The following is a 144,179-nucleotide window of genomic DNA, read 5'->3' on the forward strand; positions in this document are numbered from 1 at the left end:
TATTATTGATGTAGTAGTTATCTACTGCTGATTTTAGTATTGATGAAGTAGTTAGGCCTATCTACTGCTGATTTTAATATTGGTGAAGTAGTTATCTACTGCTGATTTTAGTATTGATGAAGTAGCCATCTACTGCTGATTTTGGTATTAATGAAGTATTATCTATACTGCTGATTTTGGTATTGATGAAGTAGTTATCTACTGCTGATTTTGGTATTGATGAAGTAGTTATCTACTGCTGATTTTGGTATTGATGAAGTAGTTATCTACTGCTGATTTTGGTATTGATGAAGTAGTTATCTACTGCTGATTTTGGTATTGATGAAGTAGTTATCTACTGCTGATTTTGGTATTGATGAAGTAGTTATCTACTGCTGATTTTGGTATTGATGAAGTAGTTATATACTGCTGATTTTGGTATTGATGAAGTAGTTATCTACTGCTGATTTTGGTATTGATGAAGTAGTTATCTACTGCTGATTTTGGTATTGATGAAGTAGTTATCTACTGCTGATTTTGGTATTGATAAAAGTAGTTATCTACTGCTGATTTTGGTATTGATGAAGTAGTTATCTACTGCTGATTTTTGTATTGATGAAGTAGTTATCTACTGCTGATTTTGGTATTGATGAATGATGAAATAAATAAAACAGAATAGAAAATGTGTTTGCAAAAAAACAAAGGTACATAGATGATTGATATTAGATATTGCAAGTCTTTAGGCTTGATTGTTATATTACACGTTAACTTTAAAAAAGGCATGGTTTATGTCCTTGTTTCCAAATATTGGCCATATCAAAACTTGACTTTTATTTCCATTGATTTCTGACAAATAGGCTTGAAACGCGAACAAATTTTTAAATCCCAAATATTTTTTTCTGGCATCAAAATAATTATGTAAACGATGAAATATATCGTCATCTCTGATGATCTTGACCAGACCTCTGACATGAACGTGCCCCCTCAAGGCCTTTCCCGCCCATCCTACCAGACCGGTCGAGTGTAGATCCGTCGGAACACGCTTCTCGATCAATACGGAATAAATGCTAACCTCATCGTGACATCATCCAAGCAACAAAGTTCATTTCCCATTGAAAAAGCGTTATCCGACACTGAGATCTGCAGTGAAATATTCTGCAACCACACCCTATTTTGAACATCACGAGGCCCTGATGATTAGAAACAGGTGGTTTGATGTAGTCTACCGATTCCATTCATTCATTCATTGACCAATTGGTTCAATTGTCTCCTTCACAGCCGACTTTTGTTGTTCATGCCGGTGTTCATGTATGTTCGCGAATGATGCAGTTTGGGCCCAAGACTAGGCCTATTGGTTCAATTAATAAATCACCACAAAGGATACCCCGTGCAATTCAATCACTGCCCAAATCGATCGATTTATTACGGTGTTGCCAACTTCGCAATGCAGCAGCTTAATTGGGCTACACATCAGGCACCACAAACGTTACAATCCTCTCTCTTCATCATTGTTTTATCATAGAAATAGAAGATAGGAGATTTTTAAACGTGAATTACCGCACCTTGCCGTGGGACGACGAAAGTGCTCGTGAATCTGCTTGCATTGTGTTGGATACCTGGACAGGGAACAGGCCGTGTCTTCTTGACCACCGGATTTTAGGTTTTTCGTTGGCTTTGCCGTTTTGTTTGGTTATTATTTTGACTATGACTGTTGTCCTGTGAAAAAACAAGGTATGTCAAATCTATGTGTTTATTAATACCATTTAGGCTGGGTTTTTTTTAGACTTAGCTGTACTGTAGTTTCACATAAATAAAAATTTGACGATATTTTTGTAGAGTGAATGAATGATGCAAGAATTATTTTGCACACAAACATTATGCTATGTATGCAGCCAGAGGATGATACAGAATCAAAAATCTAGAGGATTCAAGTTACAAAAACATTTTGAGAAAAGTGGCTATAGATCACGAAATTCCCCTTCTATGGAATGAGTTCATGTTTAAGGAGTTTGAGCAGGATGTGTCCCATAACCATGACCAAGTTATTTACCTGGAGCTACCTGGGTTTGCTGCAGACATATAGGTCTTTGGTGTTTTATGTAGGTATGAGAGGCAAACCTTAGTTAACACATTTTGCTAGTCAGCCAAATTCGCCTAGACCGGGGCCCAAACACAATACATATTTACATAGAAATTTAAAAGAACAGATTGGACAGGCTGGTCAAGGAAACCTACATAAATATGTTTTCTATACTTCACTTGACCCAAATATGATTTTTTTATGGTGATAAGACAATCGCACATGGAATTTTAGAGGGATTTTGATAGCAGTTCCATTAAAAAAAGCTGCTATCATCATGAGACTAACTTAGAAACACCACCCCAATGCTGTTTTGGGGACTTTGCTAGCAGAATCTTTTTGATGAAAGTCAATCTTTGACAAGATGTACTTTGCTACGGAAAGTGCTAACAAAAAGTTTTTCAGTTTTGGCTTTGTTTACTCAAAGGCTTTAATTTGATATAAAATGATGCAGTTTGATGGCAAATTTGAATTCACCTATAGCATACCTATTTTATGACCTTTGACATTCTTTTGTGGAGAGTGACATGGACTATCAATTTGCGTCCAGTGTCCATGACAGACCTGCATGATTATGCTTCAGTGGACATGAAAAAAGATTTCTGCCCCAATAATCCCAAACTATTGTCTGAAATTGCTCCTCGGAGGATGTATCATGAGAACTCGATCTTCAAATCTTCAAATGATGAGTCATACTCTCTAAATGTAAAAGAGTGAAAAACTCAATCCCCAAAAGAGTGATTCACTTATAAAACCACTAAAAGAGTAAAATGTGTTTTTTAACTGTCAAATCACTCTAAAAAGAGTGAAAACCACTCTAAATGTGTGAATTTTAACTCTTTCAAGGAGTTAAATGAAGGACAACTCTAAAACCTTCATTTAGCTCCGTGAACGAGTTGAAATTCACTCTTCCTGAGTGGTTTTCACCCTTTGAGTGGTTTTTTTTTTTTAAAAGTGAATCACTCTTTTTGGGGGTGAGTTTTTCACTCTTACATTTGGAGAGTATAACAACCAATAAATAAATTATTATCATTGAAGACTGAGTTCCGCAATCCGCAGTCGGGTTTGTTGGGAGCAAACAATATCTGGTAGGCCTATATATAAAGTCTGCACAAAAAGTAACTCAGCTGTTATAAATATTTCAACATTAAAAGGATGATTTATTTACGTGCATTTTGATACCCCATTTGTCCAATTTTGTTCAATATTGACAATACAGCAGTGTTTTGAAAGAAAAATACCCCAATTTAAAAGTTGCAGTTATTTGTACTGATTTGAAGTAAGCGTGAAGATAATGGCGGGCTTTACGTGCTGGCATTATAACCATTGATCGCTGTAAACTGCAACTTTTAAATTCGGGTATTTTTCTGTAAAAGCACTACTGTGTTACCCTCGCGGTAATTATGTACCAGGTTTAAAATGTTGGGGTGGCATGCGAAAGATGAACCTGTAATGCAAGGACGAAATGTGATGCCATTCAGTAGAGTCGTTTATTAACTTATCTAAAACTAACAAGTATCTGTTTACTAAGCATGTTAGTAATAATTATATGTTAATATATATACAACAATCAATATACAGCATTAGCAAAAAATCTTGATACTTTAGGCCGTGTAAAATTAATATTTTGGTTCTCGTCCCCTCCCTCCTCAATTTCTGGGATTTGTCAGATTTTTTTTTTTTTTAGATTTTTCAATTTTTTAGACTTTGGAATGATTTATGAAATCTTCATACATATAAATAAGTTTATTAGAGAACAAGCATCACTTCCAAGTCTTTTTGTGGTACTCTAGGGGTTTATCCCTCAGAATCTCACATTTGAAAAAAAAAAAAAAAAGGGCCTCATCGTTTCCTCGAGCACTGTTGGAAAGACCGAAAACTACTGACAATGCTAATTTTACATTGAAAAAAAAAAAAAAAAACACCTCCTCCCTCATCAATTCATGAAAATCCTCTGGGCGAGAACCAAAACATTAATTTTATACGGCCTTAACAAGACGTGGGCATCTGACTTCAGCTTAAATATATACTAATCACGATTTGTTGCCAATTAAGTCAATGTTTTAATTAATAGATAACTTTCTTTTGTTAATATTTTGATAATCATAATCACTCACTTGGCCTATTTCTCTGTTAAACAAATCCCATAACCAAATGTAATGTTTAAGAATAATAGGCCTTTTGTATGTACATTAATTATTCATCTTTAAATTAGGAAGGACAGGTTTACATTTTGTTTCTTCATGTTCATTAATTTTCCAAATAATATTTCTTTATTTATAAATTCCTTAAAATAGCCAAATATTGTAGAGCACAAAATGGATCCGTGTATTAGAATGTATACTGATCATGGTAGGATAAAATGCAAATCTCTTATTTGACTAGAAAAACCTTTTCAAAATAGCCAGCCAATGTTTTGATACAATTACGTTTTTCAAAGTTGAAAATCTTTTAAAAACCAGATTGTCTCAGTATCAGGGGAGCTGGGCATTCATGTGCAGCCAATTCTGGACAATTATCCTACCATTTCCACTTGAGCCATATCAAGTCCTCTTGAAAGTTTATGCTATTGATTTGGGTCATGGTATTGGAATGATGTAGGAGTTGTGCCACAAACAGAGATTTCTAACTGAAACACTTACAATAGAAAGACCTTGGGTGTATTAAGTGGCAACACTATTCTGTTTTACTGGTGCTTCACTATGCATGACTGACAATTCCTTAGATAATACACCTAATTTTGGGCAGTAACCACTCCTATCTAATAATAGTATCTTTTTATAATGTTTCATATTACTTTACTAAGTTTTGCTTTCACCATAATGGAAACTTGCAATTTGATATTGGCCCAAAATATCTATATATCAACTGGTTGTTAAAATCCAATCTTATTAAGTAACTTTGCATAGTTATTAGTTTTCTTAAATATTAGGCCTGTGTAATAATACTCTATCGAGAGCTCTAGCATGTTATATGGCCTACATGTGAATGTTCATATTATTACCATGACTACTGGTCTTCTAACTAACATGAAATGACTTACAGAAGTTAATAATATTAACTTCATTAGAAGTATGTCCTAAATTTGTTAAGTACATCATGTACTGATATATTATTTCTTTTATACTTTTGGTCCTGAGACTTAATCATGAGTGATCAACTTCCAACTTGAGTTATAATGTAGCAAACATAAACTTCTAAACATTTTGAAATAGATATATCAGTACTGACATAGGCCTACTATGCTTCCAAATTTACCATATCAATAGTTCAAAATCATCTTTCAGAATATCCTTATCCATGTTGATGATAAGGATCACATTTAAACCACTTTAATTAAAATAATCAAATAATGTGCACATACCTGTAATGCAAGGAAGAAATGTAATCAGTGATGCCATTCAGTAGAGTGATGACATCACAATTTCAGCTGATCTTCACAACTCACTGGACTGTACCAAAATTTGTGAGGGGTGGCTGATTTTCCACAAAACATTTGACAAACAGATTTTAGCCTGCATAAATTTCATGGGCCTTACACCGTTATATTGAACAACATTTGACAAATGGGGTATCAAAATGTGTGTAAATAAATCATCCTCTCTATGTTGAAATATTGTGAAAACAATTATTTGTTCTGAATCTAGGCGTATTTATAACAGCGGAGTTACTTTTTGTGCAGACTTTATATATGTGTGGGTGTGTGTGTGTGTATATGTAAACCACAATGAAGGGGTGAATTCCTCTCCCCCACAACTCAAAGTAAAAAAAAAGAAATGTTTCTTGTTCTCCGTACTGTTTAAATACGCTCACATTTTGGTAAACATCTTGATTTGGGTATAAAATAGTGTAAAATTGCAAACTTAGGGAGTGTTCATAAATACTTTGGTTGAGGGTTGGAAAATATTGGGGGGGGGGGGGTCAAAAAAAGGTTGGGTCCTAAAAAGGGATAAAAAAAAAATCAGTCCTTAATACTAGGGGAATCAAAATTTGAGGGTAAAATTCCGGGGTAAAATGTACGAGAAGGTATATGTACATTCCAAAATTTTTGTGTGCTCCGCGCACATGAATGTTAAGTGTTCAATTTTGTAATCTCAAGATACAAATCAACAAAATTTGTGCACTTTACAATTTGGGTGTAACACTATGACTCCAATGAGTAATAGGCCTAACTCCAAATGGTATAATTTTAGGCTAATGAGTTACGGTATAAATGACCATATGTAGATCCCCCCCCATATTTTGATAAGGGGGGATGGTTCATACAATCATCCTCCCAATGTTGACGTCTGTATATGGGTTTCTAACCAAAATTAACCCCTGACTAGCAAATGTGTTAGTTAAAGGGGCATTTCGTGATCCACAGCCTCATCCCCCCACTTTTCTAAAAAAAAAAAAGTTGAGATTTTTATATCACTGCAAACATCTGGATACATAATGTTTATGTACAAAATATTTCTTGCAGATTAATTCGTTTTGCAAAGATATCGTGAAATTTGAATTTCGTTCTGGTGCATTACAACGCATTGTCTATGGAGCAGTGTAATACACATAATCATGCATAACTCGCAAACGCAAAATCGGAATCAACTGAAATTTTAGGAATATACTTTTTTCGTGGACATGTACTGAAAAATGTCATAAAAAGAGGATAGCTCAGTTCAACATGCATAAAGTCTTTGAGATATCAAAAGCTGGAATGTGCCCAAAAGCTGGAATTAACTAATACTAGGCTCAGTGTAGGCAGGCCCGTACGCAGGGGCCTGCCACCCCACCCCCAAATTTGCAAAAGTTTTTTTTTTACACTTTTTTGGTCAAAAAAGTCCACATTTTGGGAAGAAAGTCCACTTTTCACAAAATCAGCATCCCCCAAAAAAATCCTGCATACGGGCACCAGAACGAAATTACAACGTATTGTCTATGGAGCAGTGTAATACACATAATCATGCATAACTCGCAAACGCAATATCAGAATCAACTGAAATTTTGGGAATATGCTTTTTTCGTGGATATGTACTGAAAAATGTCATAAAAAGAGGATGCTAGGATCACGAAATACTCCTTTAAGGGCACTTTTGCCAAAATTTTTGCCAAGCCTCTCCATTCTCCACTGAAAACCTACGGTACCCATCGATACCAAAATCGCTGAAAAGGTACCGGTACCCCAAAACCGTGGCACATCCCCGTATACCTTCAACCAGGAAGAACCCCCTCCGGGGTTATTGCCCTTGCACAGTATATAATATTATGGTCTTGTTTCCCTTTTATCTGCAGTGCAGAAGTCAACATGAATTACGCCTTACCACATAAGCTAGTCCTCTCAATAGGGTCAATTATCTGCTTGACCTTGATAACCTTTGACCTGTGTCATTCAGTGTCATTAGATCTGCATGGAGATGCATCCGATGCTTTATCTAGAGATGTAAGCAGCTTCTTGGATGCAAAGATCACAGAATTTGAAGATGCCCTACACAAAAGCTTTGGACAACACCAACGGAAAAGGCGACAAGCAGAAGGTAAGCTTATAGGCCAAAAAAAAGTTGTTTGTTTGTCCTCCACCGCCCGCTCCTCAGATGAAGGCCTGACCAATATTTTTTTTTTTTTTTCATTTTTTTTTTTTATAAAAATAAGTAAAATTCATTTTTTTTTTCAGATTTGGAGTATCTCTGGACCTAGCTAGAGCTAAATGCTAAAAATAAGATCTTTCATTGTTTAAAGTTAAAAAAAGCCCCCAAAAACATTTTGTGTTTCAATATGCAAAGTTATAACTTGTGTTCATGTCATAGTCTATTATTTTTAGTGACTTCAAAATACATTGGATTTGAAATCATTAAAAGACTATGATATGAACACAAATTATAACTTTAACTGCATATTAAAGAAACAAAATGTTGTTTTTTTTACTTTACTATGAATGATTGTAGTATTTAGCTCTAGCAAGGTCCAGGAATACGCCAAATCCGAAAAAGAAAATTAAAAAAAAAAAAATCCGCCCGCCCGCACGTCCTCTTTCAAAGCTGTGGAGGACAAACAATTATTTTTTTGTGGCCTTATTGGGATATTCTAGTTGAAATTGTGACACCTCTTAGGGGCCAAAATTGCTTGCCCCCTCTTTGCCCGCCAAAATCGCTGTTCCCCCTCGCGGCCCGCCACAAAATCTTTGCCCCCCCCTGCACATGCCAAATTTTTGGAATCCCAATGCAAACCTTAAATGGTCTATATAGATGTTGCGAGCGCAGCGAGCAGGAATATTTGCATATTTAAGCGTTTCCGTACGGTTTCCTAAGCCTTTTTAGAGCGTTTTATTTAAAAGGCGTCCCAAGAATGTGTGCCAAAAATCGCTTCCCCCCCTCTCGGCTTGCCAACAAAATTGGTTGCCCCCCCTTTGGCTCGTAAAATTTCTTCCCACCCCAATTTTACCCTCCCCAGGGCTTATTGCACAGCCCCTTATGGAAGACGTTTGGCCTTGTAGGCAGATTGTCACTTTTACAATTTGTGATGTGATCAAGCAAAATCCGTCGGAACTCGGAAATATCAATTTTGAGATATATAGCCAAACAAAGGAAATATTTCCTTTTTGCTTCCTCTTGTTTTGGAAACGCTTTAATTGCTCATATCTTTGGAACTGGTTGTTCAATTTCAATGGTGTTTTCTGGAAAATGCAGCTTTGTAAATGTTTTACTATACTGGTACTGCAAGAAATCTGCTTCCGACCGCTCAAATATGATCTAATTAAACCATTCCACCGAGTCAATAACCAAGTTTTCCACATAGAATGTCATGGTCGACAGTGTCGGAATGCCTTCTGGAGATCCAATAAGACTAGTCCAGTGTAGTTGCCTTTTGAAGTTTGACTGTTTATATATTAATCTGTAAGATGGATTAAACATGCATCTGTTGAAAATGAGTTCCTGAAACCAGATTGATGTCCATAAAGAATATTATTTTCCCATAAGTAAGAATCAATTTGAACAAAAACAGCTTTTTCAAGAATTTTCAATGTTATACAAAGAATACTGACGGGTATAATTACCCACTTCAGACCTACTATATTTCTTGAAAAGTGGCTAACGGGCGGATTTCAATTCTTCAGGAACTGTACCGGGGTATTAGTTGTTAAGTTCACAATGTGCGTTAATTGATCTTTTAAACCTGTTGCACCATCCTTCAAAAATTTGGCTGGGATCTCATCAAGGCCAGTACTTTTATTTGGCTTTAAAGAATGGAGTTCTTTGAGGACAAAATCAGAGGAGACTGGTGAAAGCTTAAACCCTTTGTTTGCAACTCCCATTTCCTCATAATAAGATTGAACAGTCTTTGATTTCATATCAAACTTGCCAAGGGAAGGTGGTAATTTTTTGACTAAAGCACTTGCCACGGTTGTGTAAAATGAATTGATATAGTTTGCAACTGTACTAGAGTTAAAGCAGAGATTACCATCAATATTCAAAACTACTTTGGACTGGTCTTTACTTTTGGAGCTATAGCCCAAGGTCTTAAACTGTTTCCAAAGTTTTTTGGGGCTAGATTTATTCTCCTCAATTTTATCCTGAAAGTAGTTAGCCTTAGCTTTTTTTACGGCTCTCTATACCATTTTAAAGCTTATGATGTATATTTTCTAAACACAAAATAAAAACAAAATTGACCGGGGAGGAATTTACGGCTCATTCGCCGTGTCGGGTCACAAATAAATTATAACCCACAAGGCACATATCTTACAATATGTATTTATTATCCTTCTATAATTTTGTTTGTCATATATTTTATTTTTAAGTATTTTATTTTAAGTAAAGGTGCCACAAAAAAACACCCTGCGTTTCCCGGGGCACTCAACTTTGGAAGTGACGGTATGTACCTACCGGAGTCGCTAAGTAAAGGGGCCTATCGGTACAAAGCGTTATTTAAAAAAAAGGGGGTCATTGGGGTACAAACAAAATAAAAATATTGAGCAAAATTTGACAGTTTCGGCATTTTTTTGTCCATTTTGATGATGCTATTCTAAAAAAAAGGGGGTCATTGGGTAGCCTCAACCAAAAAAAGCGGGTCATTGGGTAGCCGCAACTAAAAAAAAGGGGTCATCGGGTATGGCTTTTAGAAAAAGGGGGTCATTGGGTATAGTCGACTTCAAAAGAGGGGGCCTATTGACAGGCACATACCGTCACTTCCAAAGTTGAGTGCCCCCGGGCATTTCAGTAGCATCATCATTTTCACCATATTATGTTTGTGAGAGCTTTTTGCGTCAGTTCCTAAGAACTGACGCCTTCTAATACAGGTTTGACGATCATGTGACAAATCGAATCTGTGACGTCAATATTGATATCGATATCAATCAGGCTGTTCCAGTTAAATTAAATACCCATTGGCCGTTGGCTGTTCCATTTAATTTACACTCCCTCTGAAATAATTGCCCCAAAATAGCTGTTCCATTTAATTTACATACTCCCTCTGAAATGGCTGTACTTCCATTTAATTTACATACTCCCTCTGGAATAGATTTCCCCTAATCAAATTGCATATTGTGAACTTCAATCAATCAAATTGCATAGCTTCACTGTAAAAGATTTTTTAAACATTTTTTTAATACTTTTATTTTTAATACAGGTTTGACGATCATGTGACAATTCGAATCGCATCGAATGATCACATGATCTGTAAAAATATTGATATCAATATTAATTGCAGCAACGAAACTGAATCTAGTCTCAGTTCAAATGTAAATTGGGTCACAAACCAATTCGGCCATGTATCATCAATTCGGTCCCAAACCAATTCGCCCACATGCCAATAATTCGAGCCCTGTATAATTGAGTGGCCCAGTATAAAAACGGCCCATGGCACATTTTTCGTCATTGGGAGAAATTGCCAATTGACAACATTCCCGAGTTACATTCATGATGTGTTATGTTTGTATGGATGACCTTTGGACTTGGTGACCTTTGACATTTTTCAAAAATGTGCCATGGGCCGTTTTTATACTGGGCCACTCAATTGATGTACAAAAAAAGTTGGCCAAATTCAACTTTTTCGTGATTTTCTCATGCATAAACCATTGTTTTTACAACAAATCTGCACATATGAATACATGAATCCAAAACCCACCCAAGTCCATGGGAAGTGATTTTGAGAAAAAAACCTGTGTATCATTTTAATTCCTTCAGTTAGATTTACCTGGTCAATATGGTAAGTTGTACGTGCAAATGGGTGGGTTAAACTGTATTAGGTATGACGATTAGCATTTCAGGGACTTCGTGGGGTTCATGTTAAATTCTGGATTTGGGTGGTTTTTTTAATCATATACTAAGACAATAATGTTGGAATGAGATTACCACTAGTAAGATAATACAAAATAAGGCACACAGTTATGTATAATGTTGAAAAGCATTCTGCCATGTAATATAAACCACACACTTTCCTTGATTAACCCATTTTTTTTTTCAAAAGTCACTCTCCAGCAAAAATGTGTTACAAGTGGACTTTTATACATACTGGATTTCAATCAATGTGTTAAAAGACTCAAATCATGGACTTGGGTTGATTCTTTTATACATGCTATTTTTCACATGCTCAATAGACACAGAGGATGAATTTGAGTTGTTCTTTCAGACATATGACAGGCCTATGTATAGCAACACTTTCCCATGCTTAACTCAATTTGGCCAAAGTATGGACTTGGGTGGCTTTTGTATTCATATATTCATATATTTAGATGCCTTGATGTCTTGCATTCGGTCACAAACCAATTTGTTGTACTTGTCACTTGTCAGTGCTGCAGTACGTGCAAAACTTCTCTTGCAATTCCATCTTTAACATTACATTCAAATAATTATTACATTGTAGTTTCAGATTCTGAATTCGTATTAACATGGCAACTAGAATCACTACCAGTGATAGAGTACAATGGAACCACTGTTATAGAACACTTCTATGTGGGTGGCGATAGTTATCTTATTGTTGGCAAATCAAGAGGGGACGATGGCAGTTATGAAGCACAGGCTGTCATATTCAAGTATGATGCCGGTCTACAGACATTTCTAGATACAGGTAAGAGTATATGGGATAATGGGCTATTCCATTTAAAATCCACACTACCCCTGTGGAAGATTTAGCTAACGTCTGCCACAGAGGGAGTATCAATTTTGAATATAATACACAATTGGGTAACTTCCATTTGAAATATTCACTCCAGTTGTGGAAGATATGGGTAAAGCCATAATACAGGGGGAGTATGGGTTTCAAAATGATTAACTCTGACCAATTATATTTGAAAAACATACTCCCCCTGTGGAAGATGTTTCCAAAATCTTCCACAGGGGTAGTGTGGGTTTCAACTGGAATAGCCCAATCTAAATACAGGTAAGAGTATATGGGATAATCTAATTACAGCGCCCCTGATTGGTTAATTACACAACTCAAAAGAATCAGATGAATATATCAGCATTTTTGAAAACATAGGATATGACGATAATATTATTGATAATTGTGCTTGATCTTTCATTACATCACTTGTTCTGTAAGCTGCAGACAAAATTCACTCATTACCAATATATATCCACCATCACCCACATCGGGAGGGGAGGGAGGAAAATGGAGGCCAAAATATCGATTTTGAAACTGTTTTTCAAACGTCACTACGGTCAAGGTCAAGTCACATATGGGGGTGGGTTTGTGTATGTGACGTGTGTTTGGGTCTATACGTCACATTAGTGGGTATAAAATGCCCTCAATGTATACCCGGCTTTGGGGAAAGTCATTAATGTAATCGTACGGTACAAAAGATTACTACCCGGCCCCTTTCTCGTTTCTCTGAAGGTAGTCCATGAGGATACTTCAGCAACTTGAAGCAAGAATTCTTGAAAAAACGGGAGGGGGGGGGGAGGAGGAGTGGTGGGGCGATGCCGTTGGTTGCACATCAATCTGGAGAACAATCATGTTGCCTTGTCCAGGGGCCAGGAAAAGGTAAACCTAAATTGAGGTCAATTAATCCACTTTGCATCTTTTTTTTCAGGACTTAAAATCCCAACATCGGGCCTCTCTGATATCTCTAGTCATCTTGTTGGAAACTACATCTACATTGCTGTTGCTAACCAACAATTTGCATCCAATCTATACATCGGCATGTCAAATATTTATCGGTAAGAACTAGTGAAATGTACACCCAAATGTCTCTCAAATACACCAAGATGTCTCGCAAATGCCCCTAATATTTGTCTCATGAATACGCCCAAATGTCTGCAAAATTGCCCAAATGTCTCCTAAATGCGTCTGCAAAATGCGCCCAAATGTCTACTAAATGTGCCCAAATGTCTCTCAAATGCACCTACATATTGGTGTCGTAAATGTGCCCAAATGTCTGGGAAATTGCCCAAATGTCTTCGAAATACACCCAAATGCGCCAAAATGTCTACAAAATGCACCCAAATGTCTATTAAATACACCCAAATTGACGCCCAAAGGCACCCAAATGTCCGACAAATGTGTCCAAATGTCTGAGAAACACACCCAAATGTCTCTGAAACATGCCAAAATTTACACCAAAATGTCTTGGACAAGCACAATGTTGAATATATTGTATCACACAAAAATGAGCCACTCATTATTATTATTATTTATATTAGGCTATTGCTATGTGGTAAAATAAAAAAATTTAATCCGCGGTTGTTTGATATGATAATTTTTTTACATGATTCTAACAGATCATCAAATAATTTTCAATTCTAGACCTTTACAATACCAACCATCATTCAACTTGTTTATAAAATCTCCTGTGAGCTGGCATGGTGCCTGTAATTGTGTGATGACATGTGCAGTGGCGTAGCGTCATAGGGGCATGGGGGGCACATGCCCCCCAATCGATCTCAAAATTTAGAAAATCCCATAGGAAAATTGCCAAAAAATGGCTTGAGGCCCTCCAATCAGACCTGGTGCCCTCCCCCCAATGTGATGACCCACGCTACACCACTGAACATGTGTGACAGTGTTGGTGCTGTCCATGGTGACACAAGATGGTATTGCATCTGAGTACTTGGCAAGCCTGATATAAATGATATCATATCTGTTATTTGATGTTTTCCTCACCATTTCCAGGTTTGATCATGGCACTCCCTCTGTCCAGTTCTTTATGCAGCTTGAAACCAAAGGTGTATCAGACATGGAGTTCTTTGATTATGGGGGCGATGCATATCTGGCTGTAGCTAACATGATGACGGATTTACATGCGGCATATAGAGTCAATGTTGAGTAAGTATAGTGTATAATGGAGTGATACACCAAAATGTCTTGCATGATACCCCCAATACACCCAAATGTTCTGCAAATATGGCTCAAGTCGAAAAAAGGTTGTAGCAGGCAAAATTGTTATTTTGACTGTCAATATGCATGTGTAAACAAACATATATGTGAGTATCCACTTTATGGGTTACAAACAAGATGCAGTTTTACTGATGGACTATTCAAGTTGAAATCCATACACCACCATGGAAGACTGTGACCTTAATCTCCCACACAGGGGATGTAGATTTCAAATGGGGTTTCCTATTCAGCTCGGGTAATCCAAACCTCTTGTGTGGAAGATTTAAGGTCACACCTTCCATAGGAGGTGTGTGAATTTCAACCGTAATAACCCATTTTGGAGGAGACAACACTGAATGGGTAGATCCATTTGAAATTCACACTCCCTGTGTGGAAGATTAAGGTCATGTTTTCCACAGGGGGTATATGAATTCAACTGGAATAACCCATTCTGGAGCAGACGACACTGAATGGGTAGATCCATTTGAAATTCACACTCATGTTTTCCACAGGGGGTGTATGAATTTCAAATGGAATAGCCCAATACACTGGGCATTTACTTCAGATGGTTCTATATCGTTGACAGGAAAATCCTACGTGCTTGTGGCCACTGAACATGTTTAAAACAAAACTGCCAACAGGTTACATGGGAGGTTTTGCTTTAAACATGTTCAGGAGCTAATGCCACATGGAGGTTTTTCATGCCCAATGATGCTATATTATTTTTGTTCTTTGCAGAATCTACCTGTTTTTATATACCCATTTTGACTTTATAACAAGTGTAGAAACCTATGGTGCTAAAAGCATAGCTACATTTGAGGCGGATAACACGCTGTACGTAGCTGTCGCACAGTATTCTGATAATGATGGACACTATGATATCGGGACAAATCTCTACTACTTTGATACAGGTGAGGATAGTATGGTTTAGTCGGGGAGCCAATTGCTGCCATATTATTCACCTATGCACATTGACAGAAACCTATGGTGTTACAATCTTGAAAAACAGTACTTGGAACGCTTGGCGCACCCAACAAAATTCTGGGCAGAATTCCTTCTGACCATGGAAATGACATACCGTAAAACCCAGTCTACAAGCATATAGTGTGCTTCTGATGAAAGCTACATCCAGTCGCCATTATGGAGTTTGAGCAAATAAATTACGGATCCAAGCATATACAAACAAGTATTATTTTAAGACCGATCTATTGTATTGGTATATTAACGCTTGCTTCGAATTAATTCAGCTTTTATAAAAAACACTATATATGCTTGTAGACGGGGTTTTACGGTACTGTATATTGTGTTTGGGAACAAAAATGGCATATCTTCAACAATAATTTACCCTTCCCCTCTCCCCATCAATCAATGTTGGAACACATTGGGAAACCGCTGAAGACATTGGCATTTCTCAACATTGCACAGTTTTCTATTCTTTACACGCAAGTGTTAAAAGACTTAATTCCAAGATTGTAGGAGCATAGCTACATTTGAGGCATATGGAAAAGTTGAGTGCATTTGCTCAGCGATTGTCATGCACGCTGCTTAACCACGGGAAATCATGGGTGAATTCCCTCTCTGCTGTTCTATCTACCCGCACGATGCTCACGTGTTAATAAAATTTACACAAACATGCCCGGAATTAGCATGTTAAAAGTATCTTTATCAATAAAAACCTCACTTCAAAATTTCTGATCATGAGAACAGGGAGTCTTTTTAACTTTAAAACTTATTATTTCGCTCAAAATTCTGTGCCGTCAATGGAAAATGTGCTAATTTTTCACTTTTTTCGGGGGCTACTTGTGTTAAATGTAACAGCCAATTAAAATGACGGGACTTTTTCTAAGAACACGGTTGGTTTATTGACCTGCTTGAGCTAAGGATTCTAGTGATATAAAAATTGTTTTGATTGGATAAGGGGAACTGGTTGACATTTGCCCTAAAATAGGTCAACGAATCGGCCGATAGCTACTATCGAGCATGGCGAACCCGGATTTCTATTTACCGGGCTTATCGATTGTCAATAAACTCCCTATGCATGACGTGCGTGCATGCATGCATGACGATAGGTCATTATTGTGCATGCTCATAGCATAGTTGACTGGTCAAATCTTTTCTGCACGAAAGTAGGCCTAACTTTTCCATATATGTAGATAACTGTTGCACAGTTTTCTGATAATGACTGTCACTTTGATATTGGCAAAAATCTCTACTATAATGCTCTGCGTGCTAGCCATGCGTTTCAACAGAAAAAGTTCAAGTTTTGAAATATTTTCTCAAAATATCAAGAGCTATCTTAAGAACTACTGAACCAATACTAGGCTTGTTTGTACTCATTTTAATGCATTTTTCATGCTGATTCCAAATATGGTCATGAAAATTTACATTTCTGAAATTTTTGAATTTCTAAATATTTTTTTTAACTTGTCGTCTGCAGTCGACACCCGCGTGAAGAGAGTTAAGACTAGTTTCCATCTGACATCACTTTCAATCAAACTCCCTACTACTCTTGATCAGTTAGTAGCGTGTAAAAAGGAAGGTTGATTCATCCGGTGCCAATCTGAGAAAAGGAATCACAGAAAATGATGAAAGATTACGGAACTTTTTTACAAGGCAAAAAGCGACTTTTGACATGGTGTTTTCAGGAAAGAGTTCCCTACTACTAAAGCCTAACTTTTGGGATGATTTGTATATTTTGAAGGTGCCAAATTAACCATAAGACACGCCGTTTTACCACAGTGTTCAGAAAGTCAATCATCACAACACTCGTAAGGCTAATGAAAGTTGATTCCCAGTTTCCTGTTGCCCTACTCCGCTCAAAACAATTTGCTGGCCAAATATTTCATTATTTTGAATAAAATGTTGATTTCTAACAAACTTTAACGCACAAATAAATAATTGTGGTTTTAAATATATCACAAATCTCTTTCTGTTGATTTTCAGGGATTTTCTTTGCAGTAGGAGCATGGTATATGGTTAATAATGAATTAATAATGAATACCTACTCAATTCTCTGTCCCGCACTTTTTGATCTGCTCTGATCTCGTCCCGTAAAAAAAATATTGTGAAACTTTTGATAATAGTTATACAATCGCCTTCATGTGGTTGTAAATTACATCTGTAAATTACAACTGTGATTTATCACATGTATGACATGGGTAGTTATTGGTTTACACCTGTAGCAGATGCAATAATGAAATGGTATAAAATAATGAATAATGAAATGGTAACCTACACAGTCATGAAAAATTATGTAACGGGAAACTGGGAATTGACTTTCATTAGCCTAAAGAAACCATGCCCGCGTTTAATTGGCAGACAAACTAGTCTTTCTAATTCTGTCTTTGATTATACTTTGATACTGTGGTTTAGTCTGGGAGCCAGTAGACCACTAATTCTGTCTTTGATTATACTTTGATACTGTGGTTTAGTCTGGGAGCCAGTAGACCACTAATTCTGTCTTTGATTATACTTTGATACTGTGGTTTAGTCTGGGAGCCAGTAGACCACTAATTTTGTCTTTGATTATACTTTGATACTGTGGTTTAGTCTGGGAGCCAGTAGACCACTAATTCTGTCTTTGATTATACTTTGATACTGTGGTTTAGTCTGGGAGCCAGTAGACCACTATTTGCAAAGGAAGAATTTTAAATGTCATTTTGGTCCACTCTATGTGACACTTTTTTCCGGATTTGTAATACACAATGTGACCTGATCTGATCCACTTAGGTCAAATTCGGAAAATTAGAAATCGAGTTACTACCATTACTGACTTGCTCAGTACCTACACTTACTGATGCTGAATCCCTAGGTCTCTTGAATACTTGGTTGCAAAGTTGTGAATCTTTTATATATGTCCATTTCCTTATGTTTTTTATTGGGGTTTTTTTTCTATTCACTCTTTGCCTAGGCCTATATCTCAGTTTCATTATTGCCTACTTCAATCCGATTGGATCAAATCTGGTCACATTTGCACATGCTCGTATAGGTTTGTGACGTTGTAGATTCAGTATACATGTACCCTTTTGGTGAATATTTCTTAGAAATAGTGTTTGGAGCTCAAATTGAAACTTTATTTGGAAGAAATATTAGCCAATATATTAGCCAAACGGCTCTGGGAACTTCAAATGGGGGTCTCCGAAACAAGAGCTTGAAAAGGAGGTCTTGAGGCTGGCCTCTAGCCATAGTGCAAGGTATATGAAGTAACCCTCCCCGAGCTGCGGATCGAGGATGGCCAAAATGTATCTACGCTGGGCTGATTTTACATGATTTTGCCAAAAAATACAGGCAGCGTCTCTCCCTCAAACACCACTGGAACCACTACTTCCCATCCCATTCCCCAGTGGAATCATTAAGAATATTAATACAAGCTAAACATTTGATCAGCTCACAATCGACGGGTCTTGTAACATCGCGGATTAATATCAAAATATTTTATTTTGAGAATTTTCTTGTGACATCCTGCCAGAACCAAAAATTGTTAATCCAAGTCCTTTACTTTGTCTACTTTCTTTAACATGCAAAATATAGACCAGATAGGTCAACTAATAGCACTATTAACGTGGGTCTACTTTTCGGCGTAGTGGTAAAAGCCTAACATTTCCCGCCTATTACGAGCTGATCAAACTTTAATGTATACATCCTTTGGTTTTCAGGAAAACCAGCGTTGACCCTGGTACAATCATTACCAAGCAGTGCTGCAGTGCATGTGGAGTCTATGTTGGTATACGGTCATCAATTCCTTGCTGTAGCTAATTATCTTGAGTACTCTGATCAAGCGTACTATGAGACCATATCAACACTCTACTGGTGGGAAGGTAATTATATACTACCTCATAAATATTTATTAGGTAATCCTGATATCTCATTGGTCAGTTTCTTGCTGTAGCTAATTATCTAGTGTACTCTGATCAAGCGTACTATGAGACCATATCAACACTCTACTGGTGGGAAGGTAATTATATACTACCTCATAAATATTTATTAGGTAATCCTGATATCTCATTGGTTAGTTTCTTGCTGTAGCTACTTATCTAGTGTACTCTGATCAAGCATACTATGAGACCATATCAACACTCTACTGGTGGGAAGATAATTACATGTATATTCCAACTCATAAATATTTATTAGGTAATCCCTATATCTCATTGGTCAATTCCTTGCTGTAGCTAATTATCTTTAGTATTCTACAATTAATGAGTATTACTCTCTGAACAGAGGAGGAAAACTTGGTGTGGCCTAAAGTTTTGCTATCCAAAAGCTCCCTCGATGACTGTTCTGTCACACTGTCACGGGTCACTTACCGGTCTCGGTATTCCCTAGATTTCTTGGGTCAATTTTGGGACAAACTCAGGGATCGGAATCTCAAGACAGTTCACAGAGCAGATTTCCTGACGTTTTTCCTTGAAAACCGTGTTGCTTAAGCAAGAAGCCCTCCATGTGTGAGCATGCCTATTTACAACATATTTTTACCATCTATTAATAGGGAATCAGTTCTGGGAGTACCAGACCCTATCTACCAATGGGCCCACACACATGGAGTATATACCAGTCACAGATGACATACACCTACTAGCAGTAGTCAACTCAAAGGTAAGTCAGATATCCATTAATAGGGAATCAGTTCTGGGAGTACCAGACCCTATCCACCAATGGGCCCACACACATGGAGTATATACCAGTCACAGATGACATACACCTACTAGCAGTAGTCAACTCAAAGGTAAGTCAGATATCCATTAATAGGGAATCAGTTCTGGGAGTACCAGACCCTATCTACCAATGGGCCCACACACATGGAGTATATACCAGTCACAGATGACATACACCTACTAGCAGTGGTCAACTCAAAGGTAAGTCAGATATCCATTAATAGGGAATCAGTTCTGGGAGTACTAGACCCTATCTACCAATGGGCCCACACACATGGAGTATATACAAGTCACAGATGACATACACCTACTAGCAGTGGTCAACTCAAAGGTAAGTCAGATATCCATTAATAGGGAATCAGTTCTGGGAGTACCAGACCCTATCTACCAATGGGCCCACACACATGGAGTATATACCAGTCACAGATGACATGCACCTACTAGCAGTGGTCAACTCAAAGGTAAGTCAGATATCCATTAATAGGGAATCAGTTCTGGGAGTACCAGACCCTATCTACCAATGGGCCCACACACATGGAGTATATACCAGTCACAGATGACATACACCTACTAGCAGTGGTCAACTCAAAGGTAAGTCAGATATCAATTAATAGGGAATCAGTTCTGGGAGTACCAGACCCTATCCACCAATGGGCCCACACACATGGAGTATATACCAGTCACAGATGACATACACCTACTAGCAGTAGTCAACTCAAAGGTAAGTCAGATATCCATTAATAGGGAATCAGTTCTGGGAGTACCAGACCCCATCTACCAATGGGCCCACACACATGGAGTATATACCAGTCACAGATGACATACACCTACTAGCAGTGGTCAACTCAAAGGTAAGTCAGATATCCATTAATAGGGAATCAGTTCTGGGAGTACTAGACCCTATCTACCAATGGGCCCACACACATGGAGTATATACAAGTCACAGATGACATACACCTACTAGCAGTGGTCAACTCAAAGGTAAGTCAGATAGATCCATTAATAGGGAATCAGTTCTGGGAGTACCAGACCCTATCTACCAATGGGCCCACACACATGGAGTATATACCAGTCACAGATGACATGCACCTACTAGCAGTGGTCAACTCAAAGGTAAGTCAGATATCCATTAATAGGGAATCAGTTCTGGGAGTACCAGACCCTATCTACCAATGGGCCCACACACATGGAGTATATACCAGTCACAGATGACATACACCTACTAGCAGTGGTCAACTCAAAGGTAAGTCAGATATCAATTAATAGGGAATCAGTTCTGGGAGTACCAGACCCTATCTACCAATGGGCCCACACACATGGAGTATATACCAGTCACAGATGACATACACCTACTAGCAGTGGTCAACTCAAAGGTAAGTCAGATATCCATTAATAGGGAATCAGTTCTGGGAGTACCAGACCCTATCTACCAATGGGCCCACACACATGGAGTATATACCAGTCACAGATGACATACACCTACTAGCAGTGGTCAACTCAAAGGTAAGTCAGATATCCATTAATAGGGAATCAGTTCTGGGAGTACCAGACCCTATCCACCAATGGGCCCACACACATAGAGTATATACCAGTCACAGATGACATACACCTACTAGCAGTTGTCAACTCAAAGGTAAGTCAGATATCCATTAATAGGGAATCAGTTCTGGGAGTACCAGACCCTATCTACCAATGGGCCCACACACATGGAGTATATACCAGTCACAGATGACATACACCTACTAGCAGTGGTCAACTCAAAGGTAAGTCAGATATCCATTAATAGGAATCAGTTCTGGGAGTACCAGACCCTATCTACCAATGGGCCCACACACATGGAGTATATACCAGTCACAGATGACATACACCTACTAGCAGTGGTCAACTCAAAGGTAAGTCAGATATCCATTAATAGGGAATCAGTTCTGGGAGTACCAGACCCTATCTACCAATGGGCCCACACACATGGAGTATATACCAGTCACAGATGACATACACCAACTAGCAGTGGTCAACTCAAAGGTAAGTCGGATATCCATTAATAGGGAATCAGTTCTGGGAGTACCAGACCCTATCTACCAATGGGCCCACACACATGGAGTATATACCAGTCACAGATGACATACATCTACTAGCAGTGGTCAACTCAAAGGTAAGTCAGATATCCATTAATAGGGAATCAGTTCTGGGAGTACCAGACCCTATCTACCAATGGGCCCACACACATGGAGTATATACCAGTCACAGATGACATACACCTACTAGCAGTGGTCAACTCAAAGGTAAGTCAGATATCCATTAATAGGGAATCAGTTCTGGGAGTACCAGACCCTATCTACCAATGGGCCCACACACATGGAGTATATACCAGTCACAGATGACATACACCTACTAGCAGTGGTCAACTCAAAGGTAAGTCAGATATCCATTAATAGGGAATCAGTTCTGGGAGTACCAGACCCTATCTACCAATGGGCCCATACACATGGAGTATATACCAGTCACAGATGACCTACACCTACTAGCAGTGGTCAACTCAAAGGTAAGTCAGATATCCATTAATAGGGAATCAGTTCTGGGAGTACCAGACCCTATCTACCAATGGGCCCACACACATGGAGTATATACCAGTCACTGATGACATACACCTACTAGCAGTGGTCAACTCAAAGGTAAGTCAGATATCCATTAATAGGGAATCAGTTCTGGGAGTACCAGACCCTATCTACCAATGGGCCCACACACATGGAGTATATACCAGTCACTGATGACATACACCTACTAGCAGTGGTCAACTCAAAGGTAAGTCGGATATCCATTAATAGGGAATCAGTTCTGGGAGTACCAGACCCTATCTCCCAATGGGCCCACACACATGGAGTATATACCAGTCACAGATGACATACACCTACTAGCAGTGGTCAACTCAAAGGTAAGTCGGATATCCATTAATAGGGAATCAGTTCTGGGAGTACCAGACCCTATCTACCAATGGGCCCACACACATGGAGTATATACCAGTCACAGATGACATACACCTACTAGCAGTTGTCAACTCAAAGGTAAGTCAGATATCCATTAATAGGGAACCAGTTCTGGGAGTACCAGACCCTATCTACCAATGGGCCCACACACATGGAGTATGTACCAGTCACAGATGACATACACCTACTAGCAGTAGTCAACTCAAAGGTAAGTCAGATATCCATTAATAGGGAACCAGTTCTGGGAGTACCAGACCCTATCTACCAATGGGCCCACACACATGGAGTATGTACCAGTCACAGATGACATACACCTACTAGCAGTGGTCAACTCAAAGGTAAGTCAGATATCAATTAATAGGGAATCAGTTCTGGGAGTACCAGACCCTATCTACCAATGGGCCCACACACATAGAGTATATACCAGTCACAGATGACATACACCTACTAGCAGTGGTCAACTCAAAGGTAAGTCAGATATCAATTAATAGGGAATCAGTTCTGGGAGTACCAGACCCTATCTACCAATGGGCCCACACACATAGAGTATATACCAGTCACAGATGACATACACCTACTAGCAGTGGTCAACTCAAAGGTAAGTCAGATATCCATTAATAGGGAATCAGTTCTGGGAGTACCAGACCCTATCTACCAATGGGCCCACACACATGGAGTATATACCAGTCACAGATGACATACACCTACTAGCAGTGGTCAACTCAAAGGTAAGTCAGATATCCATTAATAGGGAATCAGTTCTGGGAGTACCAGACCCTATCTACCAATGGGCCCACACACATGGAGTATATACCAGTCACAGATGACATACACCTACTAGCAGTGGTCAACTCAAAGGTAAGTCAGATATCCATTAATAGGGAATCAGTTCTGGGAGTACCAGACCCTATCCACCAATGGGCCCACACACATGGAGTATATACCAGTCACAGATGACATACACCTACTAGCAGTGGTCAACTCAAAGGTAAGTCAGATATCCATTAATAGGAATCAGTTCTGGGAGTACTAGACCCTATCTACCAATGGGCCCACACACATGGAGTATATACCAGTCACAGATGACATACACCTACTAGCAGTGGTCAACTCAAAGGTAAGTCAGATATCCATTAATAGGGAATCAGTTCTGGGAGTACCAGACCCTATCTACCAATGGGCCCACACACATGGAGTATATACCAGTCACAGATGACATACACCAACTAGCAGTGGTCAACTCAAAGGTAAGTCAGATATCCATTAATAGGAATCAGTTCTGGGAGTACCAGACCCTATCTACCAATGGGCCCACACACATAGAGTATATACCAGTCACAGATGACATACACCTACTAGCAGTGGTCAACTCAAAGGTAAGTCAGATATCCATTAATAGGGAATCAGTTCTGGGAGTACCAGACCCTATCCACCAATGGGCCCACACACATGGAGTATATACCAGTCACAGATGACATACACCTACTAGCAGTGGTCAACTCAAAGGTAAGTCAGATATCCATTAATAGGAAATCAGTTCTGGGAGTACTAGACCCTATCTACCAATGGGCCCACACACATGGAGTATATACCAGTCACAGATGACATACACCTACTAGCAGTGGTCAACTCAAAGGTAAGTCAGATATCCATTAATAGGGAATCAGTTCTGGGAGTACCAGACCCTATCTACCAATGGGCCCACACACATGGAGTATATACCAGTCACAGATGACATACACCAACTAGCAGTGGTCAACTCAAAGGTAAGTCAGATATCCATTAATAGGGAATCAGTTCTGGGAGTACCAGACCCTATCTACCAATGGGCCCACACACATAGAGTATATACCAGTCACAGATGACATACACCTACTAGCAGTGGTCAACTCAAAGGTAAGTCAGATATCCATTAATAGGGAATCAGTTCTGGGAGTACCAGACCCTATCCACCAATGGGCCCACACACATGGAGTATATACCAGTCACAGATGACATACACCTACTAGCAGTGGTCAACTCAAAGGTAAGTCAGATATCCATTAATAGGGAATCAGTTCTGGGAGTACTAGACCCTATCTACCAATGGGCCCACACACATGGAGTATATACCAGTCACAGATGACATACACCTACTAGCAGTGGTCAACTCAAAGGTAAGTCAGATATCCATTAATAGGGAATCAGTTCTGGGAGTACCAGACCCTATCTACCAATGGGCCCACACACATGGAGTATATACCAGTCACAGATGACATACACCTACTAGCAGTGGTCAACTCAAAGGTATGTCAACACAGCTATTTTAACCATATCCCTTCCTTGAGGCAGTAAAGTAAAAACAACTTTAGTGATTTTCTCAAAAACTGCTCATTTGTACAGGAATCTGCCATGCTAGTTGGATTCCTTGTGCATTTTCCATTCTGAAAATATACACTTGCATATGCTTATCATCATTACCTTTGGAGATACAATAAAATGAATTATTGCTATCTTCAGTAGATAGCTGATGAATTGTGTCCTAGAATAGTACATTGTCATGACCATATTTGCAACCAGCATGAAAAATGCATTAAAATGCGTACAGATGAGGCTAATATTGGTTCAGGTGTTCTTGAGATATGTGGTTTGACACCAAATACTTTGTGTGGACTATTTTCTTTATGCTAGACCTTTGGTGTTTACAGGAAATGATAGCCTAATGTTTGTGTTTTAGGTAATGCTGTAATTATAGTAACTTAATCATTTATCAAAACCTTCACAGCCACTGTTTGTTTTTAAAGGTCTAGCCAGGGGTGCAAATTGTGATTTCTTCCTCAGGAGCAAGGTTTTAGGCTCAAGATTTCCTTAATAATACCATGCATAAAATAGCTTTATTCTGCACTTCAAAAGATGAGAATGTTAACATAGCATGTATTTTTAGAGCGTCTCTATGTTAAGTTTTCGAGCTTTCGAAAAAGGTTTTATGAGGAAAATGTGCGCGCGCGCAAAAATTTGGTATTTTACACTAGTTTGGGGTCAATTTTGGTGGGACAGAGGCTCCTTTCCCCTTTTATTTTCCTTTACCCCCCCCTTTCATCTTTCATTTTTTGTCAGAGGGAGCACAACTTGTTCAGTGCTTTATGGTTCTTTTTAAATTTCCCAAATCCTCTTCTCAGTGGCATTAGTATTGATACACAGAATTCCTTTATGCCTTTTGCTCCCATAAAATCCTCATTGCTGCCTCTATATTTTATTTCCACAGATATGATTGCCGCCTCTCAGTAAATTTCCTCAGATAGGTGCCCTGTTTCCACCTGCCTTCATCCAACTTTTTTTTTTTCCTGTTATTACATTGAATACCTCCTATGGTGATGAGTTGTAAATTTCCTCATATTCTAACACTAAAACCTTGCTCTTTTTTGCTCTAATTTCTTGAACAATAATGTGAATTCCTCAAGTTTTGCACAACCAGTGTCTTTAAATATTTCCTCTTTTCCATTCAGTAGCTTCACTGCCTCAGAACCCTTTTCTTTCATCTCCCCCTTCCTCTCCTCTCTCCTTTTCTTTTCTTCTTTCTCCCTCCTTTTTCCTCTTTCTTTTTTCTTCCCATGGCATTATTTCCTCAATTTTGACACTCATTTCCTAGGAGCGGTGCTCCCCGCTCCCACACAATTTGCATCCCTGGGTCTAGCATACTTGGTTCCAGGTTTTGTGACATGTATTTTCCAATGTATTTTTTTACTCCATATTTTTGCCTTTAATCTCAATTACAAATTTGCCGTAAACTGTACGTCAAATTATGATGGGTTTTCAGTAAAATAGCCCATGAAATGAAATTGAAAACTAAATTTTTATTTTGATCAATTAACATCTGATTCATTTAGCTTCATCACATCACATGTGAGCTGCCACAACAAAACATACCTCTTGAAGGCTTTTTTCAAAAGTGAGATTTCAACCTTATCAGAAAGTGTTAAAATCAAGCTTTAAAATTATACCTCATTACTGAATGTTTGCCTTACACATCACAGGATGTGATAAAGACAAGGTTCAAATTTTCTTATATTTCCTTTATACTTTCATAGACATTTAACTATAAAAGCCTCGAAGAGGTATGTTTTGATGTGACGGCTCACACATATGTGACATGATCAAGGGGAATGAGTCACATGTTGACCCTGGTCGAAAATGGGTTTTACATATGTTTCTAAAGAGGACATTTAGAGCTGAAAACCCCATGCTGATACGACTTTTCGTTACAAAGTTATGTCAATTTATCAATCGCTTAAAACAATATATAAAACAAGAATTTTACACTATTTTTGCCAATATCTCAAAATCAATATTAACGACATCCGACTCATTTCCCGTGATCGTGTCGCATATTATTCTCTACCCCAGGATGATGATAACATAGTTCTGTACTGAATACGACCAAACCAGTGGTGACTGGATAGAATCATCCAAACAAATCCAATTTGATGAAGCTCCTGCTACCGTTGCTATGACAACTATTGCCATCGGTGAAGAGATGTTTCTAGGACTTGCCAACAGTGGACTGAATTATAGTGCTAATGCTGATGTCAACAATACAAATTTCTACAAGTTTGCCCTCGTCAATGAGTCAATAGGTAAGGTCATAAGTAAGGCAAAAAAAAAGTTGTTTGTTTGTCCTCCACCGCCTGCGCCTCGGATTAAGGCCTGACCAATAATATTTTTTTTTCAATTTTTTTTAAAAATAAAAATAAGTAAAATTCAATTTTTTTTCAGATTTGGAGTATCCCTGGACCTAGCTAGAGCTAAATACTAAGATCTTTCAATTAAAAAAAAAAGCCCCACAAAAACAATTTGGGTCTTCAATATGCAAAGTTATAACTTGTGTTCATGTCATAGTCTATTATTTTTAGTGACTTCAAAATCCTTGGATTTGAAATCATTAAAAGACTATGACATGAACACAAATTATAACTTTAACTGCATATTAATGAAACAAAATATGGGTTGTTTAAAGTCACCGTGAATGATTGTAGCATTTAGCTCTAGCTAGGTCCATGAATGCGGCAAATCCAAAAAAAAAAAAAATATCCGCCCGCATGTCCTCTTTCAAAGCTGTGGAGGACAAACAGACCATTATTTTTTGGGGCCTAAACGTGAACAACATGTCTGGGGGAGGAGGTAGCAAAATGAAATGGGAGATTGACAAAATTTGTCTCAAATTTGGCAATTTTCCCCAATCTTGGGAGCAGCCCACCACTGTGTGGAGACCAGGGAAAGAATGGCAATTGGAGAGAAATTTTGATTCCCAAAATAAATAGATTGAAAATAGTTTTTGAGGGAAATTTAACTATATCTTTCTGGGAAATACACCCATTTTCTATGCCTTGATGTCAGGGTGTAACAGTGGGATGGTAGGTGGGGCAGGCTTACTTCAAGAAAAGAATTTGGGGTAAAATTGGGACAAAAAATTGAAAATTAATTTAACTTGACCCTTTTGGGATATTTTTTCCTCTAATTTTGACAAAAATATCAACTGGGATTTGGTCCCCGCCTAACCCAAGTCATTCACTTTTGGAAACTGGACGTTGATTGTACAATCTTATGAAAAACCAATATGAATATTTGAGAGGGAATGAGAGGAACAGAAGGATTGGGCTATTCTAGTTGAAATCCATACACCCCCTATGGAAGACATGACTTTAATCTTTCACACAAGGAGTGTAAATTTAAAATGGGTTTACCTGAATGGATGACTCCATTTGAAATCTACACCCCCTGTGTGGGAGATTAAGATTATGTCTTCCATAGGGGGTGTATGGATTTCAACTGGAATAGCCCATTAATTGGAGATGGGAAGGGAGAGAGGATGACAGCAAGGGGGCTATCATTTTCTTCAGAAGGGGTCCCAAATATATGGGGGTCATAAATTTTTGGAAAGAAAAATAGGGGGGTCATACATTTTTTTATAACCAAAATGTAAATTTTAGCCTGCTTAAGGGGTAAGGTGTATAGGTGGTAGGATGGTCATAAAATTTTTGTCAAAATAGGGGGGGTTGCAATTTTATTGATGCCAACTTTTTGTAAATTTGGGACCCCCTTCCGAAGAAAATGATAGCCCCCTAAGCTCTCACTAAATTTTGTTTTGAATATGGAAACAGGAGAATTGGTAGATCTGGCTCGGCCATCCAAGCAATGTATGAACACCATTAACGCAGGGCTGGATGTAGCAACTGTAGACCTGGTCAATCTGACGGCCGTCGTTAACCAGAGCTTGAGTAAAACCCTGGATCAGGAAATCACTGGGCCGATTATCATCGTCGGTAAGAATAATACTTCTCATGTTTATCAAGGTAGATTAGGAACTGGTTTATATGTGTGATGGGGGAAGGGTGAGGGGTGGAGGAGGGCACAACTTGTAGGCTAAATGTACCGACGGAAATATTATTTGCCAATGGAAGTTGTGTATTGTTGGCTCAATTTTTTTTGTCCAGTGTGGCACTCAAGAATTAAAAAAAAATGGGGGGTGGTTATACAGCTAAATTTACCAAAAAATTTCTACATCCTTTTATATCAATATCAATTGATTTTGCAACATTGTCAACAGGCAAAAAGGTAGTCTTGTTCAAGATGGTCTCAATATACTATGGCCAGCTAATTTCCTCAAGCCCCGGCCACGACCGCTTTATACGGCCAATAAAATCAACTAAATTTCTGCACTGATCATTTATATTTCGCATTTATGCTGCTGCACTAACGAATGCCATTTTCATTGGTGGTTGTACGATGATCAGACCGCCCATTTGCTGTCAATCTTGCGGTCGAAACTGCTGTCTTGAACATTTACGTGCATGCACCACTGGCGCTATAGTGTTTATGTTTCAAACAATAAATGACAAACAAGATCTCGGTACATGATTGGATGGCTAAAGTCTTTTTTGGGGGCGCCCGCTACGGCGGCGGCCCCATTATTAGGCTTGACTTTGCAAAAAGTTTCTAATTTCGGTCTTGCTAGATTTACTTCAATTGTTTTGCTAAAATTATGCCCAGCTCAGAAATAAAACCACAATTTGCTTGGATTTGATTTTATTATTGTTTTCTGATATGCATGGGATAAAATCTTGTGCGTATATTCTTTGTTTAAAATACAAAATTAATGGACTTAGAAAAACACCAAATAACCCGTGACCTTTGTACGGGCTTAAACCAGTTTACCGCCTCTTAGAACCCGATAGACGGTGACCAACACTATATCGACCACAATAGCCTAATCTCAATGGCATAGTCCAATAACCTCAAATAAGCAATCATAGTGCAAAAGTTGACCTAACTTGCAGAGTATGAGTTTTTGTACCCAAAGTTTCAAAGTCATTCAATGAATGTACACATGTATGTTGTATAGTTGTCCCTGTTTAATAAGCAGGCAGCAGGGTACAGTGTTTGAGTAGGCATCTTATCAAGATCAAGATAGTGATAGTGACATAACAATTAACATGCTTATCTTACCAAGGTCTTATCTATCTGCATGGTGTAATTGAAATTACTAAACAACATGTACAAGCTGTATCAAAAAGTTTGGTACCCAGCAGTTTTGATAGTTATTGAAAAGGCTGGTTCTTCCAAATGCAATAACGGGTCCCCCTTAAAATGATAAAATGATCAGACCAAAAATCTGTTGTGACTATTTATGACATTAATCAACAAATTATGCAGATCCTAGATGTGTCGAGGATGTTACGTTTATGAACAAATTGTTACGTTTGTATTTTCAATTTGTTGCTACGTGTATGTTAACAAATGAAAGTTCTGTAACTTTTTTAAATTCTTCAATGCCAAGTATTCTTTTGGATATCATCAAATTGTAAATCTCTAGTCAGATTTTCAGTGTGTTAACAACTATGTATCAAAGACGTTACGTTCATGTACAAAACATTAACATTCTAATCTTGTAAACATTGTATACCCATAGCTACTTTTATGTAGAATAAATGTTCTGTAATTGTTTTTTATCCTTCATCTCGATTAGATTTTCAGTGTATTAGCAAGTAGATGATGTATATGTATCACAGACGTTATACATTCATAAAAACTTTTCTTTTGGTCAACATAGGCATAGATCCAGGGTGGGGGATAACCCCCCCCCCCCAATATTTTGCCAGGGGGAGCTTACTTACTTGTGTCTTCTATACTATCCATCATATACCCCCATGCATAACGAAATTCAACAATATTCAATATCCAAAGCAATACCATCACTACAATATGCCCCAAAAGCAGAACTCCCCCACCCCACATAATCGCAAATTGACACCACAGCTTCATTCCAATTCAATTTATTTCATCCAAAACGGTCCTGTGATACACCTTCCCCAATCAAACACATTTGCATTTGATCATCTTCTACTCTTCCCTAGAAAAAATCATTATACCGTAACCACTCGGGTATAGGCCCACCCCCCTAGATGACAGATTTCACTTCAAAAATGGGGGTGGGCTTATAACCGGGGAAGGCCAGTGCTTGAATTTAAAAATAAGAACAATCATCCCCATTTGTATATGCCCAATGTACCAGTAATTTCTATCACCTATGTCAATTTCTTAAAATTATAAAGGGTGAAATGTTAATTATCAACTGATATTTGTTATATTTGTTCTTAAATATGAGAGCAAAGCATTGATTTGATTTAAGAACTTGGTCAAAATTTAGTACTGGGCTTATACCTGAGTGCACCCTTGTTCCCAGAATGTTTTGAAAAATAGGGGGTGGGCTTATAGCCGAAGGTGGGCTTATACCCGGGTGGTTACGGTAATATCAAATCTAAACACCATGCCATGGAATTCACCATATCACGTCCAAGCTCACATTTAAAGGAATTTTTATTTTATACCGTTCCAAAAAGTGTGCCCAGTAGCTCGGATGGAATGATCAGAGAATGCTTTTTTATTATTTGTCAAGTTGAGATCATTTACATGTCTTGTCTGAGTACAATAAACAGTGCGTAATACAGTATGTGGCCCAGGTGGATACGGGCTTGAAACAAGATGGGCTACATGTATTCCTTTTTTTTTTCTCTCTGCATATTAGCAGTGCACAATTATTTTTATCTGTTGACCCCATTTCTTTTTTAACCAACGCTCTTCGTGTACCGATGGCCTTAGATGAAACGACAGCCATGATGAGTAAGGGCCACTGCCCCCTGGCTATGCTACTGGGCATTGTGGTTTTGCTTGCTATTTGAGAGTCATCGCTTTTACGAAAGGGCTACTCCCTATTCCAGAAAAATACAGAACTAATTTTTTGGGATTAAAAAAATATTATCCTGTTTTGCCAAATAAAACATAGCTAAATCCTAATCCTTTAGTTAGTCCTAACTGGCAATAAAAGTCAAATTTTAATATTTGGTCAATTTTTGTAAATAAGGGCCAAAAACATGCGTTTTTAGGGTATTTTTTGTATGCTGTGACAATCAAGCCCAAAGACTTGTACCAAGACTAATTTCAGTTTACACAGTCTAAGTTTTGGAAAAGATCTGTTTCATTCTGATAACCGATAATTTAAATAAAGAAACACAAAAAAGTGAAAATTATAGCAAAATTTCGGCATATACTTAAGATTTTGAATGTTTAGACTTATTCCAAGTCTTTGATTTTTGTGACTCGATTGTCAGAAAATATGCCGAAAATGCATGTTTTTGGCTCTTTTTTCAAGTAATTAGAAAAATAGTGATTTTTTCTTTTATTGCCGGTTAGGACTAACTAAAGGATTAGGATTGAGCTATGTTTCATTTGGCAGAACTTGATAATATTTTTTTAATCCCCAAAAATTAGTGCTGTATTTTTCTGGAATAGGGAGTAGTGCTACACTTGTAATGCAATGTTGGTATACTTGAGACTAACCATATGTACCAACACAATTAAAACCTTTTCCAGCCAATGTTAAGTTTTAAACATGCAACAAAAATTGAGACTAACCGACACATTCTAAAACTTTTTTCCAGGTAATGTCAGTTTTGAGACCGTTTTAACCATTGAACAAAACATCACCATTGGGAACGATTTTGAGTACGAGGTGGACGCTTCACTTGTAGGCGATATCAACACTGGATATGAGACTACCAAGACGCTGAAGGCGAATATAGAACAAAATGCAGTGACTCTAGATGGAGAACAAAATATTCAAGGTAACCCCTCCTTTTTGTTCACTATGGTAGATTCCAATTGATCTATGCAATGGGTTAAGAAAAAAGGTTAAAGGGCATTGGACCTTGACCATTACCCAAAATAGGGAACAGAATTAACATACTCTGGAGGCATATAAACTGTGCACAAAAAGTATCCGAACAATTAAAATAAAAGCTAAGGGCAATACAAATATTTGACGAAATACGGTATTCTTGAAGAGATTCATCAGGATAGTTCATGTAGAATAGCAAAGAAAATGTCTTGAAACATATCCAAAACTTTTATGGAGCTACCACATTTTGAGATCACATAACAACAAACTGGGAGGAGGGAGTTAAAATCCTTCGTCGCGATGACCAAAAGTACCCCAGATGGATCCGAGAAGCCATTTTGATAAGACGAAGAGGGAACAGTTATGAACAATGAGGGGAGTACTGTAAACAACCAAAGTCGTGCCTATGACCACATTATCCAAAGCACTTCTAGAAACACTCCATCTGGAAAGAAACGACAGCAGTGCATCTGGAATCTCATGTGATTAAGAGACCAGACCAGTTGGGTCTCGAAACATCGTAGCTCCATAAAATGCGAGTACTGGATATGTTCTTTGCTAAGCAAGGCATATAACTCGGCATACACTAGAGGAAGTTTTGGATGAGAGACATTTTGGTGAGAAATGGCCAAAATGGAAAGAATTTAAATTTTCTCATTCTTTTGGATGAGAAACTTTGTGATGTGTGTCAATCATTGTCTTATTAAAAATGGTGAGAATTGGTAATCCCTGCTGAGCTCAAAACAAACAATATTTTCTCATTCAAAAGAGAGAATTGAAATTCTTTCCATTTTGGCCGTTTCTCACCAAAATGTCTGTTTTCTCATCCAAAATTTTGTCTAGTGATAAGAGTAAATAGCAAAGAATTATTTGTTTTAACCACTTACAGGCAGCAAAACCTTTGAGGAAGATGTTAGTGTGTCTGGACTTACAGAAGCTGATGACATCACCAGTAATGATGGATCCATTAATAGTATTCTGCACTTAGGTGGTCTCAATGATACAATATTAAGGCTGACTGGTGATCAGGTAGTGAACGGAGCAAAGACTACATTTGATGCAGATGTTACTATGCAAGATGATGTAGATGTGTCTCTATTATTGAATGGAATAGATATGTCAGGTATGTAGTGAGCTATTCCAGTTGAAATCCATACACCCCCTATGGAAAACATGGCCTTAACCTCCCACACAGGGGGTGCAGGTTTCGAAAAGAAGAAATATTGGGCTACTCCATACAACCTTAGTCCAAAAATGTTGCACGTGACCCTATGTAGCCAGAAAGTGGCCTCTCTACTATATGGAAACATGACCTTAATCTAACATACAGGGAGTGAATTTCAAAATGGGGTTACCTGAATGTGAGGCTGTGGATTTCAAAGGAAATATCCTGTTGCACAGAAATACCTGCCAAAGAAAGGAAATTATTGATTGGTTGCTTTCTTTATTATAATCTAACCACTGTTTTCTTTGGTGTCTAGCTTCATTCCCCAATATTTTGATTTCGGTCAAATTGGCCACTTGGCCACTTAATTGTTGAGCTTAATGGGGGAATTGGTGAATAAACTCGGATCCCCGGTTTATCAAAACATTTTTTACTGTAAATCACTTCCGGCTTAGTCTTTCATTAATCATATGGTATTTTAGTACGTCATTGGGCATTACAATCATGCCCAATGTATAAATTCTAGAAATATTGAGGGCGTCGCTTTGGAGCATGCAAATCTCATAGTGGCTTTATTCAAATTTGCCACTTTTTTATTTTGTTCTTACCACAGATGACATCATGACCTTGGGTGATGTGCAGACTTCAACAGGATATTTGACATTTGACACCTCTGTGACCTTTGACACCGCCGATATAGATGTTGACGGTGAAATAAATGAGCTAGACTTCACTAATGTTGTCTCCACTGTAAGGAACCACACTATCGCAGGAGAGAAATTTATTGATGGTGACATTGATGCTGTGTCGGGAATCGAGATTGAAAGTACCAAAACAATACATGGGGTGAGTTCCCAGGCGGTGGTGGGGGTTACTGGTCATTGTACAGGGCTATCAAGCATGACCAAAGATTCCCATAAAAAGGGTAAATAACCAATTTGTGCATCTATCAGGACCTTCCGAAATTTATTTGAAGGTTGCAGTCTATATACATCATGCATCATGCAGTGAACATCAAAAGAGAAGCTATGTTGATCTCGGTGTCAAAAACATTTCATATTTCATTGTCTTAATTCCGGGAGCTCTTAATGTTTTGAATACTTGTAATGAGTGCATGAGATCCCCAGTTACCCATAAATACCATCCAAAACCTAAGAGTACCAGTGATATAACTACTGTAACGCCTTCTTCATAATTGAATACCTGAGTGGTAGAAGGGCCCAACTCCATCAAAACTGTTTTTGAGATATTAAGAAAAAACTTAATATTTGGAAAAGTTTTATAGACATGTTTTCATCTTCAGGGGACCTTTAATACATGAACATACAGTATTAAATGCATTCGAAATCATATACCATGTTTCCATGGCAACGGTACAGGTCTAAATACGAGCTGGAGTTGGGCCCTTCTTCCACTAATATACTGCAAATGCCAATTCCGTAAGCAGATGTGTTATAAATAGCCACATAAATTTGGAAACATTAATTGCACAAGTAGAAGCATATAATATGTTAGCAAGAAAGTTTATTGTAGTGAAAAGCAGCTTTCATGGATATGAACAAAATTCCTCTTTAACCCAATAGTTGTGGAAGAAGGGTCCAACTCCATGGAGTTGGGCCTTTCTTCCATGAAAACCATGAATAAGTGTACGTGGAAGACTATTTAGGAAGTGGATTTTGGCTCATCTTTCACACATGAGGAAGAACAGTCTGCTGGCAATAAAATGCTGGGTCTAACTCATTTTTGTAAAAAATTGGATTTGGGGCTCTTCTTCCACTCAGGTATTCAATTATACATGTTCAATTAACTATATTGCATGTATCAGCAACCAGTTTTAGGGTCTTCTGGCAAAAGCATGGAGATCACCTTCTTTTGGGAGTGATCATTCAATGGCAGCACAACATTTAGTAATGTGACCATCAGCTATGATTTGCTTTCTAACTATTATCTTGTATTCCCTGTCTGTAGGTGGACATATCAGTCTTTGAGCCTCAAGTGATTCGCCTCAGTACAGGAGGAATCATCAGTGATGCAGTAGAATTCAATGGCAGCACAACGTTTAGTACTGTAAGCAATAATATGTTTTCTCACTTTTAACTCTTTGAATTTAACCTTTCATTCCCCATCTGTAGGTGGATATATCAGTCTTTGAACCTCAAGTGGTTCGCCTCAGTACAGGAGGGATCATCAGTGATGCAGTAGAATTCAATGGCAGCACAACGTTTAGTACTGTAAGCAATAATATGTTTTCTCACTTTTAACTCTTTGAATTTAACCTTTCATTCCCCATCTGTAGGTGGATATATCAGTCTTTGAACCTCAAGTGGTTCGCCTCAGTACAGGAGGAATCATCAGTGATGCAGTAGAATTCAATGGCAGCACAACATTTACCAATGTGACCATTACCAATGATATGCATTCTCACTTTTGAATTTCCCATCTGTAGGTGGATATATCAGTGTTTGAACCTCAAGTGATTCGCCTCAGTACAGGAGGGATCATCAGTGATGCAGTAGAATTCAATGGCAGCACAACATTTACCAATGTGACTATTACCAATGATTTGATCAATGAAGTGGACACGGCAGCGCTGATTGCAGATCTAGTCTTTGTAGATACTAATCAGACTATTAATGGTATGTTAGGGAATAAACTGGGATAGGCTATTCCAAGGCATGACCTTATCTTTCGCACAAGGGGTGTAGATTTCCCCGGTGGGTTCAGTCTTCACTGACAATGTGTACGCATGTTTTTCTAGGACTTTAGTCCGCGTTTTACCGCTACAGTTTTCGTTATTGTCCTCATTTCCCCGTGAAATAGGGGGAAAAATTCAAAAACATCCTTGAAATGGTAAAATTGGGGTATTCATTTCGGATAAGGGGTGAAATGAAAATGTGTCCTCAAAATGATAAAAATAGGGAGGTATTTGGGGCAAATTTTCCTTGATTTCCCAAAAATAGGGGTAAAATTGCTGCAAATGTCCTCTATTCCCCGTGAAATAGGGTCATTTTAAATCCTGGAGCAGTCATCGTCCTACCTTTAAATACAAACTGAACCCACCGGGGTGGATTTCATATGGAGTCTATACCACATGTGTGGAAGATTAATGTCATGACTTCCATGAGGGGTGTATGGACAGGCGTGCGACACTCGTTCATTTGCATGGCAAAATGACCCATTCATTGTGTTTGTTCATTTGTGTATGGAGAGCCATTATACTAGAAATACCTTTTAAAAGCATTAAATTGGTATCATCTTGGCAGCCCCTTGCACTGGAAAACCAGAATTTGTTATTTAAAAAGAACTGCAAATACAAACAAACCCAGATCCGCCTGATAAATGGGTTGCAAAATTGGTCTCGATTATTAATGAATTAAAAGAAACATACGGGATATAATGAACCATTGACCTGACGCCATGATGGCAGAATTTATTAGTCGTTTTATTCCATGTTTTTACCGTATATCAAAATCCCATTTCTTTAAGGGATCCAAAATGAGCGTTTATTGCGTTTCGACAGTATTTTTTGTGGGACATGAGAGCACCTCAGACCTATCGAATTGCATTCTGAATACGAAGCATGTCTTTCTGATATCAAATAATTTTTGTTTTTTTAAAATCACAATATAATTCAAATTTTATGACAAATTATAAAAATTTGATATTTTTCAAATTTTGATATATAACAGTCCTCGAAGTAAATTATATAAATCTAATGATATATTCTTAAAGTGTATGTAGCAGGGAGGAAAAGCCGACGGTCAATTGAAAATTTTGACCTTTCATATTGAAGATATGGATTTTTTCCCAAAAAGACCTAATTTTTTGGGTGTTTTGGGAAACAAAATCCATATCTTCAATATGAAAGGTCAAAATTTTCAATTGATTGTCGGCTTTTCATCCCACCTACATACACTTTAAGTATAAATCATCAGATTTATAAAGTTTACTTCAAGTACTGTTAAATATCAAAAATATCAATTTTTAATGATTTGCCATAAAATGTGTATCAAATTGCGAATTTCAAAAAATCAAAATTATTTGATATCAGAATGACATTCTTCGTATTCATAATGCAATTCGATATGTCTGATGTGCTCTAATGTCCCAAAATAAATACTGTCCAAACGTTCATACCCCAGCCCTTAAATTATAATGACTTATATTTTGCATCACAAACGAATACTAGTCTTTTCGATATTGAGCTTTTGTACAACTCATATAACATGTCACTAAAGCAGGTCATATGTACTGACCGTCTTCTATTGTATTTGTTCATCTGTGTATGGAGAGAAGAACGCCATTGAAACTCCATCCGTATTAGGGCGTAGTTCATTGAACTCACCGGATTGCTATTCCAAGTACTTTGATAATACAGATATGTACTAATGGGTCGAGGTGATTGCATTGAAAAACTAATCAATTATTCATAACAGTTACGTAATCAGTCATAGTGTGGACACTCTTCACTTGCAAACCATCAAAATTCGTAATCTTTTCGTGTTGGAAAAGAAACCATGTGAATAGAGTGCACTCTCAAGGATGTCTTCTCTCTGGTATGGATTTCAACTAGAATAGCCCAATCATAAATAATAAGTGGAAGTTGGGATGGTGCTATATAAGGGGAAGGTTTTCTATGGTGCACCAAGGAGGGGTAAGCAATGGGCTATTCAGTTGAAATCCATGTGCCCCTGTGGAGGATATGACCTTAATCTCCCATACAGGGGATGTGAATTTCAAATGGGATTGACCATTCAGGCAATGTGCACAGATCCCCTCCCAAAATGCTCTGCCGAAAAATGCTTTCTCCATTTTTAGCTTGCCACAATTCCCTACCCCTTTCAAGGTGCCCAAAAATATTTTGCTGTCACTTATCCAAAATTTTGTTTAAATATATGTGATATGTGTATAGTCACAGGGAAGTTTGTGTTTTTGTACTGTTTATTCACAATATTAAGATAAGTCAATAATATTATAGGCCTAATAGTTATATTGCAAAGTACCTAAACATTGAAAAATTGCTTTTCTTTTTCTTTTTCAAATTGAAAAGTTTTGCTCGTCATAATTATGATTATAGAATCTTTCTTGGCACGGGCGCTACCAACCCTAATTAAGCCACTAGCTCTTGCTTAGGATTTCTATGTATCATGCACATAAATAGGACTGGTTTGTCTCTATGTGGGGTGGGACCTGTGGGGTGGGACCTGTGGGGTTAAGGCATTTGCTTTTCATTGCACCTTAATATAGGCCTATTTGTTTTCTGTAATATTTTGTTTTTGATGGAAAATAAATAGACCGAAATTTGACAATTTTGTATATTTTACAGGAGCCAAGAATTTCACCCAAAACATGCACGTAAATGGCAAGCTTTCTGTTAGTGGAACCACCAATGGCATAGATGTGTCCGAGTACCTTGTTACCAAGTCAGCTGATCAGACCATAGAGCCTGATATCAAGTTGGAGAATCGGATGAGTGTGACTGGTGATGTGTCTGTGAGTGGGAATGTTAATGATGTGGATCTGTCTGCTGAAGCAATTCTAGATGAAGATAACCAGGTTATATCAGGTAGGTTACCTTATCAATAGATCACACCATACAGCCAGATATCAAGTTGGAGAATTGGATGAGTGTGACTGGTGATGTGTCTGTGAGTGGGAATGTTAATGATGTGGATCTGTCTGCTGAAGCAATTCTAGATGAAGATGACCAGGTTATATCAGGTATAGGTTACCTTATCAATAGATCAGACCATACAGCCTGATATCAAGATGGAGAATCGGATGAGTGTGACTGGTGATGTGTCTGTGAGTGGGAATGTTAATGATGTGGATCTGTCAGCTGAAGCAATTCTAGATGAAGATGACCAGGTTATATCAGGTAGGTTACCTTATCAATAGATCACACCATACAGCCTGATATCAAGTTGGAGAATTGGATGAGTGTGACTGGTGATGTGTCTGTGAGTGGGAATGTTAATGATGTGGATCTGTCTGCTGAAGCAATTCTAGATGAAGATGACCAGGTTATATCAGGTAGGACCAGTGGGATCCAGTGGGGTCTTTGCGAGGGAGGTTGACTCCCCCAAATGAGTTGGTTTGCTAACTCCCTAAAAGAACATTTCAACCTCCCTCCCTTGAACCGACCCCAAAAGAAAATTTTATCTAGATGTAATCTTACAAAACAAGGTGGAATCATCTGTGTAGAGTTAGAGATGGTTTTCACACTTAATTTGTTACCCAGGTCATCTAAAGTGGGCCAAATATTGACCCCTACCGTATTGATGGGAGTACTTGGTGACTGGCCAGAGAAAACAACTTTGAAACTATCTGTCAGGGTAGCTCCTTATCCAGGTGAGCAACCGGATATACTCCTTTTGAGCAAAGGCCATTATGTCAGACCTTTGTCAAATGCAGTGATATCCAGGACAATCAGGTGCGCTTCATTCCGGGGGGGGGGGGGGGACACTTCAATATGAAATGGATGTAGGTGTAGGGCTGGCACTTCCGCACAAGGGGCATTCGGTGAGAGCAAAATGTAAAAAATATGGGGTCATTGGGTGAGAGCCGAAACAGCGCCACAGAAACCTCGAAAATCAAATTTTTAGTTCTAAATGGCTTCAAATTTCTTTGTTTTTTCAAAATAAGTAACAAAATCAGTGATAAATGAAAATTGCTGTTCAAATTGAACTTGTAAGGGTCTTTGGGTGACAGATCAAATGGAAAAATAAGGGGTCTTCGGATGACAGAGCATCTGTTCGTAAAAATATGGGGTCTTTGGGTGACAGCAATGCTGAAAAAGGGGGTCTTAACAGCCCTACACGCATCGCCTCCAAAGTTGGAGTGCCCCCGGCTTCATTACCCTCCGAATTATCTTCTGAGGATTTAAGATGGTGGTGAAATTTAAATGTAATATTTCATTGTTGTATTTTTAACACTCAGGACAAGTTAATTTCACCAATAATGTGGAAGTTCGAAGCAACATAAACATGGAAACGGGTGCTACTGTATCTGGGGAAGACATCAGTGAGATTGACGATACATCCATGAAACTGACTGGGCCTCAGACGATCAATGGTGTCAAAACCTTTGAACAGAGTGTATCAGGTAAGTTGTGTAAGAGATGTTCTGCTCAGGAGGGGATGTGCAGCCACTGAAAATGGGCTATTCCAGTAAATACATAAGTTCCCCATTCATGTATGGAGAGCCTTGATCTGGCACCATACATGAATGGGGAATTGAACAACATTGTGTAAAGTTCGAATGTAAGTTCATACGAGCTGGTGATACAGTTTCAAAAAGTTTAAACGGTCTTTCAGCACAGAGATCTAACTAACCTTGAATTTTCTATGTGTGACGCATCTTCATCAGAAGTCCCAATTAATAAGATGTTGTAATGGACTTACCCTTTTGTTGACCATTGGCAACTTTCTGTCAAATGAGGGCGTTGTATCAGGTTGGTAATTCCAGTTCTTGATCACGATTTAGTTCTGGCGATTTCTTCTCGATCTGATCTAAGGTTTTAGCCAAGGATGATAGAGTACCCCTGTTTAGTGCGGAGGCCCTCCAGATCAAGAAGAAATCGCCAGAACTAAATCGTGATTAAGGACTGGAATTGTAAACCTTATATAACACCCTCATTCGACCAAAAGTCGCCAATGGTCAACAAAAGGGCAAGTCCATCGCAACATCTTGGGACTTCTGATGAAGATGCGTCACACATAGAAAATTTAAGGTTAGTTAGATCTCTGTGCTGATAGTCAGTTTAAACTTTTTGAAATTGTGTAAAGTTCCTTTCATTTCAGTTCAAGTTCTGCTTGCATATGATGGAACTGTCCCCAGTAAAAAGCCAAAATGTCCATGCACTTTATGCAACAATTTTGTGCCAAATTTATTGATTAATATGCATGCCTCCCCAAATGCCCCCCTCCCCTGAAAAATTCCTGCACCACCACTGGTAATGAGCAAATAGCTGGACTGGTAATGTTTTTTTTATATCTTTCAGTTAATGGAGGTGCCACAGTAGAGGGCTTAATAAATAACTTCAACATAACTGTCCTTCATGATGACATCGTCTCACTTTCTCGAGCTCAGACCTTTGACCTTTCAACCCAGGTCAGAAGTAACATTACTTTGCAGGGTGCTGTGACATTATCGAGCACTATTGACTCATTTTTGCTGAGCAACTTTACTCTGCTGAATAGTGTGGAAGCTATACAAGGTGAGTACAAATATATATAATATTTTAACATAATTGAAATTTTTTCAATAATTTTTTTGGTGATTTTACAAACTTTTTGGCATTTTTACAAAAATTTGGCAATTTTATAAAAAAATTTTACAAAAACTTGTGCGTTTTCATATAAATTTGGGCAATTTTAGACATTTTTATGCGATTTTACAAAAAAATTGGCGTTTTTATGAGAGTTTGCAGTTTTGCAAATTCCCTCATTTTCCTGTTTTCATTGGGCTGTTCTTTTTAAATTCCACACCCCCTGTGGAAGATTTTGGAAATGTCTTCCATGGGGGGGGGGGAGTATGAATTTTAAATAGAATGAACACATTAGGCAGCTCCATTTCTAAGTGAATGAAGAAATTTTTATATTGGGGTCCCACTTGGAGTGTCGAATGCAGATGACAAGTTTGAAAAAATGTTTAAAAACTAACATTTCAGAACTGATGTACATTTCCATGACCATATTTGAAATCGGCATGAGAAATACATTAAAATGAGTACAAAGAAGCCTAGTATTGGTTCAGTGGTTCTTGAGATTTTAATAATCTTTATGTTGAAGCATATGGCTAGACAGCTGCTAGAATGCAGAGCATCAACAACCTGATACTGTAAAAGTTGACACTTTGGCGCTACATTTTATTTCCCGCTTTTAGCATTAGGCCAAAAAAAAAAGGTTCGCTCTCAAAGCTTATGCTGCTTTGTAAAATCCCACGATTTGACAAAAACAAATGCGAAATTTTTTATTTCAAAAAAAAAAATTTTTTTATAGTTTTTTCCTGAAAAAATCGGCGAAAACCGGGTTGGTACAATTTGTGACCCTACTTCTCATACCCCACTTTTCATACCCCACTTGACCCGACTTTTTTTCGTTACAATAAATCTGTTTAAATATTTCAATGAATACTAAATAAAGTGTAAATGAAGTATACCGAATTGACATGGCTAAATCAGTGTGATTAGTGAAATATCATATTTTCAAAGATATTGTTCATAAACCTCGCTCTTCCTCGTTCGCTGCCATAATCTCCAAACCAGTCGCTTGTAAGCTGTCGCATTAAGGTGGTATTTGAGGCATTTTGGAAGTGCTCTATGCATGTTAAAAATAATAGACTAAATGGGTAGGGCAAAGAACACTGATCAATACGCCTTACGTTTTAAGCTAATCAGACATATGGTTTTTATAATACACACAATTATATCTTTGCATTGTTTTATTTTTTTATCAATAATCAATGAACCAATATGACTAGAAAGTGCTCATTAATATTCAATAACATTTTTATTTAATAGAATACTGGTTTCAAACTTGGTCAAAGTGTTCCTAATGACTTCCAGATAATTAATTAATTAGCTGCTCTACTTTGTTTTGCATAATTAATTTTTTCTATTCAAAAGCTTACAGGGTAGTATTTGCACTTATTGAGAACATTTTGATAAGATTGTTGGTTAAAAGTGATAATATACCTAATTAAAATGAACATATCTAATCAACATGAAATAGTTACGGGATCAAAAATCGGGGATTCTATTCTATTCAGAAAATGAATAGTGTGAAATTAGAGTGAACGCTTTTTTAATTTCTGTTGACTATTTAGAAGCCGACGGGGCAACTATTAAAGTTTAGGCCAAATAAAAAAATAAACATGTTTCACATCCCCTCCCGCTTCCTTTTTGAGGTTTCTTCAATTTTATTTATTTATCTTTTTAAATTCAGTTATAACTTTTCAAAAAGTATGTCTAGGAAGTAGAGATGCTTTCTATAGCCCTTGCTAATATACAAAAAACACTTTTATAAGGTTTTGTGAGAGTTAGAGGGATCTCTCAGAACAACAAATAAAAAGAGGCCTCCTCCTTTTTCCATGCATTATTGTTTACGCTAAAACAGCTCGAATTATGGGTATTTACACCGATTTTGCGATAAAAATAAAAAATAAAAAGCCCCCTCTTCCTCCTCTTTTTCAAAAACCCGGACGTGAAACATGTTATTTTACTTGGCCTTAAGCTACTTAGAATATTTGCACTTGAATAAAAACATCCATTAGTTCATTTTGTTGAATGCCAATAATGAGTCTCCCCCATGTTTCTACCCCGGGTTTCTACTTTTCATGTTACTCTGGTTATTCGTTAACGAAAGTAGTACACCTAAATGATAAAATTCTTTTATTTTGAATGCCAATATAAATGTACCTCCCCATGCATTGTGCTTCAATTTTTATGTCGCTCTGGTTTATATTAAAAGTACTTCAGTTTCCGTCTTAGAGATGTGGCGACCACACTATTAACTCAAAATGGAAATAAACTCTTCCGAAAGTAATAAAATATCTATATTTTAAAGACTACTATTAATTAAAAAGTTAGGCCTAAAACGAATTAGACCTAGTCAAACAAATCAAACTCTAATAATTTATTTTTAAATTACATACCTAAAAATCTTCTGAAAGTCACAAACGGTTTTGTCTCAGCCATTTATTAATTTCTATAATATGCCTCAAATACCACCTTAAGATCTACTCATGACGACATCATAAACTTATTTTTTATTGTCATTGCATATGTAGTAGGCCTATTTAACTATTTTACTGCTAGCAACATTTGGCATTTATTTAACATTGACATCAACGTATACAGCTGTATAGGGCTACCACCACACCAGGCTCAACCAAGTTTAATATAGCAGATAAAGGGCAACCAGTTATTGACTTTTCTCCTGGTAATTAGTCAATAAGCAAAACACCCATGGTGTGCTCATGGTCTGAGCAAATATTAAAGTCCGGGTGATTTGTATTGCACAGGGCTCAAAACTCATCAATGCTAATTTTATCTCAACATCGCTGAACGAGGCTTTAAAATTTGCGTTAAAAAATGCTTGAAAATTATGTTTTTTTAATCGATAATAAAGGAAATGTGTATGGCATTTGTTCAAGATTTGATTACCTACTGAATACACTGCGAATATCTCACAAAACTAAAAAAATAAGTCTGGTCAGGTGGGGTATGAAAAGTGGGGTATGAGAAGTAGGGTCACAAATTGTACCAACCCGCGAAAATCAGACTTTTTTCTCAAAATACCATGAAAAAAAGTCGGGAATAAAAAAACAAACAAAAAAACAATCACATTTCGCATTTGTTTTAAATTTCTTGTGAGCTTTGAGACGAACCTTTTTTTTTTTTTTTTTTGGCCTTACAAGCTAATACCGCGAAAATAACAACACAAATATATTCCTTCTGTGTTTAGGTCAATGTAAGGAAACTTAGGGAAAGTTCAAAATTGGCAAAGCTCGAAAATTAATTGTGCGAAAATGCCAACTTTTACTGTAAGGCCCTTCACAATTAATTCTTAGTTTCCTGTTTCATGGTTGAAAACCAGGGATGAGGCGACTTTTAATTAATTATCTTTTATTTTCTTTATTTTAAAATAAGTGGTCGCAACCTACATCAAGCCATTTTGACAAGGAGCATGCATTTAATTATTTTACTACTATGTTTGATTTTATACATTAGTAATGGTACAATTAGGTTCTATGTTTATTCATCATTATAGATGATATGATCAAAGTCAGAAAGTAGCAAATGGTAGTCATTAAAAGTTATTTTTAAAGAGAAAATCCAAAATATAAATAAAATAATGAAATATTTTGCAATTCTCTACTTTGGACGCGGGCGGGAAACAGGAAACTAAGAATCAATTGTAATTGGCCTAATCAATATTATTTCTCAGTGTATAATATATGCTATCATCTCTCTCGTTCCATTCAGGTCATAAGACATTCCTGGATAAAATGCAAATAAATGGCAATTTGAATATAACTGATGGCAACCTTGTGAATTCAGTCTACCTTCCAGATCTGGATAGCAAGGTATGAGTATTAACCCTAACACACATAGATACCATAAAAGACCTTGATGAAAACCACTGAGCATGTACGAATCCCAGGGTCTGCGATCATGCAATCACCTTAAGTGTTATATGCTCATGGAATCGCTGCCTGTGGCATCGTAACTCATGTGGCTACCAGTAGGTGATCGTGTGCTTGGCATACGGGGGTCTAAGGTTCGCATCCCGGGGGTGCCAAGTGACTTTTGTTCATCTTCTGTCCTTTTTCATTTCTTAATTCTTCCAATAGCAAAAAGCAGGGTTCAGTGTTAGACTATTACAGTTGAAATCTGTACATCCCATGTGGAAGGCATGACCTTAATCTCCCATAGGGGTGTAGATTTCAAATTCAGGCAACACCATTTAGGGACCGATCGCTTTTTATGGCACACCATTTAGGGACCGATCGCTTTTTTTGGCAGAGGGGATTGGACGTTTTGAAAAAAATATCGACAAAAAAAATTGTGTTCCCACCTTGCGTCCGCTCAAAATTTTCGGATTCCCCCCTTTTTTCCCAAATTTCTCCATTTAAAACTTAACAATCCCCCTGCTGGTTCCATGAAAAATTTTGCGTTTCCCCCCCCCTCAAGACCCCCCCTCGAAATGCCCATATCCCCCTGTCGTAAATAACGATTGCTCCATTTTCATCCATACAAAACGGCAAAGGTATGGAGGATTTTTGAATTGCAAACAAATTGTGTAATTTTAAAGGCACATATAAAATTAACAGATGTGGAAATAGGAGTATAAACTGACCAGTAGGTACCAGTTGTAGTCCTACTAATTCATGGCATTAAAGTTAGCCAATATTAGCAAGACTATCCTTGCCTTCAAGGTGAAACAAACCTACTCATGTTACCCTCTGGCCATGGGCTGACCTGGTGTCAGATCTTACCCAGGGAAAGATGACATTCCAATATATGCCTTTTAAGCCAATTGGTGCAATATTCAAATTATTTGATTAATTTAAACAATTTCCAACTGGTAGCCTGGATACTGATATTGGACTGTCATTCCTGAAATTTGCTACAAAAATTACCTTTTGCAGAGTCTTGATTTGCAGTGACTGACTTGTAATGTTTTTGTTTGTAATGTTTGTACCGTTTCCATGTTCCATGATGTGTAAGCCTCTTCTCTTATTTATAGCCTTTAATCGGATTTTACATGTTAACTCTTCCAATGTTTTCTCATGGAATCTCTCAGGTTTTGCGGAACATTAACGACCAGACCATTCAAGCCCCAATGACTTTCAACTCTGACATTTATGTCAAAGGTCATACTGCCGTTGCTAGTCTTGTGAGTGCATTGAACTTGACTGCAGACCTTGTCACTTTGGATCAGCCTCAAGATATATATGGTAGGTCATGACCCTTCCCAGAATCCTTTGCAACATCGATACATCACATTATTTTGTCTTGACACTCTAATAACTTTGTTTTCATGTTTACATTTAAACCCAGTGGAGTCAGTCGATCTTCATTACTGACAATAGGTACGCATGATATGGTTCCAATTACGGGTGCTTTTCAAGAAATACCTGGAATTTTGCCAGACAAATTGTCTACGATTATCCAAATTAGGGGTGTTTTGGAGCAATGTCCTCAAAATGATAAAATAGGGGGTATTTGGGTGCAAATTTACCTTGATTTTATGCAAAATAAGGGTTAGAATAGCTGCAAATGTCCTTGATTCCCATGAAATAAGGGGTCATTTTCAAATCCTGGAACGTCCTACCTTTAAATACAAACTGAACCAACCAGGATTTCAAATGTCATGAGTAGGCCTAGAGAAGATATCTGGCTTTCAAGAATCCTTTGTGATACATTGCCTTATTTTGTCTGATACTCCTATTAATTTGTACAGTGGCGGCACCATGGGGGGGGGGGCAAATCCCCCTCTTGCCCCCTCCCGTCCCCCCAGTAAAACCCAAATTTACTGAAAATTTCCACTTTTTGTGGCAATTTTGAGACAAATTTGTTGATTTTGCCCACCCCCTCTGAAATTCACTTTGCTCCCTCAATTCCCCCCTGGCAAAAAAAATTACTAGTGCAGCCACTGTTTGTACATGTCCCACTTGTTTTCATGTTGAGAATAGACTGGCTAAAATGGGCCTATTCGGTCGATCGGCATGAGGTCACTTGTGATAGATCGCTTCTTGCCATTGGTTGTGTTTGCCAGGATTTGGCTGTTCCATCTCACGCCATCTGACCGAAGGGATGCTTTCTGTTGCACTACATGAGGAAAATCACAAAACATGCCATAAAATAAATACCTCTTTATGAAACAATTACAAAACTTAGATTATTTTATATAGGAAATCAAGATGTAAATTGACTCATTTGCATAACAAGGAAGGGCTGAGTGCAAAAATTGATTTGTTGCAAGTAGCTTTTTTTTTCATTTTTCTCAGGCCTGTACGCAGGGGGGCAACATTGCGGCAAGTCTAAAAAACGTCCCAAAATATCACAATCACAAAAATCATGTTTTTACACCTTTTTGGTCAAAAAAGGTACAAATTTTGGGAAGAAAGTCACTTTTCTAAAAAGTGCCCCCACCCCTGGAAAAAGGTCCACTTTTTCAAAATCGGCCCCCCCCCCAAAAAAAAATCCTGCGTACAGGCCCGATTCTTCTCAATCCTGTTTTGTTTCCCTTCATATAAGCCAGCATGCTTATATAGGCTTTTACGGCTTGGCTTCAGCATTTTGCTTGAGCCTGGTCCCATCAGGACCCAAGCGTGTGTCCGCCCTGCAACCAGTTTAAACAAACAAGGAACAATACCCTTTTGATCAATTTAGTTGACACCAGGTTTCTCATGAACTTGTCCAAGTTAAACTATTCAAAATAGACCCATCAGAAAGAGGATGCAAGAGAATCTTTTTTGGGGGAGGAGAGTCCACATTTTGGAAATTCTGGCTACATGGGTAATTCTCGCATTTCACAATACGATGCGCCGCCAGCGATTGCTCTTGGCAGTTAAATTTTTGACTCTAGAGTCTACATCGCCGTTTTAGCTGCTATTGAACTTCGTGAGTGTGATAATATAATTATGTTGAAGCTGCATCGTATTGTGAAACGCGAGAATTATTGTTATGCTTTGCAGCCCTCAGTAGATCTGTTTATGAATTTGTTATAATTTTCTTGTTTCTCAAAACAGGCCTGAAGACTTTCACCACAGACTCTGTCTCTATACAGGGACTTCTCTTGGTTGAGAAGGTGAATGTCACGGAGCTTATTAATGGAGATGATGTTGTGGATATAGTGGATAGGGCTAACTTGAATGGTCGCGATGGTGATGTGGAAGGTATCAAAACATTTAACAATATTGATGGTAAGTCTTGCATATGGCTATTCATTATGGACCACACATATAGCCTCATCCCAATGGCATATGTCAATAACCTCAACTGAAGTGCAAAAGTTGACCTCATGTTGCAGAGCATGTGCTATTTTGGGATTTTTTTTAATACTTTCAGAAATTTGGGGTGTGTGTGTGGGGGGAAGGGGGCAAAGTTTTGGGTTACTATTGAATGATCTAGATATATGATGCGAGCATATTGAGCAGGAAATTTTGCATATTTGAACATTCCCTCTCAAGACTTCCCCCAAAAAAAAAAATATATTAAAACTCCTGCTCACCCCTGGCGTAAATATTGAACATTACCTTATTTTTGCATTGAACAACAAAGCGACATGTTCTAAATATTATTCCTTTTTTATACAGTTATCGGCAATTTGGAATTTGAAGGCAATGTGAATGAAGTGACCCTGCAAGAATTCAATACTAGTGTAGTCAAGCTGGATGAGGCACAAACCATTACTGGTGAGTTATGTGTATAAGGCAATGTGAATGAGGTGACCCTGCAAGAATTCAATGCTAGTGTAGTCAAGCTGGATGAGGCACAAACCATTACTGGTGAGTTATGTGTATAAGGCAATGTGAATGAGGTGACCCTGCAAGAATTCAATACTAGTGTAGTCAAGCTGGATGAGGCACAAACCATTACTGGTGAGTTATGTGTATAAGGCAATGTGAATGAGGTGACCCTGCAAGAATTCAATGCTAGTGTAGTCAAGCTGGATGAGGCACAAACCATTACTGGTGAGTTATGTGTATAAAGCAATGTGAATGAGGTGACCCTGCAAGAATTCAATACTAGTGTAGTCAAGCTGGATGAGGCACAAACCATTACTGGCGAGTTATGTGTATAAGGCAATGTGAATGAGGTGACCCTGCAAGAATTCAATACTAGTGTAGTCAAGCTGGATGAGGCACAAACCATTACTGGTGAGTTATGTGTATAAGGCAATGTGAATGAGGTAACCCTGCAAGAATTCAATGCTAGTGTAGTCAAGCTGGATGAGGCACAAACCATTACTGGCGAGTTATGTGTATAAGGCAATGTGAATGAGGTGACCCTGTAAGAATTCAATACTAGTGTAGTCAAGCTGGATGAGGCACAAACCATTACTGGTGAGTTATGTGTATAAGGCAATGTGAATGAGGTGACCCTGTAAGAATTCAATGTAGTCAAGCTGGATGAGGCACAAACCATTACTGGTGAGTTATGTGTATAAGGCAATGTGAATGAGGTGACCCTGTAAGAATTCAATACTAGTGTAGTCAAGCTGGATGAGGCACAAACCATTACTGGTGAGTTATGTGTATAAGGCAATGTGAATGAGGTGACCCTGCAAGAATTCAATACTAATGTAGTCAAGCTGGATGAGGCACAAACCATTACTGGTGAGTTATGTGTATATTGAAGCATCTGCATTCAACCTGTGAATGGAGGTATACATTATGTGACCCGTTCTGACAAAACCAGGAATAAGTTGCATTTTTGACATTTCATGATTTGAATAAAAATGCAAGCACTAGACAATAAGCTTTAAAATGTTACCCAAAATAGCATCAATACTTAACAAGATATCGATAATTTTGTAAATAATACCTTGATATTTTTGCTAAATTGCTATTTTGAGTCATGGGCCAATTAGTTTCCTGCCTTACACAGGATTGAATAGGGATTATCATAGTTCAACTAATATTTATTGATTAAATAAACCTCTTTTTAATAAGTACTTTCAGGGATTTGAAAGTCCACCTAGTCCCACAGTCAAATACCATGAAATTAAGAATTCCAAAGTTTGATTGTTTTTATGGGAATGTCATCTTTAAAGGCCTATAACTCAAAAACATATCTGGCGACTTGTTCTGGGTTTTGTTGGAACTGCTCACATTTGTGGGTGTGGGTACATTTGCAATTGAGCTGATGCATACACAAAACTAGAGTCAACAGACGCTGATACAAGCCGCAATTTGATTCTATAACTTGACCCCTGGGTTACGGATGGGGTCAACTGCTCTTGCATTGTGCTTAGGAGGTCATAAGAAATATTCCTGGTGAATTTCAGCTTAATCGGAACTTATACATGGATTTTGATTTTTTGAAAATTTTGATTGACCTTTTGACCCCTTTAATGACCTTTGACCTCAATGAAAAAAAAACCTTGTGTACACCGACAAAATGCATTGTTCCAATTTTAATTAAAAAATACTAACATGTTTAGTTCTCGAGATAAAAATTCTTGAAGTTATTCAGCTAAAAACAGGAAGTGACCCCTTAATGACCTTTGACCCCCAAAATAAAAAATACCATGCATACATCAGGGAACACTAATTCATGTATGTTGGTTATATTATTCTGGTCTGTTTACATTTTGAAATAAAAATGTTTTGAACATTTTGATAATTTTGGTTTTTGACCGGAAGTAACCCCTTAATGACCTTTGACCCCGAAACTGTAGGCATCCTAAAGACCCTGGCTAATAGCAATGCATGTGTGTTAATGGCGACTCTCTGCTATGTAATTTGTACAGACAGTGATTTTTTGAATATTTTTTACAAATTTTTCAGATTTTGACCGAAATGACCCCTTAATGACCTTTGACCTCAATTCTTTTAGGAAGTTTTAAGCACTGCCACATGTTGATTCATATGCATGAGTCACATGATCATTGCATGTAATTTGTGGAAGGAGTAGCATTTTTGTGAAATCAAAATTTTGGCCATAAGGTCAAGGTCAAAGGTCACAGTCAGGTCAAAGTCAAATGTAAGGTTTGGCCTAGTCCAGTGGTCATTTGGCTCAAGTATGGTTGAAATCTGTCGAAGCATAAGAGAGCTAGGGCGAAACGTGGCAAGTCACGCAAAATGTCACGAGTTGCCAGAAGAAGAAGAAAGAATTGAGAAGAGACAGAACAAGCCGACATCCGTCGTCGGCTTGTAAATATCATCAAGTGGCACCCAGAGGGGCCACTCAAATTTCAGTGTACACACATGTGTGTCCAGAGATTTTCAAAACATACCCTAAACAGGATTTGCACTTTTGAGCAAAATGCACCTCTAAGCAGGAATTTAGCAGGGTTTCGCAAACTATTTTACCCCCGAAACAGGACTGTACCTAAAAGATAACCCTAAGCAGGATTTTATCTGAAAGGTACCACCCTTACAGGTTTTTGATAAAATGTTTTTGTTTATAACTTTCTACTATTCATGTTTGGGTGATGTTCCCGATGCCAGGGAAACAGGCTTTGTGAAATAGCGGGATCATTAAAATGACTCCTAAACACTAACAAGAAGGTTAAAATCTATTTTCTTGAAAACAGGCTTTGCGTTCAACTCCCGACAAGGACCCTTAAGTCACATTTTTCTGGTCAAGCATGTGTACACTGACACTTGAGTGCCCCGGAAGTGACGCAACAAGATAGCCAAGTGGGTCTACAATCAGTCCGGTCCGACTGCCTGATCAGGAAGTACTGCCGAATCAGGCAGCATGTTGCCGAGTTAGGCAACACAGGCTTTGGTAACCCTTCCGAATTCGACGGACTAAGGACTAAATTGTTCATGGTGATTTTATAAAAGATCGGGAAATTTTACTACTAATTGTACATTCATTGATAATTTTATATATTTTACCTACTTTACTCTAAACCAAGAAATAACGGTATATTAAAAGATGCTCTATTTGAAATAGAGCATTGCATTGTGGATACCATAATGCCTGACTTCGGCAACATACTGCCTGATTCGGTAGTACTTCCTGATCAGGCAGTCAGACCGGACTGACAATTTAGATCTTTTGGTGTGCAATGTGCTCTAAGATGCGTAGGTCCTGTTTTTGTTTTTTTCATTGAAATGTATTCTAATGCCTGCAACTGGAATATCACATGTTGTGCATATGTAGAGTGGGTTTTTGTTTGCTTTGATATTCAATATTTTGTAAGGGAACAAACCATAATTTTGATGACATCCTATATATGAGCGTCATTTGGTTGGGGGAGGGGTCAAAAGTGTGATTATACATTATTTTATTAAATGCTAGGTAAAACATCCGTTGGGTTTGAATTAGGCTAAAAAAAATAATACTATGTCTCAAAGCCCATGGCAGTTTAAAAAATGAATGCGGAATGAGGTTTTTTCTAAGATTTTTATTAAACAAAAGTAGGAACTAAGATGTCATTTTCAATTGTTCAAAAGTACACAGTATGAAATTATGGTTGATATACACAATTGAAGTACAAACATCAATTGCTTTATACCTAAGTAATGAGCATATCGAATCAAGTAACTTTTCTTCCAAATTTGCCTCAAAATTCCATGATTTTACGGCAAAAAAAAATAAAAAATTAATATGCCGTTTCAGCCAACATGGACACGCTAAGAAAAAACTAACACTCGTGGGCTTTGAGATATAACTATTTTTTAGGCTTATCAACATTTCAAACTTGCATTAAAGGGAGGGAGGGAGGGGTGAGCCTCCCAACTTTCATTAAACAGTCTATAATATCGAATTGATTAATTCGAATTAAACAATTCATTGATGTTAGCACTGGGTAGTAGCCATTACTGCCAGCAGACAGGAAGTCTAGAAAGTTGACCTCAATGCTGTAGGTGGTCTTCCTGTACTTTTGAATGGGACAGCAGTAACCTTGGGCATGTTTTAGACCAAAATTTTGGATTTTTCAGATTTTTTTCTAAGTTTGTGAGAGCATAACAAAACTATCCGTCGATGGATGTTTATTTCAGTCAGTAAATATTTTTTAAATTAAGTTTTTCATAACATATTAAAAAGGCAGAGACCCCTGCTGTATAATAAATTAGCTAGGTAAGTTTTGAGTAACCTTGATGAAAATGATCAAAAAAGTGCCTATTCAATTGTGTGAGTACGGTCCATCACCCGTCACTCGGTAGTCTTGTAACATGTCTAATGGCGCTGCCCATGGCCACTCGATGAATTGTTTAATTCTAATTAATCAATTCGATATTATAGACTGATTAGAGGGAGGGGTGAGCCTCCCAACTAAGTTTCATTTATAGGTGGTGATTCTACCTTTAGATTGGTCCCTTATTTATTACCATGTTTCTTGCTGCTTCTTGTTGTACAGGGAACATTACTTTCAGTTCAGATTTTCATATTCTTAGTGATATGAGTATTGCTGGTAACCTGAATGGAGTAGATATCGGAACTAGGAGTCCTCTTGTGGTGCTCAAAGATGAAAATGGAACTGTATCGGGTAGTAAACTACTCAACAGGTAATAATGCTATTCCAGTTGAAATCCACATTACCCCTGTCTAAGATTTTGGAAATATCTTCCATTGACTTTGTGTTGTGATCATAATTGATCGTGGTTCAGAACACAGTGAACCAGTTGATATGGCAACGATCGATTTTGACGGCACACTACGACGGCAAATTGGGTCTTCAACTTGGAGCATTATCTGCACAGTGCATCCAGTGTGTGGCTGAAGATGTGAGTGGTTGGGTGCCCGGTGGGGTCACTCCCTGGCAGGGGGGGACGCATAGGACCGTTACCACAAGTACAAATTACCCCCTTTTGCAGTCGATTTCAAGGACAAATCATGAAATTTTACCCCCTTTTTTTACTCCAAAACAAGGACAAAATGGTACTCTGAAACACCCCTATTTTTTAGATTTCGTGGACACATTTGCAATTTTGACCCTATTTCAACATTTCAAGGAAGGGATTTTTAGGCATATGAACATTTTTTTTCAGTAATTAACAAGGGCATCACAGAATTCAAATAGTAGGCTACCCCTTGCATATAAATCAGAACCGAGAACAATATTGATCACGGGATGAGTACAAAGTAGGAAACCAAATTTATTCCTGTGATTTTATTTTATCTGGCCACGGGATCAGGAGAAAATAATAAGAACCCCTTTTTCAATTTCGCAGACATTTGTGCAATAAAACACCCCTATTTTTCCAATTTCACGGACAATTTTGTCCGCGGACATGCCCTAAAAATGACCCCTTTTTCCTTGATTTTGGTAACGATCGTGCGGTCAGTATTGCAAGTTGAGTGACCCCACCGGGGTTGGGTGGGGGTGTGTGAGCAGGTTGAGTGGGTTGTTGATGGGTTGGTTTGTGGGGGAGTGAACAGGGAGTGAAAAGTTATTCGACTGAGGGCACAAATACTAGGCTTGGCTTGTTTGTACTCATTTTAAATTTTGTAACCTGTCGTCTGCAGTTAACAACCACGTGAAGAGAGTTAAGCTAGATTTTGAGCCATTTTGTATGTTTCTAATCCATATTGTACTTTCTCTCTTTCCTATAGTGACTTGACTATTCAGGGTGATCTTAATGTTGCTGAATTAGTGAATGGTGTTGACATACCATACCTGGATGTAAGTACATACATTTTCAATTTTTTTTTGGGGGGGGGGCAAAATCAACAAATTTTGAACAAAATTGCTGCAAAAAGTGAAGTTGTTGTTTTTTCAAACAGGTGAACCACAAGTGAATGAAGTTCAGGTTTAAAGATGGCGTACTACCAACTTTTGAAACGTGGTTAAAATTTAGAATTTTTTACCCAAATTGTCTTTATTTTGACAAATTCCCCCCCCCATTTTGGCTAGATTGAGGCTAAATTGGGCTAATTTCCAGAAAAAAAATGAGAAAATCTTGAAAAATGGACCCATCCATATATCAAAATTGGCCTAGAAAAAAATTTGTCATTGAAGACAGAAAATGCTACCCATGTTTGCGGCACATCACCTTGTAGTAATTTGTACCGAGTATACTCGGATGGTCAAGAAGTTTTAAATGTACCAATTTATTCTAACATGTCAGACAAGGCATGTGCTGGTATTACCAGTACTGCATATTACCTTTGTATCACACTGTATTATTTACTTCACTCAGTAGACTATACTGATTGAGTATCACATGTTTACCCATTCATTAACCCCATAAGAATTTCATTATCAATTGGACCAATCGGCAACATTGTTAGAATAATTATAATAAAAGCTCAATTCTGATTGGTGATTAAATTTAAAATACCATGTAATTGACTAATCAGAGGCAATGTTAGATCAGCGGGTAGTGCTCAGGGGGTTAAAGAGGAATTTTGTAGTGACTAATCAGCAAAAACCATCCAGCTTTCACATTTCTGAGCTTTTTTTACGGTGCATTTTTATCTGTTTTGCAGGGAGTATATCTATCCCAAACAGTCCCTCAGTCATTGGCAGGAAGGAAGAACTTTTCAAGAGATATCCATATTGGTAAGATAATCTGCACAGTCTTCTTGAATAGACCTTTTCAAATTGGAAGATTTCTGAAGACATATTTACGATGACCCAGTTTATAATAATCAATATTCCGGTTCATGATGCAGCTGTTGGCTACAGCACTTATGCTTGGCGCTTTATTTCGTGGGGGGGGCAAATATTTTTATGGCCCCCTAATGTGTGTCACTGGTGGGTGAGTGTTCACGTGAATTTATTCAAGTGTCAAGATGCGTGTGTAATTTATATAAGCTTTGTTGTGCACATGGCCTAATAATTGTTTTCCAAACATTTCCCATGTTGATTTGAAAAGGTCTTCACCAAGCACAAGCAGTACACACACTTATCTAATGTTGACCCCGTTTTCCCACCATGCCCATCCATATCAAAACCTTTCTATGTGAAAAGTAAAATGTTTTTACCCAAAATAATATTCACTTCGCAATGAAAGCGATAGTGACCTTGATCAACGCGAGTTCTGTGGAGTCATGCTAAAAATAGATCGTATAGTCTACGCAAAGTCTACGCTTGGTCGCATTTCACTGTAATGCGAATTATGCTGTGCCATATAGACTGTGACTAAGACTAGCAGACCCAGCGAGTTATCAAAGGGACTAGAATTGACTTCTGATTAGGGGTACCCATAGTGTTTTTGTATGCGGCGAGACTAAATTCAGGTCTATCATAACCATTTTTAGATGACCGAGGACATTTTTAATAGCGTGGCGCTATTTCGTAGAGTGACTGTTGGAACAGGGCAGGTTTGACAGGAAAACCCAGAAAAACTTGATTCCACGCAGGGAAAGGAACACAATTTAGTGAAAACATGGAATAAATAAAAATTCAGGTGGGTTTATGGAAGCACCTACAGTTTCAAAAAATAATTTTAGGGTTAAGGAATATCTCAAGGTAATATAAACGTGGGAACAGAATTCTGAGTTCACTAGTTCGAAATTGATGGCGATTTAACGAAAAATTTGGCCATTTTAGCTAGTTTTCTGTTGCGTTTTGAATGGCCAAGTCTGTCGTGGATTCACTGATTCTGAAATGTTACTAAAGGTTTTGATATGATTTACTGATGGCGTAAGGTGTACCGAAGGTTGTGATAGACTGGCTAGGCCACTGCACTGTGTCTCATCAAAAAACTGTATTGTGTTTGGCATTTTTTATTTTAACAGAAAAAAATCTGATGCTTTCTGGTGGTTCCTTTTTTTATTATAACACAGAAAATCTGACGCTTTCTGCTTGTTCCCTTCATTTTAACACAGAAACCTTACCCTTTTTGCTGAAAATCTTACCCTTTTTGTTCCCTTTTTCATTTTAACACAGAAAACCTTACCCTTTTTGCTGGTTCCCTTCATTTTAACACAGAAAAGCTTACCCTTTTTGCTGGTTCCCTTTTTCATTTTAACACAGAAAACCTTAGACTGCTGCCCTCAGTCGTCAACCGTCCTGGATTGACGACTGAGAAAACTATGGAAAAAAAGTGACGGATTTTGCAACAGGATTCCTGTGGCATAGAGCATCTTGCGTGATTGTGTCCAAATTGACCTTTTGACCGAGTTTGTTGTTTTTAGAAGTGCAGAGCGCGATCTTGTCACAGCCCAGCGGTACAGCGACGCTGATGCGCTGGCGCCGCTAGTCAGTCGCGCTACGGCGCACAACTGAAGTCGCATTGGATAGTTTTCAGAAGTCCGTCATGATATTGGCTGTAAGATTATCAGACGTCACTACGAAGCATACACAGTACATGCGAAGTGTAGACGGCTGATTGGAATTAGTCTAAGAAAACCTTACCTTTTTGCTGGTTCCCTTTTTCATTTTAACACAGAAAATCTTACCCTTTTTGCTGGTTCCCTTTTTCATTTTAACACAGAAAATCTTACCCTTTTTGCTGGTTCCCTTTTTCATTTTAACACAGATATCTTACCCTTTTGCTGGTTCCCTTTTTCATTTTAACACAGAAAATCTGACGCTTACTGATGGTTCCCTCCTGGACACCGCCAACACAGCTTTCCTGGCGCTGATTGATGTTAATGAGACTTTCACCGTTGCTATGGATTTTGATAATGATGTGAGGGTGAAAGAAGATATTACCTTTGCTGGACTTGTGGATGGCGTAAATATTGTTGAGGTAAGTTTTTATAGGCTATTTAAGGAAGGGGTATGAGCGTTTGGACAGTATTTATTGTGGGACATTAGAGCACATCAGACATATCGAATTGCATTCTGAATCGAAGAATGTCATTCTGATATCAAATAATTTTGAAATTACTTGCAATTTAATACACATTTTATGGCAAATCATTCAAAATTAATATTTTTGATATTTAACAGTACTTGATGTAAACTTTATAAATCTGATGATTTATACTTAAAGTGTATGTAGGTGGGATGAAAAGCCGACGATCAATTGAAAATTTTGACCTTTCGTATTGAAGATATTGATTTTTTTTCCCAAAACACCAAAAATATTTAGGTCTTTTTTGGGAAAAAATCCATATCTGCAATATGAAAGGTCAAAATTTTCAATTGACCATCGCTTTTTCCTCCCTGCTACATACACTTTAAAATATATCATTAGATTTATATAATTACTTCGAGGACTGTTATATATCAAAATTTGAAAAATATCAAATTTTAATAATTTGTCATAAAATTTGTATTATATTGTGATTTTCAAAAATGAAAATTATTTGATATCAGAAAGACATGCTTCAGATTCAGAATGCAATTCGACACGCCTGAGGTGCTCTCATGTCCCACAAAAATACTGTCAAACGCAATAAACGCCATTTTAGATCCCTTAATTAAGGTAATACACTATTTTAAAGTGTTGCGATTTGGTAGTTCACAACATCTTGCGAATGGTAGTGAGCTTTGGCAAAAATTGCATTGCTCATTTCCTTGTGAGCGTGTAGAAGCATTCAAATATCACAGAAATATTTTGTAGGTTCTGTGGTTCTTGAGTTATGTTGTAAAGAGGGCTTAAACAACAACACTTTTGTAAAATGTACATAACTTATTAACAACAATAAATTAAGCAAGTTTTCAAAGTATATGATTTGTAAAATGAACTTTTGCAAAACATCAAAAGTATTATTTTTCAATAATATATGGATTTAGACAATAAAAAATCGATTTTTTGGCTGCTTCGACCAACAATCCCGCGTCTACCCTTAAATGCACTAAATATTTAATGCCCACATGACCTATGGGCGCCACCATACCAAGACCACAAAGTGATCAGTAGGAATTTGGGCGAATATCGGGAGGCTGGGTACTGGGTAAAGGTGTTCCGTTGCAGAGTGGACCCATCTGTTTGATATTTGCTGGCTATTCTTTATACTCATCCCTTTGTATATTCCTCCACAGCTTAACAATACTGGTGTTAAGATTACTGGTCCACCACAGATGGTAGATGGAATCAAGCGATTCGATAGTATCGAGATGAACGGCAATATTACTATGGTTGCAAATGCATTGGCTAATGAGGTAGATGTATCGGGTAGGTAGACATATCACACATGGTAAATGGTCATTTTTCAGTGAAACAATAATGCACACATTTTTATGTCATTGATTGTGATGCACCGAGAAAGTGATGGGCAATCGCCAAATTTTGCAATTGATCGATCTCATCGCTTTTACATTTATTCTTAATATCATGGTTATAGTGATTGCAGATGACAATTAAAATATTCTAAATATTGTAAAGCCACAATTCATGATAATAATGATTGCTTTGAATTTATTCATCACCGAGAAATGTGAATTGATTAGCAAAATAATAGATCCAGTTGGTTGGAAATGATTGGTTGATTCATTAATGATTAAAGGAGTATTTCGTGATCCTAGCATCCTCTATTTATGTCATTTTTTATTAAATATCCACGAAAAAAACCTATTCCCAAAATTTCAGTTGATTCCGATTTTGTGTTCGCGAGTTACACTGCTCCATAGACAATGCATTGTAATTTCACGATATCTTTGCTAAACGAATTAATCTGCAAGAAATATTTTGTACATAAACATTATGTAGCCAGAGGTTTCCAGTGATATAACAATCTCAACGTTTTTGAGAAAAGTGGGGGGATGAGGCTGTGGATCACGAAATGCCCCTTTAAGCGATATCGCTCAGCTAGGAGTTGAATTTTTCAACAAAGCAATGTTGTTTTTGCCTCGGCGATTTGTATTGATTGATCGGCTTGACCTCTGAAGCATGAGAATTGCTTTTCTGCAAAAGCAATCGAGTATAAATTCAGAAGCTTACATCTTGCATCAGTATTGTCGGCGATTATCGCGAAATTACACAATAAGGGAGTGATCGTTATTTACGACAGGGGGGGGCCCGGGGTAATGGGCGTTTTGAGGGGGGAATCCGAATTTTTTTGGGTCTTGAGGGGGGAACGAGAAATTTTCGTTGAACCAAGAGGGGGGAATGTCAAGTTTTAAATAGAGAAATTCGGGAAAACAAGGGGGAATCCGAAAATTTTGAGCGGACGCGAGGGGAACGCAAAATTTGTTGTCGATATTTTTTCCAAAACGCCCATTACCCCCCTGCCGTAAATAACGATCGGTCCCTAAGGGTAGAATTTCATCAGATTCTTATTTCGCCACTAATTTTTTTTCATTGAAAATTTATTTCTTATAAAAATCCCTCTTATGGAAAAATGCAGTCCCCAGTAGAAAAAAACCCAATATCCACCATAATCTTTTCCACCTTTTTACTTCAGAACTTCACCGTACTTCTGTTAAAATCAGCGGCAATCAGACGATCGATGTAGCTACAGTATTTGAAAAAGCAGTTGAAATCAATGGCAACCTGGAGAGTTACGATCTGGTTGGTCCGTACAATCTGCGCACTAAGCTGGCAGATGTGGTCTTTTTCAATACAACTGAGGTAAGTATTGACTATAAGATGGCACATGACCTTTGGAAAGTACACGGGTCAACAGGGTATACAAAATTGTTGGGAAATGTGTGATAGCTATAGTGAATTTTTTAAAAAAATCCTTTTATGATACTATAGTTACTCAAGTTGAAAAAGAACAAGGTCATGTGCCATCTTTTACTGAATAGACTAGCATTTTGTTTGAACCTGGTCCCATCATGGACCCTGAGTGTGTCTCTGCATGGAGTGACCATTTAAACGAAGAGGGATATCAACAAGTGGGGGAGGAGAGGTTGTTCCTAAAAGGAAATTTCGTGATCCACAGCCTCAATCCCCCTTTTATACCACTGAAACCTCCGGCTACATGTTATAGGCCTATGTACAAAAAATTTCTTGCAGATTAATTTGTTTCGCAAACATATTGCCAGTTTTGAATTACGTTCTGCCGGTTAATGCCGGACTGTGGGGAATCCCGGACACATCGATTGCAGCTAAGCGGAGAAGGGTGGCACTATTATACTACCTTAGGGTATTAGCTACCTCAAGGTGTACCTCACATGTACTGCTACCAGCGCTTTGAGTCTCGTCTTTCTTTGTGAAAATCACGAAAAAACAGAAATTGTCATTTTTGACTTTTTATCTGAAAAATGATTTATTAGCTGGGTAACAGTTAATGCGAACAATGGACACTGATGAAGTATGGATGAAAATTATGTTTGATACTTGATTGTTAGCTGGATTTATGAATTTTGGTATCTTAAAAATGGATTGATAGAACAAACACTGAAAAATTAAATCGGGACCGTGAGGGGTAATCCTGGACACGCATGCGTCTCTATACAGATGGGGTAATGCGGGACACTTGTTATTTCGAAAATATAGACAACAACAACAGCCCCCATAGTTGTATGCTTGAGGTAACAGAAGTGCCTATACATTCTAGGAGATTATCATCCTACTCCACTTTCCCTCTTAGCAACAATCATGTGTCCGGGATTACCCAGCGTCCGGCATTACCCCATCATTTTTACCATTTTGTTTTTAATTATAACTTATTAACTATAGATGTTGAGTTATTAAAAACTGGTTACTAGTTAGAACATTAGTCCTACTTTGCATTGATATGATTTTCACTGATGAACTTTAAATAATCTTGTACATGTGTAGCCTTAACGAAAGGTGCCCGGGATTACCCCACTTTCCCCTACACCAGTTGGTATTTCTCGGTTATTACAACACAATATTATCTTGGGACTTTTCTTCCTTCAGCAAATCTCCGGAAACAAGATCTTCACGGCTTCAGTGCAAACAACCCATCTGGACATCGATGCTGACTTGGATGTCAACGTCATACAGGGGACCAAGAATCTGAGATATGTAATGGATAATGCTGTCACCAAAACATTGGAACAGACTATAGAAGGCAATATCACATTTGCTGATGACATGGTATTACAGGAAAATCTGGACATTAATGGTATGTTACCCTTCCCAGAATCCCATGCAACATGAGGTATCACCTTACCTACAGCAGTCATCGCCGTACACCAGAGTTTCTAGAAAATTGCTGTTAAAATAAGAAAAGAATTAATGCTAATTTATTACACATTCTAGGGAAGCGTGGTTACCTTTATGAAATCGCCGAGTGGGAGGGTTTTCAAGCATCATAATATATAAAAAATATTTGAATATTAACTGTACATCATATATGACGATTTGTGATACCCAATGTTGCTTAAGTTTATGTGGTTTAGAAAGCAGAGAATTTTATTTCAATTTTATATACGCCAAAATATTTTCTGAATTTTCCGAAGTGTCATACTGGGTGAAGCTGAAGGCTGAACCCAGTATGACACTGAGCGCACGATAATTTCCCGTACCATACCAACGCTGAACCTAATAACGAATTTATCATACCACTAAGTCATTCTAAATATTGAAATAATTACGTTTTTGCTAAATAGGAAAAATATTACAAAAAATAGATGACTGTTCCGCGTATTACAGGTTGCGTGCATTTTACGCCCGGTTTACGCGATTACGCCTTTATACTGCGTGCCTCGTCAGCATTACACGTGTATCGGCCTTGCGCGAATACGCTCTCATTGACTAGATATAAAGCGTAAAATACGCACTCACTGACTAGATACGAAAATATATCAGGTTAGCGGTGTTCTTTGAGGTTTACCTTAGTGGTATGATAAATTCTTTTGTGCATTCACCTGTCTAGGTAGGACCTTCTGTACAGAAAATAGGGAAATGATTTGTGACTCCTCGCCACAACTGAGCCCGGATGTCGCCAATCATCATTTTTGAGATATTCAACCAAAATATTCTGCTTGAAATTAGCTTTAAAATGATGTATATCATGTCTATAGTACTTGACATTTAAGTAGTGAAAAATCAATAAAACAGTCAATAAATCCTTTCTTTCCTATTGTTTATTGTTAAGTTCGATGGAGCATATCTCAATAGTGGCACTGGCGACATCCGGGCTCAGTTGTGGCGAGGAGTCACATTTAGCATAACAAAGGACCAGTCTCCGCGATCCAGCGTGAAAATCATGGAGCGTGAAATTGTCTTATTTACATAACAAGGCCTAACAGTTTTAGAGCTAACGCCCTTAATATCAATTCAGTTGAGAGCTGATATCTCATGGTGAATTCTAGTATATTCATGAGGGCTGATTTGATTGTGTGTGTCTAGTAATCGCACCAGCTTTGCAAGCTTACACTATAGACCTTTGCGGGTCTTCATGTCTACATGAAATACTGTAAAATATGAGGTACGTCTATAGTGGTTTCACCCGTTGTATTTCATGGAACAATCAGCCCTCATTGGCCGATGCTTAGACTTTGACCGTTTGAAAATGATCCGTTATCTCTTTTGTCCATTGTTATATACGTTTCACAATGTTTGCTTTTCTTCACTTGGCAGGCCAGTTGAATGATATTGAGTTCCCAGAGAATGCAGTACTTGTCTACTCGGACCAAACCATAACCACAGCACAGACATTTGACCCTGGGTTTGAGGTTGTTGGTGTACTGAATGTGGATGGCCTTATAGATTCGACAGATGTGGATGAATTGGAAAATATTACGTTAACTTTAACGAGTGAACAAACGATTTATGGAAATTGGCAATTTCTTCAAAATCTCGCTATTACTGGTACGTAAATATTAACCTTCTCAATATGGGTGTCCGAGTTACAAATTTTCTTTCAAAATATACGAAAATTCAGAATTATTGTACATTTTAACGACCATATTTGGCATAAAAATTAAAATGGGTACAAACAGCAAAGTATTGTTTCAGTGGTTCTTGAGATAGCTCTTTTAAGGATAAATGCATGGCCAGGGTCACTTTTGGCGGGGAATTTTTACTTTTTTTCTCCATCACTTTTGAAGTAAAAAAGATGATTATACATATTAACCCCATGAGAACACATTCCAATATCTGTGATGAGAACTATACCTGCCGAATGACCAAAAAGAAGTTTTCATTATCAATTGGTCCAATCAGCAACATTGTTAGAATAATTTCACCATGCAAAAAAAAAATTGGGGTGAATTATTTGCAAAGCTCCATTCTGATTGGTAATTAAAGTGAAAATATCATGTCATTGACCAATCAGAGGCAATGTTAGATCGGCAGGTAGTGCTCAAGGGGTTAAATATTTTGATTGTCAATATGGTCCATAAATCGGTGACACTATCATGTAAATAACATGCAAATGGTTATCAAGGAGAAACATCTATTCCAATGGGCTATTCCAGTTGAAAAACATACGCCCCTCTAGACGAAGACATGACCCTTAAGCTTCCACACAGATGGTGTAGGTTTCAAATGGAGTCGCCCATTTTAGGTAACCTTAACTCCATTTCATATTCACACTCCATCGTTACAAATCTTGGCAAAATAACTGCAGCCATTTTCACGATAAACGCATCTGCAGAATCACAGCTGTGTATCAAAATGCTACGTCTGAAGGAAAGATGACGTGGGGGTCGAGACACTGTGTAGTAGTAGGGGTGCGGAAGTTTTTACTACTTCCCCGCGTGCGCGTAATTGCACGGGCACGTGGAAGTAGTCAAACTACCATACTCGGACGCTGGCCGTGGTGGCGCTATGGGGGGCAAAGGGGGCATTTGCCGCCCAAATGTTTTTCTTGCCCCCCAGTTTGCCCCCCCCCCACTTTTGAGGGGAACCCCAAAATCACTTAAATTTCCACTTTTTGCAGGAATTTTGGGCAAAATTTGCCAATTTGCCCCCCTGATATTCACTTTGCCAATGCCCCGAAAACAAATTCCTGGTGCTGCCACTGGACGCTGGCGTTATTAACCAATGTAAGATATCTTGATTACCTAATAAATATTTATGAGGTATAGTAATATTCGATAGGGTCTATAGCCCATTGTCAATATGGTCCATGATTGGGTGACACTATTATGATCTGAAGAGTTCAGATCTGCTAAAAGTTGATCGGTCATAACACCGTAGTGATGTAGTGTTTTTTCCAAATTTCCAGTTTCACATATTAGTGAAAAGGTTTAGAGCTAGCTAAATCCTATAATACTTATTCCTTTTTAACTAGATTAAACATAGGTTAATAGTTTGAACCTTGAACTTAAAATCCAGCCACTGTGAGATAACGGTGGAGGAGTATCAACTCCGTTAATAGTAACATATCCTTCAAAAACGTTTTTCTCGGAAGTGTATTTTGTCCTTCACATACGCCACTATGTCGCGACCAAGGAATTGTGTGATGCAATATCCATTTTTTTTTTCAATTTGAGATATAGGCTACTAGAACATAATAAATATAAAGAACATAAACTGGCTTAAAACTTATTTTCACAAGGTCATATCTTAAAATCTTGTCCATAAAAATGAACCAAAATTGCGCACAGGATTACTTCAATACTCTTCTCTAAACATTGGTCAGGAACCAAACAGTTGACCAACTGGCACAACAGCAAAATGCACTGACATGGAACAGCTTCCTGGACCACATTCACAGCTTAATAATTCTCGCTATTCACAATAAGGGCGCCGCCAGCGGTTTGCGATGTAATCGTGATGTATCATGGGAAAAGGTCGACATCCAAGTCCATAATCGAATATTACCATGCTATTACATGGGAACACGTGCCCAGGGGGGCCACTTATATAAAAAGTTGTAAGCATGCGTGTGAACAAAAAACGCGGAATATGGGTGGTTTTTTCTACTGCAACACGGGCCCATGTTAAGGGTCTCAAAATCATTGATTATAGCAAATAAGGGCGTCATTTTTGACACCATGTGTCCGTGCTAAGGGTAGTTAAATCTAATCACATTCCTACCCCTACAATCGTCATAATGAAATATACTACCCTAATAATGCAGGCGATAATTATGTTGAATAATGATAACTGAGTAGGCCTAAGCCTATCAAATACAATGAGGAAGTATCCAATTAGAGTATAATAATAAAGGAAACAAGAAACCTTGACAGTTGATGTCTTTTACTTTTTTCTTCAAAATTGATCATGCATTCTTGCTAAGGGTTGGATTTAATCCACTCGTAACTTTGTTAAGGGTATGGTTAACAAACCATGATCCTTGTTAAGGGTCATTTTGAAGACACAATGGTTGTCCTTGTTAAGGATGCTTTTCTGAAGTGCATTCACACGCATGCTTACAACTTTTATATATAAGTGGCCCCCCTGGGAACATGTGACAATATTTGTTAGTTTGTCAAAATAAAGGTGTTACACGCGAATCGATATGCAATAATACTAAATAATGTGATTTGAAATGTGCACAAATCATTTTTTCTCCATCGATTTGCGTGTAATACCGTTATATTGACAAACTAAAAAATATTGTCACATGTTCCTATGTAATAGCATGGTAATATTTGTATTGCGCGGACTTGGATGTCGACCTTTTCCCATGATACATCACGATTACATCGCAAACCGCTGGCGGCGCCCTTATTGTGAATAGCGAGAATTGGCACCCAACACAAAAAATCTGAGTAAGTGGAATAGTGTGGAAAAGACAAAGCTTTAAGAAAGTGTGTGAAAAGCGGAAGCAGCCCCGTTCCACACTATTCCACCTACTCTTTGGAAATCATCACCTGTTTAAGGATCTTGGATGGATTATCACAGATTTCTGTTGCTGGGTGCCAATTATTTGCCTGTGAATGTTGTCCAGGAACAGTGGCGGTGCCACGGGCGGTGGGGGTGGGGAAATGCCCCCAGTCAGAACTCTTGCCCCCCTGTTGCCCCCCAGAAAAACCAAATTTTACGAAAATATCCACTTTTTGCGGTAATTTTGTGCAAAATTGGTTGATTTTGCCCCTGAAATTCACTTTCCCCCCCCCCCCCCAAGGCCCCTCCCCCAAAAAAATTCCTGGTGCCGCCACTGTCCAGGAAGCTGTTCCGTGTTAGTGCATTTTACAATGTTTCTTGTGACATAGGTTTATTAAAAAAAACGTTTTTTTTGTTGTATTTGCAACAGGCAATATTTCAGTGGCTGGGCAAGTCAACGACTTGGTAGTAAGGGACAACCTAGTGACCATCTCAGGAAGTCAGTCCTTGAGTGGCACCAAGACATTCCTGGGTAATCTTACTATACAAGCGGATTTGGATTGCGGAACTAGCGGAGAACTGAATGGGGAAGATATGGTGTTTTTTCAGTCGGACATGGTGCTTCGTGATGGAGTTTTTGAAATAACTACTAAGAAGGTAAACAGTCTATAATATCAAATTGATTAATTCGAATTAAACAATTCATCGAGTGGCCATGGGCAGCGCCATTAGACATGTTACAAGACTACCAAGTGACAGGTGATGGACCGTACACACACAAAAGAACAGGCACTTTTTTGATAATTTTCATCAAGGTTACTTAAAACCAGGAAAGTTGAAAAAGGAGGGAGAACGGAATTATATCCTTGAGATAATCCCGTAGGTAATCCTGTCGCACCTATTCATAGTCCTTTATTCTCAAGTAGTTACACATCTACTTGAAAGTAGCCTTTGATGTGATGTGGGTTGCCGACTACGGTTGATTAATTTTCACTCCAGAATTGAAACCATATCCAATGTTTCTATAGAGAATCCCTTGAAAGTATGACACGTGTGTGTTAAGTACCTGATGTTGCTCTGAAGGGATGCCACACGTGGATACTATAAGAAAGAAATGTAGTTTTGTAAAGATTCCAAAAAAATCCGCCCATTTAGGAACATATATTAATTATTTAGGAGAGTGTTTTAGGATTTTGTTAGAAAAGGGATGATTTTTGATCATCTATATTTTATTGTTTTATGTATTTTCCTGTCATTTCCTGCAAACCTAATAAAGATATTTTGATAATTGAAAATAGGCTGTATCATAAATCGTAGAGGTTGAAAGCGTAACCAAGCGTGCAAAATTATTATTTGCCATGGAACATCGGTCATATTTTATTTGAAATAAACTGGATGTTAGGATCTGCATGCATGGTATGCATAGTATTGATGGTATACAGACACTGACCTTTCCCTAAAACTAGTAAGCAGCAACTTGTGTGTCACACCCGTCATGGGTTCGAACCCTTTTGTTGTATTTTATTGTTAAACCTAAATAGCGCGATTGCTTTTGAATGAGCGGCAACACACATATTTTGTTTGAGGATAGCTGGATCTATCTCCTTTCTTTACATCTTCTCTGCTTAAAACTTACCTAGCTAATTTATTATACATCAGGGGTCTCTGCCTTTTTAATGTTATGAAAAACTTAATTAAAAAAATATATGCCAACGGAAATGAAAATCCATCGACGGATAGTCTTGTTATGCTCTCACAAACTCGGAAAAAATCCAAAATTTTGGTCTGAAAAATGCCCAAGGTTATTGCTGTCCCATTCAAAAGTACAGGAAGACCACCTACAGCGTTGAGGTCAACTTTCTAGACTACCTGTCTACTACCCAGTGCTAACATCAATGAATTGTTTAATTTGAATTAATCAATTCGATATTATAGACTGGTAAAGTTAGGCCAATTGTCAGCAGCGTAGCCAGCCTCCCAAGAAACACAAAACGTTTAACAGCTGGGTTAGCGCGATCCCGCTTTTTTTCTTTCAAATGTGTGGTGATTACTCGTTATCATGCCTACTACATGGTCTTTTTCCCATATTTCCTTTCTACAAGGTGAATGGTGCAATATGGCAACCTTATGCAGTGTTAACTTTGAATTGATTTATTGGTATTGATAAATTCCGTGTGGTACACTGTTTTTCTATAATAGTAGAATTTTCTTATTTCTAGTCTAATAAACCGTACTCACTGTGGACGTTTCGATGTCTAGCAGACATCTTTTTCTACACTATTGCTGTTGTTGTGACGATCTTCTGTATACTACTGCTGATGGTTGCTTAGCAACGTGGTTGCCAGTTCATTTTCCAAGAAGATCATAACAGTCCTGATGGACATGTTCAGTACTGTTTTTCTATTCATTCCATGTAGAACTTCACTTCTCCATTAACTGTCGGATGTAAGACAGTCAGAGGTCTTGTGGATGGAGTCAACGTCACCGAGCTACCAACAAGGGTTGCTGACAGCAATGTGTACCAGGATAGCTGGATTGAAGCCCTCAATATGACGGTACAAGCCCAGTGCCCAATGGTGACATCACTGCAGAGTGCTTACTTAGGTAATTATTATAGGCCTACAGCTGTTTCCATTTGAAATATGCACTCTGCCTGTGGAAGAGGGAGTATGTTTTTCAAACGGAATTGGCTGTTATTTATTTGAAACCCATACTCTCTCTGTATATGCCTATACATATATCTTCCACAACTGGACTATCTATTCTATTTGAAACCCATACTCCCTCTGTAGGAACAAGTGTAATTCGCATTAAGGGTTAGCCTGTAATTATGGAAACTTATGGGCCTCATAACTGCTAATTTGTTTGTCTAAAGTATATAAAAGTATGCATGTTTAGAATGGCAAAGACTTGATGAAATCATCTGCGAGGTTAAATTTGGCAAAATTGCAAATTTTTGGTCAAATTAAAAAACTAAATGGGTCCTAGATATTTTATCTAGTTCTAAAAATTACTTGTGATTTTTTGCTGTTAGGTACTACGAATTTTGCCCTAATTTGACCTCATAGGCGAATTCATCAATTATTTGCCATTCTTACTCAATGGGTGCATCTTGTAAAGAATTCAAGTAATTTGATTGGTTTTCTGGTGTATAATATCACACAATAGTTGACAGTGATATTAGTCAAAGCGCGCCGCCATGCTTGTTGCTCCTCAATGATCGCGCGATAATGCATTCGCGTAATACACGTGCGAGAACTAAGAACGCGATTTGGCGGCTTAGATGTTTGTGATGTTTCGTTCATTTAAAACAACGGGGATGTCCTCACAAAAGTAACTTTATTTTTTTCTTGCAAAAATTACATTAAAACTGAATAAGAATGAGAATAAATCTTTGTAAAATTTTGTCTTTTGCCTATCCAATATCGTGTCATAATGGATGGGCTGGCCAATATTTTATCGTAGCTCAAAATATTGGCCAGCCCATCCATTATGACACGATATTGATAGGCAAAAAACAAAAATCCTATCATTATTCTCTAATTCTAAATATGTATAGACAGACAGAATTAAAGACTAGTTTGCCTATGACGTTCTGTCAACTAGACCAAATATGAAGTACTGAGCAGGTCAGCAACCAATCACGCTGTGCAGTTTCCCTGACGTCAAACATGAACTAGCCTTTTAATTCTGTCTTCAATTATAGGAGTAGCCACCTGAGACAAGAATACCAACGCCACTGATTATGATGGCATTCATAATCAGGGGGTGTGGATATCTCGTATAACAGCCCATTCATTTTTATTCCATACATTCTCATTTTGTACATTTTTCTTATACTTGTGTGGGATTGTCCTTTTTTAAAGACTCTTCTTGTTTACATAATTTTTGCAGGTCAACCTCTTGTACTCAGCCACTGGGCGGATTGGCAGAGTCTAGACTCTCACGCAGGCGCCTTCATTGACACTCAATCATATGAGAATGGCACAATACTCGCAATGTCCGAGACAACCGACACGCCATTCCATCGCTGCGTCCAAACCAGTCTGTACCGCTGCGCATCGGAGTCTGACCCGTGCTGGAAAAGCGACGACAACCTAGGTTCCGCATCGAGCGTCAAGTTGAACAAGTTTGGGGACGAGACTTTTATAGTGTTGACTGGTAGCAAGGCGAGCACTCAATGCAGTGTAGATGATGGCTATTTCACCTTTACACGTGTGATGATGGTGGAAGATGGTGATTTCAATGTAACGGTTGAATCTGAGATTGCTGTGGATTCTACTATGTTTGAATTTGAGGGCGAGATCTATTTGGCCATTGCTAACTACAAAAATTCTGAAACTGGTAAGAAAACTGGCCTGAGGGTTAAAAATATTATACTGATGGGTCCATTTTCAAATTCTGAGAGGCACACCCTACCAGAGATGTCAACAAGTCATTTTTTGCAAGTCCTTTTGTCCAAGTCCCAAGTATTAGGCCTAAGTAATAAAGTCAAGTCATTTTGAAAAAGTTGCAAGTCAAGTCAATTCACAAGTCATCAAATCACAAGTCAAGTCACAAGTCACTACAAGTCTATTCAGCAGTTGGTCATGGTGTGATTTGTTGATGGGTATTCAATATGGCGGGAATCAAATTGAGTTTCGGAGTACTGTAGGCCTACTAACGAAGTCTGATGCACTAATCACTATAATAGTGAAGCTTATTATAATTGTATACAATGGTCACATTGGTGGTTCAAGAACAAATTAATTCAACTCAATTTGTTTTTGTCAAGTTTTGTGTTTCATATTTGTAGAAAAAAATATGAATTATTTAATATGAATATATGTTTTCCCTTTCCCAACCTCAGACTTGCGTTGGTGACAAGTCATTTTTGTCAAGTCCAAGTCCAAGTCATTTTGTCTAAAGTCACAAGTAAGTCAAGTCATTTTGCAAAAGTTGCAAGTCAAGTCACAAGTTCTCAAAATAGTGACTCGAGTCAGACTCGAATCCAAGTCACACGACTCAAGTCTACATCTCTGCACCCTACCCAAACCAAACTTGAGTACCCCCCAAAAAAAACCAAAAACATCTTAATCATGTTAATGCTTTCAGTGCTGACCACAGGCTTCCAATTTATTTTGCCATAATATCTCAAAACTGGGTACTGGTTGTTTCTGAAACCTATGTCTATAGAGCATTAAGATATACCATACAAAAATGTCCCTAGGCCCCTTCTCTCAAAAGTATAGAAATCAGATTATGTACTATGAACTAGACCACTCCCACAAAAAGTATATATATTAAGCATTAGTTTTTTACAAAGATTGCTACCTAACAATAGGAATTACAAAAACTTTGTTTTAGTGTTTCATTTTAACCAAGCCCATATCACACATCCAAACACTTCAATTGGCCATCTACCAAGACTAGAACCCAACACTGGGCCTTCATATTACATAGGCATTACAAAAATCTGTTTTTGTTGTAAATATGTCATATTTAGTGGACCAATTTGCCGCTATACTATGATCAGCTCATAATACTGTATAGACCCTAAATGGGTGATAGGTAGGAATCATGGGCGAATTGAAGTAGCGACCTGTCCCTCTGTCATTTGGAACTTAGAACCAACATGTCTGCCATTTCAATTGTTTACCACTCCAGTTGGGTTTATTTGATAGGGTCTATAACAGGACATTTTCGCAGGGGTTCAAACAGGTAGCTGCAAATTTTTAACCCCGCAAAATATATATTACACATAGTACTTCATAGGAATATATTTGGAAACGCAAATTAAACACTCACTAAACTGTCAAGAATTGATCAAATCGCGTTAAATGAACCCAGCAAAATTATCCCACTATATACAGTAGGTGGGAATCAACATCGTCAGGCTTTGCCGTTTGAAATTTGCAGGGGAGCTTTTAATTGCTCTCCTCGAGTGCTAGAGAGCACTAGTGCTAGAGAGCACTAGGAGAGCATTTTTACTGTACTGTATAGGCCTACGTGGTTGTTATTGTTCCACCAAAAGTAGGCGAGTAATAAAAAGCTCTCCTCGGCTTGAGGGGGTGATCAGGAGCAATCGCCTCAAATGGCAAAGCCTGATCGTGGATTGATGTAGAATGCCTTACATCTGGGCGCAGCACCTACATCAACTGCACTCCATGCAGTGTTCAACTGACTTATGTGTTGTAAATTTTGCAGGCATAAGTTTATTGACATACAGAGTAACAAAAACCAAATAATTCTCGCCTATTATAAACTCATTATAAACTCATAAAAGTATAAGATAATTCCTGGCATCATTAATAAAAATCATGCCTTATTTTTATATTTCAGATGACCTAACTGTCAACTCTACACTACACAAGTACAACAACGTCTCCAAGACCTTTGACCTCTTCCAAGAGTTTCTGACGTATGGAGCTAAAGCGGTGACTTTCTTGGAGCATGATGGGAATGCGTGGTTGGCTTGGGCAAATGGTGATGGGACCGTAGATTCTGTGATAGCCCAGTGGAATGTGACGGAGCAGAAGGTAAGATGAGCTATTCCAGTTGAAATCCATGCACCCCCTATGGAAGGTAAAAGGTAAAGGAGTAGAACCTGCATTTTTTTATAGGACGGAGTGCCCATCTCTTTTGTTAGCGATTATGCCAGAGTCCACTATGAAATGTTGCTGTGGAGGATTGCCACACCTCCCCACAGCAAGTCTGTTACCTTGGTAGCATTTAACATTATGTTTTGTTACCTGGAGATTTGAACATGTCTCGCCACCTTTTTCAACCATTTTAAGAATGCTGGTACCCATTTATATACACCTGGGTGGAGAGGACTATTCGAGATCAAATCCCTTACTCAAGGGCATAACACTATGGCATCGCTGAGGCTTGAACCGCCAACCTTCTGATTATGAGTCTGAGCCCATTCCGCTTGGCAACCACACTTACATGGAAGACATGACCTTAATCTCCCACATGGGGAGTGTAGGTTTAAAATGGAGTCTCATTCATGTGGGACAGGTGGGGGTCAGGTAACCCTATTTGAAATTCACACTCCCTGTGTGGAAGATGCATTTAATAGGGGTGTAATGTGTATGGATTTCATGGAATAGACATTTACCACTTCACTCTTTCTGAGTTGACTTGTTTAAATTGGCCTGCACCCGTGCACCTGCATGCCAGAGTTAACCCCTTTTACAATATGTGCCAAAATGGTCTCATTATGAAGGACAGTGTTGGGGGCACGGTGGCGCAGCGGTGCAGGCTCTACCAAATCAAATCAAATCAATCAAATTTATTTCCATGTCATATTACAAACATAAACATTATACATATAAGTCAGTACATTGGTTAAATTATATTATGTTAATGAAGAATTAGACAAAATAGTACAAGTTATTCTGTTATCATGACATGGAGGAGCCGTTCGAAAGGCCAAAAGGCCAGCAGTGAACGACCCCCTTACTTACGCTTACGTTACGTTACGTTACATTACCTTACATTACATTGTAAATTAATTTTGCAGCAAACATGAGAAAAAAAAGATAATACCTTATGCCTAATAAAGAGTGATATTACAGATTATAATCAACCAATCAACTGAAAATGCAATATTTTTAAAATGAAAATAAAAGCATGGACCCACGAAAAATACTAAGTATTTTCCTGACTATTAAATCTAGTAAGACATGATAATAGCATTTCTAAAGTGTGATTTGAACATATTTAGAGATTTAAGAGTTTTGGCATCAGAAGAAAGTTTATTCCAATGAATAGGGCCAGTGGTTCTGACACCTTTGGATGAAAAAGTGGTTTTATTTCTAACCAGTTGGTAATTATTGATATATCTAGTGCTGTAATTATGAATGTTTTGCATTAGATTGAAATAGCTACTGAATATAGATGGACGCATTCCCATGGAATACTTACACATAAATACACATAGATAAAACTTGTACATGTCCTGTATTTTAAAGAGCTTGAGATCTTTAAAAAGAGGACTGGAGTGAGATCTGTAGTGAGACAATGTTATATTTCTTACTGCTCTTTTTTGAAGTTTAAATACTTTGTCTAGATAAATATTATGAGAGTTACCCCAAGCCAAAATACCGTAAGAAATATAAGGTTGTATTAAAGAGTTATAAATACATAAAAGATTACTTTTGGACACAAAATATTTAAGCTTATTTAGAACACCGATGGTACAGGAAATGGTATTCAAATAGCTTCAACATGGTGTTTAAAAGATAGGTTTTCGTCAATAATTATTCCTAGAAATTTAGTCTTGTTTACTCTAGACAAACAAATTCCGTTTAGAATCACGTTAATATTGGTTTTGAATTTAAAGGTCTTCTGTGGAGTGCCCATGATCATGTAATTTGTTTTAACCGCGTTTGGAGAGCTTGTTGGCTTTAAACCAATTTGTAACTTTCATTAATTCATTGTTTACAATTTGAATTTTGCTAGCCAGGTCCTCATGTGCGAATAGAATTGTTGTATCGTCCGCAAACAAGACAAAATTTAAGATAGAAGAAGTGTTGATGATATCATTAACATATAGTAAGAAACGGAGTGGCCCTAATATTGAGCCTTGAGCAATCAGAGGGTTGCGAGTTCAAGCCCCGGCGGTGCCAACGTATTGTGCACTTGGGCAAGGTGGTTTACCTCGCTTGCCTCTCTACCCAGGGTGAAATGGGGAGCTGTTAGGAATAATGTCTATTGAGCGCAGCCCAGAGACAGCGGAATAAATGCAATACATCAGAAAGGTCCTATATAAATGTCAATGTTTATTTTAAAATTTAAGGGGGTACTATACACCCCTGGCCAATTTTGTGCCTATTTTTGCCTTTTTCTCGAAAATCATAGCGTATTGGGAACAAGTAAGATTATGTATATTATACTATAGGGGCAAGGACTACAACTACTGCACTGGAAATTTTATTTCAGCACAGACAATAGTTGTGGAGTTACAGTCAAAAATGAGGGAAACCAATATTTAATCATTAAATCAGTAACTACTTACTTTGAGTTGCTGAATTTTCAGTACAGAAGTTGTAGTCCTTGCCCCTATAATATACATATCTTGTCACCAATGTGCTATAACGTTTGAGAAAAATGCAAAAATAGGCACGGAATTGGCCAGGGGTGTAGTACCCCCTTAAGGACAAAATTTAATAGCAATTTTTATTTTTATTGAAAGTTCAAAAGTCCATCTATTTTTGAGTAAACCATAGTATGATCAGTTTTCTCATTGAATCTGGTAGATTTCTGTGTTTGTAACCATAGCAACCATTCTCAGAGTTTTGACATTGGTGTAACTGCATCATAATTTGACGTCATAGTGACGGATTCTGCAAATTCAATCTGACATTGACAGATGACCTTTGACCTGTTCAGAATTTCAAAATTCAACAATCTAAAATTCTTAGAATCCTCCCAGCACTTGACGACAAGCTGATCACCGATCACCGCTTCTCCAAGATAGATTTGTGACAATTTTATGGCATCATAATACACCACATCTCTCTTGAAAGCCGTTAGTTTTCCGTTATTTGCCGCATCACTGCCGGCATCCATACAATGGCGTATAAAACCTGAAGTATTCAAATGTTGGTTCCGATCCGTATCACTCGATAACACCACTGCCATGTATGAATATACGTTGTTAGATTTTGACGATAACGTAAAGTTCTGAGGCGGTTCCGTTCTTGTCGGCTTTCCATATTTGTATTTTGGCTGAATATTCTCAATTGCTACAGGTCTGCGAGTTTTGAAGTCAACATTCACCATGTGAAAAAAGCCGGTACCTAATTGTTCACCTGTAATTGGATCTGAGTAGGTATAATCTCGCACAATGGAGGTCTTACCGATGTAGCTAGTGTGCAAGGAGAATTTCAGGAGTTGGCGTTTATTGTATACTGGGAAGGTCATGTTTAAGTGGCATACAAAGAAGGCTCTTACACGTTTGCTTGGGTCTAACGGGGGTCCTGGTCCAGATGACTGAGTTTGCCGGTTCAAATCCCATATGCCAATTCTGCGACCTGAAGATAAAGATATGGTGACTTGATTTAATGTTAAAACAACTTTTAAAGAAACTGACAGAATATGTCTTACCCTGCCTAACCCTAACCGCCTAAGGGCTTTTTGGCGACGGGAAGGGAAAGAAGGAAAGAATAAAGAGAGAAAAGAAGGAAAGAAGTTGTTTGCTTTGGGTGGGATTCGAACCGAGACCCCTCGCATGCCAAGCACTCGGTCGGCGACACTTTGCCACGGTCTTGGGCTTCGCTGGCCAGCGAAACCGTGCCTATATATCACTTAGGGCGATTGCGTCATCACACCACGTGGGATGCATGCACTGAACAGCACATATATCAAGTAGTATTTTGTAGTATTTAGGAGGGTTAGGGTTAAGACAATGCCCGCATTGAGTTGCCCCGCAAAATTATCACCCAAACTGTTTCCACTGCAAATGTTACCTTGTATTCACCACTATTAGGGACCGTTCACAAACACTTGTTAGGGGGGCCTGATGCAAAAGAATTCATCGCGAAAATGTTTCGGCCCCCTCAGATCTTAAAAATTCCAGGCCCCCCTTTTTGACATGAAAATTATGGGTCAACCCCATAGAAAAACAAACTCAATTTTCCAGAGAAAATTTGGTCAAATTTTTCAGGGCCGCCTCTTTAGGAGGGTCAAAACTTTTAAGGCCCCCCATTTTGCATCAGGCCCCCTAAGTGTTTGTGAACGGTCCCTCACATTAAAAGGTTGACGGTGAGGTTCACCTTGCACCTCAGTTTTTTCCGCAAATAAGTGTTAAAAAAAAAAAAATTTAGGGGTATACCCTCTAGCCTATTCCTTGATCCCTCATGTTCGCTAAAACGATTTCGCTCGGGCCAGCACTCTAATTGGATAGTAAAATTAGCATGCACTGGGGTAGCTATAACCCTGTTACACCTACCTGATTTGTCAAGCATATCATTGCGCAGGTGCACAAACCAAACCTGTCGAACACCATCAGCATCTTCAATAATTCTCATGGTTTTGGTTTTGGACTCCGCAAGTCAGTGGCTGTATAGATGATTGATCATGGGTATGCTGTTAATTTTGTGTTCTGTCCAAGCTAACCGCAGCTAGCTATAATGCAAGACTTTACTCTGCCATGTAATGTGACAACTTAGTAGTATAAGCCTATAATAAAGTATATTTACTGTCCAAAGTACATTTACTATTATAGCTCCATGTGAAGTTGCCACTTTGTGAGCCCACAAAAAAATGATATACTGCACACAAAGTCGGGTGTTAGCGTTAGGGTGCACTGAAACCAATGGAGTTTTATTTGAGGTTATGGCAAGGACCGGTGTTGTGATATTAGGCCAGAAAAAAATATTGTTGTGTTGCCCTCAAGTGGAAAAATGGGAAATTTGGGTAGGACGGTTGGATTATTATTTTTTTATATTATTATTGGGTTTTTTTAAACCTTCAGTTTTTAAAATCCCCTCAAATATTAAATAATGCTTGTTCAATTAGGGGACATTTGTCAATTTTGACTTCTGGATACCTGTTAAACAACAATTAAAGACTAGTCTTACAATAAAATATTAATTTTAAGTATCTGTAAAAATCTGTAAAAATCATCATTCCAAAAAAAAAAAAAAAAAAATTGCGACCCTGATTTTTCAGGATTTAGGGTAGGACGGTTGAGGGCAACACAACAATTTTTATTTTTTTTGCCTTATCAAGGTGCATGATACTATCAGAGGAGATATAAGCCTATTCAAACTATCTTCAAAAGTTTACACAAGTTGTTGAGGGTTTAGATGACCCTACCTGCAATAGCTGCCAGGTGTCAGATTATTAGATGCAGAAATTGTGAAAGTGTATATAGGGCAGCTATTACAGATAGGGTTTTTTTGTCCTAAATCCTCAAATTGATACTATAATGGGTTTGAAGGACCAGATTCGGATCAAATTTGGGGTCAAAATACTTCAACAGTCACTCAGCAAGTTATCGGATACTTGTTTGTGAGAAAAGGAATTGAAAACGCTCACTTTTCAATTATTTATTAATGTAATTTTACACAAAATAGGGATTAGGGTTAGTGGTTAGCTTACGCAAAAATACATTAAGGTTCAACCCATTTTTCACATGTTGTGCATAAAAAGAACACCCCATTTAACTCAATTACAGGATTTTTTGGAGCATGCCCTCATATTTGTCATGATTGTATTATAATGAACTTTGTTAAACTAACATAGCCTGCAGTTTTGTCAAAATCCAAGATTTTGAATAAAGCGCAGGAACCGTAATACGATGGAAATATTAGTCAAACATGCACGCAATGTTCTTAACTGACGTAGTGATAAGCATCAGTGTTGAAAGTACATTGGGGGCAAGAAGGGAGCAGGACTAAGGGGGAAGCTGACCCCTTTTGCCCCCTTGACCAGGGCCGTAGCAAGGTTGAAAAATGTGGGGCGGCCATCACAAATGTGGGGCGGCCAAATGCACAAATTGAAATAAAGATATAAAGAAAAACATAACACATTTCTCAAAAAGTGGGCGGCCATGGCATCCCCGGCCGCCCCGCTTGCTACGGCCGTGCCCTTGACTATGGCATTGCAGGCAGTGTGTATTACATTAATTGGTGTCATATTAAAGCCATGTTATAACATTTCCATTAGTATTTCTTTTCCATAAAATGTTAGCTTTTACCGTGAGATATATAAAGCTGAACAACTGAGGTAAAGCAAAGAAAATTGGAATCTAGGCCTACTACCAGTGCCGATGTTGTCAATGCGTGTCACAACATTCGGTTGCGCTACGACACTATCATTTATGTCCCCATGTACATGTACGTACTGTGTTATGAACATCGAGTATGCGGTTAGACTAATATTTCCATCGTAGTAATAAAACAATGGTTCCTGCGTTTCATTCAAAATCTCGGATTGTGATAAACTACAGCACCTAGGGTCTTGATTTTTGCAGGGTATGTTAGTTTAATAAAGTACATTATAATTTTTGAGGTTATCTTCCTCAGCAAATGTTATAATATGTGACATATCTGGTCCATGGGGGCCAAAGGCAACAAATTTGAAACTGAGATAAAGATAAAGGAAAAAATGGAGTAAAAAAACAATAAAATACATAAGATAATAGACATCATAAAGCTTTATTAGAAGTTCAGAACCAAGTATGCTAGACCTTTGGTGTTTTCAGTAAATGATAGCCTATTCAACAACTCTTCCTATACCTTTGTACAGGAGCCAAGCGTTGTTAATCTGTGATGAAACCACACTTCCAGTAGCGTATACGCAAAGTTACGCGTATGTGTTATCAGTAGCGTAGCCAGGGGGGGCAGGGGGCAGAGTGCCCCCTGACAAAAAAGAAAAGAAAAAAGTGCCCCTCTGACAAAAAATGAAAGAGAAAATCAGGAGGGAAAAGAAAAAGGGCAAGGAGCCCCTTTTCTAGCAAAATTCAGTGCCAAAATAACGGGCGCAAATAGTGTAAAATGCACATAATCCAAATAAGGCCTTTTTTCGGGAAGCTCAAAGACGTACAATCTCTATATGATGCAACTGCAATTTTTTTCGTCCGTGCCCCAAAAAATTTATTTTGCCACCCCTGACCAAGAAAGCTGGCTACGCCACTGCGTGTTATGTGTGAGCGCGTAAAATTCGTCATGCCTGGAACTTATGCGTAAATACTTTCTTAATATATGTTATTCAAGTATAAACATTGCCGTTTTATTGCTAATATCAACAGAGAAATCATCGATCTTCTTGTAAGGTTGAGTGGCATTGACAAACGGACATTCCGAATGAAAGAATCATGTGAATTAGACGATCATCTTTAGCTTGTTTCGTTGTTGAAAGGGATTCAATCATGTTTCACCGTTGTTCATCACCGATTAACAACTCGCGTCTGCGTGGTTTACTTCGCTTGGGCAGACAACGCGGATGCATCGTTGTTAATCGGTGATGAACAACGGTGAAACATCCATCGTTGTTAATCGGTGATGAACAACGGTGAAACAAGATTGAATCCCTAATTGTATGTACAATGTAATAATTACAATAACTCAATTGTCAAAAATGCCTCCTTTGGCCCCCATGGACCAGATCGTGTCCATGGGGGCCCGTGCACCCCACCCAGGTGCAATGGGAAGCTGTTAGGGGTAGTCAGTCGTTGTACTGATGAACCCTGCGCCATTTGTAGGCTGCAAACATGGTTCCGATTATTCTAATGACGGCAGAATAAAAGCGCTTTGAGGCTGTTTACGGCATAAAGCTCTATATAAATAACTACATTTATTATATTTTTTTTATATTAAAGCCATGTTTTAACATTTCCATAAAAATATGGAGTAAAAAAACAATAAAAAAAATACATAAGATAATCGACATCATCAAGCTTCAGAACTTCAGAACCAAGTATGCTAGACCTTTGGTGTTTTCAGAAAAAGATAGCCTACTGTATGTAAATGTAATAGTAACTCAATTTTCAAAAATGCCTCCTTTGGCCCCCATGGACCAGATCGTGTCACATGGCTTGAACTAATTACATTTAGGTCTTAAAACTTGCACGTCAATCCCCTGGTCGAAAATGAGTTTTGCATAGGTTTTTAAAGAGGACATTTGGAGCTCTCTGAAACTGAAAACCCCATGTTGATATGACCTTTCTTTGCGAAGTTACATCAAGTTATCCATCGCTGAAAAGAATTTGAATACTTAATTTTCTAATATCTCAAAGTCAATATTAGCGACATCCGATTTTTCTTGATAATAATATAATATAGTTTCATTTATAGATTTTGTGAAAAAATTGTCATATGCCAATGTCAAATTTGCAACAAAGTATAACAGTTCAGTAATCATAGCTTTGATAGGCTTCTATGTTCACCCCGATAGCTACCATCAGCTAATTTAACTTGACACTGACTGATAACCTTTGACCCATTCAACATTTCAAAATTCAACAACTTTGCATCATTAGAATCTTCCCAGCATGCAATTTGTAGCTGATCATCTATTAACGCTTCACCTATGAAGATGATAGATAATTTTATGACATCGTAGTAAACAAGGTCTCTTTTGAAGGACGTTAGTTTCCCATCGTTTGCGGCATGACTTCCAGCATCCAAAAAATGCTTGATGTAGCTTGCTGTGGTCAAATGTTGATTTCTATCTGTATCGCTGGATAAGACAATTGCGTCATACAGGGATGCACTCGCTGGTTTTGGAGATAAGACAAAATTCTTAGGTGGTGCGTCTCGCGTGATCCCTCTTTGATCTAATTCACCTGGTTCTAGTTGGGCTGGTCGTCTTGTTTGAAAGTCAATTTTAACACCGTTTAGAAGTCCTGTTATCAAAAGTTTGCCAGTACTAGGGTCAATATAATGCAGATCTCTGATGAAAGATGTCCTCCCCACATAGCTAATCCAGCTTTTGATCCTGATTGGTCCAATGCGACGTTTCCAGTATGCAGGTTGTGGGTTCAACTCTAAGTACCGTACAAAACCAGGGGTTGGGTTTGCAGCAAAGGCTCTCCTTTGTGTTTTTGTGATGGCTTCCAGAATCAAAAATTGAAGGAGTTGGTTCAGGGTCCATAAAGGTGTATGACCTGTAGGGGGTATAGTTAAGAGTCTTGACATTGTATACTGATAAGGGGCTGTGTAATGATTATGAGCTGGGGGAGGAGGGTAAAATATCTAAACCCCTTTCCCCCAAAAAAAAATGCTTGTCCTCTCCCTTTTGGCCTGGCAAAATCATTTGCCCCCCAATCGGCCTGCAAACCTTAAATGGTCTAGCTATATATTGCGAGCGATGCATTTATGTATTGTTTAAATTAGCCTTTTATTTGAAAGGTGCCTATTAGTTTGTGTACCCCAGGGTGATGAATTCTCAAAATGGTATGCTAAATTTAAATTATTACCCTGCCCCTTTTTTGAGATTTTGAGGAACCCAAATTTAAAACCTATTTAAAAATTGTCTTATCATACAATGCGAGTGTAGTGGGGGGCAAATTTACCAATTCAGCGTCGATTCTGCGCCCCTCCAAGCGATGAAAGTCAAAATATTCGCGCACAAGATCAATTGAAAGAACATTTTAAGACAGATATTCAACTTCTAGTAACCAAAATTCCATGCGAAATACTTTAGAGAATTGGGGGCGCCATTATGTATCCTTAGCCCTGGGCGCCACCCCTAGCTACGCCACTGCCCGTGTCTAAGATATTCTCGGGTGGGGGTAGGGGTGCCAATTTTGTTTCTTGCCCTGGGCGCTACCCCGGGGCGCTACCAACCCTAGTTACGCCACTAGTAGTGAGCAAGAAATTTTGCATATTAAGCTTATGTCATGCATAATATGCATCATGTGCATATGACGTTTCATACCATAAAGATGGAGGACTTCTCAAATGCAGTCAACAAAAGCATGATTGCAATCTACGGCAACAGTTAGTCTCGCACACTTAACAAATGCATTACGATCAAATAGGTTGATGACAACATTTGATTGAATGGACTGCATTATGCACCATGATTACGGTGAAGGGCACCGGTTCAAATCCTTTGGAGCCAATCAATAATTTCACACACAACGTAGAATATGCATGTGGTATATACGGATATTCAACTTTAACATTCTCGACCGAGTCATGGTTGACATGTCGGTAAATTTTTTCCGACATGTCGACATGAAAAAACCATTCCAATGACAGCGCTAATATACTCACCCGATTTATCCAAATGGTCAATTCGTTGATCAGACAAACAGTACTGGTAGATGTCTCTAGAATCACTTTTTAGCCTCATGCTGCTGCTGTTTTATATCTCGGCCTAGTTACCATGGTTACTGTCATGTTCCAAACTCCTTTGTGTATAGGAAGCTTTAGCTTAGAATCACAATCTAAGAACAAGTGAAACGGTTCATTGGCAAAGAGCGCAAAAGTTACATGTACAAAAATGTTCACATTTACAGTAGATATCGAGGATCAAAATATATTTTATTTCACTCTCTTGGAGAAAAACTCTTTTAGGCTAAAGTAGTTCAACTGTGAGTTTAATATTTACGAGTACAGTACTGATCACAGGTCTTGTGACACACGAGGTAAAATTGACACTCATCAGCATGTGAGGCCTAGCTAACTTTTAACCACACCGAAACATGCAGGCCCTATTTGCTTTTGAGCCCGGTAAATGCCTCACCACTACACGTGCCAAGTGTTTATTTTTGCATGTCTCCACTGTTTTAGACATGCATGAGGTACAAATGCCAGGCACTTGACATAAAGCTAACTTGGCATGTACAATGGGCTAATCCATTTAAAGTCCACCCTCCCTCTGTGGAAGATTTTTGGAAATATCTTATACAGGGAGAGTATGACATTCAAATGGAATTAAGCACATATACCCAACTCTATTTGAAACTCACCCTCCCTCTGTGGAAGAGGGTGTTTGAACAACTTGAAATACAAATGGAGCTGCCTAATGTGTTTATTCCATTTGAAATTCATATTCACCCTGTGGAAGGTATTTCCAAAATCTTACACAGGGGTACAGCTCAACTTACCGTACTTTTCCTAACCAGACAGTCCATGCCAAAATTGTTACTACACCTTTACATTTCATCGAATCTCTTTTTGATGTCTGTCATTTTGAACATCACACTTGAAAGATGTATGCTATGTAGAAACTTTATTTTGCAATTTCATAATTTGCATATTATTAGCATATTTGCAAGAAAAACATGAAAATCAATAAATACCTATATTTTTCACAATTTCAATATTTTATTAGAAATTAAGCATATAGGCCGTTTGTTATGACTTGATGAATGAAACTGTTAAAACAGATTTTGATATTTTTGCTTATTTTTCCTTTTTTGCCCCAAAATGTGTAAAAATCAACATTTTTTGGATGACCTATATTTTTTTTGAATATTTATCAAATTTCTTAATTTATGTATAATACAGTGCAGAAAAAGATGTCAAAAAATCTGTTAAAAACAGATTTCAATAAATTGTTCCATTTTCCATTTTGGGTTAAATACTCAATTTTCATGCGTGGGATATTTGAAACATAAAATGAAAACATGTCCATTGCACTTTTTCCTCGAGATGTACTATAATATCAAGGTTACGGATATATTATAATCCTTTCTTATCTTCACTGATCCATCAGATACCTATTGTTATGAATGATCAATGAAAAGGTTCAGAACTGGGCTACTAATGGTCTGTCAAGTATCTATAGTTATTTTCATGACTGTGTCAACTCAAAAATCATGCAAGGTCGAATGTAGGAAAAGTATGATAAGTTGAGCTGTAGTCAGTCCGGTCCGACTGCCTGATCAGGAAGTACTGCCGAATCAGGCAGCATGTTGCCGAGTTAGGCAACACAGGCTTTGGTAACCCTTCCGAATTCGACAGACTAAGGACTAAATTGTTCATGGTGATTTTATAAAAGATCGGGGGAAATTTTACTTTGACACACATGAGCTACATGTAAGTTGACAATTTTTAACCGGGCGAAAAAAAATTCCACCGGGAGAAAAATAATTTAAATAACAAAACAATTTCTAACGGTTTTAAAAAATTTGATTTAAATATGCAAATTAACTTTATTTTAACTAAAATTGATGAAAAATTACTACTAATTGTACATTCATTGATAATTTTATATATTTTACCTACTTCTTTACTCTAAACCAAGAAATAACGGTATATTAAAAGATGCTCTATTTGAAATAGAGCATTGCATTGTGGGATACCATACTGCCTGACTCGGCAACATACTGCCTGATTCGGCAGTACTTCCTGATCAGGCAGTCGGACCGGACTGGTAGTGTGGATTTTAAATGGAATAGCCTAATTACATGCCTGCTCTATAGGTTGAAGACCTTTGATCATTGTCATGAGTTCAGAGTATCAATATTTTATCTCTATTATATAAATTTATACTTGGATAGAAAACAAACACTGACTGGAAAGTTTGAATCCAGATTTTCTGTTTGCACTATTTTGAGCTCTGGTGCTCAAATTGTGTCCATTATAGTTACCACTGTAGAAGGAGAAGTTCACATAATGTCAATTAAAGGAGGATTTCGTGATCCTAGCATCCTCTTTTTATGACATTTTTCAGTAGATATCCACGAAAAAAGCTTATTTCCAAAATTTCAGTTGATTCCGATTTTGCGTTTATGAGTTATGCATGATTATGTGTATTACACTGCTCCATAGACAATGTGTTGTAATTTCGCTCTGGTGCACCAGAACGAAATTCAAATTTGCGATATTTTTGCTAAACTAATTAATCTGCAAGAAATATTTGGTACATAAACATTATGTAGCCAGAGGTATCCAGTGGTGTAAAAATCTCAACTTTTTTTGGGAAAAGTGGGGGGATGAGGCTGTGGATCACGAAACGCCCCTTTAAGTGAAAATGCTTCCCCTCCAAAAGAAGACCCATTTGATCACCAAGTACCAATGAATTGCATAATTAGCTATCAGGTATAATTTGCACACAGCTGTTTACTCCCTATGCATGACAGCCGCTTTTATATATGTAGGGAACCCTCAATTTAAGGGGGTACTACACCCCTGGCCAATGTTGTGCCTATTTTTGAATTTTTCTCAAAAATTGTAGCGCATTGGTGACAAGTAAGATATGTAGGCTATATTATAGGGGCAAGGACTACAACTACTCACTGCACTAGAAATTTTATTTCAGCACAGACAACAGTTGTGGAGTTACAGTCAAAAATGAGGGAAAACCAATATTTAATCAATAAATAAATAACTACTTGCCTTGAGTTGCAGTAGTTGTAGTCTTAGCCCCTATAATAAACATATCTTACCTGTCACCAATGCACTATAAATTGCCTTAAATTGAGGGCGCCCTAGAAGTGGTCATAAAATATTATCATAAATGGCCATGTGCACATAGCAGTTTTAATGGACAGGTATATACATAGTAATCAGAGCTTTGCTAGACTCTTGCGTTCACCACAAAAGCTACAATCAGCTAATTTAACTTGACACTGACTGATAACCTTTGACCTATTCAACATTTCAAAATTCAACAACTTTGCATCATTAGAATCTTCCCAGCATGCAATTTGCAGCTGATCATCTATTAACGCTTCACCGATGAAGATGATAGATAATTTTGTAACATCGTAGTAAACAAGGTCTCTTCTGAAGGACGTCAATTTCCCGTTGTTTGCGGCGTGACTTCCAGCATCCATAAAATGCTTGATGTAACTTGCTGTGTTCAAATGTTGATTTCTATCTGTATCGCTGGATAAGACAATTGCATGGTATAGGAATGCGCTCGCTGGTTGTGGAGACGAGACAAAATTCTTAGGTGGTGCGTCTCGCGTGATCCCTCTGCGATCTATTTCATTTGGTTCCAGTTGAGCGGGTCGTCTTGTTTTGAAATCAATTTTGACACCATGATGAAGTCCTGTTACCAAAAGTTCTCCGGTAACCGGGTCAATATAGTGTAGATCTTGGATGAAAGATGTCCTCCCTACATAGCTAATCCATCTCTTGATCCTGATTGGTCTAATGCTTTGTTTCCAGTACGCAGGTTGTGGGTGCAACTCCAAGTAGCGCACAAAACCAGTCATTTTGTTGTCAGAAACCGGTGGCTTTGCTTCTGAAGGATTATAGAATTGTCTGAGTTGGTCTAAGGTCCATAAAGATGTACGACCTGAAAAATAAAATGCTGTAATACGTTTCATTTTATTGCTTAATTTTCAACTGCACAGTGAAGATACCTAGAGGCAGTATAACTCTCTGCTAAAACTTTTGGGCCTCGTAACTGCTAAATTGCAATACTTTTATATAGTATACATATTTAGAATGGCAAAGACTTGATGAATTCATCTGTGAGGACAAATTTGGGCAAAAATTTCTCATTTTTGGAGAAAATCCAATTTAAAGAAAACGTGTAACAAAAAAAAATTATTGGGTAAAAGTTTTTTTATTAATAAAAAATATCTAGGACCCGTTTTTTTACAAACTTATTTTGGATTTTGTCAATGTCAATTTTCAGTTTGGTTATTTCCATTAAAATCCATACACCATGTACACCCATATCCCATAGATTTTAAATACCATGATATCCCACACATTGGGTGTAGATTTCAAATGGAAGCACCCATTCAGGCAACTCAATTTGAAATTCATACTCCCTTTGTAGAAGGACTGGATTATTGTCAGCACTGAACTTTATACTCGTTACTACATACCAGATTTATCCAAATGATCAATTCGTTGATTTATAAAGTAGTATATGTAGATGCCTCTGGAATCTCTTTTCAGCGTCATGTTGCTGGAGTTGGCTCAAAGTGTATAATTTTCTTAGATTGCCAGTTCTCTTTAGAAGAACAAAATAGTGTCCCGGAAAGACCACCTTTGTGTTATTGGCCCCTGAACATGTTTAAAGCAAACCTGTGTAACTTCCTAGCCGGGTTTTGTTTTAGACATGTTCAAGGGCCACCATGATTAGGCAAAAGCAGGTCAGCTGTGTGCATAGGAGTTCAAAGTATCACCATTTATCTCTTATCATATAAATTAGGGTACCGTATAGTACACTCAACCTTTATGGCCAATTCATACACTTGTACATTATGTCAAATATTCATTCAAGAAGTATTTATTTGGTATAAGGAACACTCCGGCAATCACAACATTTATATGCCTCAGGCCTATATCCCGGTGGGTTCACTTTGTATTTAAAGGTAGGACGTATGACCGTTCCAGGATTTGAAAATGACCCCTATTTCACGGGGAATTGAGGACATTTGCAGCAATTTTACCCCCTATTTTGCACGAAATCAAGGACAATTTGCCCCCAAATACCTCCCTATTTTTTTCATTTTGAGGATGCATTTTCATTTAACCCCCTTATCACGAGGAATCAAGGACATTTTTCCGAAATAAATACCCCTATTTTTACCATTTCAAGGGCGCTTTTGAATTTTCACCCTATTTCACGGGAAATGAGGACAATAACGAAAACTATAGCGGTAAAACGCGACGAAAGTCCTAGAAATACACCCTATTTTTCATGTCAAGGACAATTTTGCTCCAAAACACCCCTAATTTGGACAATCGCGAACAATTTTGTCCTCGAAAATTCCGCGGACGTTTCTTGAAAAGTACCCCTAATTGGAACCATCATGCGTACACATTGTCAGTGAAGACTGAACCCATCGGGGCCTATATGTTAGAAAAACAATTATCAAGCATGAATCACATGATTTTATTTAAAACACTCATATTGACCATAAAAACCATAAACTCATATCGACTGGTAGCCAGAGTCAAGATGCACCAATTTCACGGCCATATACTGCGTCTTGAAGATGACGAGCCTGTGAAAGAATATGCCCTTTATATTCCACCACATGGGATGAGGAAACCGGGACGGTCGCGTACACTGTACTACAGTATGTCCAGCACCTCCTGGGAGATACTGAAGGGATGCTGCAGCCAAACAAAATTGTTTCGCTTGCCCAAGATCGCAATAGTTGGAGAAAGCTCGCGCAGCCGACTGATGAATGATGATGATGAGTGACCATAAAAACAAATAAAAACAACTGGCTCTCAACACGCGATATTCAAAATCCCTGAACCGAAATTGCCGGTCATTGTTTATTGTGCTCAGTTGTCGTCCGCCTTCAATTTCATTGTGTTACTGGGATGTCATTGCCACAGGCAATTTGGGTGCCCAGGAAATTTGAATATCACATGGTGAGAGACCGCTGTTTTTATTCGCTTTGAAGGTTGATCGCCCCTTAACATAAATAACCATACTGGTATGCTCCACCGGAAAGACCCCCCCCCCTTTTTGGATTTCGCAGATTTTGAAATTTCGGCTCAAAAAAAAAAAAAAATTGCTCATTTCTTGTATTTCTGGTTTTCAGGCGATTTTCAACCAAAAAGCCAAGAAAGACCCTAGATTCAAAAGACCCATTTTACTTGTTCGCAGCTCCAAAAGACCCCCTTTTACTGGCACGCCGTCATCAGCTCCCAAAGACCCACCACCTCAAATACCCACTAACATTTTTTGATGTGCCCATGCTCGTATTTTTGGGGGGCTTTAAAATTTGACCAAAACCATTATATTATAGCTTTAAGCGTTCATAGCTTTGATAGGCTTCTATGTTCACCACGAACTTCCGAGCTGTGGTCAGCAAATTTAACTTGACACTGGCTGATAACCTTTGACCTATTCAACATTTCAAAATTCAACAATTTTGAATCATTAGAATCTTCCCAGCATGCAATTTGTAGCTGATCATCTACAAGTGCTTCACCGGTGAAAGTGATGGATAATTTTGTAACATCGTAGTACACAAGGTCTCTTTTAAAGGATGTCAATTTCCCGTTGTTTGCAGCGTGACTTCCAGCATCCATAAAATGCTTGATATAACTTGCCATGTTCAAATGTTGATTTCTATCTGTATCGCTGGATAAGACAATTGCATGGTATAGGAATGCGCTCGCTGGTTTTGGAGACGAGACAAAATTCTTAGGCGGTGCATCTCGCGTAATCCCTCTGCGATCTATTTCACTTGGTTTTATCTGGGCTGGTCGTCTTGTTTTTAAATCAATTTTCACAAGATGTAAAAATCCTGTTGCGACAAGTTCACCAGTGTCTGGTTCAACATATTCAATGTCTCGGATGTAAGATGTCCTCCCAACATAGCCAGGCCAGACTTTGATACTCAGTGGTCTTGTGGTTCGCTTCCAGTATGCAGGTTGGGGGTTCAATTCTAAGTATCGTACAAAGGCAGTGGTTTTGTTTTCAGAGTAGACTATTTTCTGTGGATTTTTTCTGGAAACTAGGACCAAGAATTGCATCTGCTTCTGTAGCGTCCATAAAGGTGTATGCCCTAGGAGGAAGAGTAACAATTAAGAACTGTCTTTAAAAAAGACAATGCCACAGATGGCAAGCATGTTTCAAAATAATTTTGCATTGATATTATTTGTTTTGTGTGTGGAATATTTAATTAGGTGGAAAATATTGGTATTTTTACCAATACCAATATACTGGGAACGCTAAAAATGCATCAAGTTTTATTATACATGCTATCTTTGGGCTATTCCAGTTGAAATCCATACAACCCCATGCATATAGACCGGCCTTAATCTCCTACAGGGGGGTGTAAATTTCAAATGGAGTGACCGATTCAGGTAATCCCATTTTATCTGGAATATAGCCCATTTTAAAGCTACGAGCAGCTAGCATTGTTCTAAACACATACAATCAGCACATTTATGTATGGTACATTGGCATATTAATTAAGAAAAAAAAGGGGAAAAACCTGACTGACCGACCCTACTTGAAAGGTCCGTCTGCCCGTTTTTTTTTAAAGAACTGACCGGAGTGCTATACGTCACCTGCATCATGTGCATAGGGTCTTGTGAAATGGGGGTCTCAAAGCCATATTGTAACAGTGGCATAAAAATAGATGAGTACTTCTTTTCCATAAAATGTTACCTTTTACTGTCAGATATCTCCCCTTTTAATTTTGAGCCAAACAACTGAGGGAAGGCAGAAAAATGGTAATTTACTACCAGCTCTGATATCGCCAATGCAAACACTCATTCAGTTGTGGTCCTATGATGCGTATATCCACCGTCCCACACGCCATGTACCCAGTGGTGGCACCAGGAAATTTTTTTTCTGGGGGTGGGGGGCAAAGTGAATTTCGGGGAATCGACAAAATTGCTGCAAGAAGTGGAAATTTGGAGTACCTTTAGAATACCCTACCACATCGACGGCGCCACGAATTACTTATTAATGGGATAGATTTAAATTAAGTTAGAGGTATATGAGCCAGGTTTATAATAAAGTATGTCGGCGTTTGACTTAATGAAGTTTGCATTCATCAAGGTAATAAGTGTTAGTACGATTAAATTATTGTGGTTACTTCTAGATAGTAGTAATGTCATTTGAATTTAATTTAAGCATAATGAAATAACTAGATTGCATTATATAATGGCTTAGAAGTATTAATTATGCGTAATAGATTTTAATGTACTCAAGTAATAATGATGAACGCATCAAAAGATGATGTTAATAAGCATGATATAATTATAATTAGTGCGACGTATAAGAGGCCGATTGTAATTGGTTATGAATGATTATATAAGTCTAATTTATTATGATGGATTAGTGGGCGATGGTAGTTAATTAATAATTATGACATAATAATAACGAGATCTGATTGCGTTTGCCTGCGACCGCGAGGATGCACAGCCAGCAGTGACAAATGAATCTGTGAGAACCGGAAGTGATCCCTTAATTACCTTTGACCCCGCAAAAATATTACATAGTGCTTAGGATGTCATAAGGAATATTCCTGGTGAATTTCAGCTTAATCGGAACTTATACTTGGATTTTGATTTTTTTAAAATTTATGATTGACTTTTTGAACCCCTTAATGACCTTTGACCTCAATGAAAAAAAAAACCCTTCTGTACACTAGGGTGATTCACAAAAAATGAAATTGGTATTTTTCAACGGGACACCCCTCGATCATTTTGTTCATTTTGGTAATACAATTATACCTGCAAAATATGAAAAAAATTTAGGGGGTGCTACCGGTCAATGGAATTTTGTACACAAAGTCAATGGGATTTTTGTCAAAAATTTCAAACGCTTATTTCAGGGCCTAAAAAGTCTACCAGGCTTGCAAAACTGAAGTAAATGTTCAATGATATACCTAACTTTGTGAAAACATGGGTTTTACCAAATTAAAGTTCATAGTTGACTGTAATAATAAAAAATGTTTCAAAAGTGACAGAGGGAGTGTAGCTCAAGAAAAGAATACCCTGGGATATCCCTGGAATCCCACCAGGCACCCCAAATTTATACCTTATTGAACTGAACTGTTGATAAAAAAAGATTAAAATTCTTCACATATTAGTTTACCCCAATGGAGATACCAGCGTTTGAAATCTTATGTAATAGTAACTATCAAAATCCATACATCTGTATCAGGGGTGGTCATTATGGCCATACCTGATGAAGATTTGTATTGTTTGAATTGAATGACCACAGGAAGGATTAGATTCACCATGGTTGAAAAGAAATGTATATAAATTGGGGTCACAACATTGGAAGCTATTGGATAGTGGCCAGTTCAAAACTACACCTTGTGCAAGGTACTTGTGACAAGAGCTAAAGTGGCTAAGACACATGATTTACTACTGGATTACACATTAAACATTACACTACACTTACATAAAATTACAAACCTACACGCATTCAACACTTGAATAACATAATTTACAGTTACAAACCTACATAGGGGCCTACATTTAAAAAAAAAAAAATAACTAGAGCCCCATAAACACAACTTTATATTAGCCAAGTAGGGCCTTCCATAATATTTTGGCTGTTCCAGCAACTGCCTTGCCCCAAATGTAACAGTTTTCACAAAAATGCAATTTTCTGGAAAGCGGGTTAACATTTTTACAATTTTCTGTAGCATTTATTTTAAGGACATTACTCACACTATGATCAAATATTTTTGGCACAATCAGGGAAAATTAACATGGCTTTTTTGTGTTGCAAAGAAAATGGCTCATAAATCCCATTGACTTTGTGTACAAAAGTTCATTGACCGGTAGCACCCCCTAAACTTTTTTGAATTTTTTTCATATTTTGCAGGTATGATTTTATTATCAAAATGAACAAAATGAGGGGGTGTCCCGTTGAAAAATACCAATTTCATTTTTTGTGAATCACCCTACTGTACACCGACAAAATGCATTCTTCCGATTTTAATTAAAAAATTCTACCATGTTTAGTTGTCGAGATAAAAATTGAAGTTATTTAGCTAAAAACAGGAAGTGACCCCTTAATGACCTTTGACCCCAAAAATAAAAATACCATGCATACATCAGGTAACACTGATTCATGTATGATGATTATATTACTCTGGTCTGTTTATATTTTGAGATAAAAATTTGTAAAACATTTTTGATAATTTTGGTTTTTGACCAGAAGTAACCCCTTAATGACCTTTGACCCCAAAACTGTAGGCATCCTAAAGACCCTAGATAGTAGCGATGCATGTGTGCTAATGGCGACTCTCTGCTATGTAATTTGTAAAGACAGTGATTTTTTGAATATTTTTACAAATTTTTCAGACTTTTACCGAAGTGACCCCTTAATGACCTTTGATTCCAATTTTGTGGTATAACTTTAAGACACTGGCTATAGATGATGCATGTGTGCAAGTGACGTCACAGTGCTATGTAATATGTGTGAGGAGTAGCATTTTTAGTGAAAATCCAAGTTTTCGCCATTGACCGGAAGTGGATGACATTTGACCGGAAGTTGATCATGTGACATCTGTGGCACCACCAAACGGTTATACTGACCAAGTATGGTCAACATGCCTGAAAGCATGTGGCTACGATAGCTGATTATGATGTTGACATAAGAAAGAAGAAAGAAAGAAGAACGCGGTAAAAACAATGCACAGCGCCGATGGCGGCTGTGCAATGAGTGCGAGCGATAAGAGGGTTGTTGTAAGTAATTAAAATGATTGTTAATAGTGATTAAAGTTATATTGATAAGAGGAATGTTAATTGTTAATGAGTGGTTTGATTAAGAATGAGTAGCATTTATTTCATGGAGTAAATACGTTAAGTATCATATATTGAATAATGATGTGATGGTGAATGAAGGTATCGTTGTTGCTGTGCTACAGCAACGCCAAAAAATATCGCTGTTGCCGTGCTACAGCGACGACACAACTAGACCTTTTATGAGGGGCCTACACCGACGGCGGTAAGATGGAACTATTTCCGTAAAGGTTACACCGACGGTGTAAAGGTGCACCTTATGTAGGCCTAATTGTTAAAGTTGTCATATTAGCAAATGAGTGTGGTGGAGGAAGGTATCGATCGTTGTTGCCGTGCTACAGCGACGGCGCACAGCTAGACCTTTTTACAGGACTACACCGACGGCGCGAAGGTATCGCTGTTGCCGTGCTTCACCCCCGGCGCGCAGCTATACATTTTCAATGGGCTACACCGACAGCGCGAAGGTGTCGTTGTTGCCGTGCTACAGCGACGGCGCAAAGCTAGACTTTTCGAGGGGCTAAATCGAGGGCGCGAAGGTATACCTATATTTGTATGCTAACACCGGCGGCACTGAGGTATACCTTATTTGGTCATGTCACCAAATGAATGTAGGGGAGGTAGGTATCGCTGTTGCTGTGCTACAGCGACGGCACAAAGCTAGCCCTTTTTACAGGCAACACCGACGGCGCGAAGGTATCGCTGTTGCCGTGCTACAGCGCCGGCGCGAAGCTATACCCTTTTACTGGGCTACACCGACGGCGCGAAGGTATCGCTGTTGCCGTGCTACAGCGACGGCGCGAAGCTAGACATTTTTGAGGGGCTAAACCGACGGCGCGAAAGTATACCTATTTCCGTATGATAACACTGACGGCACTGAGGTATACCTTATTTGGTCATGTCACCAAATAAATGTAGGGGAGGTAGGTATCGCTGTTGCCGTGCTACAGCGACGGCGCTAACTAGACATTTTTCTGGGCTACACCGACGGCGCGTAGCTATCGTTGTTGCTGTGCTACAGCGACGGCGCAAAACTAGACTTTTTGTGTATTTTATAATGACTTGATCAAATAAATGTAATGAAGAGGAGGAAGGTATCGCTGTTGCTGTGCTACAGCGACGCCGCGAATGATATGATGCACATGTGAAATGGGGAGTTGCTTGTTTGTTGACAAGAGGAAATATTAAGTTAAGTTGTCATTGGTAAGCGCATAATGCACATAACTTAGTTTGCACCTGGTTGTCACTGGTTGGGGCATTTTATGAACGACGTATACACTGGTTTATGTGATTTCATAATTTCCAGATATTATAAATAAAAACAGGACCGTGACCACTGAAAAGTTAATTAAGAAGAAACAGAACTTTTCCACCTGGTTATCACTGGTTGGGGCCTTTTATGAACGATGTATACACTGGTTTATGTGATTTCATACAAGTTTTGCAGTTTTTTATAAATAAAAACAGGACCGTGACCACTGAAAAGTTAATTAAGAAGAAAATGGTCATACAGTCCCGACTAATTAGGTGAAAAAATAAGCATCATAAGACATTTCTTTTACAAGTTCAACAAAACATTGTGAATGAAACAGAACTGTTATCTTCCATCTTTATTCAGATTTGTATTGAACGTAAGAACGCGGTCAATGTAAAGTAAAGCTTGTGAGTGGTAGGTGCGTTTTATGAACGACGTAAAATCATGATAATTTTTTATCATTTGGGCCTATACTTAGCAAGGTCTTTTAAAAAGAAGAAATTTGGTACAAAAATAATGGAAATCGGTAGTAGGGTTGTTGAGAAATTGTCGTTCAAAGTTCACACGGCGATGTCGCTGTAGCCCTGCAACAACGATAACCTTCCTCATAGGCATCGCATTAATGGGTGAATATTTATAAAGTTTGTTTGTTTGTTTGTTAATTCATTCATTAATTATCAAACGGCGATGTCGCTGTAGCCCTGCAACAACGATAACCTTCCGCATGGGCATAACATTAATGACTGAATATTGATAAAAGTTAATTGTTTAAGAACGTTAATTAATTGATTGATTATCAAACGGCGAAGTCGCTGTAGCCCTGCAACAACGGTAACCTTCCTCATGTGCATCATAATTTACATATTATACGGTAATTAATGACTCTTCTTTAAATAAGATAATTAATGAATGGAAACCGATCATTATGCATGATTCCTGGCTGATTATGGGAAGCAAAGCAATAATTATGAATATTAATTCAATTTAAAATTTACTAATGTTCCTCTTCTTCATTATATAGTGGCATTATTAATTAAATTACTACAATGTTGTTTTGAATCTCTCTCGTTCGTTTATTTAATTTGCTGAATTAAGTGATTCATTTATTGCACTCAGTTAATCCATACGTCATTCAATGTAATCCTATCATCAAGTTTCGCGCCGTCGGTGTAGCAGGGCTAAAACTAGGGTAGCTTCGGCGACGGCCAAATGTGGTAGGGTATTAAAGCTAAGCCGGAAATTTACGTAATTTTGGGCTGGAGGGGGCAAACTGGGGGAAAGATAGATATTGGGGGTAATACCCCCCCTTTCCCCCACCGTAGCGCTGCCACTGTATGTACCTACATCGTAATGATTAAGCAACAGTTGCCTACAGCACCTAGTAGTAGTACATTACATTAATTGTGTACAAAACAGAATTTTGAACAGAATCTGAAAACGCCCCCTTATTTCGCAAAATTTTTGATGAGCATGAATACCCGCGGATGCACAGAGTGCGGGGGCCGGGATGTAGGCCTATGTCATGACTCACCTGCTTTGTCCAGATGATCAAGACGTTGATCCACCAAACAGTAGGTGTAGATGTCTCTGGAGTCACTTGTGAATTTCATGTTGAGCCCGCATATAATCTGTATATAGCTATATAGGCCAAAATATCTGGATCTTTAACACATACACTATTGCTATCAAGAAGTTTTTTAATAGAGGCTCAAGCATGCAGTATTATACACATGTACAGTAAGTTCACACTTGAAAGACCATTTATACCAATTGTTTCCCAGGAATTGTTTCATTCATACTTCATAGTGTATGAACTCAGCAGTGTCCATATATACACATAGCTACACATAGCGGGAATTTCTATTTATGCTGTACACACTGACCTTGTGATAACCGGTTCAACAGACTTCAAGGGCACACTACACCAAATCACATGGTGAATGGTGCAATGGTGATGAGTTCCAGTTAAAGCCCCGGTGGGGTCACTCAACTTGCAATACTGACCGCACGATCGTTACCAATCAAGGAAAAAGGGGTCATTTTTAGGGCATGTCCATGGACAAAACTTGTCCGTGAAATTGGAAAAATAGGGGTGTTTTATTGCACAAATGTCTGCGAAATTGAAAAAGGGGTTCTTATTATTTTCTCCTGATCCTGCGTGGCCAGATAAAAAATCACAGGAATAAATTTGGTTTCCTACTTTGTACTCATCCCGTGATCAATATTGTTCTCGGTTCTGATTTATATGCAAGGGGTACTACTTGAATTCTGTGATGCCCTTGTTAATTACTGAAAAAAAAACATTCATAGGCCTAAAAATCCCTTTCTTGAAATGTTGAAATAGGGTCAAAATTGCAAATGTGTCCTCGGAATCTAAAAAATAGGGGTGTTTCAGAGTACCATTTTGTCCTTGTTTTGGAATAAAAAAGTGGGTAAAATTTCATGATTTGTCCTTGAAATCGACTGCAAAAGGGGGTAATTTGTGCTTGTGGTAACGGTCCTATGCGTCCCCCCTGCCAGGGAGTGACCCCACCGGGGTTGAAGCCAGTGTGATTTGCATAAAGAATTCCTATTTCCCCTTTTAATTTTGAGCCAAACAAATGAGGTAAAACAAAGAAAATTGCTATTTCATTGGATTTCATTCCAATGCCTAGGACAAACAAGACGCCAGTTATTAAAAGACGAATAGTTATGTACACAGTTTATTATAGTCATAATATTTGAATATTTTAAAAGTTATATAAAGATAAAGATAAAATCTATTTATTTTAATTGCTACAGAAATTTCACATCAATTAGGGACCGTTCACAAACACTTGTAAGGGGGGCCTGATGCAAAAAAAAAAAATTCATCGCGGAAATTTTTCGGGGCCCCCCCCTTTACAGACCTCACAATTTCAGGGCCCCCCTTTTTGACATGAAAATTATGGGTCAACCCCATAGAAAAGCATATAAACTCAAATTTTCCAGGAAAATTTGTGGTCATTTTTTTCAGGCCCCCCCTTGGGAGGGTCAAAATTTTTCAGGGCCCCCTTTTTGCATCAGGCCCCCCTTACAAGTGTTTGTGAACGGTCCCTTAGGCCATCTTAATTAAAGCTTGTGAGAAATGGAAAACCTAATGCGGAATGCGCTTTTTTTTTAATGCGTTAGTTTAGGATTTCGGACAAGAATTTTGTGCAAAAATTATCCAATGTTGCAAATATTGGAATAGTAGACAAATAAAGTCACTGCTACAAAATACTATTCTTCTTTTTGTTTTCATGTCCAAAATTTGCAAAAAAAAATCAAATATGAATTTGGGGTTTTATTTTTGCCTTTTTGTTTAAAATAAAAAATAAAAAGCCATAAAAAATTAATTTCTTGATTTTCAAAGAGGACTACGTGCATGATTTAACGATTTTACTAATGCGTGCGGCAGCTTTGAGACACATGATTTAATTATGAGCCCTGGGGGAAGGTAAAATTGGGGAGCAAAACATTTTTGGCCAGCCAAAAGGGAGCAAGCAATTTTTGGCAAGCCGAGGGGGGGGGGGGGCACATGATTTTTGGCACACATTCATGGTGCGCCAGGAGGGGCATGGGGAATCCCAGTCAGAACTCTTGCCCCCCCCCCCCCCATCCCCACCCTGTAAAAACCCAAAATTACAAAATGTTTTTACTTTCTGCTGCAATTTTGCACAAAATTAGATGAATTGCCCCCGAAAAAAAAAAAAAGCCTGGCACCATCACTCTTCTGAAATTCCATATAGCAAGAGCATGAGGTTTACTTAAATCATCATAGTGACACTCCATTAGCGCCCCTTCCCTAATTAGTGCCCCCTATTATATCATATCAAAACGTTTATAGCTGTGAGAGATCGACCCATTACAAACTGCGACTTATAACTTCTTTCCAAAACTGCTTATAGGATCACAAGGTCAAACGCGATCTCTGTGTAGTTCAATGCAGTCTCAGATTACTATCTTTAACCTTTGGTGAAACCTCGACATACGAACCGGCTCACTGCCCGTCCTTTGTACATAGTGCGGAAAGACCATATACCTAGTTCAAGCAGAGGTGATTTGGGGTTTTTGCTCGTACCAATTTTCTTTCAGATTTTTCGCTGTATGCGATCCTGCGAGTGAGATACTTGACAAATCAGATTCTTTCTTAGATGATAAGCTTGGAAACATCCCAAGCTTCAATTGGATACCTCGACCAGGTATACAATGGTTCCATGTCATTATAACGCTTTGAGATAAATGGTCAAAATACGTAGAAAATCATAGAAAAGTTGAAAAACATGGATTTCTCAGGCAGAAAACAAAACATTTTTAATACAAAGGTGGAGGTGAATAAAAATTATTTGCGAGTAAACAATATCATCTACATTATTTTCGATGCGATCATAAATTGCAGGACATTATCATGATTGTTTTGGTATAACGGCTGTGATATTTGACTAACAATTTCAAAGTTGTGATTTTAGTAATACAAATGTTTTGAGAAAATGTTTGATTTTTGTTGATGTCAGTGGACGGTACTCGCGGCTGTTTAATGGAATGAAATAAGAAAATGAGTAATGACGCTTAGGGTACCCTAACGTTTTGATATGTGGTGTCATGCAGTGATTCAAGTTGATACCACTGGGGCGGGAGAATTTTGATTGGGTCAACCCCGCACAGTGTAATTTACCCACCAACTTCAAAGTAATGTGCGATATTGCCTTAGCTCCAAAGCTGCAGCAGTCAGCACCCATATTTATCCAACAGTCAAATATGTTGAAAAATCACTCATGAACTTTCATGTTCATTTATTTTTCAGGTTCAAATTATTGTTAAATTATTCAAATGCTTATATTTACCCCATAACGTATTTGAGATTAAACATTATTAAACTTTATTGTATATTTTCCACTCTGCTACGATTGGTACACTCAGTCAGCAGTACTACAGTTTATGCATGCAGGTCGTTATTAACAGAATCCATGCGTGCATAGCTTACCCCCGTTCCCACACACACACACAGCGGCCATGCGAAAGATGGATTTTAATGTCACAAAAAAACCAAGAGAACCGCCAAATTTGCAACGGACCCGCCTCACAAGCTTCAGCGCATTCAACACTACGATATACACGATGTTAATTTGAGATAGACATTGACATTCATACACACGAAAATTAAATACCGGTATTTGCAATTAAAAACTCCTGTTTTTGAACGATTTTGAATTTTATCAATGAAAATGCAGCGATGACGTCATTGGGTTAACGATTTTCCAACTGCGGATTGGTTGATTGCGTCACTGTGCCCGTGCATGCACGGTACGGTCCGTACGGAATGATTTTTCGTAAAATACACTGTGCCCCAATTTTATTTGGGTCCCGGATTTAAATCAGTATGCCCTGCTTACAACACACATTGCATATCAAACAACTTAAGATCAGAGCTTTGATAAACTCTGTTCACCATGGTCGGCAAATTTTACTTGACACTGGCTGATAACCTTTGACCTATTCAACATTTCAAAATTCAACAACTTTGCATCATTAGAATCTTCCCAGCATGCAATTTGCAGCTGATCATCCGTAAGCGCTTCACCGTGAAGGTGACGGATAATTTTGCAATATTGTAGTACACAAGGTCTCTTTTGAAGAACGTCAGTTTTCCATCGTTTATGGTGCGACTTCCAGCATCCATAAAATGCTTGATGTAACCAGCGGTGTTCAAATGTTGATTTTGATCCGTTTAAGCTGGATAAAACAATTGCATCATACTGGAATGCATTCGCTGGTTTTGGAGATGAGACAAAATTCTTGGGTGGTGTGTCTCGCGTAATCCCTCTGCGATCTATTTCTTGTGGCTCTATCTGGGCTGGTCGTCTTGTGTTCAAGTCAATTTTCACAGCATGCAGAAGTCCTGTTGCAACAAGTTCACCAGTGCAAGGTTCAACATATTCAATATCTCTGATAAAAGATGTCCTCCCGACATAGCCAGGCCAGACTTTGATACTCAGTGGTCTTGTGGTTTGCTTCCAGTATGCAGGTTGGGGTTCAATTCTAAGTACCGCATACAAAGGCAGTGGTTTTTGCAGAGTAGATGAATTTCTGTGGATTTTTTCTGGAATCTAGGACCAAGAATTGTGTTTGCTTATGTAGAGTCCATAAAGGTGTACGCCCTAGAAGGAATAGTAAAAATGCAACAAGTTTGAACACGCATGCTTTTAAGGGGAGTGGGTGGGGTTTAGCAAGGCAAGTTTCAAGGGTGCAAAATGTGATGAAAATTGTCAAAAATTAGCTAAATCTTTAATATCAGGGCTGCCAGCATCCCAAACAGAGGAGGGTAGACCAGAATTCTCACAAGACTTCTCCCCCACCCACATTGGCTACGCACTGTCATAATGACTGAATATTATATAATCAGTAGCGAGCATTCTGAAAAATTTACCCAAGTCCCCCAGTACATGTATGTGATGTCCATGTGCCCCTGGGGTGGGGATGGGTGGCACTGACCCTGTGCCCCTTGGGTGGGGATGAGTGGGTTTCAACTTTCATATTAGCATATGTGACCCGGCAGCACAAATGAGCCGTAAATTCCCTAAATTGCCTAAATTGTATTCTGAGTTACGGTGTAAAATGTGTACGAAAGTCGTATTCATCGGTAACTTAAGCTGGCCCGACATCTGTCTCATTTTGATAGTCGAAAACTAATCAATAATCCTATTGTTGAAGTGGATAATAAGCTTCTACCTTAGATGGCTATAGAACTTTTAATAGCTCTGGTCTTTGTTTGCTTTTGCTAAATCCTGTTCAAGTGGTGGGTTACCAGGCATTGTATTTTGTACAGGTATGCATAACCAACAATTAACAATGAGAGAGCTTTCTTAAACCTCGTTGACTTGGGGATGATTTGAAATGACCGCCAATTATGACTGTTTGATATTTATTGCCAGCAATGTGGAAAAAGAGACACATGTAAAAACGTAAAAAGCTATAATTTTGTTGAAGGAGCAAAGTTTAACAAACCATAACCCCGCTTCTGGATATCGTTTGAAGTCAAATGATATACCATTTTTAAGTTTGATGTTTATTTTTCAAACAAAATTGACCGGGGTAGGAATTTACGGCTCATTCACCGTGAACGGTCACATATAGGGGTGAGAAATGCCAAATTCGGAGTCTTGGGAACTGATTTTTTTTGGGTGTTGAACTGATACAAATTTGTGAGTCATGGGAAAATAATTTTGCTTAAATTTCAGGCTATAGCTGAAAATTGCAACAAATTTGAGTTTTCTATACTTATTGAACTTGTGCACTGCTGGAGAGGTGTTGTGAAATGATACATTGTCTTAACCGCCACACATACCCCATACAGCCAGTGCATGCAGTGCCACATAAGGCCTAAAAATAGAAATTTGTTTGATTGGCGTAACCCAACCGACCCTAAAATTTGGCCCGACCCTAAAATTAGACACAAAATAAATAAATTAAACATCAAATTTAAAAAAAAAGAAAAGTTCCAAGGCCTTTATCAAATGCAATTTACAGCTTTAAAAGTAAAAAAAAAAATCTCAACCTATGTGCCCTAGTTTTTTTATGTTACACCAATCAAACAATTTTTAAGGTAATAAAGGCCTACTGTAAATGCTATAGTCTCACCTGATTTATCCAAATGATCAAGTCGTTGATCTAACAAACAGTATCTGTAGATGCCCCTGGAATCAGTTGCTAGTCTCATGTTGTTGCTTAAATGTCTGGATTTTCTTTTGTAATAATTTAAAGAAGTTTTTTGAATCAAAAATGATATATAGGCCTGTACACACAGTAACAATTACTGTGGTTCTATTTAATGGGTTCAAAGTACCAGGGTCCACAAGCTATAATGTCCTGTATATCGGTAAATTTTATTTTCACGCTTTTGTTGAATAATTTCAGATATGCAAATTTAAAAGCCAGCGAAAATATTGTTTACTCGTAGGCTTAAGGGCTGGGGTATGAACGTTTGGACAGTATTTATTGTGGGACATTGGAGCACATCAGACATATCGAATTGCATTCTGAATATGAAGAATGTCATTCTGATATCAAATAATTTAGATTTTTGAAATTAGCAATTTAATACACATTTTATGGCAAATCATTAAAATTGATATTTTGATATTTAATTTGAGGACTGTTATATATCAAAAATTTGAAAAATATCAAATTTTTATAATTTGTCATAAAATTTGTATTAGGCCAATGAAAGTCGATTCCGAGTTTATCGTCCCTTTTTTTTCCCGGGTTGGTGAGGTGACTTTTTCATTTTTCATTTTTCATTATTTCATCAGATTTCATTATTGACCTAAAATGCATGTTGATTTAAAGCCACACTCATTCATGTTATTTATAAATAGGTTTTTATATGGGTAGGGACTAGAAAAGTTAGAAAAGAGCCTGGTTTTGCTTCCAAGTTATGAATTTATATGTTTTACAAACAAAAATATATGTTTCAATTGCTAAAACTGGTGAAAACACCGATACTTTGAAAATAATGAATTATTTTGGCATTTTTGACAATTTGACGCGGTGTTTTGGTTTCCAAAAAGTGACGCTGGGCGGGGACGATAAACTCGGAATCGACTTTCACGCGCTTATATTGTGATTTTCAAAAATGAAAATTATTTGATATCAGAAAGACATGCTTCAGATTCAGAATGCAATTCGATAGGTCTGAGGTGCTCTCATGTCCCACAAAAAATACTGTCGAAATGCAATAAACGCTCATTTTAGATCCCTTAAAGTCTGCCAGTGAGTGTAATTGTGAATAAACCACAAAACTGCTCCCAACAGTTCAAATCAAAAAATATTAGGCTTTTTCAGACGATCGCTTGTAAAGCCGCTTGTAACTACATTCAAATGTAAACTTGTATGTAGTGCCTGTCTAAACGCACTCGCATGTAGCTACATGCAAGTTACAAGTGACGATTTTACATGTAAGATACCTTACAAGTAGCGAGCAACATAAAGACCATGAGGAAGGACCGTGTGCACAAGTATCTGTTAAGTTATGACCTTGCACTACCTCCGTATTACGGTAACACGGAGGTAAGCTCCTGTGTGATCATGCCTTAAGATATCACGCCTTACAGTTCGTGTGGTAAACACAAACTGACCTGAAAATTTAGGCTATTCTAGTTGAAATCCATACACCCCCTATAGAAGATATGATCTTAATCTCCCACAAAGGGGTTGTAGATTTCAAATGGAGCCACCCATTCAGGTAACTCCATTTGAAATGCACACTCCCTGTGAAGATTTAATAAGGTCATGTATTCCATAGTGTTTGGATTTCAACTGGAATAGCCAATGTGATTGAAGATTCAACAATATATACTCCTAGCACAAAAGTTAACTACTCAGTTTTATAAGCCACCATTGTTCAGAAGAGGATTTATTTTTTTTGGGGGGGGCTGATTTTGAAAAGTGGACTTGGATAACCTCATTATTAATATACATGATACATGCGATCCAATTATTTTTATTTATTTGCCAAAACGTGAACGCGGTCAACAGTGGACCATCGGCGTAAATATTAGTAACCTCTGCACGCGCCGTATTGTGCGTCGAACACATGGCGAGAGCGCTGGCCACCGTATTTGGATTGTGTGTGCTACCATAATTGCACAGATTGTGATTCACACTTTTGTTATTAGCCTGATCGATTTTTGGAAAGGCAAAAGGTAAAAATTGTTTTTTTTGAGAAAAATTGTGTGTTGAAGAGATGAAACCGAATATATTCCTCGGTTCGAAATGTTTGCATGAAATGGATTTTTCACAATGCCCTCCAAATAACCGATGCACAGTTATTAACCTCTAAACAATCGGGTTTTGTTGATTACAGTTCCAAACAAGTGCGACCAGTACCAAGATAGAAACGCAGTACGCGAGTGACGTGATTTCATTTGTTGCCAATGATGTCGCCAGTGTGGCAATCGCTAATGAGAAGAGCGTCAGTCGATTTGGTGTGTCCGATTGCAACCAACCAGTCGTTATTTATTCGTACGATGCCGATGCGGCGGCTTGGAATTTGGAGCAGAGTATCGTTGCAACATGCATTATTGACTTGGACGTATTTGCTATAGATGGTATGTATAGGATGGGTTATTCTGGTTGAAATTTACCCTCCCCCTGTGGAATATTTTGAAAGTATCTTCCACAGGGGGAGTATGTTTTTCAAATGTAATGGGTCCAGTGGCGTAGTGTGGGTCATCACATTGGGGGGGGCACCAACCATGATTGGGGGGCACCGAGTCTGATGGGGGGGACAAGGCATTTTCCTACGGGATTTTTAAAAATTTCAGATCGATTGGGGCATGTTCCCCATGCCCCTATGATGCTACGCTACTGAATGGGTCGGGGTTAATCATTTAGAAACCCATCATTGGCATGGCCAGCACTTTTGGGGGAATGGGGGGGGGGGCAAAATCAAGAAATTTTGCACAAATTTTTAACGAAAAGTGGAAATGTAATTTTGGGTTTTTAAGGGGGAAAACGGAAACCCATACTGGCTCTGTATTAAGGCTTTACCTAGATCTTCCACAACTGGAATGAGTTTCAAATGGAAGTTAGCCAATTTGCCTAAATCAAAACTCATACTCCCTCTGTGGAAGGTGTCGGCTAAATCTACCACAGGGGCCGGGTAGTGTGAATTTTAAGGTGGTATTGGATGCATTTTCTAGAAATTAGAAATGCTTTGAGCATGTTTTAAACAGATTGAGTAGGGTAAAGTACACTGATCAATATGCCTTTTGTTTGGAGTAAATCGGACATACGGTTTTCATAATACATCAATTTATATTTCCTTTGTATCCTATTGTTCTTGTCAATAATCAATATAGTTAATGAGCTAATTTGCATAAATGCTAATTATGCAAATATGCAAATTAGGGGGCGGCTTCACTATATAATACATTAGACATATTATAAACACTTTGACTAAGTTTCAGGGCAAAAGTATGCAAAATAAAAGTACCCTGAACATTGATGCATGGATTTTTAGCAAAATATTGGCAAAAATTATGTTAATGAGCTTCTCCAGTCATTTTAGCTCATTAACTTGATTGATTATTGATAAAAACAACAAGAAACAAAGACAATATAAATTGATATATTTTGAAAACCGTATGTCCGATTTACTCCAAACAAAAGGCATATTGATCAGTGTACTTTGCTCTACTCAATTAATCTGTTTAAAACATGCTTAGAGCACTTTTATAATGCCTCCATAACCACCTTAAATGGATAACCCATTAGCATTGGGTTAGGATTGTGCAACTGGGATTTCAAACAATACAAACCCAACAAAATTAACTTTGAAAAATGTTTGCTGTTGAAAATTGAGACTCACTGACACAAAACATGCACAAAGTCACCAAGGCATTATTTATTTTATTTTTTTATTTTATTCATTTGGCAACAAACATCAAAAGCAGAGAAAAAAAAAAACACAAAGGAGGCCTCCTGAGCTCCCAGGGAGCACTGAAAAGCACAGGAAAGCACTGTCGCCAAAAGGCGCAGTGCCCCCTACTCAGCAAACCTCAAAATAAGTTTACACATAAGTTATATACAATTTAACACAAGAGACAAAAAATGGCTACCAGTGAAAAAATTTTATAAGAGAAGTTGAAGCTATGAGATGTTGTTTCATTGTGCCAAAATTTAACAGAAAACAAAGCATCTTAGACAGGGGTGTAGGATTTATTGGGGGAGGGGCTAATTTTGAATAAGTGGACCTTTTCCAAATTTTTTTGACCAAGAACCTAATTTTTTACTCTGCGCTATGCTCGCAAATGGGCTAATTTCGACCATTTTTGACCAAAGAGCAAAAAAAAATTCGGACATTTCTCCAAATCTTCATTTTCCGACTTTATTTGTGTTTTGTGGTAGCAGCTATATGTCTCAATTAAAGGGGCATTTCGTGATCCACAGCCCCATCCCCCCACTTTTCTCAAAAAAAGTTGAGATTTTATATCACTGAAAACCTCTGGCTACATAATGTTTATGTACAAAATATTTCTTGCAGATTAATTCGTTTAGCAAAGATATCGTGAAATTTGAATTTCAAATTACAACGCATTGTCTATGGAGCAGTGTAATACACTAAATCACGCATAACTCGCGAACGCAAAATCGGAATCAACTGAAATTTTGGGAATATGTTTTTTTCGTGGATATCTAATGAAAAATGACATAAATAGAGGATGTTAGGATCACGAAATACTCCTTTAAGGTAAACTTGCTAAAATTTCATATATTTTGGTTTGGGTAGGGGTGAGAATTTGAAAGGGGGCATCCATATTTTACAACAAATTGGACCCACCACCATAATAAAAATAAACTTTTGATATCCATGTACATGTAACAAAATTGGCCTAAATATGGTCATTGATATACCAAATGGCTAAAAATGTGATGGCACAACCCTGTCTTCGAAAAAAAATTACGGGGATGTGCCATGCAGACTTTCGGATGCTGAATTTCTCTATACCTACTTTTTGCTGTTTTTGCCACCCATCAGTATACCAATTTTTCACAAAAAGCACCCAAATTTGCCCTAATTGTGTCCTTTTAGGGGCACTTTTGCCCCAAAGCGCCCAATTGGGTGCATTGGTCTCCACTGAAAACCCACCCATTGATATCCCAAAATTGCTGAAAAGCTACCCCAAAACCGTGGCACATCCCCGTATACCTTCAACCAGGGAGAACCCCCTCCGGGTAACCTGCCCAAAAGTGTCTCCTTTTGACATGACACATCACATATAATAAAAAATGATGTCAAGGATTATTAGTATGCAAAACTGATTTCTAGAGTGTGCTAGTGGCAGAACCTGAAATGGTAGGCAGAACCTGAAATGGTCAATTATCCTGATCTCACTTTGTCCCCCTCCCCATTTACCCACATGGCCACTAACTAATAGGGGAAGGAGGAAGGGGGACTAAATTTGGAGGCCAATTGGAAATGTTAACGATTGTGGTATTTGCTGACTGTCGTCAAGGGTTCAAAATGCCGACAACAATTGTCCAAATTTTGAAAGCTTTATGTGTCGTCCAATACTTGGAGTTCCAGTAGGAATCCATACATCCCCTATATGGATGTATTTAGATGATCTATGAAGGAAGATACGACATAACTCTTTCCAACCAGGAGTCGCCCATTAGAAATGCACACCCTATGTGGGAGATTAAGGTCGCGTCTTCCATAGGGGGCATGTGCGAATTTCAACTGGAATAGTCCATTATTTTGAGTTTTTAAATATCAATTCTGGCGCGATCTTGGACCATGGACTTCAGCTCTTTCACAGGGTATTGCAATTGTGCAAAAAGTAGAAATTCAAGAAAAATTGAAGAGTAGGGCCTACCATTGAGCAAATCTCACTGTTAAAGCCATATTATAACATTTGCTGAGGAGAATTCTGGTTTTTACACGATTGTAATGTACTTTAGTCAATAAAGATACTCTGCAAAAATCAAGCCTTTCGGTGCTGCAGTTTTGTCAAAATCAGAGATTTTGAATAAAATGATGGAACCAGCATTTTATTATTACGATGGAAATATTAGTCGAACACGTATGCACAGGATCGTACCATATTACAACCGCGGGAGTGACATGCATGGGCACTAGTAGTAAATTCCAATTTTCTATGCTTTACCTCACTTGTTCAGCTCAACATTTTATGGAAAATAAAATCTATTTTCACAGAAATGTTATAATATAAGGCCAAAAACAAAAATTGTTTGCTTGCCCTCGAATGGATTTTAAAAATTGGGTCGGTCGGTCGGGAAAAGTTTTTTTTTTTTTTTCTTTTTCCCAGAAACAGACATGGCGAATACCGAATGCAATTAATGGTTCAAATATTTCCGTAGCAGCAACATCACGCCATATCTGGGCTTGCCACTTGCACCTTAAACAATTGTAGCTCTTGTCTTAAACAAGTTCCCCACCCCATCTCAGCCATCCTGGTAATCACTGTCGACATGTCTTAAACAAGTTCCCCACCCCATCTCAGCCATCTTGGTAATCACTGTCGACACGCCTTAAAACAAGTAACCCCACCCCATCTCGGCCATCTTGGTAATCACTGTCGACACACCTTAAAACAAGTTCTCCCACCCCATCTCTGTCATGATCTTGGTTTTCACTGTCGACATGCCGCAAGCAAGTTCCCCCCACCCCATCAAAGCCATCCTGGTAATCACTGTCGACATGCCTTAAACAAGTTCCCCACCCAGCCTTTGCTATAATCGCCTTCCACGAGTGCCCCCACCCCGTCTCGGCCATAATCGCCTTACATGAGTGCCCCACCCCGTCTTGGCCATAATCGCCTTACACAAGTGCCCCCACCCGTCTCGCCATAATCGCCTTACACGAGTGCACCCACCCAGTCTCGCCATAATCGCCTTACATGAGTGCACCCACCCCATCTTGGCCATAATTGCCTTACACAAGTGCCCCCATCCGTCTAAACCATAATAATCGCCTCACACGTGTGCCCCACTCCATCTCGCCATAATTGCTTTACACGAAATCCCCACCCGTCTCTGCCATAATCGCCTTACATGAGTGCCCCCACCCGTCTTGGCCATAATCGCTTTAAACAAGTCCCCACCCGTCTCCGCCATAATCGCCTTACACGAGTGCCCCCACCCCGTCTTGGCCATAATCGCCTTAAACAAGTGCACCCAACCCGTCTCTGCCATAATCGCTTTACACGAGTGCCCCACCCCGTCTTGGCCATAATCACCTTAAACAAGTGCCCCCACCCCGTCTTGGCCATAATCGCCTCGCACAAGTACACCCAACCCGTCTCTGCCATAATCGCTTTACACGGTGCCCCACCCGTCTAAAGCCATAATCGCCTCGCACAAGTACACCCAACCCGTCTCTGCCATAATCGCTTTACACGAGTGCCCCCACCCCGTCTTGGCCATAATCACCTTACACGAGTGCCCCACCCCGTCTCGGCCATAATCGCCTCGCACAAGTACACCCAACCCGTCTCTGCCATAATCGCTTTACACGAGTGCCCCCACCCCGTCTCGGCCATAATCGCCTCGCACAAGTACACCCAACCCGTCTCTGCCATAATCGCTTTACACGAGTGCCCCCACCCCGTCTTGGCCATAATCACCTTACACGAGTGCCCCACCCGTCTCGCCATAATCGCCTCGCACAAGTACACCCAACCCGTCTCTGCCATAATCGCTTTACACGAGTGCCCCCACCCCGTCTTGACCATAATCGTCTCACACAAGTGCCCCCACCCGTCTTGGCCATAATCGCCTCACACAAGTGCCCCCACCCCGTCTCGGCCATAATCGCCTTACACGAGTGCCCCCACCCCATCTCGGCCATAATCGCCTTACTCAAGTGCCCCCACCCCGTCTCGGCCATAATCGCCTTACACGAGTGCCCCCACCCCGTCTCGGCCATAATCGCCTTACACGAGTGCCCCCACCCGTCTCGCCATAATCGCTTTACACGAAGTTCCCCACCCGTCTCGCCATAATCGCCTTACATGAGTGGTTGAGTGCCCCCACCCCGTCTCTGCCAAAATCGCCTTACACGAGTGCCCCCACCCCATCTTGGCCATAATCGCCTTACACAAGTGCCCCCACCCATCTTGGCCATAATCGCCTTACTCAAGTGCCCCCACCCCGTCTCGGCCATAATTGCTTTACATGAGTTCCCCCACCTGTCTGCCATAATCGCCTTGCACAAGTGCCCCCACTCCGTCTCGGCCATAATCGCCTCACACAAGTGCCCCACTCGTCTCAGCCATAATCGCCTTACACAAGTGCCCCCACTCCGTCTCGGCCATAATGGCCTTACACGAGTGCCCCACCCCGTCTTGGCCATAATCGCCTTACACGAGTGCCCCCACCCCGTCTCGGCCATAATCGCCTTGCACAAGTGCCCCCACCCTGTCTCGCCATAATCGCCTTACAGAAAAGTGCCCCCACCCTGTCTCGCCATAATCGCCTTGCACGAGTGCCCCCACTAAGTCTCGGCCATAATCGCCTTACACGAGTGCCCCCACCCAGTCTCGCCATAATCGCCTTACACGAGTGCCCCACCCGTCTCGCAATAATCGCCTTACACGAGTGCCCCACCCCGTCTCTGCCATAATCGCCTGACACGAGTCCCCCACCCGTCTCGCCATAATCGCCTGACACGGGTCCCCACCCTGTCTCAGCCATAATCGCTTTGCATGAGTGCCCCCACTCAGTCTCGGCCATAATCGCCTTACACAAGTGCCCCACCCCGTCTCGCCATAATCGCCTGACACGAGTCCCCCACCCCGTCTCGGCCATAATCGCCTTACACAAGTGCCCCCACCCCATTTCGGCCATCCTGGTAATCACTATTTTACTTACACCATGACATAATTTCATGTTGCAGATATCGTCTACCTGGTCCTTGTTTCTTCTCTGGAGTATGTATTCATCTACCAGTGGTCAGGAATGAGCATGTTTACGCTGTACGACACCATGCCTGTAGAGAGCGCTATTCGTGCCCATCCATTTGTTCATATTGATGACCTATACATGGCAGTCACAAGACCAGTAATGTGTCCCTTTGCTGAGGAGTCTATAAAACCAGTCATTATGCATGCAGTCATTAAAGGTAAGCGTGAGAGGGCGCTATTCGTGCCCATCCATTTGTTCATATTGATGACCTGTACATATGGCAGTCACAAGACCAGTAATGTGTCCCTTTGCTGAGGAGTCTATAAAACCAGTCATTATGCATGCAGTCATTAAAGGTAAGCGTGAGAGGGCGCTATTCGTGCCCATCCATTTGTTCATATTGATGACCTATACATGGCAGTCACAAGACCAGTAATGTGTCCCTTTGCTGAGGAGTCTATAAAACCAGTCATTATGCATGCAGTCATTAAAGGTAAGCATGAGAGGCGCTATTCGTGCCCATCCATTTGTTCATATTGATGACCTGTACATGGCAGTCACTAGACCAGTAATGTGTCCCTTTGCTGAGGAGTCTATAAAACCAGTCATTATGCATGCAGTCATTAAAGGTAAGCATGAGAGGGCGCTATTCGTGCCCATCCATTTGTTCATATTGATGACCTGTACATGGCAGTCACAAGACCAGTAATGTGTCCCTTTGCTGAGGAATCTATAAAACCAGTCATTATGCATGCAGTCATTAAAGGTAAGCATGAGAGGGCGCTATTCGTGCCCATCCATTTGTTCATATTGATGACCTGTACATGGCAGTCACTAGACCAGTAATGTGTCCCTTTGCTGAGGAATCTATAAAACCTGTCATTATGCATGCAGTCATTAAAGGTAAGCGTGAGAGGGCGCTATTCGTGCCCATCCATTTGTTCATATTGATGACCTATACATGGCAGTCACAAGACCAGTAATGTGTCCCTTTGCTGAGGAATCTATAAAACCAGTCATTATGCATGCAGTCATTAAAGGTAAGCGTGAGAGGGCGCTATTCGTGCCCATCCATTTGTTCATATTGATGACCTATACATGGCAGTCACAAGACCAGTAATGTGTCCCTTTGCTGAGGAGTCTATAAAACCAGTCATTATGCATGCAGTCATTAAAGGTAAGCGTGAGAGGGCGCTATTCGTGCCCATCCATTTGCTCATATTGATGACCTGTACATGGCAGTCACTAGACCAGTAATGTGTCCCTTTGCTGAGGAGTCTATAAAACCAGTCATTATGCATGCAGTCATTAAAGGTAAGCGTGAGAGGGCGCTATTCGTGCCCATCCATTTGTTCATATTGATGACCTATACATGGCAGTCACAAGACCAGTAATGTGTCCCTTTGCTGAGGAGTCTATAAAACCAGTCATTATGCATGCAGTCATTAAAGGTAAGTGTGAGAGGGCGCTATTCGTGCCCATCCATTTGCTCATATTGATGACCTGTACATGTGAGTCACTAGACCAGTAATGTGTCCCTTTGCTAAGGAGTCTATAAAACCAGTCATTATGCATGCAGTCATTAAAGGTAAGCGAGAGAGGGTGCTATTTGTGCCCATCCATTTGTTCATATTGATGACCTATACATGGCAGTCACAAGACCAGTAATGTGTCCCTTTGCTGAGGAGTCTATAAAACCAGTCATTATGCATGCAGTCATTAAAGGTAAGCGTGAGAGTGCGCTAATTGAACTATAATTCTCTGCATTTAGACCTAGATGTCGTCACGCCGATGCTCACATCGTCCCTGTGAACAAAGATATTCGCCAAAAGACGTGACATCAAATGACGACATCTCGGGTCTATTACTGCAAAGAATTATGGTTTACCAAACAAGCAACTGAAAAAAACCCTGTTCTATGGGAGGGACTTGCCAAGAAGTGTAGGCGGTCAGGTGTTTTTTTTCTGGAAGACTAAAAAATTGCCAAAAACTTGGAAAAACTGAAACAAATAGAATTTTTGACAAAGATATTTTGAAAATTTTCTGAATTATTTTGTAAAAATATCCGTCAACAGTAACCCACTTAGGCCAAATAATGGCTAGGCCCAGGGGTAGCGTTTTAAGGGGTCTTGGGGTCCAGGACTCCTTGATTTGGCAGGTCCCCGTGATTTGGACCCCTTAATTTTGTGCGTCTGTGTAGAATTAGATGCCTGGACCCCTTTATTTGCCAATTTGGACACCTGGCCTCGGCAGGTCACCGCTAACCCTGGCTAGGCCTATTAATTATATTGAATCGTCCATCAAGATTTTTTTTTCTTATTTTCGGAATCGGAATTCGGAATTTTCTAAACAACCAAAGTGTGCTTTGCCTATTCCCAAACAAGCCCCATAAATTGTCACATTACATTTCCCAGCTTTTGGTAATTTTTTAGTCTTCCAAATGGCTCAAGAAATACACCCAAATGGCTCACAAATACACCCAAATGGCTCACAAATACACCCAAATGGCTCACAAATACACCTAAATGGCTCACAAATACACCCAAATGGCTCACAAATACACCCAAATGGCTCACAAATACACCTATTTTTATTTCAACAGGTCAGAAAGCAGCCACCAGTTTCACCTTCTGGGAATAAAGACTACACACCATTGGACAACAAGATGTTAATATAATAAGTCCATTTAGCTACCTTGAGATATTTAGTATGATACATGCATCATCAAAGACGATGTATGGGTGTACTCCCGAGTCCACATTCCAGATAAATACAGTAATAATTTTTGGGGATTAAAAAAATATGATCAAGTTCTGCAAAATGAAACATAGATAAATCCTAATCCTTTAGTTAGTCCTAACTGGCAATAAAAGTAAAATTTTGATATTTGGCCAATTTCTTGAAAAAGAGCCAAAAACATGCATTTTTGTCATAAAAATCAAAGACTTGGAACAAGTCTAAGCATTCAAAATCTTAAGTAGATGCCGCAATTTTGCTCCAATTCCCACTTTTTTGTGTTACTATAATTAAATAATGGGTTATAAAAATGAAACATGCCTTTTCCAAAAACTAGAATGCATAAACTGAAATTAGTCTTAGTACAAGTCTTTGAGCTTGATTGTCACAGCATACGAAAAACACCCTAAAAACGCATGTTTTTGGCCCTTATTTCCAAATATTGGCCAAATATTAAAATTTGACTTTTATTGCCAGTTAGGACTAACTAAAGGATTAGGATTTAGCTATGTTTCATTTGGCAAACCAGGATAATATTTTTTTTATCCCAAAAAATTAGTGCTGTATTTTTCTGGAACAGGGAGTACCGTAGTCTCCTTGTGTCGCATCACATGCTATTACAAATACACTGCCTTTGATCGTGCATGTATGACGCATGGATCCTGCTGTGTCGCCGCCAAATGGATTTGAGTCGGACTTTAATAAGTATCATGCCAAGAAAGAAAAAGTGTAAAATAATATAGAAATTTATTTATTTATATAATTTAAAAAAGTTTATCATAATTAAGACCACTTTACATGAGTGATAATGAGCACTCACAAAGATGCATATTTGAGATATTGCCAATGCATAATGCTCTTGGAGCACAACTGTTTAATAACTAGTACCCTGTAAGGCCAAATAAAAAATTTGTCTCATATCCCATGGGAATAGAAAATATAATGTGCTATGAATTGTTTAATTTTATTTTTATAATTCAACAATGCAAATTTGGGGTATTGTATTAAATCCCAAATGCAATTCTATAGTGTTGTCAACACACCCCCATGTAGGGTCTACATAATAGTATTGTAATGGCATTCCACCCTACACTACTGCAATTTCAAGTTTTCATGTGGCATTTGATCGGAAGCAAATTTGAAACTGAACATTAATATCCATTTTGGTATCCATATTACTGTATCCATTTTGGTATCCATATTACTGTATCCACTAAAGTAACACTTTAGTATTAACTAATTTTTGTCTGACAATCCTGTCAATCAAATTCACCATGGCTTGCGATTGGTTAGAATTGTGTAACTAACAAAGGCATTGCCCTAGTCACATGATACTAACCGATCACGGGCTGCACTGGAGTTTACTTGATGGAATCATTAGATGCGGTACTAGTTTTTTGATTTCCAACTTTATCATAGGAATAACTCATGCCAGCCCGGTGCATGGTGTCTTACCGTTTAGGCTATTCCTGTTGTAATCCATACACCCTATGGAAGATATTACCTTAGTCTCTCGCACTCCTTTATAGGCATTTCTGGTATACAAAATAGGTATATCGTATTATAGTCCAGGGGTCGCGTCGAGCATTGGCGGCGCCAGGGTTGAATATTAGGTGGGGGGCAAAATCATTACAGGGTGCTGGTCCCCTGGTGGGGGTCAGGGGCAACCTGAAGATGTTGCTTTTTAAAACAATAGATATAAAAAACCCATAAAATTGTCACAATTTAACCCTGAATTTGACCATATTCAGTTTTTTCTCTCTCCTTCGCTTCTCCCCCCCATCCTGTGGCGCTGCCCCTTCCAGCGAGTACAACCCCCAACCAGTCTCAATCAGATTGGGTTATTCCAAAATCCACACTCCCCCTGTGGAAGATTTGGGAAATATCTTTCACAGAAGTATGAATTTCCAATGGAATGAACACATTAGGCAGCTCCATTTGAATTTCATACGCCCTCCAAATCTTCCATGGAGAGGATGAGTTTCAAATGGAGCTACTGCATTCATTTCATTTGAAATTCAAACTTCCAATGTGGAATATATTTTCAAAATCTTCCACAGCAATAGTGTGGATTTATAATGGAATACAGCCCAATTTATATGACTTGTCTCTTGCCCATGAACCACCAAATTTTCAGTGATGGGTGATGGACCATACACATGAAAGAATCTAGTCATTTGAATAACACCCAGCCCCACTACCATCCTGAATTTATGTTGATTACGTTGACATTGGGATTTTAATTATCCGACATCTCGACATGAAAGTTATCTTGACAACAACACTAGTAACAATTTAAGACACTAGGCCCTGATTTGGTAAAATAATCCAATTGAAAATCACTGTTTTGAGAAGAGCTTTAAAGTTTGAATCTTGAGAGATTGTTTTGCCGTGTAATCATTAACTCCCTGAGCACTACCTGCTGATCTAACATTGCCTCTGATTGGTCAATTACATGATATCTTCATTTTAATCGCCAATCGGAATGGAGTTTTGCAAATAATTCATCCCATTTTTTTTGCGTGGGGAAATTATTGTAACAATGTTGCTGATTGGTCCAATTGATAATGAAAACTTCTTTTTGACCAATAGGCAGGTAGTTCTCATGGGGTTAATGCATTGTGGTTTGTCTGCTGTCTAGGCTAGCTAATGAGGTAAATTGATCTTAACTTTGAGATACACAAAAAGTGTCGATAGGTTCTGCTATCTTCAAAACAAAGCACAGTGATTTGAGGATATCAACAACAGATAGAGCACCATCACATTACCTATGCTATGGATTTATCTCAAAATGTCCACATTTCAAGTTGGATCATTTTACCAAATCAGGGCCGCACAATGTTGGTTTACAAGAAATAAATACTGTTATTATATCAAATATTAATGTAAAACAAAACATTTATTTTACCATAAATTACAGATACATTTAAAATGCATTATAGTACATCAAGATGCTATATCAGTAACATATTTTGCTATGTGCATATATAACATATATAACATGTCGTCAAAATAAACCTTCAGAAACCAGTTCATGTTGTCAAAGCTTCGCATTATTCACAAGTCATTTGATACTTTGACCATATCAGACAGGCTCAATACTCGGTGGAGGTGCCAAGAGGGGGCATGGTTGGGCCAAATGCCCCCAGTCAGAACTCTTGCCCCCTGTTTCCCCGTAGTAAAACCCCACAATATCACAACTTTTTTGTTGAAATTTTGTGCAACATTTTTGCTCCCTTGAAATTCACTTTGCATCCCCCACTAAAAATTCTGGGGCTGCCACTGGCTACCCTCCAATTTGCAAAAGTATAAAAAAAAGTCCAAAAAATGCCAATTTGTGAACATAACAAGCAACAAAAATCTTGGTTTTGTAAGCTTTTTTTTCAAAAAGGTACATTTTGGGAAGAGCCATCTTCCCGGTGGGTTCAGTCTTCACTGATGATGTGTACGCATGATGGTTCCAATTAGGGGTACTTTTCAAATGTCCACGGAATTTTCAATTGTTTGCGATTGTCCAAATTAGGGGTGTTTTGGAGCAAAATTGTCCTTGAAATGAAAAATAGGGTGTATTTCTAGGACTTTCCTCCGCGTTTTACCGCTAGTTTCCTTTTTTTGTATTTTTTCTGTCCGTTTTTTTAGTAGTTCCACACAAAAATTGATAGGGTATTTTTTCCGAAAAAAATTGTCCTCATTTCCCTGTTAAATAGGGGAAAAATTCAAAAGCATCCTTGAAATGGTAAAAATAGAGGTATTTATTCCGGAAAAATTTCCTCGGTTCCTCGTGATAAGGGGTGAAATAAAAATGTGTCCTCAAAATGATAAAAATAGGGGAGGTATTTGGGGGCAAATTTTTCTTGATTGCGCGCAAAATAGGGGGTAAAATTGCTGCAAATGTCATTTTCAAATCCTGGAACGGTCATACGTCCTACCTTTAAATACAAACTGAACCCACCGGGGCCATCTTCCACAAAATTGACCCTCTGGAAAAAATACACTTCAAAATCTGTGCCTCCCCTAAGAAATCCTGCATTAAGGTCCTGATCATCAATGTGCTCATCCAGTTGAAATCCCTATACCACCCAGTGACGTAACCAGTGTGTGTGTGTGTGTGGGGGGGGGGTGCCGGTACCTCCCCCCGCTCATCATTGCTGTCCGTTCATCGTAGACGACAGGCTTTGGCTAAATAAAATTTGTGGGTCAACAATAGACAAATTTGTGTGTACATGGTGAAGAAACAAAGAACATGTTGCACAAATACTTCAAATCTTGGATATGACTCTTCCTTTTAGCTGTTTACGTTAGCACATTGAAGGATATTGATAAACGTTTAAACGCTGATTTTTTTTTTTTTTTTTTTTTTTTGAAAAATTTTGTAACCCCCCCCCACCCACTTTTTAAATTTTTGAGGACCACACTGGCCAAAAAAAATTGGGGTCAACAATTCACAACTTCAGTCAGCAAAAAATATATCTGTTGGTACATTTACAAGTTGTGCCCCCTCGGTTCCGCTGGCTACGCCACTGATACCACCTATGGAAGATAAGATGTGACCTTGCTCTTCTCTTGCACACAGGAAATGTGAATTTCAAATGGGTTACCTAAATGGGCGACTCCCATTTGAAATCTACACTCCCTGTGTGGGAGATCAAGGCCATGTCTTCCATAGTAGGCCTATTTATTGGTGAAAATGGAATTCAAATGGAACAGCCAATTTATTGAATATACAATGGCATCTGTAATGGGCTATTCCAGATGACATTCATACGCCCCGTATTTGGCCAAACCTATTTGGCATTTTCCTTGCAGGCAAAATTCAGACTGAGTAGACTTACTCCCGCCCAAATGAAACATAGCTAAATCCTAATCCTTTAGTTGGCCCTAACTGGCAATAAAAGTAAAATTTTAATATTTGGCCAATTTTTGGAAATAAGGGCCAAAAACATGCGTTTTAGGGTGTTTTTCATATGCTGTGACAAGCAAGCTCGAAGACTTGTACTAAGACTAATTTCATTTTATGCATTCTAGTTTTTTTTTCTTTGATTTTTGTGACTTGATTGTCAGAAAACATGACAAAATGCATGTTTTTGGCTCTTTTTTCACGAAATTGGCCAAATATTAAAATTTTACTTTTATTACCAGTTAGGACTAAATGATGCACACATAAAGTGTCTGTACAAAAGCAATATCTTACAAACACTAAGCCCAGTGGCATAGCCAGCACTGTTTTAGAGGTTGGACAAAGAGGTGGGGGGAGGCCACTTGAGGAGGGAAAGCTTTGACAAAATGGGCTAAAATCTTGCATGTAACAGGGCAGCCAATATCCCACAGGGGGCAAGACTTCTCACAGGAGGCAGCTGTATGAAATCAGCAATAAAACTATCGGCCTTGGCTACGCCACTGACCAAGCCTAATTTACCAACTGAATTTGTCAATAAATGGAGAATTTTGTTTTGCACATTTTGATACCTCATTCAGCACAAGGCTACTTTATTTTCCCAAGTTATACCAATTTAAAAAGTGACAAAATTTATATTGACTTTTGTCTCAAAACATGCCGGGATGCAAGTAGCTGTTGAAAAAAAACACCCTGAAATGGTGTGAGTGAAATGAGCAAGCCAAACGCTTGATTGGAGCACTAATTTTTTAGCGAATGCTAGAGATCAAGAAATAAGCTGAGGGTATCACCGGGGGATTCACCCCCTTTAAAAATTTTGTTGCACTTTTTATCGTGAAATATCATCCAATTCCAGAAATGTAACAAAATGTAGATTCCAGATCCGGAAAAAAAACATAAATCCATAAAAAATAAAACTTGCAATCCCTAAAACATGCTAATTATGAGCACAGCGAGCTTGGTGTTTATCTGTCGCGCTATAATGAGCCGGTTGGAATATGCTAGAAAAGCCTGTATAGAAATCGCCATGAAGGAGGAAATAGAGCAAATTAGTCCCTTTTATAATGCTCTTTCCATTCAATTCTATATGTACCGTATTTCGTCAAATAGTCGCCCCCCTCAAATAAACGCCCCCACCACTTTTTTCAACCAAGATGTTTCAAAAATTCCGATATTTCCATGCTATCTTTGCCAAGTTGCGCACATGGTCGATAATAGCGTCAATAATTGGCGAAAATCTGGATCAGAAACCCGGAAGTGAATTATCGTTCTAAAATTGACCTTGAATAAACGCCCCTTTGGGAAAATGTAACGCCCCCGGGGGCGTTTATTTGACGAAATACGGTAACGTTTCAAATGAGGTACCAAAATACGGAGAAGTAAATTTTTATTGATTACTTTCTTGTGATGTGATCAAGCAAAATGAGTTGGATGTCGGGAATATTGATTTTGAGATACAACCAATAATAGCATTCAACTTTTGTATTTTATTGTTCTGAGCAATACTAATATCTCTGAAACCAAAAGTCTATTTATGATGTTGTTTTCAGTGAAATAAAGCTCTGAAAATGGCTCATATAATGCGATTGAAAACTGAATTTTGATTTTGATCGACATCAGACTCATTTTGCTTGATCGCATCACATTATGTTGAGTGTCTTTTCAAGGTTAGCAACTATTGTAAACTGTTGCGATTTTGTACTTCACAGTATCTTGCGAATGATATTGATGGTGAGCTTTGGCAAAAATTGCATGGATCATTTCATAGCAAGTGTGTAGAAGAATTCAAATATCACAGATACAACGTATACTTTTTAACTTGTGTAGCGGAACAAAATTGTTCCCCATTTTGGACAACCTGAACCTGCTACACAAATTTCAGCTTGTATATATATGCTAATATTATAAGAACATCACCTAAATAATGTTTTCGCTAAAAATTGCTATACAAGTTTTTCAAAGTAAATCAAACCCTGCCTGTGGTTTTTGAGTTATGTTGTAAGGAGGGCTGGAACAACAACAACACTTTTGTAAAACGTACATAACTCATTAACAATAATAAATCAAGCAAGTTGTCAAAGTATATGATCAAAAGGATCCCGATCAAAATGATATTGTAAGTGAAGTAAGCATATTTGGGAGAATATCAGTGATGCAACTTAATTACTTTAAAATTAATAAAATAAAAAGATAAAATTTTTATCAAGACAATCAAAATTTATCATTAACATGATTAAAGAAAATACCTGTTATTGCTACAATCTTGTTCATATTTCAAAGTATTTTAATTCATTTTCTCGTCACATTCGCATTTGTGAGTAAAATCTAAATGTTCATATCTATGCCTATAATATAATGGGCTTTTACATTTATAATCAACCCTCCTGGAAGATTTTGGAAATAAATATCTTCCACAGGGAGAACTCCATTTGAATTTCATACACCCTCTGAGAAAGATTCAACTTGAACCTTCCACCAAGGGAGGGTGAGTTTCAAATGTCTGCTAATGTGCCCATTCCATTTGAAATTGTTACTCCTCCTGTGGAAAATATTTCCAAAATCTTCCACAAGGGGTGTGGATTTGAAATGGAATAGCCCCATATAGAGGTGACATGATTTCATCTTACACCAGTCCAAAGGAGGCAATTTGAAAATAAGTTTTCATCATTAAAGGCTTAATGTACGATTTCCTTCAAATTTTAAATTTGTCATTATATACTCAAAATGCTGAAATAATACTACTAATAATTACCAGGAATGGTTTTTGTCCATTTTGAGCTGAAATAACAAGGTAAAGTGAAAGAAACACTGCTTGTTATTTTGACCGTTTAACACGCAGTTCTATATGGGAGGACATAAAGTCATAATTCTTTGAATTATGACTTTATGTCGAACTTTGCTCTGTTTACCTACAAACACAACAAATTTGGCTGATTCCAAGTTGTGACATGTGTAAACATTACAAATATGCCAAAAAATCAGGTTTGAAAAAAATTAACCAAATTCATATTATAAGATCGTACATTATGACTTTAATTATACCTTGCCCAGTTTCCAAGGGTGAGAGCTTTTCTACCAGGACTCACAGTGCAATTGATTTCAGTTTACATGCACTACAAATCATGTTAAAGTTGTTATATTTGGCAGAATAATACTTATTCGGTGTCGTAGTCCGAGGTCACTTCCTGCCGAGGTCACAACTACTTCTGTAGTGATGGATCAAGCGGTTGCATATTAAACAACGCTATCTACTCTGTACATGTTCTGCTGTTTGAAAATCAAGTTTTAGCCATTTCTTATGGGTTTCACTGCCTAGTAAGCTTTTGCAAGATGTTTTCCTTCTGAAATCATGAGGTTTCAGGTCCTAAATACAAATTTGTTCTACCTTTTAGCTCATTTTTTATCATTTTCATCCAAGTTTGTCCCCCACCTTGAAATGTACCTTGCTGCCCCCGCCTCCTGCAAAAGTCCTGGCTACATCACTGAGCAGATGAACACAATTTTATTCGCATCCCTCTTGGCCCCTGTGGCCTGCTGGCTGATCTGATATTTTAGATTTCTATGCATTTGTTGTACTTTTTATTTGTTAGCCCATTTTGGATAAATTTGTTGTATACTCTTTGCCCATTTGTGACAATCCCCCCATGACAATTTGCCCCCCCCCTCTCTCTCTCTCTCTCTCTGAAAAAGTCCTGGCTACACCACTGTGCAGCTGAAACAATTTTTTTCACATTTCCTTACACTCCATTTCATATAAAGTTATGATCATACCTGATCATACATTATGCTGATAACATTAAACATAGCACTACCACAAAGCAGAGTGCAACCCTGATTAATTTGTCTCACACCGATGACAGGATAGAAGGCCCAATTCAGGCTATGTCAACATTAGCATTAGTGTATTGTGTTGGCATGAAAAATTTTAGCATGCAGGTGCGCTGCCACTGCCTTTGCCCTGCCTTTGCAACTAATTAACATAATTTGACACCCTTAACGTAAACAAAAACAAAATTGGACGTTTTATTGGGGTGCGGACAACTTTCCTCTACCCAACGCAAAAATCCGTTTTCCGAAATAATGTAAAACGTAGAAGTTTTTAGCCTTACCAATTCGCCAAACTCAGTAATTTATTATAGATAGTACCCTCATTTTAGTAGAAAAAGGTCATTCAAACTTTGCACAGAGGGTCAAGTTCAAAATTACTGAGACCTGTTCAAAACTCACACCATCGTGATCCTCTGGTAATAAGGATTCAGAAAAAGTATACTTTGACCTCTCTATGATGTATGGTTATGGCATTTTGGGCAAAAGTGTCATACTGGTCCAATTTTGCCCCAGCTGGGGGTGAAAATGTAATTTGCTCTGACACTGATCTCAAATTATTTGCCTTGTTGCAAGAAATCAGAAAAAGAATAGTTTGAACTATCTTGGGTGCTTTCTTGTCAAGGTCAAATTGATTCAATAGAACTCAATGCAACTTAATGAGTATTGTAAATTGTGATGTGTTACTGAGGTAACAAAACGTCCTACATTAAAACTATTATTTTTCTGATTTATCATGGAAAGACCAATAATTTGGGATCATTTTCAACAACATCAGCATTTTTAAATTTTGCTCCTTGTGGTGCCAAAATTAGACCTATATGACATCACAATGTTACCTTTTTGCTTATAACCCCATAACCATAATATCATCGTAGATAGGTCAAACTATACTTTTTCTGAATCCTTATAGGTAGAGAAATACATTGCTTGTGTTTTTAACCAAGTCCGAGTAATTCTGAACTTGACTTCTGCGTAATAGTTCAACAACCTTTTCCCACCAAATATGAGCGCTGTTGAAATACCTCCATAGCCTATAATGATTGGCGCTATAAATACTATCTCTGCCAAATACAGCAAATTTAACATGATTTGCATGGTTGTTACAGGTATTATTCAATACTCTAATATCTCAAAGTCTGACCTCACATTGCAGAGAAACCCTATTTTGGTTCACTATTTCCTTGGATATCTTAATATTTATAGACTGTATGGTGATGGGGTATGGTTCAGGACAAAAAGTGTAGCCTGGTGTTGTGTGATTTTTAATCTCAATGGGCTACAGTTGGCAGCTTGTAGGCCTCAAACAAGGCCAGTAGTCCGCTTATTTTCACCCTTGCCCATATCCAAGTGTAACATTAACATTGCTGACTTAATTACATCTACAGCATACTTGATGGGTTACATGCTTTTTCCCTTTCAAGTTTCATATGAATTTTTTTTTTATGCTTCAGAATTTTGCCTGCATCATATTCAAAATTGCAGCATTAAAGCTAAATGTATGATCTTTTAAAATGAAATTGATTAATTTTTTTTCAAACCCAAAACTATTGGCCTGGTGTTGTGTGATTTTTAATCTCAATGGGCTACAGTTGGCAGCTTGTGGGCCAGAAACAAGGCCAGTAATCTGCTTATTTTCACCCTTGCCCGTATCCAAGTGTAACATTGCTGAATTAATAACATCTATAGCATACTTGGTGAGTTACATGCTTTTTCACTTTATGTATTTCTTTTTTGTTTTAATGCTTCAGAATTTTGCCTGCATCCTATTTAAAATTATAGCATTAAAGTTTTTTAAACTCAATTTTTTTGGCACATTTGTAATTGAGCTAAAACAAAAATACCCCCTAGAAATTTTTTTACAAAACCATTTATTTGTATAGCTTGACATATATTTTGTTGATTTGACAATTCTACAATCTGTGAATAAAGGAATCATTTTGCTAATCTCCCAAATGTGCCCCATTTCCAAAAACAATTTCTTTTTTTCTTTACCATTGGTTTCTATGGGACAGAAAATTCATTTTTGATAATTTCCTTTCAAAAGTTGCCCAATTGGGCTACCAAATTGTGGGGTTGGCAACCCAGCAACTGGCCCAACCTGATAGACAATTTCCAGCCTGTGGAATGGAACAATCCAATTTTCACCTTTCGACCATCACACTCAGTTAATATTTATTAAAAGCAAGGGGTCTAATGGTATCTAAACCATTTTCACCCTGATGTGGCAGTGACGTTAACGCGTTGACGCAGCTGTTTCGTGCGCATCTAAGCAACATCTTTAAGCATGTGCGTGTATACGCCAGCGCTTTGAGCGAACACAAGCGATATGCAGCTACACCAAATGAAATTCGCACTGACATCACTGCCACATCAGGGTGGAAAATGCTTAAAGTGATATAATAATGGGCTAATTAAATGGGCTAATTGGAAGACATAACCTAAATCTACACAGGGCGTGTAAATTTCAAATGAGGTCACCTGAATGGGTGACCCCATTTGAAATTTACACCCCTGCAAATATGTAAATTTCCATGACCATCGAATCAGCATTAAAAATGCATTAAAATGAGTACAAACAAGCCTATAGTCTGTCCACCTAGAAGTACAAAGTAAATAGACCTCGGAAACTGGAGATATGAGAATAATTATTTCAGCGCAATGCTTCTTTGGCGCGCCAACTGATGCGCGATTTGTACACCACGCTCTTTACGCGTCGCGTCGCGCTCGCGTGTGACGCAAATCATCGACCCCTGATGCCACAGATTTGGTTTGTACTTCTAAGTGGACAGACTGTAGTATTGGTTCAGTGGTTCTTAAGATAGCTGTCTCAAAACATGGTTCTTTTTAACAATTCCAGTTAAAAATGATGACTTCTCACATTCAATGAGTGATGACTTAGTCAAGGATGTTGTTGAGTGAATAGACCCCCTTGTCCTTATTCAGAGTGTCTTTTCCTTTTCGGCGTATCCAGATGGCTTCGTTTCTTGAATAAGGATGAGGGGGCCTATTCACTCAACAACATCTTTGACTAAGTCATCACGCCCTCAACGGTTCCTGTTGCCTATAAAAGGAAGCAGTCTGATGTGATGAGTTGCCAGTCTGATGAAACCACTAGTGTAGTAGTAGTGAAACATCACTAACAAATGTGAGTAGTCAACATAAATTTTCACTGGAATTGTTAAAAAGAACCATGTTTACAGTTGAATCCAACATTGAAGCCTACCATGGCTAACACGCAAAAACATTTACCCCATGAGAACTACCTGCCCATTGGCCAAAAAAAAGCTTTCATTATCAATTGGCCCAATCAGCAACATTGTTAGAATAATTTCAGCACGCAAAAAAATGGGGTGAATTATTTGCAAAGCTCCATTCTGATTGGTATTTAAAGTGAAAATATCATGTAATTGACCAATCAGAGGCAATGTTAGATCGGCAGGTAGTGTCGAGGGGGTTAAGAGTTGCCTTCATCTAGGATTGATTTCCATATACTACCACAATGAGTTCTACCTCCAAATGAACTAAACAAAGGTCTTATACCAACACCCCAGTTTTCCCTCACTGATGCTGCAACGAGCGGATCATCAACATCTACCCGTGATGAATCACTAGCCGCTCCCGTCTCAGTTCCAGAATTGGTAACACTTGACGTGCTTGTCAGGCATGATAACGGCATGACATTTAATGTCACAGGTTTGCTCATGTGCGGTTCACTCCATTTAGTCCTGTTAACTTTTGTTCGTGATTTTCTGCCAGGCGGTGTGTTTGTTTCCTTCTCTGATGGTGTGTTTGTTACACTACCAAGTGTCCTTTTATTTACCTGTATGCCTTTACCTTGTGGGGTCACACCACTAGTGGCATTTTTTCTTGTCCGTTTCCCAATTACTTTGATTTTATCCATTTGAAATGATTTCTGTCCTTCATCATCTGCATCAAAGAAGACAATTTCATCCTCCTCCTCCCTATCTTCATCTGCTCCTCCCGGCCATCTGGAAGATGATTTCTTTGACGCTCTCGAGGCTGACGATGTTCGTGAGGATGCACTTTTACTAACGCTCTTCTTACCCTTTAATTTTTGTGATTTATTCGTCTGCTTCTCACTTTTTCGGCTCGTCCCTGGCACACTTGTTTGACTTTTGTTAGTCGTCTTTTTGTCCGATCTCAGTGACCGACCTTTGCTTGCAACTTTACTCTCATTCTTCTTCACTCCCTGCCCTCTTCTACTTGAGACTTTCACACCTGCATTTTTTCCATCGGTTTTGTTCTGATCAGATTGACTCTTGGCTCTTGTCTTCTTGTTGGATTTCGGCGTGACTTGGCTCACACTCTTCCGTTTCTGTCCCCTCTTGTGTTTTGTCCCATCTGGTTTGTCCTTGTCTTGGAAGACTGGAATATCATGAGCTGATGTCAGCTTTGGTTGATTGCTTTCAAGTAGTTTCATTTGAGAGAGGTATTTAGCAAAGAAACACCTGCCATCTTGCAAATTTCTGAAGAGAAAAAAAATCACACAAACAGAATCAATTTATTTAATTCAACTATAACTCAAATTGTGCAGTTCTTGGATTGAGCTCTGGGTGGTTGCAATTGTTAAAATGTAGGCCATCTTAATTTAATAGTTTGTCTCAAAGCCCCTGTGCACATTAGTAAAATTCAGTGCCCGCTTTTTTGAATGTTATTCCTGCTCGATTGAGTAAATTTAACTTTTTGTTGTTGTATTTTTTTTCCTTCCAAATCTCATGTCTGAAGATAGCATTACATCGTAAATCTCACTAAATTCTTCATCTTGACCACATTGAAACCTCTTTGAGAGATAAAAGGTAGTCTATTCTTGTCAAAAAACTTGTCCCAAAGTTTGATAAAAAAAAAAACTGAAGTGAAAGAAAAAATGCATTCCGCATTAGGTTTTCAATTTGGAAAGGGCTTTGAGACAAACAGTGAGATTGTCTTATATTCACAGAATATTGGTGGGTCACTTTAATTTGAAGATGTTCTGCTCCTCATCAGGATTACTGCATACGCTGAAATTTTTGCGGTGGTTTTATTTTTGCGTATTTTGTGGTTTGACATAGGTCTGCAAATTCAACACCTCGCGAATGTGCTCGATAATCAAGCTTAATCGGGGTTGTAGCTATGGTGGGTGGGGTCGCCCAGTACTCCCAATATCTGTTACTCTTTTATCTCAATTCATGACAAATGTGCCCATATCATACCTTGCAAAGTTACGGATTTTTTTGTGAACATATATGGAATGTTGAAAGCGTTTCTTGTAGTTATTTATAAAATAGCTATTAGGAGTTGTAGAGAGAAATTTGGAAGCTTTTAAAACTGCAACCCAAAACAAGCAAATTTGTGTGCGTATTCATAGCGTACAGTTTAATAATAGCGCGTCAAATTTGAATGGCCCTCCGACTGTCAAGGCTCAGAATCTGAGCTATTCACCCATATAAATGGCATATAGGCCTACTTACCTATTCAGGAACCTTTGAGGATGTTTATTACACATGAAATGGGTTTTCCCAACAGATGTCTTTCTTAAGATGATTCCAGACCAAAGCCCATCTAGATTCAGCCTCCTTATCTTCACGCTACCGTTAGTACATCTGCATTTATGAAAGAATCAATGTTGATAATATAATAATTTATATCATGAAAATAAACTCAAAGGTGAGTCAGGGCCGTCGCTAGACCATTTCCTCAGGTGGGGGGTGTCGGGAAAATTTTTTTGCTGATGGCCGGATTTACCTTTTGTTGGCCCCTGCACAACATGATTGCCTCCCCTGGCTCTTCGGATAGAAGACATCCCTCCCCCACACTGTAACTCAAGTTTTCCAAGCTGTCCCCATGATTCCTTTACCGGAGAAAAGTGCATGAAATTTTGATAGAGTGCGCGCGTAGCGCGCGAAAATTTGCTATTTCAATGCTAAAATTCAAAGGGGGACGTACCGGAGTTACCGAACCAGGGTCAAAATTTTCTTATCATCCCACTGATCTGCTACCAAAAGAATATGACTGGGACAAATGCGCGCGATGCACGCGAAAAATTGCAATTTCAATGCTAAAATGAACACAATTGAGGACACTAAATCGTGCCAAAGGAAGGCCTGCCTTTTACAACTTTTGGTTAATTTAGTCCCGGTATTTTGATTTTGATATTTTGGGTTTTATGCTTATTCCAGGCTTTAGAGGAGATGCCCTAGCACGTATAAAGGGACATTTCGTGATCCCCAACCTCATCCCTCCACTTTTCTCAAAAAAAGTTGAGATTTTTATATCGCTGGAAACCTCTGGCTACATAATGTTTATGTACAAAATATCTCTTGCAGATTAATTCGTTCAGCTAAAATATCGTGAAATTTGAATTTCGTTCTGGTGCACCAGAACGAAATTACAACGCATTGTCTATGGAGCAGTGTAATAAACATAATCATGCATAACTCGCAAACGCAAAATCGGAATCGACTGAAATTTTGGGAATAGAGGAAAAAGAAGATGCTAGGATCACGAAATTCTCCTTTAATAATTTACATAATAGAAAGGATGGAATTATAACTCTCATTTTTGAGATTCGTGATCATGTTAAAGTTTGAAATGAAAAAAAGAGAAATTTCCAATGGGGCGTCTCGCAGATCTACTCACAGAATGGGTTTCCTGAGATAAATGCGAGCGAAGCGTGCGGCAATTTGACATTTTAATGCGAAATGTTCCAAAATGGGCTTAATTTTGGGTCTAAAATAGAGCACTAAGATGCAAATCGTACATTTTGTCACAACATTTCTGCCGACTGAGTAGGAGAGGGGACTGACTTGCCACCATGCCCTCGTAGATTTCTTTTTAACATTGGGGATGGGGTTGGAAATATTTCTTGAAGTATAGTGAATCCAGCATCTTTTGGTGACACAATTACGTGCGAAGCGCGCGAAAAAATTATCATCCGGTATGAAGCTAAACTGGTGAAGTCTGGTACAAAAGCGGAATAAAAACTCGCTCGAAGCGCGCAAAAATTGGCCCTTTTTTATATGGCCAAATCAGAGGTTAATTTGGTTAGAAAGCCACATACAGGTTGATTGTATGGACCATCTCCCTATCAATATATTGGAGGGATTTAACCCCCATCCCCCTAGGATCTACGCCCAAGCCCATGGCTAATCTCCATTGGTGCTAATGAAGGGCGCGATGCAGAGGGGTGATGTGATGCGCACATATTTTGTAAATCTTGCAAACTCACAAGTTCTATGTCCAGATCACCTCAACGCGCCTGACCTACCGTATTCATTCCAATAAGCGTCCAGAGCGCTTTTAAAGTCATTATGGGTGGGCGCTTATTTTTTACATGGTTTACCCAATTTTTTCCTAACAGGTGTTTATTAGAGACAAATTTACATACGTTATAAAAGGGTCCTGGGACGTTCCAGTAGCTTTTCTGATGGCGAAAATATATTGCATGTTTACACAGGACTTCTAATCCCCCAGCTATTTCACTGTATCGACGTCTATCCGTCACTTCAACATTAATGGTACCCTTTAGCAAATTGAAAATACCCTGGGTGGGCGCTTATTGGGGCATGGGCGCTTATTGGAACGAATACGGTACATCATTTTAGGCCCCACATACCATGTATACCGACCCAATAGGACCTATTACAAACTGAATGTAGTTTCATACCCTCTCTCCCCCTCTCTCTCTTCTCTCTCTCCCTCTCCTCTCCCTCTCCTCTCTCTTCCCCTTCTCTCCCTTTCTTTCTTCCTTTCTTTTTTTTCTCTTTTTTTTAGGGATCGCCGGGGGTAGGGGTCGCACCCACCTAACCCCCCCCCCATGGCGATGGCCCTGAGGTGAGTGACCAGAAATAGCCCCATTATATTGTGATTCGATTGTAGCACATTTAAATAAAATGCAGGCCTACATGTACATGTTGTCATTTTTACCCCCTGCAAAAATTTGGGGGTCAAAAATTGCAGCCCATCATCCAAACATTCTTATTCTAAGTTTTGAGTTAAAGCCTTAATGTATGATTTCTGTTAAATTTTAATTTTGTTAAATTGTTATTCTTTATTCAAAATATTGAAATAATATTAGTAATAACTGCCGGGAAGGGTTACTGTCCATTTTAAGCTGATATAACAAGGTAAAGTGAAAGAAACCCCACTGGTTATTTTGGCAGTTCTATATGGATTGGGAGGACATAAAGTCATAATTTTTGCTGAACCATGAAATGGTATCAGCCTATATGAGGGAATGTTACTTACTAGCTTACTTACTAGCTTACTAACTGACTAACCATTTGGTCTGAAATGGACATATCTCGAAATGCCACGAAGGTGTAACCCCCGAGTGGTGTCAAATGGAAGAGAAAACATTAAAGAATATAATAAAGAAACACAGGGGTGCTACTGCTAATAGTTTTAAAGTTGTGGTCCATTTTATTCAGAAGTCGCCCAATTGGGCTACTAAATCACAGGTTTGCACTGGGAGACAGCTTGTCTGCTATTTTGATAACAAGCATATTGTTTCCAAGAAAGTGAAGTAAATATTGTGAAATTCCCAAAGTATTATTAAAACAGTAACTTAAAGGAGTATTTCGTGATCCTAGCATCCTCTTTTTATGACATTTTTCAGTACATATCCACGAAAAAAGCATATTCCCAAAATTTCAGTTGATTCCGATATTGTGTTTTATGCGAGTTATGCATGATTATGTGTATTACACTGCTCCATAGACAATACGTTGTAATTTCGTTCTGGTGCACCAGAACGAAATTCAAATTTCACGATATCTTTGCTAAACGAATTAATCTGCAAGAAATATTTTGTACATAAACATTATGTAGCCAGAGGTTTCCAGTGATATAAAAATCTCAACTTTTTTTGAGAAAAGTGGGGGATGAGGCTGTGGATCACGAAGTGCCCCTTTAACCACAGTATGGACCAAACTGGACGTGTCTAAGATCGCCCACTACAGCCCATTTTGTGGTTAGTATTAAGATCACAGGAAATTACAGTGTCCCATGATGTATTTATGAAAATACACACTAAGGGTATGTGGTAAATGCTATAGTTGCCTCTGATTGCGCAATAATGGTGAATACTTGTGTGGTGGGGGTTTGGTGGTCAAATGTTATTCCTTCCCATGATGCATTTATGAAAATCAATACATACACACTAGGCCTGGCATTTTGGGGTAATTTTGTACCCGGGTACCCGGTGCATTTTTCGGGCGGGTACCCGGAATTGCAAAAAAAAATATGAAAATTGATACTTTGTATTCATGTCATACTCTATTAATGATTTCAAAATGCGTTCAAATTCAATGCATTTTGAAATCATTAATAGACTATGACATGAATACAAATGATCAATTTTCATATTAAAAATACAAAATATCTTGATTTTTTTTTTTTTTTAGGTCAACCATGAATGATCCTAGCATTTAGGTCTAGGTCCAGGGCACAGAGGTCGGTATACACAAGAGTCGCATTAGTTTACATGTTCACGTAACCTCCTGAACTCATTTGCATAAGTTTGGAGGTGGGCTGATCGTATTTTGATTCGTCGAACACCTATAATTTGCATAGGTTTGGAGGTTTCCATATTTGGGTTTACGTAATTAATTATTAACGACCCAGACGTTGTTTACATCATGACGTCATTAGAGCTGGTCACTTCGTCAAAATCCGACGAACGAACGTTTGCAGTTTTCTTTTATTACTGTTATATCGTGAAATACCATGTAGCTGACGTGTTAGTCCAATATGCATAGGAAAATATTTCTGGCGATGACCCATGTTCACATTGGCTAAATAAGCTGTATTTTAAGCTGGAAAGGGGCCGGGACGAATGGCCATTTTGTTTGCAAAAGGCATGTTCTTCTCCGCGTTACCGGAAGTGGCAGCACCAGAACAAATGACGTCATTTCTGGATTTCAGCCGAACGGTTACGTTCACTGCCGTGCATCAGTATAGGCATCAGCTTATCTAGGTTTTACTAAAGTAAAACATCTTTGGTCCAGGGACACTACAAAACCGAAAAAAACTAGAGCGATAACCGCACCATAGCTGAACCATGTGGCTTCGGCAGTATATTGTGGTAGGCCTATACATTGTACCTACAATTGAAAACTTGACATTTGACCCCTTTATTGCCCCTTAATGACCTTAAATGAATTTTAAAATATTTGCAAATTGCAACATGTTTAGAATGTCATAAGAATTATTGCGTTTAAACTTCAGCTCAATCGGAGCATTTTGTACAACTTGACCTTTGACCCCTTTATGACCCCTTAATGACCTTTTAAATGAATCTCAAAATGTTTTTAAAATGTTTAGCATGTCATAAGGATCATTGCATATACATTTCAGCTCAATTGGAGCATTTTGAAAAACTTGACCTTTGACCCCTTTATGACCTTAAATGAATTTTAAAATATTTGCAACATGTTTAGAATGTCATAAGGGGGTCAAAGGTCAAGTTGTTTAAATTTCAGCTCAATTGGAGCATTTTGAACAACTTGACCTTTGACCCCTTTATGACCCCTTAATGACCTTAAATAAATTTAAAAATGTTTTAAACATGTTTAGAATGTCATAAGGATCATTGCATTTAAATTTAAGCTCAATCGGAGCATTTTTGGTTAAAATGACCTTTTTTGACCCCTGTGACCCCTGGATGACCTCTAACCTTTGGAAATATTTTTATTAAATTCTTTATGTTTTCCTCTTACATATGACACCACTCATGGGGTCATACCTTCGTGGCATTTAGAGATATGTCCATTTCAGACCAAATGGTTAGTTAGGGACCTATTAACCTAGGGACTTAGGGACCTAGTAACCTAGTAACATACACAGTTATAGGCTGATACCATTTCATGGTTCAGCAAAAAAAACTTTTAAAAAAAAATTTAAAAAAATTTAACTGGGGGAAAACAATCCGCGGCATTTGGGGAGTATGAAACTGCAAAGGTCATCTGAGGTCAAAGGTCAGGTCAAATTTTAAGTTGCTCAGATTGGGCTGTAACTCAGGGAAAATGATCCCTGACACTTAGAGAGTATGAAACTGCAAAGGTCATCCAAGGTCAAAGGTCAGGTCAAATTTAAAATTGATCTGATCATGCTGTAACTCAGGGAAAACAATCCCTGACACTTCCACAAGTATAAAACTGCAAAGGTCATCTGAGGTGAAAGGTCAGGTCAGATTTGAAGTTGCTCCGATCGGCCTAGGCCTATATCACAATATGCTGTCGAAGTCACATGGTTCAGCTATGGTGCGGTAACCGCTCTAGTTTTAAATTATGACTTTATGTTAAACTTTGCTCTGTGAAGCCAACAAATTTGGCCGATTGCAAGTTGGGACATGTCAAACATTACAAATGTGCAAAAAATTCAGGTTTGAAAATAATTAACCAATATCATATTATAAGATCATACATTATAGATGGCTTTAAGGCGATATAATACCCCGATTTTCATCAGTACCCCTCTTCTTTTTTTTCTTGCAAATTTATTAAGTACATATATGGTCATTTTCACGGTAAAGGGTGTAACTTTTGATTTTTAGGGTCAAAATTTCAAACCACTTAAATATGTTTCTGTTTACTGAAATCATGCATAGAAGCAACTTAAATTCCAGTAAAATAATGTTTCAAGGCTTAAACCTTTTGATTTCTAATAAAAAATTGACATTTGCATAACATTTTGGTTAAAATCTAAGAAAAAATGTATTTTACATAACCTCAGAAAATTTTGACATGAAAGCTGGAATACATGTGAAATTCCATTCCAAAGTAAGTCAACAGATATAAGTTAAATTTTATACCATGTTTTGCTATGTTTGTAATTGCAGTTTTGAAAATTTTTAACATCAAGTGTCATTTACAATGGAAATTTCCAAACCTTAAACATATTTTTAAGTTTTAATTGGGTTCCTAAAATAATTTGAATGTCTAACTTCATGTACAAATACTACTTGATGAAAGGAACCTCCCAGCCAAGTTTCACAGAAATTGGAGTTATTTTTAGAATTGGCAATTCAAGCGATTTGTGTTTGGAGGCTTCAGTTAACAACACAGGTGATCATAAAAGTAAAATATTTAGCTAACTACTACAAGTTGACATAAAAAAATAGGTAAAAAATATCACAATTACCAATTTTCATGCTTTGCTTCTAAGTATTGAATTTCAGTTGTGACAAAAATTAAATTATCACAGCAAGTCATTTTTTTTTTGTTTCGGAGGCTTCATGTTAACAATTGTTAAACATTGCAGAAGTAGTTTTTTGAAAACAACAGTGTTGGGATCATCTAAGCTGTTATTTTCTTGTGTGTATTGAATCAATGATTCTATGCGGCAGATATTGTAGATTTATCACACATTAATTTTTTCACCCATTTGTTAAGTATGGTGTTTTTTGCATGTGAAGCCTCCGAAACAGGCTTTTTAAGGTATCAGTATATTTTTCAAACATTAACCATAATGTCCATTTTTTTTAAAATTTATGACATTCTGCACATATCAAGTAATAATTACAATGCAGATATCAGTATGAAACACACCAATTTAGATATGCATAGATGATAATTAAGTTTATTGTTGTTTCGGAGGCTTCATTTGTTTCGGAGGCTTCAATTGTTAACGGAAAGTTTGTATTGGGTCCCATTTTCAAACGGTGATATATATCTCCACGATTTAAAAACATGTGACTTGAGGATCTACTTTGCTACATTTTGATAAATAGATTGGATGAGCTCTTTTATTTATATTTGCACAAGCTTGCTGAACAGTTTGTTTCGGAGGCTTCAAAAAGTTAACGGAAAAACGGCTATTTGAAGTCAAGATTTTATAAAATTTTAAAAGCTTGCAAATCGGCTAATTTTTGTTACCCATTTCAAGTTAAGATAACAACTGTTATGAATCAAGAAGAAGTGAAGAAATAACCAAGAATTATGAACCAAAGCTACACCCACAAAGTTTGTTAACAATTGTTAACGGAAAATGAAGCCTCGAAACGACAAATATCAAGTCCGGTTCTCAAAAATACAGGGCCGTTCACAATTAAATCTAATGTGGCAGTGTTTACTGAACATATGACTGTACTTTCAGGATAAGAAAAATTATCCATGAACTAACTGAAGAAAACACAGGGTTTTACAAAAATGTTACTGTTTTTTATAGTTTTTCAAAATGGCAATATTAAGTACATTTAAGCCTGCTAAAACTGAACGCAGTAACTCCCAAAGCTGATTATGCTACCCAAGGTAGCTGCTAACTAGATGACTTATGTGGCCAAAAATCATGGAATTCTGTGGCTTTATTAGAACACTACGGATTAAAATGTTAAAAATCCAAAGTTACACCCTTTACCGTGAAAATGACCATATATGTTTATCACCTCATGTCCTGAACTTATAAAATATATCTACATATAAAGTGAATTTCAACAATTTTAGTAAGTCATTTTAGCCCTATATATTTTTTGTTTACTGTAACCTAGTAACTCAGATCTGTGTTTCAAAACAAACCATAATTTATTCTTTTGAAAATGTTCAAGTAGGGTACATGAATAGAATACATTAAATCCTTTGTTATACTCTCTATAGAAAATCTATAGTGGTGCATGCAAAATACCTACCATGATATAACACTGAATAAATTAAATAAACACTTATACAATGGATGCATAGTCATTAGTTGTTAGGAGAAGAAAAGGCTATTAGGTCACCGTATGTCAGGTTATAGGTCAATTGGTTCAGGTCAAATTTAAGCATCAATTTTGAATACACATGTGAGAGTCTGTGATATCATATGAGGCATAATTTTGATATTCTGTCTTTAACTGGATATATATCGAGAAGTGCATGGTGGATATACTAATATACCTTGGGATGTAAATGGTGAGTACAATTTAGAATGCCTAGTTGAGACGGATTTCACAAATAAATATAAAATAGTTACCAAAATCACAAAACTTAAGCTGACGGAAAACTACCCAATATGGTTGTATAGGTGACAAGAAATACAATTTTTTTCATCATTGCTGTAGTATGGTTGTTGTAACCTGTTACCTATGGCTTAATTAAGTTTCAGTGCAATAATGTCGCAAGTTAAAAATGCAAAATAAAAACATTGAAAATAGAAGCATTTTAACCAGTTCCTTTTTTGATAGTTGTGGAGCACCAAGTTCATGAAGTCATAAAAGAAATCAGGAACCACTTATTCCCATTTTACATATCAACTTTATTTCCCTAATGTGTTAGCAACACATATCCAAAATTTTAACGAAATCCGTTGATAGTAAGCTTTCCAAAATGAAGTGAATTTAAATCATCAGTGATGTACCTCCTTTTGGCTTCTATCTGTAAAAGCATGTAAGCTACATTGATACCGATACCACCAATAAAACGAGAAGATTTGCCCCTTCATTTTGCATACCACTTTGTCCAATTTTTTTTTGTAATTTCTTCACAAAATGCAAAAAAAAATCAATGGGTGTAGTACCCCCTTAAATGGTTCCTTGATGTTCTATGGGCCACATTACGGTACTCACGGGCAGGCCCGTACGCAGGATTAGATTTGGGCTTTTTCCAGGGGGAGGGGGGGTTGTAAAAAGTGGAATTTCTTTCCAAAATTTGGACCTTTAAAAGCATGGGCCTGTTCACAGGCGTGGAATGATGCCCATTGTCCATTAAATATCACCCTTGGCCCTGGATTTATCATAGTAATGATAAATTGTCTTCAATCTCACTAATGCATCATGGGAAAGCATGACTTCCTGCAGTAGGATTTTCACATACCTGCCAGGTCTCGGTTTGTGCATAAAAAATTCTTCCTCCTCATGGATGAGAGATGAAACTTCATCCTCCTCCTCCTCATCATCATCATCTTTATGTGGTCTGCTCACATGTCCACTGGACTGGAGGTCATTGTCTTCCTCTGCATCATGCTGCTTGGATGGTGACACCTGGGGATGATGTGGTGTCACTTCTTCTGCCTCAAGTAATCTTTCCTTTCCATCTCCTGATATCTCATCGGAATCCACACCACTGGTCGAATCACAATCCACACCACTGGTGGAAGAACGGTTTAAAGACACTAGAGAAGATCCCACTTCTTTCTGGTTTTGTGCATTATTTATCACAGAAGATCTTACTTTCTTTAATTTGCTAGTAATTGCTTTAATTGGCAGAGCTTTGTTTTTGTTTGAGTTGTTATGTGACACATAGTCATCTGTAGAATTTTTGTCAACCAAAGATGTTTCCGAAAGGGACAGAGAACCATGAAGATCTTTGTCAGCCACAGATGTTTCTGAAGAGGATAGCCGACTCTTCAATGTTCTGTGAAGATCTTTATCATCCACAGACGTCTTCGAAGATGATAGTTGTCTCTTTAATGCACCACCACTTGAGGATGGTTGTTTGAAAGATTGGTGTAACTTTCCTGTCCAGATATTGTGAGTCGTAGAAGTTTTGGGAGACAAAACGGTTGGTTTTGGAGTAGTTTTACTGCCAATTGATAACGCTGATCTCTTTATTGGTCCACGATACTTCAATTTTGGCAGTGGTGATGCGAGGGCTTGTGCTAGTCTGTAACAAACAAAGAAATTGAGACAAATTGAGATTCTAAGTATTAAATGCATTTAAAATGCAACATTAATAAATTTGTGGGTATTTAAATTTGTCAAGTTGTTTTGGGGTGTGACCAGACCGACAGGCTCATTCTCCATTTTGCTTCTTAAAACTTCTTAAATTCTTGCCTAATTTAAAATATTAATACTAAATGCATTACTTAAGAAGTTATACTACATGTCTGAGAATGCACAGCCCCTTAAATAATATTTAAGACAATAATAACCGCACACTATCTGTTTTGAGGTCATTGCACGAAATCTGATGGGTTTGTTTTGGGCCAATGTAATTTGTGCTCGCGCTCCCTCGGAAAAATACACAAACACAAACCCCCACAATTTCACACAATGACCATAAAATACATGTAGATGGTGCAAAGTTATTATTCTCACAAAATGTCACCCTGTTCTACGGGCGGACGGATCTTTCAACTTCAAGTAGGGTCGGTCGCAGGGGTAGCGCGAGCACAAAAAATAAAGGGGCCCAATTTAATTTTTCTGGACCCTTTGGTACCTTCAAAACCAAGATTTCAGGGGTCCAATGAGAATTTAAGGAGTCCATCTGTCCCAAATTCTATTCTTATACTGATACGTCTCCGTGTATTTAGGGATTCAATCATGTTTCACCGTTGTTCATCACCGTTTAACAACGATGCGGCCAGCGTCGTCTGCGTGGTTTACTTAGCGAGGGCAGCTTTAGCTGCCCGGCGAAAGTAAACTCGCAGACGCTACCGGACGCGAGTTGTTAAACGGTGATGAACAACGGTGAAACATGATTGAATCCTTTCAACTAACGAAAAGAAGCTAAATATCGTTTAATTCACAATTATTTTATGAGGAATGTCAGTTAATCATTGCCACTCAGCCTTACAAAAACTTCGATGATTTCTCTTTTGATATCAGCAATAAAACTACAGAATAAAATGGCAATGTTTAGCCGCTACCTGAAAAATACTGAATTCAACTTGCAAACTGGCATACGCACAAAGGTTCCAGGCATAACAAATTTTACGCGCTCTCGCGTATCGCGTAGTCTCGCTCGCGTTCGCGTATACGCTACAGTAAAAGTGTGGGTTCATCACGGTTTAACAACAGTTGGCTCCTGTACAAAGGTATAGGAAGAGTTGTTGAATGTAAACTTAAGGACCCTTTGGTCACTTCCAACTTGTGATTTAAAGAGTCCAAAATGACCAAAATCAAAAAATAAGGAGTCCCTTAAAAACTCCTTAAAATGCGACCCCTGGTCGGTCGGTTGGGCGTTTTTGTTTGTTTTTATTATTTTCCTGGTGGCTAAAATTACCCTAAACAGTGGTGCACTGTCACCGCTTCTCATTTTATTTAGCTATGCAGTGATACTTTGATGTTTAAAGTGGGCATTTTACAGTTTTTTCATAGCGTTCTTCAGAGCCTGAGGCCGAGAAGACAGCAGACTAGGCTCTTTACATACACATTCTTTTGTCACAACATGTGACACACCAACACATAAAGATTGACTATCTGCTTACTCTACAATCCCGGGTCCCCCAGGGCCGGAGAATGACTTGATAAGTGCATTACTCTACAGTCCCGGGTCCCCCAGGGCCGTGGAAAGACTTGATAAGTGCATTACTCTACAGTCCCGGGTCCCCCAGGGCCGTGGAGAGACTTGATAAGTGCATTACTCTACAGTCCCGGGTCCCCTAGGGCCGTGGAAAGATTTGATAAGTGCATTACTCTACAGTCCCGGGTCCCCCAGGGCCGTGGAAAGACTTGATAAGTGTATTACTCTACAGTCCCAGGTCCCCAGGGCTGTGGGAAGACTTGATAAGTGCATTACTCTACAGTCCCGGGTCCCCCAGGGCCGTGGAAAGATTTGATAAGTGCATTACTCTACAGTCCCGGGTCCCCAGGGCCGTGGAAAGACTTGATAAGTGCATTACTCTACAGTCCCGGTCCCCCAGGGCCGGGAAAGACTTGATAAGTGCATTACTCTACAGTCCCGGGTCCCCCAGGGCCGTGGAAAGACTTGATAAGTGCATTACTCTACAGTCCCGGGCCCCCCAGTGCCGTGGAAAGACTTGATAACATTACTCTACAGTCCTGGGTCCCCCAGGGCCGTGGAAAGACTTGATAAGTGCATTACTCTACAGTCCCGGGTCCCCCAGGGCCGTGGAAAGACTTGATAAGTGCATTACTCTACAGTCCCGGTCCCCAGGGCCGTGGAAAGACTTAGTAAGTGCATTACTCTACAGTCCCGGGTCCCCCAGGGCCAGGGAAAGACTTGATAAGTGCATTACCCTACAGTCCCGGGTCCCCCAGGGCCAGGGAAAGACTTGATAAGTGCATTACTCTACAGTCCCGGGTCCCCCAGGGCCGTGGAAAGACTTGATAAGTGCATTACTCTACAGTCCCGGGTCCCCCAGGGCCGTGGAAAGACTTGGTAAGTGTATTACTCTACAGTCCCAGGTCCCCCAGGGCTGTGGGAAGACTTGATAAGTGCATTACTCTACAGTCCCGGGTCCCCCAGGGCCGTGGAAAGACTTGATAAGTGCATTACTCTACAGTCCCGTGTCCCCCAGGGCCGTGGAAAGACTTGATAAGTGCATTACTCTACAGTCCCGGGTCCCCCAGGGCCGTGGAAAGACTTGATAAGTGCATTACTCTACAGTCCCGGGTCCCCCAGGGCCGTGGAAAGACTTGATAAGTGCATTACTCTACAGTCCCGGGTCCCCCAGTGCCGTGGAAAGACTTGATAACATTACTCTACAGTCCTGGAAAGACTTGATAAGTGCATTACTCTACAGTCCCGGGTCCCCAGGGCCGTGGAAAGACTTGATAAGTGCATTACTCTACAGTCCCGGTCCCCCAGGGCCGTGGAAAGACTTGGTAAGTGCATTACTCTACAGTCCCGGGTCCCCCAGGGCCAGGGAAAGACTTGATAAGTGCATTACCCTACAGTCCCGGGTCCCCCAGGGCCGTGGAAAGACTTGATAAGTGCATTACTCTACAGTTCCGGGTCCCCAGTGCCGTGGAAAGACTTGATAAGTGCATTACTCTACAGTCCCGGGTCCCCCAGGGCCGTGGAAAGACTTGGTAAGTGCATTACTCTACAGTCCCGGATCCCCCAGGCCCGTGGAAAGACTTGATAACAGCCCTCGAATTAACCCACGGCACCCATGGCATTTTGCCGTGGGTGCCCATCCCCACTGCCGTAATGCCCTCAAAATATGTCCTTTACCCACGGCAGTCACTTGCCGTGCCCTCTAATGAAGTTGCCGTCGGTGCCCAAGCCCTGCCCCTTCATTATAAAGTCTTCTATCTATGTTTGTGTGTGTTTTCTTCACTTATGAGAATTTGCCTTGGTGCCCTTCTCAAATTTTCAACAGTTGCCATGATGCCCTCTTGAAATATTACAAACTGCTGTGCTGCCTTGCCTTTTCAGTGACAATCCAAGGCAATTATCAACTTGCCCTAAAAAAGTTGCCATGCCCCTTCAGATCTTAATTCGAGGACTTGATAAGTGCATTACTCTACAGTCCCGGGTCCCCCAGGGCCGTGGAAAGACTTGATAAGTGCATTACTCTACAGTCCCGGTCCCCAGGGCCGTGGAAAGACTTGGTAAGTGCATTACTCTACAGTCCCGGGTCCCCCAGGGCCGTGGAAAGACTTGATAAGTGCATTACTCTACAGTCCCGGGTCCCCCAGGGCCAGGGAAAGACTTGATAAGTGCATTACCCTACAGTCCCGGGTCCCCCAGGGCCAGGGAAAGACTTGATAAGTGCATTACTCTACAGTCCCGGGTCCCCCAGTGCCGTGGAAAGACTTGA

At 38.5% G+C, this 144,179-nt stretch overlaps 3 protein-coding genes across 3 annotated transcripts in view; 1 reads left to right on the forward strand and 2 right to left on the reverse strand.

Moving 5' to 3' along the window:
* The first annotated feature begins 1,595 nt into the window (after positions 1–1,595).
* LOC140139294 (uncharacterized) lies at positions 1,596–113,617 on the forward strand. Its single transcript, XM_072161073.1, has 36 exons — positions 1,596–1,710; positions 7,334–7,575; positions 11,897–12,100; positions 13,065–13,191; positions 14,144–14,296; positions 15,086–15,258; positions 19,003–19,164; positions 20,353–20,459; positions 27,382–27,595; positions 29,120–29,281; positions 32,957–33,139; positions 34,082–34,315; positions 34,971–35,203; positions 36,804–36,993; positions 39,684–39,923; positions 41,297–41,461; positions 42,360–42,575; positions 46,347–46,447; positions 47,668–47,821; positions 49,619–49,792; positions 50,186–50,284; positions 51,134–51,208; positions 54,910–55,057; positions 56,106–56,175; positions 56,982–57,054; positions 59,022–59,191; positions 60,433–60,565; positions 61,794–61,960; positions 63,221–63,428; positions 64,889–65,119; positions 68,457–68,683; positions 70,444–70,630; positions 71,921–72,370; positions 74,348–74,544; positions 106,737–106,980; positions 113,295–113,617. The coding sequence occupies exons 2-36, from the start codon at positions 7,347–7,349 to the stop codon at positions 113,615–113,617; spliced, it is 6,423 nt and encodes a 2,140-aa protein (XP_072017174.1). The 5' UTR covers positions 1,596–1,710; positions 7,334–7,346.
* LOC140139547 (uncharacterized) lies at positions 90,266–98,771 on the reverse strand. Its single transcript, XM_072161264.1, has 2 exons — positions 98,406–98,771; positions 90,266–91,913 (listed from the first exon to the last, which is right to left on the reverse strand). The coding sequence occupies exons 1-2, from the start codon at positions 98,482–98,484 to the stop codon at positions 91,159–91,161; spliced, it is 834 nt and encodes a 277-aa protein (XP_072017365.1). The 5' UTR covers positions 98,485–98,771; the 3' UTR covers positions 90,266–91,158.
* A 14,597-nt stretch (positions 113,618–128,214) lies between the features above and the next one.
* LOC140139295 (uncharacterized) overlaps positions 128,215–144,179 on the reverse strand; it is a 22,375-nt gene continuing 6,410 nt past the window's right edge. Inside the window, exons 2-4 of the mRNA XM_072161074.1 lie at positions 139,544–140,332; positions 130,229–130,360; positions 128,215–129,247 (exon numbers count right to left, since the gene is read on the reverse strand). Of these exons, the coding sequence (XP_072017175.1) occupies positions 128,215–129,247; positions 130,229–130,360; positions 139,544–140,332 (1,954 nt within the window). The remainder of the gene's footprint in view (positions 129,248–130,228; positions 130,361–139,543; positions 140,333–144,179) is intronic.

This window comes from Amphiura filiformis, chromosome 18 (genome assembly GCF_039555335.1).
Source record: "Amphiura filiformis chromosome 18, Afil_fr2py, whole genome shotgun sequence".
NCBI lineage: Eukaryota > Metazoa > Echinodermata > Ophiuroidea > Amphilepidida > Amphiuridae > Amphiura > Amphiura filiformis.

What these genes read in the sequence shown, in the direction of transcription:
- LOC140139547 (XM_072161264.1), bottom strand. Translation starts at nt 98,484, where the DNA reads ATGAAATTCACAAGTGACTCCAGAGACATCTACACCTACTGTTTGGTG. An exon ending in TGATCATCTGGACAAAGCAG is followed by an intron (nt 91,914 to 98,405) that starts GTGAGTCATGAC and finishes TCTTCCTCCTAG; the next exon opens with GGCATACACCTTTATGGACG.
- LOC140139294 (XM_072161073.1), top strand. Translation starts at nt 7,347, where the DNA reads ATGAATTACGCCTTACCACATAAGCTAGTCCTCTCAATAGGGTCAATT. An exon ending in TGAGGCACAAACCATTACTG is followed by an intron (nt 50,285 to 51,133) that starts GTGAGTTATGTG and finishes TATGTGTATAAG; the next exon opens with GCAATGTGAATGAGGTGACC. An exon ending in GGAAAATCTGGACATTAATG is followed by an intron (nt 63,429 to 64,888) that starts GTATGTTACCCT and finishes TTCACTTGGCAG; the next exon opens with GCCAGTTGAATGATATTGAG.